Here is a 139,734-nt window from a genome sequence, read left to right as displayed (position 1 = left end):
TTTCAGAAGAGTGGGAGGTCAAGCCACATCGGCACGCTGCCTGATGCAACAGGAAGGACAAGGCTGGGGGCTGGGGCTGCACGCCCCACAGGAACAGGACATCCACTGTAAGGGGAGAGACCTCAGGGACCAGCGAGGAGAAATTTCTCTGTCCTGAGCTGCACCTTCTGGCAGGGTCCTATGTTGGGTCAGAGTGGGCTCTGAAAGCAGTGGGTCTGGGTTAGAATTTTAGCTTTCCCACCTCTTGTATGACCTTGGGTGTGTAGCTGACCCTCTCTGTGACTCAGTTTCTCATTTATTTATTTATTGGGCTGTGTTGGGTCTTAGTTGCGGCATGTGGGATCTTCGTTGTGGCACGCGAGATCTTTCTTTGTGGCGTGTGGGCTTCTCTCCAGTTGTGGCGTGTGGGCTCTACAGTGCACGGGCTCAGTAGTTGCAACACGTGGGTTTAGTTGCCCTGTGGCATGTGGGATCTTAGTTCCCTGACCAAGGATTGAATCCACGTCCCCTGCATTGGAAGGCAGATTCTTAACCATTGGACCACCAGGGAAGTGCCAGTTTCTCATCTATTGATCAGGGATAACAATGGAACTTGCTTCGGAAGACTGTTTTGAGATTAAGCAAGTTCAAATATTGCATCGGTCAGAGTAAGTACACCCCAGCAGCTGTAACAAGCAATCCCTGAGTCCCAGCGACTTAACACACTCCAGGCTTATTTCTCACTCACATGGCAGGTGACTCTGCTCCACTTGCAAACCCGCCTCCCTGTGAGCTGTGGTACCGCCTCCTTCTAGCACCTCAGAACCTTCCATGTGACTCTCTCTGTACAGCCAGGAGGTGACAAAGGCGAAGAGAGCATGAAGAAGGAGGAAAGCGTGGGAAGTTTTGGAGGCCTGAATGTAGAGTGTTTAGAGGCCACTTCCACCAACACTTGACAGAAGCAGATTGGGATGAAGATAAGGAATGAGTGTGAGGGCAAAGCAGCCCAGGTGGGCACCCTGGTGTCTCCCAAAGTTCACCCACTCACCTACATTTTCAGCACACCACCTCGTCAAGCACACAACAAGCACAGCCTGATGGATTCACCTGGTAAAAACACAACAAGCCATTTTAAAATTCTGAGTTTATTGCTTACATGAACAGTGAAAGGAGGAGAAGCCCCCCTTTAGCCTGTATCCCACATTCCAAAAAAAAAAAAAAGATAAGAATGAAACAAAAGGATGCTGATTCACTGAGGTTCAAGCCTTTGCTGGCATGGCCTATGGGAATACGTGCAAAGTCACCCAGGTGCCGTGGTGGAGACATGCTCCTTCTTAATGTGTCAAAGTGGCTGGGCCATGGGGCCCAGATATTTCATCAAACATTATTTGGGATGTTTCTGTGAGGGTGATTTTTGGATGGAAATTAACATTTAAATCAGATTACCCTTCATAATGTGGGTGGGCCTCAGCCAATCAGTTGAAGGCTTTAAGAGAACAAAGATGATGTTCCCCAACCAAGAAGAAATGCCTCTTCACACTTTTTTTTTTTTTTTTTTTTTTTTTTGGTACACGGGCCTCTCTCTGCTGTGGCCTCTCCCGTTGTGGAGCACAGGCTCCGGACGCGCAGGCCCAGCCGCTCCGCGGCATGTGGGATCTTCCCGGACCGGGGCGCGAACCCGAGTCCCCTGCATCGGCAGGCGGACTCTCAACCGCTGCGCCACCGGGGAAGCCCCTCTTCACACTTTTTAAATTTTATTTACAAAACTGACTTGACTTTGTTTTAAGTTTAAACTAATTCACGCATGAAAGGAACTTTCAGGGCCATGAATAGAAAACCACCATGAGTGGCCACAGATACAAAGTAAGTGTGAAATAAATATAACGAAAGCTAGAGTGTTGTCAAACTCTTCCTAGGGACAGAAAGTGTCCTGGGTCTCCAGAGGCCCTGAGCAGTCATTCTCTTCTATGGGCCTCAGTTTTCTCATCCATAAAGTAGGGGCAATGAGTAGATGCAGACTAGAGAGACAATTTAGAAAGTTCTGCTGTATTAGGGTTCCCCAGAGAAACAGAAGCAACAGGATGTATGAGTGTGTGTGTGTGTGTGTGTGTGTGTGTGTGTGTGTGTGTGTGTAGAGAGAGAGAGAGAGAGAGAGGGAGTTAGTTTATGAAATTGGCTCATGCAATTGTGGAGGCTGGTAAGTCCAAACTCTGTAGGGGAAGCCAGGTGGTTGGAGATTCAGGGAAGAGTTGCAGCTCAAGTCCAAGGCAGTCTGCTGGCAGAATTCCTTCTTGCTCGGGGAATGTCAGTCTTTGGTCTCTTAAGGGCTTCAACTGATTGGATGAGGCCCACCCACATTATGGAGGGTAATCTGATTTCCACAAAGTCCACTGATTTAATCTCATCCAAAAAACACCCTCACAGAAACATCCCAAATAATGTGTGATGAAATATCTGGGCACCATGGCCCGGCCAAGTTGACACATAAAATTAACCATCACATCTGCTCAGCTACAAACTCTGTTACCTATTATGGTGTAGCTATTGTGGTCGGTGCTATTTCTATGTCCCCTTGGCTCATATTCTCCTGTGTTTCTCTGCCTGAGGCTTTTACACAAGCAGATGGGGTCTGCAATCAGAAAGTGATTGGAGCTGCCACTCCCAGAAATGACTGTCACCAACAGGAGACAGAGTTTTGGAGGATAAATACTTCAGCTCCTTCCCCAAGGTGGGATGACTTTGAAGTATGTGCTCTCTGCTGCCTCCTAGAGGTCTCCAGTGGAACTGCACCCCAGTTACCCACATTGGGAACCCGCTCAACAACACACCCTGTACTGGCTGCCTTCCCTTCCCTGCCTCACTCCCCGTCTCTCCCACCCGTGTTTCTTGGAATCACCTTGCAAATTAAACTTCTTGCACCTAACTGCCTGTCTCAGGGTCTGCTTTGGGGGAACCCAGCCTAAGACCTACAGGATTCCCACTATAAGCTCTTTCCCACCACTATAGCAACGAAGTATAAGTGAGAGAATGAAGTGAATTTCTTTTCTCAGAAAAGCAATACACACTCATGATAAAAGGAAAAGGTATTTGAGCCCTGTCGAATGAGGAGCGTGTCAAATTTAGCCTCCCTCTGTGCTGCTCCCTTCACCTTTTTTATTTTAAATAAATTTATTTTATTTATTTATTTGACTGCATTGGGTCTTCGTTTCTGTGCGAGGGCTTTCTCTAGTTGCGGAGAGCGGGGGCCACTCTTCATCGCGGTGCACAGGCCTCTCACTGTCGCGGCCTCTCCTGTTGCGGAGCACAGGCTCCAGGTGTGAAGGCTCAGTAGTTGTGGCTCACGGGCCCAGTTGCTCCGCGGCATGTGGGATCTTCCCAGACCAGGGCTCGAACCCGACAGTGTCCCCTGCATTGGCAGGCAGATTCTCAACCACTGCGCCACCAGGGAAGCCCTCCCTTCACCTTGGTACAGCCCTGGTAAGGCCTGCTGGGTGTATCCACCCAACATTTTGTATTCACACGCCAACATCTGTATGGACATCCTCTCTTTTCCCAGCGACTTAACACACTCCAGCTTATTCTCCAGTTAATTATATACCTTGGACACCCTCCCCAAATTGGCACATTTTTTGTTTGCACATATGAGAACCCTTGCCATAATTAATTTAAAAGGGAGAAGACGCTGGCTCATACAGCTGAAAAGCACAATGGTTGTATAACTTCAGGCATGGCTGGATCCAGGCACTCAGATGATGTCACCAGGAGTCCAGTTCTGTCCATCTCTTAAATCATATTACCTGTGTTAGCCTCTCTCTCTCAGTCAAGTTCTCAACAAAGTGGTGACAAGATGGTCCCACTTGTCCTGACTTACATCCTAACAACTTGCTAACCCTAGCAGACAAAAAACATCTGTTTCCCAACAATTGCAGCAAACACCTAAGTGCGGACTCTCATTCATCCACCTTGGGTCACAGGTCCATCCCTGAACCAATCTGGAGGAATGGAATGTTCTGATTGACCCATCTTGGACCACATGCTTGTTAATAGAAGTGAGGGGACTTCAAGCCTGCCATGGTGTTCCACATTGAAAGTGGTGTAGAGGTGGTTCCTCAAAGGAAAACTGTAGAAAAGGAAAGGCATGCCGGGAAGGCAAAAGCATCAGATTTCAATGAGCCTAGACTCAGTGTAGGCTGGTAATTGAAACAGATGGGGCAGTCAGCCCAGAGCATTAGGACCTTGAACAAATGAAGTCTGGACATAACCTCTCTATCTGACTCTTGTCTCTTACATAATGATGTTTACACAGGATACTGTGTAGGAAGATTTGTGCGTATTGTTCAGGACATCAGAGTCAGAGAGAGGGAGGTAGATAGTGTGGGGATAGGAATGGAGGAGCTAGGTAAGGACCCAAGGGGCTAGCATGGAGGAGAGGGCTGATGCCACATTAGTCTGGCACTAGCCATGATGCTATAACAAAGAGGCCCCAAAATTCAGTGGCTACAACAAGATGAGAGTTTATTTCTTTTTTTTAAATTTTTATTGGAGTATAGTTGATTTACAATGTTGTGTTAGTTTCTGCTGTACAGCAAAGGGAATCAGTTATACATATACATATAACCACTCTTTTTTAGATTCTTTTCCCATATAGGTCATTACAGAGTACTGGGTAGAGTTCCCTGTGCTATGCGGTAGGTCCTTATTTGTTATCTATTTTATATGTAGTAGTGGGTATATGTCAATCCCAATCTCCTAATTTATCCCCCTACCGCTTTCCCCTCTGGTAACCATAAATTTGTTTTCTACATCTGTGACTCTGTTTCTGTTTTGTAAATATAGAAATGATCCCTGAAAGTACAGTCTTTGAGAGGTTATTTCTTACTCATGTACGCATCAGGGGTTGGTGGTCCAGGGCTAGTGAGACAGCTTTGCCATGCACATCACTTGTGGATTCCCTCTGGGGTTCCCGGGGGGAGCAGGAAAAAGGAAGTAGAGGGCAAAAACTTCCTTCAAAGGACATACCTGGGAGTTGCACAAATCACTTATGCTCACAACACATAGGGTAGAACTTAGTCACATGGCCACACTTACCGATAATTGAGACTTGGAAATATAGTCTCTAACAGGAAAGCCAAATGCCCAGCTAAAACTCAGGACATTCTAATACTAAAAGGAAAAAGAGGAGAATGGATGCCAGAGGCAACTAGAATTTCACCCTGCTGGGTGGATCTGTTCCATCTGGGAGTGGGATCTCCCACCTGGGACCATTGGCCCCATGTAGAGGGAAAGGGCCATCCCCAGTCTATACCCCATATGCTCCCTCCATGTATGCAAATTATGTAATTACCTTATTTATTATAATTTGTTTCAATATTTACTTGTTTTCGTTTTAAAATAACTTATTATTATTTATTTGTTTGTCACTTTATTTATGTATTGACCAGAGCTGAACAGGATAACATGGATAAAATACCTGGCACTTAGTAGGCTCTCATGAAATATGGCAACTACAAAGCCATGGTCTCACCAAACCTGTTTCCTCTTCCTATATACACAGGAAGACTACATTTCCCAACTTCCCCTGTGGCTGGGCTGGGTCATATGGCTGAGTTCTGGCCAATGGGATACAGAGAAAGTAATTGTTCTGCGTCAAGGATAAGACCCTCTCATTAAGTGTAAGCTTATCAGCCAGTCAGATGTGAAGGATGCGGGAGAGGACTCTGAACCTCTGCGGGTGGGGAGGAGACACTGTCTCTGTACCTCTATATCCTCATCTATAAAATAGAATAATAACAGCCTCTACCTCATAAGGCTATTTCAAGGATCCAGTGAAATGAATTAATATTTGAAAATTGAAATTAATTCATTTCACTATTCCTTCATCTCACTGGTAGTTGAAAAGTGAAATGAATTCGTCTCAATTAAAGGAATTCGTATTTGAAAAATGCTTAGATTCACAGGGAGTTAAGAGCTATATTGTGCTCACCATATTTTAAAAATATAATTTGATAAACAAGCACCTATATACCTGCAACCCTGGTTAAGAAATAGAACATGACTGATAACTAAGACACTGATGAAATAAATACCTAAATTACACAAATTTGTCATTACTAAATTGTGATAAATGCCTCAGAAGACAAGAATAGGGAACTAGGAGAATAACCTCAGTGGCTAATTTAGATTGAGAGGGAAGCTGGGAAAAGCGTCATCAAAAAATCTACAAACAATAAATGCTGGAGAGGGTGTGGAGAAAAGGGAACCCTCCTACACTGCTGGTGGAATTGTAAATTGGTACAGCCACTATGGAGAACAGTATGGACGTTCCTTTGAAAACTAAAAATAGAACTGCCATATGATCCAGCAATCCCACTCCTGGCCATATGTCTAGAGAAAACCATAATTCGAAAAGACACATACACCCCGATGTTCACTGCAGCACTATTTACAATAGCCAGGACATGGAAGCAACCTAAAAGTCCATCAACAAAGGAAGGCATAAAGGAGATGTGGTACATATATATAATGGACTATTACTCAGCCATAAAAAGAAGAATGAAGTAATGCCATTTTGCAGCAACATGGATGGACCTAGAGTTTGTCATACTGAGTGAAGTAAGTCAGATGGAGAAAGACAAATGTCATGATATCGCTTATATGTGGAATCTATAAAAAGGGCTACAAATGAACTTATCTACAAGACAGAAATAGAGTCACAGATGTAGAAAACAAACTTGTGGTTACCAGGGGGTGAGGTGGGGGGAGGGATAAACCGGAGATTGGGACTGACATATACACACTACGGTATATACAATAGATAACTAATAAAGACCTACTGCATAGCACAGGGAACTCTGCTCAATACTCTGTAATGGCCTATATGGGAAAAGAATCTAAAATAGAGTGGATATATGTATATGTATAGCTGATTCACTTTACCGTACACTCGAAACTAACACAACATTGTAAATCAACTATACTCCAATAAAAAAAGAATAAAAAAGACTTTGCATTTGAGCTGAGTTAAGAGGGTGTGGAAGTTAGCTGGTGAAGAATGGAGGGTGTAGCCTTCAGAGGAGTGACAATGAGTAGAAGGCCTGGAGATGGGCTAATATGTGGCATATTCAAGGAAAAGGGCCTGAGAGCCACAATGGAGGGGAGAGTGGCAGAGAGCTGGGATGGAAAAGGCCAGCTGAGGCCAAAAGGTTAGTTTGGACTTTATTCTAAAAGCCACAGGGAGTCATAAAGGCCTTTGGTCTGATTTACATTTTAAGAAGATGGCTCTTCCCCTAGCATCCCACACAATGGCAGAGGGAGGGTATATATGATAAAACCACTTCAGAAAACGTTTCATGACATCTACTAAAGCTGAATATTCCCCTCCTTCATTGACCAAGCAATTTTGCTCCTGGACAAATAGCTCCAAACTGGAAACTACCCAAATACCCATCAGAGTAGAATGGACAGATTAACTGTGGTGTAGAAAAGAGCAAACGATTGCTACCTGCACCAACACGGATGGATCTTGCACATTTAATACTGAAGAAAAGAAGCAAATACAAAAGAAGACATATTGTATGATTCCATTTATATGAAGTTCTCGAACAGGCAAAACTATTCTGTGATGATAGAAACTGGGGTAATGGTTAGCCTTGGACAAGGAGGTAGTGGCTGGAAGGGAACATGTGTTTGCGGGGGGTGGGGACTGGGAATGTTCTATTCTTGATCCGGTGCTGGTAACACAGGAGTATTCATTTCATGAAGATTTATCAAGCTGTATGCCTACGATACACATGCTTTGCAGTATGTTTTTTATGCTCCAATAAGAAAGGGTTTTTTTCAGTTAAGAAAACAAAAATGGCTATGGTCACTTTAAGGAGGAAGGATGGGGAGGGGCTTCTATTTTCTCACTGAAGCAGGAGGGGAAGGTGGAAGGTAGGATACAGGCAGTGCTGGACCTGGCTTGTATGGACCCATCTCTTTCCAACACTGTTCAGTGACATCACATTGGTAGCTTGAAATCAGCCATGGTGGGAGTACTCACACCACGCAAACTGACAGATGCTGCAAAATCAGGGCTTTTTTGATTTTTAATTAAGAGCCAGTTTACCATAGAAAACAAACTTACAGTTACCAAACGGGAAAGAGTGGGGAGAGGGATAAATTTGGAACTTGGAATTAACAGAGTTAAACTAATTTTTTAAAAAAGAGCCACTCACGGGCTTCCCTGGTGGCGCAGTGGTTGAGGGTCTGCCTGCCGATGCAGGGGACACGGGTTCGTGCCCCGGTCCGGGAAGATCCCACATGCCATGGAGCGGCTGGGCCCGTGAGCCATGGCCGCTGAGCCTGCGCGTCCGGAGCCTGTGCTCTGCAACGGGAGAGGCCACAACAGTGAGAGGCCGGCGTACCGCAAAAAAAAAAAAAAAAAAAAAAAAGAGCCACTCACTACATCACTGGCTGTAAGTAACAGGACAGGTGTGGCAAGGGCATGCTTTCAACCAACTCTATTTGTGCTCTGTCATGCTAGCCCCTGACAGAAATCTGAGGGCAAAAAGCTGAACAAGACTCACAGAGATGGTCCCCACAGAGCTCATAGATTGTTGGGGGAAAGAGACAAATAAATCTACTCAACAAAATAATACTCAGTAGGAGTTCCAGGAGAGTTCTGCTTTGGGTAATTTCTGAGTAGAGTTTTGCAGGATGAATAGGAGCTTTCCACTATAGTGGGAGGGCAGGCCAGGCAGAGGGAAAAGCATGTATAAAGACTTGGAGTTTTTAAAGGACATGTCAGGTTCTCAGAACTGTAACCAGTAATTGTAGTGCAGAGGGTGTGAACTGGTCGAAACCAGCCCACAGATGTGCTTTGTTTTAATAAATGTTTGGATTGATTGCCAAGATCTAAATAGTTAATGATTCTGTATAAAAATCCAGATTTCTGGCTTTTCTACAAAAATCAGAAAATCTGGGGACTTCCCAGGTGGTCCAGTGGTTAAGAATCCGCCTGCCAATGCAGGGGACACGGGTTTGATCCCTGGTCCGGGAAGATCCCACATGCTGCGGAGCAACTAAGCCCGCACACCACAACTACTGAGCCCGTGCTCTAGAGCCCACACGCTGCAACTACTGAGCCCATGCGTCACAACTACTGAAACCTGTGCACTCTAGAGCCTGTGTGCTGCAACTACTGAGCCCGCATGCTGCAACTACTGAAACCCGTGCACCTAGAGCTTGTGCTCTGCAGTAAGAGAAGCCACTACAATGAGAAGCCCGCGCACCTCAAAGAAGAGTAGACCCCGCTCGCCACAACTAGAGAAAGCTCTCATGCAGCAATAAAGACCCAGCACAGCCAAAAATAAATAAATACATAAACAAATAAAAGAAAATCTGGGAACTCTGGGCCTGCATTCCCACAAGGCATGAGGGAAATGTGTTCTCCAGTTTTCCCCAGTCCCCACCACTCCCTGTTGTCTCCCAACACTGTGGCCGAGGGCCTGTTACCATTTTACCATCTTGCTCACAACATTGGCTGCTTTCCCTACAGTAGAGCAAAATCTAGCCATATTCATGACTCCATTTAAAAAGGGAAAATTTTTAAAATCCAGGACAATGTGCTTCTCACCCTCAACCGGCTTTACCCCTTGTCTTTCCTTCCCAGTGGCTTCTGTAGATGTTTGAGTTTGCCATCCCTGATGTAGCATCAGGACATAAAGCTGGGTCACAGTGGTTTTATGTGTCAGCTCAGAAGTGTGGATTTTGTCCTTTAGGCTATGGGGAACGATTGAAAAATTTTTATTCAATTATTCAACTAATAGTTTGTAGCAGAAGCCATTGATGCCCAATTCATACCCCTCCGGCCTCACCATTTCAGCAGGTTCCTGCTGCCGTCCAGCTGCCGCCGTCTGCAGCAGCTCTTGACCAGAGGGCTTTCTCCAAAGCTTTTGAAGGCTTCTCTGCCCCGAGCATGGTGGGCTGAAAGCGCCAGGCAGTGATCTCCCTACCCCAGGAGCGCCTCTCAACCTAACGGGAGTTGGTGGACAAATGGGCCACGCTTCTCACCTCTGGGAAGTATCCTTCACTACCTCCCAGAGGTCCTTGGCACAGCTGAGCTTCAGTCGCCCACAGCGACTGAGTGACACACCCATCACCAGCTGTTTCCCTTCCCTTCTCCCCCACTGGTGTTTCCTGGGGTCACCTCCTAGATAAACTACTTGCCTTTGAATCATTAGCTCAGACTCTGCTTCTGAGAAACCCAAACTAAAAGCTAGTTATTAAGCAGGTGTTCTGTGCTAGAGAACAAAGAAGACAGTTTCTGTTCTTGGGGAACTTACATTGTAACTGTAGACAAGACAGCCCACAAATAAGGAAATGAGTGATATCTATCGATCTATATGTATATCTATACGTATATCTATATAGGGAATTTTTGGTGGCTACATGAGAAGACAATAAAAATACAGTAGGGTGCGGTGGTCTTCAAATATGTCCCCCCACACCCATTTCGCCCATGGGTGAAGGTAGTCAAAAGGTATAAACTTCTAGTTATAAGGTAAATAACTCCTGGGGATGGAGTGTCCAGCATGGTGACCATAGTCAACAATAACGTATTGTATATTTGAAAGTTGCTAAGAGCGTAGATCTTAAATGTGCCCCCCCCAAACACACACACACACAAATTGTAACTTGTGTGGTGATGGATGTTAACGGAATTATTTTGGTGGTCATTTTGTAGAATATACAATATCAAATCATTATGCTGTATACCTAAAACGAATACAATATATGTCAATTATATCTCAACTTGAAAATTTAAAAACAAGTAAGTAAATAAAATATGCCCACAATACTTTGACACTCTTCCTTTCAAAAAATGGAGCCCCACCCACCCCTGTACCCCGTCTTGAATGTTGGCTAGACTGAGTGACCATCTTCTAAGGAAGAGAGTGACACAAGTGACAGAACTTCAGCCTCTTTCTTGGATCACTCACTCTGGGGAAAGCCAATCACCATGTTGTGAAGACACTCAAGCAGCCCTTTGGAGACGCCCACGTGGTGAGGAACCCAGGCCTCCTGCCAACAGCCATGTGGAGGCGCCATCTTGGAAAAGGATCTTCCAACCTCAGTCCAGCCTTCAGATGACTGCAGTCCCCACCACATCCTGACGACAACCTCATGAGAAACCCTGAGCTCAGATTCCTGGTCTTCAGAGACTGTGAGATGATAAACGTTTGTTGTTTTTAAGCCACTGTGTTTGGAGGTAATTCATCCCAGTAGCAATAGATAATGATGGGTGAATTTGGTGGACAGACACATACACTCAGTCCAGTTCAGAGCATCTACCCAGAAGCAGAACCTGAATGGGGACATAGACGCCTGTTTTTGGTGGAGAGAACTCTCAGGAGAGAGAGAGAGTGAGAGAAGCAGGATGTGACAGAGGAAGGGGCTCAGGCAGGATGTGGGTCCAGCTGCAGCCTGATCCCATGGGGTGGGGGGAGCTCCGGAGTGTGAATTGCCCCATATAGTTGTTTCAGCTTGAGGCAAAGGGGCTGGCCCTTAGCAACCCTATACCAGACAGCCATTGGCTGTGGGCTGCACCTGGGAGGAGTAGAAGCCCCCCTGGCATCTCCAGAGAAGGGAGCTTTCACCAGCACAAGACATTCTCCAGAGGAGGGGCAGGTGAGAGCCATTAGCCAGCCAACACTGAAGGAAGAAGTAGATGGGTGTGCTGGCCCAGAAAATGGAATCTAGTTTGGGTGGGGGCACTAGCAGTGTCTCCAGAAGTGGCCATCGGCCATATATAGCGGGCTTAGCCCCATCATTCACCTTATTTTTGTTTAGCAAACACTTACCTATCATCTTCAGTGTTCCAGGCACCGTTCTGAGATCTGTACACATTTAAATCTTCACAACAACCTATAAATCAGGCACTGTTGTTACCACCACTCAGGAACACAGTCTCAGGGATCCTCCGCTCACCGCCCGGGGCCCACTGAGCGCTCCCTCCCTCGCCCCACCGCCAGTCACCCCCATCCATCTTGCGGCCCAGCGCCCCCAGCTCTCACCGCCTCCGCCTGGCAAATCTGCGGCCTTGGGGCAGCAGCTGCTTAGAAGGCAGGTGGAAATCATTTCCTACAGGGCCCACCGGTGCTAAGGGCATCTGAGGGGGAGCCCCACCCCCAGCTTCTAGCAGTCCTGGGCCCGCAGTCCCTGCCAAGTCCTGTCACATTTATTCTCTGTTCCCCCCCTTACTCTCCTCATCCCAGGGGCTTTGGGGGAGGATGTGGCAAAAAAGAATCCCCCCCAACCCATGCCAAGGAAGGACCAGAGCTTTCTGGGAGTACTGGGTTTGGGCACCCATCCGAGGCCCACCTGTCCCCCCAGCCCAGAGGTGCTCACGGGGGGGTGGGGGGGGGCGATTCTGTCCCCCAAGGGCAATATGGCCATGTCTGGAGCCATATTTAGTTGTCCCAACTCAAGGAGGGGGGTGTTTCTACCCACGGGTAGTGGGTGGAGGCCAGGGATACTGCTAAACACCCTACAGGGCACGGGAGGGTCCCCGCAGAGAACGATCGGGCCCCGAATGTCAGCAGTGCCAAGGATGAGACTCTACTCCCAGGCTCGGGGTGCAGCCGGCTGGTGGGCCAACAAGACACCAGGGACATTTTGAAGGTCCCCCTGGTGCCTCTAACCTGCAGCGTGGGAAACCACGTGGAGAGAGTCGGTTTTCAGGCCCCCCGCCCCTTTCCTCTATGGGGCTCCCATGTCTGTGAGCAAAGGGCCAGGAAGAATCTGTGGGTGGAAACAGCCTCACAGATCCCAGCCGGCGTCTCCTTCCACCTCCCTGGTCCCGGCACCTCCCCGGGCGCAGAGGACTCCGCAGTGGCCCGGCCTCCTGACCTTCCTGCGCGGGACGGAGATGAGGTAGACAGGCCCCAAGTGAGAAGTCCAAGTACCCAAATTAAAGGAAGGGAAGAGAAGCCTGGGAAGAGGGAAGAAGCAAGCCCTGAGGAGAAAGGGATGGATGTGGGGAAGGAGAGACAGCAATGGAGTGAGCCGTGTGGGTAGGTCCAGGGAGGCCGAGGCTCAGGGTGCGTGTACGTCCTGGGCAAGCAAGTCACCTGGTCTTCCAAACACACACTTCACACTCATCTAGTCATATGCTCACACCCTCGTGCCCCCCTCAAGTTCCCACACAATCCCACATTCTCACACATCCACACACTCACACATTCCACACTCAGTGACACAGCCTCCACACCTCAAATTCTCATACAGTCGCACATGGTCAGTTGTGCACTCACACACATCCACACTCACACAGATTCACGGCACACACTCACACAAATTCTCACACACCCACACACGTAGCTTCACACACACACACACTTGCATACACACCGTCACACAAATCCTCACACACACAATCACACACACACACGTTCTCATACGCTCCACACCCTCAAATTCTCAGCTACACAATCTCACATTTATGCACTCATAATTCACACCTACACGTCCACACACACATTCACACACACACTCTCACATCCTCAAATTCTCACAGTCACACATTCTTATAGATCTACAGCCATACACTGTCACACACACATCCGCGTCTCTATACACTCACACAGCCTCACACTTGCACACTCACCATCACACTTATCTCAACTTCACATACACACACAGGTGTATGGTTTGCGTCTGTCTCTCCGGGATGTCAGTCAGCCCAGTGCAGGCAGGGATTTATCTTGTTCACCCCGGTGCCCAGAACCGGGTCAGACGCCCAGGAGGTGTGTACAAAAACTCCTACACCCTCGAGTTCTCACACTTTCTCACATTCATGCAATCACACACGGTTGCATCAGTCCCACACTCACACATCCTCACATGTGCTCACGAACACACGCAGGCTCTGCAAACACTTGTGGTTTCCCCTGCCTGGGCCCCCACTCCCCTCCGCCAAAGCCACCCTAAGACTGTGTAAATGTCACGGGCTGCGCTGCTCTGGCCCAGGCAGGCCGGGGAGGGGCAGGGCGGGAGGGGAACAGGGCTCAGCTCAGCTCCCCACAAGCCTGACGACGCTCAGATCCCTCTGCTTTAGGACTGGGCAGATTTAGAGAGAGAGCCACCCTTCTGTAACCAGAACCGGCAAAACCCAGCACCCCACGGGCCTCAGGTGTGGGGCGATGAGGAGGACTGAGGTCCTTTGTCATTGTTCCTTCACGGATTCATTTTGCATATTTGATTGAGCACCTCCTCTGTCTGACCCCGTTCTGTTCTCTGGGGGCACCGGGGTGAACGAGATAAAAATCCCTGCCAGAATGGGGCTGACGTCCTGGAGAGATAGACACTAAACAAACACGTGGGTGTATCTGAGGTCGCGATAAGGGATATTAAAAAAAATACTAATAAAGCCAGAATGAAGCATGATGGAGGGAAGGTAGGGTCCGTAGGCTGAGATTTGAGTGAGGAGAGACACAGAGAAGAGCTGCCGGCAGGGGGAACAGCACAGGCAAAGGCCAAGAGGTGGGTGTCCACCTGGCTGCAGGGAAACCTCTGTGTCCAGAGCTGGGAAATGAGAGGGATAGATGAAGGCGAGGAGGCCAAGGGAAGGCAGAAGCCGCCTGCCCCCAGGGTCCTGGGGGGTGGGGGTCACCGTCAGGGGTCAGCATTTAGTTCTAAGTGAGCCGGGTCCATGGAGGGTTTTAGGGACAGGGGCTTCCTGTGGCTGCTATAACAAATGACCACAAACCAGGTGGCTTAAAACAACTGAAATGGGGCTTCCCTGCTGGCGCAGTGGTTGGGAGTCCGCCTGCCGATGCAGGGGACGCGGGTTCGTGCCCCGGTCTGGGAGGATCCCACGTGCCGCAGAGTGGCTGGGCCCGTGCGCCATGGCCGCTGGGCCTGCGCGTCCGGAACCTGTGCTTTGCGGCGGGAGAGACCACAGCAGTGAGAGACCCGCGTACCGCAAAAAAAAAAAACAAAAAACAACTGAAATGTATCCTCTGACAGTTCTGAAGGCCTGAAGTCCAAGACGAAGGTGTGGGCAGGGCCGTGCTCCCTCGGAAGTCCCTGGGGGAGGATGCTTCCTGGTCTCTTCTAGCTTCTGGTGGCTGCAGATGCCCCTTGGCTTGTGGCTGCATCCCTCCAATCTCTGTCCTCACATGGCTTCCTCCTTTCTGTGTCTCTCTGTGTCAGAATATCCTTCTCTTTTCTCTAGTCTAAAGACACCAGTCAGAGATTTCCCTGGTGGTCCAGTGGTTAAGACTCTGCGCTTCCAGAGCAGGGGGTGCAGGTTTGATCCCTGGTCGGGGAACTAAGATCCCACGTGCCTCACGACACGGCCAAAAACCAATTTTTTAAAAAGTCCTTCTTTAAAAAAGAAAAAGAAATAAATAAAAATAACGACACCAAGTCATTGGATTTAGGGCCCATTGCTTAAGAATCTCATCTCCAGATCCTTAACTGATTTTATCTGCAAAGACCCAGGTCACATTCTGAGGTTCCCACTGGACAGGAATTTGGGGAGGGAGAGAAACTCTATTCAATCTGATACACTGCGGTTGAAATAGTGGGGTCCCTCGGCCCCTCAGACTGAGTGCACTCCTGGGGGTCTCCCTCTCTGATGGCCTCCTTGCTTTCTGCACCCAATCTGGCCTCCCCACCTGGGGGCCCTGTCCCCTGAGGCTCCAACCCAGACCACATCCAGCCTGGCGGGATCCAGCCCCTCGGTCCTTCTTTCTTTCAGCCCTGGATGCCTTCTGAGGAAGCTACACTCCATCCCACAACCCCGTGGGCATTTCAACCCCACTCTCCACCCCAGAGACTTTGCTGGAAAACAACTAATTATGTCCCTCCCCTGAAGCCAGTCTGGTGGAGCTAGGGTGGTATTGGGTGAATGTGCCCTGCGTCCACAGCCAGCAGCCCACACTCCAACACACAGAGATTTCTCTATATTTTTAATTCCACAGCAATACTTTGATTAGAGAGCCAATGTGTTGTGTACAACCTCAGGGACCTCATTATTTTTCTAACTCAAATAAATACGGTGTTCGGAAAGCAGGGAGGGGCGGAAGGGGGTGGAGGAAAGGAAAGACGCAGGAAACCTCATCTATAAAAAGAACGCAGGCCTTAATGAGCTTTTAAAACTTGCCAACCCCCCTCCCTCCTCACTGATCTATAAACAGAAGATATGGCTTCTGGCTTCAGCTGCAGGATTTGGGGGTGCAGTGTGGGCACAGCTGGGGAGGGGGGCTCATCTAGGTGTCTAAGATTTTGGAGGGTTCCCAGCTGCTGGGAGGATGGGAGTGGTCCGGTCTAAGCTCAGAGGGAATCGCCACCATTTGGGCTCCAAGCTTGACTGGCGTGACGATCTGAGAAGTATCTAGAGTTCCCCGACCCCCTGGGCCCTCCTGCGCTGGGCCCACACTGGCATGAGAAGGAACGAGGGAGAGGTAGCATTGCATCATCCGTGTGTGTCTGGAAATTCATCCCCAAAGCCTCCTCTGGGAGAGGCTGGGGTGAGCAGATGGGGAAACTGAGGCAGGACAGAGCAAAGAAGGCTGGACCATAGTGTGTGTTGGGGAGAGACCATAGGCACTCTCCCCAATGCACTCTCATGGTGGGACAAAAAAGCCTTGGGCCTGCCCAGTGGCTGATGGGAAGGGGAGCTACCACCAGCCTAAGGAACCCCTTCAGTGGCTGTGATGTTGGGGTGGATGGAGTAAGGCGATGACCATGGAGCTCCCAATAGGGCAGGGTGACCTTCAAGCCACTGCTATGTTCGTCCATTCAAACAGGAGCCAAGACGCTTCCCAGAGCAGGCAGCAAAGCCAGTTTCAGGTGAAGGTGAGTCCTTTGAGCAGAAATGTGCTTGGACCTGACGAATTTCTGTGTGATGAAAATTCCAGGGAGCAGGACAGACCCAGGGCCTCTGGGCAAGGGCTTTAAGAAGGACCCAGGGTGGGGAGAGGGAGGAAGGGGTAAAAGAAAAGATTCAGGTCATGCAAAGACATGTGTGGCGTTCAAGTGGCTGATGGGGGAAGGGTGGGATGCAGGAAGATGCAGGGGAGTGGGGGAGGGCTACAAAAAGGATAGAGAGGGATGCTCAGTCTAAAATGCAGCCCCTATCCCTCATTTTCTCTCTACCCATTTTAGTTTTCCTCATGACATTTCTTTTGTCACTCTCTGACATGATGCTTGTTTGTCAGCTGCCTCCTCCACCAGGCCGGCCTCCTGCCTTGCTGCACCTGAGGGCAAGGGGTTTTGCCTATCTTGAAAGGTGGGTGGGCAGGTGTCAGTTGGGGCAGCTGTCCTGGGGTGTAAGCAATGGTGTGCTGGTAAACCAGCTGGGATCTGTAATGTTTGCCAATTTACATGGTGTAAATTCTCCCACCTTGGTCAGTTTCAAGCTGTGAAAGTGATGTCACTGAGAGGGAGAAGGGGGAGCTCTTGACTGAATGTTATTTCCCCCCCAGATTCACATGTTGACATCTTAACCCCCAAGGTGATAATATTAGGAGGTGGGGGCCTTTGGAAGGTGATTAGCTCATGAGGGCAGGGTCCCCATGAATGGAATTAGTGCCCTTATAAAAGAGACCCCAGAGAGCTACCTGGCCCTTTCCACTGTGTGAGGACACAGTGAGAAGACACCATTTATGAAGCAGAAGAGAGTCTCACTGGACACCGAATCTGCCTGCGTCTTGATCTTGGACTTCCAGCCTCCAGAACTGTGGGAAATCAATGTTTATTGTTTATAAGCCACCCAGTCTATGGCATTTTGTTATAGCAGCCCCAATGGACTGAGACAGCGGGCATGAGGGGGTCTCCAGATGGGTGTAAGCTACAGTGTGCTCATAAACCAGCTGGGGCAAGGGCATCTGTTTATAGTGTTTGCCAATTTCCATGGTGTAAATTCTCCCATCTTGGCAGATTTCAGGCTGTGAATGTGATATCTGATATCTGAGCCCTGAGCTAGGAAGAGATATGCATAATTGGCTCTTGGGAGCCAGTTTGATCCAACTCAATTACACCAATTGGTGTCATCTCCTGGCCTGGAATTGGTCCTTTTGCAATTTGGGCTCAGGAAGAAGGGAGGAGAAGGAGGAAGGTGAAGCAGGCCTTCCTGCCTTCCATTCCAGGGCCATTTCACTCACTGTTCCCCGGCCTGGCATGATCTTTCTCCAAATAATAACCAAGTCTTCCCTACCCACTCTGAGAAGACCCCATCCCACCCTCCTGCTGGCCCTGCCCCCTAAACAGCCCAGCATCCTCTGAGCTCCCTGCAGTGACTACCCATGCAGGTATTATTACTGCCAAATCTGTATTTTATGAGTAGGAACATGAGGCGCTGTAAGATAAAGCGCGGGGCTAGAGGCACAGAGCCAGAGAGTGACAGGCTGGCTGCTGAATCAATTTGTGTAACAATGGGCTTTATTACCGCCCACCTCCGTCTCCTCCTCAGTACATTGTAGGCACTTTTTGCTGCTTTGTCTGCTAGACAGCAGTGCGAGCACCAGCTCTGCTGTCTGAGCATGGCCAAGTTACTTCTTCTCTCTGAGCCTCAGTTTTCCCTTCTGCAAAATGGGTATAGAATAGTACCTACCCCCAACGTGGTGTCATGCCCCTTCACGGAGGGAATACGTGGCTCATGTACCTCTAGAGCAGGGTTTCTGGACTTTAGCAATACTGACACTTAAGGCTGGGTCATTGTTTGTTACAGGGTCCTGTCGGGTGCATTGTAGGTTGCTTAGCAACAACCCCAGCCTCCACCCACTATATGCTGGTAGCATCCATGCCCCAAGTGAGACAACCAAAAATGTCTCCAGATATTGCCAAATGTCTCCTGGGGATGGGGGTGGGCAGAATCCCCTCTGGTTGAGAAACACCATTCTAGATCAGCAATTCTTCACCCTGTCTGCACGTTAGAATCACCTGGGAGTTGAAAACTCCCCAAAGCCAGCCTCACCCAATTGCCTTAGGTTCTCTGGGGGTGGGGTCAGGGGTCAGCATTGTTAAAGCTCCTTAGGTGATCCCAGTGGGCTGCTAAGTGGAGGATGCCAGAAGCCTCAGTGAAGGCGTGGGCCACATCCAGGGAAATCAGCAGGGGGTGGTGATGCACCCCAGGGCTGCCAGGAGCTGGGAGCTGTTACTACCCTGTCTCAATCAGCTTGGGCTGCCAAAACAAAGAGCAGGTTGCTTAAACAACAGACATTTATTTTCTCAGTTCTGGAGAGTGAAAGCGGTCAGGAGACCGACCAAGGTGCCAGCAGAGTTGGTTTCCGCTGAGACCTCTCTTCCTGGTTTCCACGCCGCTGGGCTTGTGAGATCTCCGTTCCCTGACCAGGGATTGAACCCAGGCGGTGGCAGTGAAAGTGCCGAATCCTGAGCACTAGACAACCGGGGAACTCCCTTATTTAACCTTAATTACCTCCTTAAAGGCCCTGTCTCCACATACGGTCATATTAGGGGGTAGGGCTTCAACATATGAATTTGAGGGGGGACACAATTCAGTCCATAAGAAGGCAAATGGAAGAGCATCCAGTATGGAGACAAACTGTGAGCTTCCAGGGATGTATGGTGCTGGGCACGCAACTGCTTTGTGAATGTAAGCTGTTGATAAAGGGCAGGGAGGGCTGAGTGGACCTGCTGGGCCCTGCAGTGGCTGATACATCCATGGATGGGGCGTGGGGGGATGGCTGTGAGAGGCCACTCCAAAATGTGATTCACGCAGGACAGTGTCCCCAGAGCGGATGACCCCCTCTACACACACACACATGGGTTCCCAGACCCCTCTGCCCATCAAGGCTGGCCAGAGGCAGCTGCAGAAGGGACAAAGGGTGGAGACAAAGCCAAGGCCTCCAGCTCAGTAGACAGATGAATGCTTTCTGCTTCCATATTTGGGCAGGAAGGGGATTTCCCATCCCTGAAAAATTCCTGAGAAGCTGGGAAGATGTGAAAGTCAAGTAGACCTGATGGGAGGCAGGAATTATACACACACTGCTCAACTCAACAGAGGGAGGGGGGACACCCAGGAACCCAACCCACGACCTCTGACTATTAAACTTGAAGCTGGTAACCAAGCCCCACCCCCAGGGGGACAGGATGGTACAGTAAGTGCATCTTCGCGTGTATGTGTGTTAAAATACATATAACATAACATTTACCGTTTTTTAATTGTAACCGTTTTTAAGCTTAACAGTTCAGCGGTATTAAGTACCTTCACTTTGTTGTACAACCAACACCACCAACCATCCCCAGAACTCTTTTTATCTTGTAAATCCGAAACTGTTCCATTAAATAATAACTCCCCCTGCCCCCTCCCCCAGTCCTTGGCAACCACCCTTCTACTTTCTGTCTTTACGATTTCGACTAATCTAGAAACCTCACATAAGTGGAATCATACAGTATTTGTCTTCATGTGGCTGGATTACTTCACCGAGCACACTGTCCTCAAGTTTCATCCGTGTTGTAGCATATTGCAAAATTTCCTTCCTTTTTAAAGCTGAATAATATTCCATTGTATGAATATACCACATTTTGGTAATCCATGCATCGATGGATGGACACTTGGTTTACTTCCATGTTTTAGCTACTGGGAATAATGCTGCTGTGAACATGGGTGCACAGATATCTCTTTGAGACCCTGCCTTCAATTCTTTTGTGTGTACACCCAAGAAGTGGGGTTGCTAGGTCAATGGTAGGTGTGTCTTTAGATCCAGCGAGACCTACTATGTACCCAGCAGTGTCCTAAGACTGGGGATGCAGCAATGAACAAAACAGAGGCCCCTGTCCTCCCTGAGCCAATGTTCCAACAGAGAGGGAGACAATGAATTAGTTAAACAATATAGAAGTTGATACGTTCTAGGAGGAAGGTAAAGCAGAGAAGACGAATGCGAGTTCTGGGAATGGGTTACAATTTTAATTGGGTGGCCAGGGAAGATCTCATGGAGAAGTTGACTTTTGAGCAAAGAGGTGAGGGAGGTGAAAGAGTTATATTTTTTATGTAGTCCTGCATAAAAAATTACCCCAAAACCTAGTGGCTCTAAACAACAATATGGATGATCTTGTGATGATTTGGGGGTCTGGAATCTGGGTGCCACTTAGCTGGTCCTGTAACTCATGAGGCTGCTCTCAGGGCATCCACTGGGGCTACATGGTCATCTCAAGGCTCAACTTGGGAGAATCACACACAAGGCTGGAGACAGAATTCAGTTCCCCACCGGCTGTTGGCTGAAGGCTACTCTCCGTTCTTTGCCACTTTCCATAGGATGGCTTACCGCAAGGCCACTGGCTTCATCAGGACGAGAGACAAGAGTGCTGGCAAGAGGGAGAGTCCAGCAGGACAGAAGTCAAAGTCTTATAACCTAATCTTGGAAGTGACACCCCATCACCTTTGCCATGTCCTACTGGTTAGAAGTGAGCGGTTCAGCCCCCACGCAAGATGAGAAAATTACACAGGTGCCTGAAGACCAAGAAGCAGGGACCATTGGAGACCATCTTACGTGCTGCCTACCACAGGAACCGTGCAGATACCTGGGGGAAGAGCATTTGAGGCAGAAGGAACAACATGTGCAAAGGCCCTGAGACAGGAACGAGCTTGGACTGTGGTTGGGAAAAAAAGGACAATATGCCTGGAGCAGGGATTAAGTAAGGGGAAAGGGTAGAGCACGAGGGCAGAGAGACCAGCAGCCATCCTGAGGGCCATGGGAAGAAATCTGAAATTTTTTCTAAGAGCAATGAGCGCCCACCGGCCAATTCCTAGGCAAGGCATGCGTCATCTAATTTATGGTTTGAGAAGATTCCTATGATGCTAGCGGAAGTAATATGGTACTCGGGTTTTGCTTTAAACTACTCCTTAATTAGCAGATTCAAACTTGTATATAGAGAATTGGATAAACAACAAGGTCCTACCGTATAGCAAAGGGAACTATAGGCAATATCTGTGATAAACCATAATGGAAAAGAATATGAAAAAGAATGTGTATATATATGTATAACTGAATCACTTTGCTGTACAGCAGAAATTAACACAACTATTGTATAATCAAACTATACTTCAATAAAAAAGATTATAAAATACTCCTGAAAAAACACCGTTGGGAGGTAAGAGATGAAACAAGATGGGCAAAATGTGGGTTATCGTAAAAGTCGGGTGACAGGACCCTATGGGCTCTTCATACTCTTCTGTCTGCTTTAACACATGCACGAAATTTTTCTATAATAAAAGGGAAATATTAACGACAAACCATGTATCAGATTTCTTAAGTGTGAACAAACAGTGGGGTAGCCCCAGGGCGGAAGCAGGTGTTTCGAGGCAGAGGTGACTACAACGCGTCCAGGCTACAAGATATCAGCATGTTAGCCAAAATTAGAGGCTGCTGATACCGAGTGTTGACGAGACGTGGAGGAACTGGAACTCTCATCCCACTCAGGTGTGCAAAAAGAGTCTGCCAGGTTGGTTTGTTTGTTATGAAGTTACACACTCACCACCATACAGCCCAGCAATTCAATGCATAGGTATTACCCAAGAGAAATGAAAACTATGTCGGTGCAAAAGCTTTGCTGACAATGTTCCTAGCAGCTTTATTTGTTATTGCCGGAAAACTGGAAAAAACCCAATGTCTAGGATGAGAGAATGGATAACAAATTGAGGTCCGTTCATACCATGGGATACTCTGCACAAGAAAAAGAACAAACTGCTAATAAGGGAACTGGATAGAGATCTCAGAATGCTAGCTGCCGAGGAGAAGCAGCCAGACAAAAGAGGTCACCCTGTGTGAACCTCTATTTTGTATGAAATTCTCCAAAAAAGCTAAAGTAACCCATGTCGACAGAAATCAGAATAGTGATTAGGGTTGGGGATGAGGCAGATGGGAAACTTCTGGGACCTTCTAAATGGGAATGTTCCATAGTCTGATGGTGTGGCCGCCCAGGGCCCAGAGGCACCTGCAATGCACGCAGGCATATCTCACTTTAAAGGATGTAAATGATCTCTCAATAAGAGGGCCAGGGAAAATGATTCCAAAGCCAGCGTGATAACAATGGGGTGAGAAGCAAATGGGATTTCGTACTCAGTTCCGAGGCAAAGCCTGCAAACCTTGCAGGTGGGCAGGTTGTGGAGGTGAGAGGGAGCCCCGTGGCCTCCCCACTTTAGGGGAGGGGGAAGCCCAGACCTCCGCCCCTGGGCGGGACTCCCTGGCGCGGTCTAAAACCTTCCCTGCAGCGGCCCAGGCGGTCGATAGCAGACACCCCGGCTCCGTCCCCGTCCCGCCTGCCGGGCAGCCCAGCCCCTTCCCGCCAGCCCAGTCCCCGGGAGGGGACCCGGGCCGGGTGGAGCCTGCTCTGCAGACCCACATTTGACTCTGGTCCCCCTCCCCACGTGTCCCTCCTTCTCTGTCCCCAGAAGTCCCAGACTCTGAGACTTGATCTCATCCGGGGACTGGAGCGAGGCACCCAGGCAGCCGCCTCCTGGGGGCTGCACCGTGATGGGCCTGCCTGAGCCTACTTAGCCAGCCCCTCTAACCCCACACAAGAGGCACGGGGAGCCCAGGTGGCTCCGTGAGAGATGGGAGCTGAGGTCTTAATGTTGGAGCAGACCATAAATCTTAACTTAGAGCCATATCTTTGATGTCATTCAGGCTCGCGTTCGTTAGTTCATTCATTCATTCAACAAGTATTTACTGAGTGTCTAGGACGCCTAAAAAACAAAACAACCCCCCACCCCTCCTGGAGCCGACATCTTAGACCAGCAGCGACAAACATATGATGAAGCCACAAATGAGGGCACATAGGTAATTTTCAATTTCCAGTAGCCGCATTTTAAAAAGTCGGAAAGAAATAGATGCAATTAGTTGTAATCATATATTCTATTTAACCCAGTATCGCCAAAATATTATCCTTTCAACACATAATCAATATTTTAAAATGTATTTATGAGATATTTTACGTTCTTTTCTCAGTACTAAGTCTTTGAAATCCTGTACATTTTTATTAGAGCATACCTCAATTTCGACTGGTCTTTTTTCCAGCGGGCATGCGGGATCCTAGTTCCCCCACCAGGGATTGAACCCGGCCCCAGCAGTGAAAGTGTGGAGTCCTAACCACTGGACCGCCAGGGAATTCCCATGGACTGGCCATTTTTTTAAATTGAAGTATGGTTGAAGTACAATAAGTTACAGGTGTACAATATAGTGATTCTCAATTTTTAAAGGTTATGCTCCATGTATAGTTATTATAAAATATTGGCTATGCTCTCTGTGTTGTACAATATATTCTTTTTTTTTTTGCGGTACGCTGGCCTCTTACTGTTGCGGCCTCTCCCGTTGCGGGGCGCAGGCTCCGGACGCACAGGCTCAGTGGCCATGGATCACGGGCCCAGCGCTCCACGGCACGTGGGATCTTCCCAGACCGGGGCACGAACCCGTGTCCCCTGCATCGGCAGGCGGACTCTCAACCACTGCACCACCAGGGAAGCCCCCTATTTCCTTTTTAAAAAAAATTGTTTTGGGGGGTTGCACTGTGCGGCCTGTGGGATATTAGTTCCCCAGCCAGGGATTGAAGCTGGGCCTTCGGCATTGAGAGCGCAGAGTCCTAACCACTGGACTGCCAGGGAATTCCCAAGACCCAATTTCTAAATAAGGCTGCATTCACATGGCCCAGAGGACAGGACTTGGGCATGTCTTTTTGGGAGCACAATCCAACCCATGACGTAGGCCATGTCCCATGGATCAGCTGTGGGCCCCCAACACATGGCACAACCTCTCTGAGCCCCTCTCAGTGGCACAAAATAGGTGCTCAATAAACCAAAGCTACTGTTTCCATCATCCCCAGGGCCTCTCCTAGCAGCTGGTCCGCTTGCAAGCGGCCTCAGGGACCCAGGTTGGAGCATCAGGCGCAGTACCTGGCATCATCTGGGGGAGACGGCAGTGTCCTGGTTGATGGCACAGGCTCTGGCCTCAGAAGGACGAGGGTTCAAACTCTAGTCCCACCACCTAAAAAATTCAGTGGCCTTGAACAGGTGACTTCGAACCTCTGAGCTTCAATTTCCTCATTTGTAATGGGAAGGGGTGTGTCGATTCTCAGCAGATATTTACTGAGAACCTACGGTGTGCCAGGTACTGAGTGCGGAGGGCTGGGTTTACAGTGGTGAATAAAAGAGGTGAGGTCTGTGCCCGGAAGGGAGATGAGTGATAAAAACAAGAAACATGCTATACAGAAAATTTACACGGGTTGATGGATTGGCGTAGAGAGGGCTTCTCGGAGGACGTAACATTAATTGACGTCTGAAATAAGGGCATTCCGGGCAAAGGAAAAGGCAAAAGTGGTCCTGGGTCCCGGGGTTTGATGATAGAGTCATTAATTCATTCACTCATTCACTCAACAAATGTTATTCAGCACCATCCACCTGCCATGGAATACAGCCTGGATGAAGAACATTTGGTACAGGTCCTGGTCAGGCTAAAATGCTCAGTAACCATTGACAGTTATTGATGGTCAGTAAATTCAGGGATCTCTCCGCCCCATCCTTCCCCGGGGGGACTTTCCTGAGGGAGGAGCCTCTGCCCTATGGTCTTCTTTCCATAGTGAAAACGACTTTCTTGTTTCATTCTCTGGTTGTAAGATGATACATACCAGGGGGAGAAAATCCAGGCAAGTAGAAAGAGGACAATACCTGTATTCTCACCTCCTGGAAGGAAGTATGGTTAACACTCTGAGGGTATCTTCCTGGACGTTTCTCTGTACAAGCAGGTATGCACTCGCACACATGGGTGTGCGCACATGCATGCATGCATGCCTACAAATGCCTACATATGCACACATGCTTGCTCTCATTCATATACACCACACACAGAAGTGCACAAAAGCATGCAAACACGTGTGTGTTCACACCCAGGGAGACCCATTTCACACTTGGGATGTTTGTCTTTTTCTTATTGAATCATAAGTGCTCTTTATATGTTAAGGTTCTTAACATGTGTGCAAACACACATGTGCAAACACATATGTATATATATATATATATATACACACACAACTGAATCACTTTGCTCTACACCTGAAACGAACACAATATTGTAAATCAGCTATGCTTCAATAAGAAAATGAAATATAAAGAAGAAAAAATGTAGTGCTTTAAAAAAATAAAATGTGGTGCTTTTTTCATATGGAATTTTTTATTATTTTGATTTATTTAAATATCACATTAGATGGAATATAATCTATAAGAATATCAAATCTTTATGTTGTACATCTGAAACTAATATATCGTAAGTTAACTATACTTCAACTAAATGTATATATATATATATATATTGCATTAAAATATTTATCTTGATGACTGATTTTTTTGACATCCCCTCAAATTTTACACCCGAGGTTACTGCCTCACTTGTCTCACCTTCATCCCAGCCCCAGCACACACACACACAAGACACACGCACATCCACACGTATGCACATACATGCACACGTGCATACATGAACACACAGGTACACATGTGGTCATACGTATATACTGCAACCCAATAGTGGGGGTGAAATCCAACCAGTGCATTGGAGCCATCGCTTTCTTCTGTCGCTCCCATTCTTTCTCCAGTCACTATGTAGACCCCGCCTTTTACTGGGGGTCTGGTGACATCAACCAGAACCTTGAAGACAAAAACATTGTACTTATGAGAAAGACCTCCTTTCAAATGGAACAAAAGAGAATAGAAAATATCAGAACCCACTGCACAGAGAAAAGATAAATATCACTTCATAAAACTTTTGTTTCAGTTCTGAATCTGGGTAGACTACATTGCAATGTGAAAAATTAATTCCCTGATTCTTGATCAGATTGCTTGAGATCTGTGGCTATATATGACGTTTGAAACCTGTTTTCTTTTTCTTTTTCAATGAATATATCGCAGAGGTCACGTGGATATAGGTTTGATCATTTTCATTTTCTACTATGTATTTGGGCAACCTGCTAGGCACAGATGCTTCCATTGTTTCCCAGCTTTCCTTAAAGGTTTTCACAATGATGATAATAGTATCAAGCACCTGTTATGTGTTTGGCAAAGAGACTCTGAATTTCACACACATTACCTCATGGAGTCCTCATGATAAGCCCATTGCACAGGTGAGAAAATGGAGGCTCCGTGACATCAAATCATTTGCCTGAGGTCACACAGCTTACAGGTGGTGGAGCCAGGATTTGAACCACGGCTGTCTGACTCTGGAGCCCTTAACCACCCTGCATTACTCTTTATAGATCTTTGCGTATTCCTAGAAATGGACTTCCTGGGCCAGAGAGTTTACACACGTAAATGTTTAATACAAATATCTGTACTGCCCTCCAGTGTATTACTTTACACTTCCATGAGAGTGCATGGGTGTGTATACTCAAAATTTCACATGTGCTGGTAAGCTTGACAAGCAAAAGGGATTCTTTAGCTGATGAATGGTCAGATGGCACATCTTTACAGAGGTTTGTTGAATTTTTATCATTCCTTTGTAAGCCCTGTGCCAGTTTCACACTTGGGATGTTTGTCTTTTTCTTATTGAATCATAAGTGCTCTTTATATGTTAAGGTTCTTAATGCTTTGTCTGCCATATATGTGGTCAACAATTGAACCTCCCTTGACCTGAGACCACTTTGAAAGGCCAGACAATTCTGTTTTTATTGCACTTCTGGCCTTGATGAATGTTTCTGTTCTGACAAAACCACACAACAGGCTGCACTTTATTGGTGGTGTCTCCAGAAGCAAAAGTGGGGACTGTGAGGTCCTATAAACCTCAGTCTTATTCAGACCAACATTTGAAAAACCCCTTAGCTTTCCACGGCAAGAAAGTCAGGACCCCCGGCTTTTTGTCCCAGTTCTGCAGCCCAATGCAATGCCTCAGCTTCTGCTCCTTCCAGGTTCAGAGGGATTGGTAAATCCAGCCACACCCACCTCCCCCCAAACCATGCCCACGGCATACAAAATCTCCCCATTCGGCCATGCCCATCTCCTTTAATGGAGTGGAAGTAGCAGATACAGAGAAATGGTTGCCCCTCAAATATAGTCAAGGAAACTGTACAAGGGGGAGGCAAGCAGGAAGGGTCCCTTGACCTTGATGGCTGGCAACCACTTGGTGTCCCCAGCAACCACCTGGTTAAGGAAAGAAGGAGGCCCCTGGCTACTTAAACCTACCTTTCTAACCTACTCTTTAATATATTCCTATCAGGGCCCATGGTTTCTCTGTGTCTCAGTTTTATCACCTGTAGAATGGAGATAATTTTAAGGATTCCGTGAGTTGGCATCTGTAAAGGGCTTGGAACGGTGCCTGGCACATAGTAGGTCTTTAATAAACAATATCACTGTTGCGGTTCCACTGTATTATCATTGAAGATAAGTTGCAGGCTGGAAAAGCAGGGCCCCGGGGCACCTGGAACCAGCCCCGGGGCCAGGTGGGGCTCTGCACAGCATCTTTACCCACTGTCACCTGGAGGACTCTCTTGGGGAACAATGAGGTCCCAACTACACCCCTCCCCAGCCCCTAGTCCCCCTCATCCACGTCCCTGTCTTCAGAAGCCCAGAAGGGGCCCCCTGGGAAAGTGGCACCGTGGGGACTGCAGGCTGCCCAGCACAATTACCGTTCTCATCCTCATTAAACCACATTTTCATTCTAATTAGAGTTTCACCGCCTCCCAGAGAGAAGGGCCGATTACTTTTCACATCATTACCAGCCTTTCCTTCCCTCCTTTCCCACCCCGCTCAGGTGCCTCTTCCACACCAGCTTGTCTCTCTCTCTCTCTCTCTCTCTCATCTCTTCTTGGACTAGACAGAAGCACAGAACATTTATTAGTCGCCTACGGGATGCCGAGCTTGGTGTTAGGAACCTTCACCCACAGCATCATTGCCTTAGTTTTGCCCTGCTCTCATTGCCCTTTTTTCTCCAACACTTATCCCTCTGAACATGCCCTGTGATTTACTTATTCTGTTTATTGTTTATCTCTGCTCCCCCAGAATGTCAGCACCCACTTGTATCCCCAAGGGACTCCACTCCTGGGCACACTGACCCTACAGCTTCCAACAGCCAGCCTCTGGCTGCTGGATCATTCCCAGGGTGGGCAGAAAGTTCTGGAGAGCAAACACAGTGCTGGAGCAGCCCTTGCCCAATGACTGGGGAAAGGAGAGGGATTAATACCCCAGCTCCCTTGCCCCTGGTGGGAAAACTCTGAGGGGTGTGTTCTACTTGGTGTCTCAGCATTTCCCCAGCAAGACTGAGTCACAGTTGTCCGCAGTGTAGATTCATTCATGAACACGCCTTCCCTCCCTTACTCCCCCTCTCCCCCCATCCTTGCTTCCTGGGGTCACCTCCCAGATCAACCACATCCTGGATCTCCCAACCTCCTTGGGGTCCGGGGAAACCAGATCTCTGAGAGAGTCACTTCAGTACTCAGCACCCAGGGGATGGGTTAAGAAACTTTCTGCAGCTCTCTATGAAACAGAAACTCCATTTTAACTAGAACACAGCATCACTGGGCAGCTCTGACCCAGGTTTAAAATAAACTCTCTGGGGAGTTCCCTGGCGGTCCAGTGGATAGGACTCGGCATTTTCACTGAAATAAACTCTCTGGGCGCTCCCATTTGGAATGGAGGTAAACTGCCCAGCACTTTAGGGGAGCAGCTTGACAGTATGCATTAAAATGTGAAGTGCACAAATCATCATTTGCTTTCTGGGTGGCCAGGAGTCACTGGTCTCGAGTATGGAGGTGGAGCCAGCATGTTTTGGGCAGGCTGTTTGTGACCATGCAAGCAAGAAATAATCTATGTGCCCATCAGTAAAGGATGGAAAAATGAGCTACGGTACTGTGGAATACTACGAAACTGCAAAAAAAGGAGCTGGATGCCTGTATGAGTTTCCTGGGGCTGACAAAACAACGTACTGCAAAGTAGGTGGCTGAAAAAAATAAGAATTTCTTCTTCCATGGTTCTGGAGGCTAGACATCCAAAATCAAGGTGTGGGCAGGGTTGGCTCCTTCTGGAGGCTCTGAGGGGAGAAGCGGTCCATGTCTCCCAGCCTCTGGTGTCTCCCAGCAATCCTTGGCTTGTGGCTGCATCACTCCAGTCTCTGCCTCGGTCTGCCATGGCCTTTCTGTGTTTGTGTCTTTATGTGTTACCTCCTTTTCTAATTGGATACCAGTCCTATCAGACTTAAGGTCCACCCTGACCCAGTATGACCTCATTTTAACTTAACTCATGTCATCTACAAAGACCCCATTTCCAAATAAGGTCATATTCACAGGTACTGGGGGTTGGGACTTATGTATATCTTTTGAAGAGACACATAATAGTGCCTGAGGGATCAGCCCTAAGTGTGGTCTGATTCCCTTTATGTGATCACAGTCAACCTTTATTGGGAGATTAACATTCTCCTCCTGACACCCACGCCTCCAAGCTTTAGCCCAATCACAGCTATTTCTTTTCCCCCTTGATTTAGCCAGTATTCATCACGCACTTAGAACGCGTTCAGCACTGTCTTAAACATTTTAAGGGCATCATTTTATATAATTTTTGCAGCAACCCCATGAAGCCTCTATGGTGTTAGCCCCCATTTTACAGATAGGGAAACTGATCCCCAGGTACATTGAATCCCTATTTCACTCAGCTGGTAAGTGACAGAGCTGGCCCAAGCGGCCTTTTGTCACCACTGTGGCTACTTGTTACTGATTTCCCTGGTGACAGTGTGTACCTTCCATGAAATACATGCGGTCGTTTATTTTTTCCAACAACCCTGCGAGGCAGAAATTACTCTCACGTCATAGGTGAGAAAATGAGGCAAGGAGAGAGAAAGTGACTTGCTTAAGGTCACACGGCAGGAGTCAGAATGGGGATGTGAGCCGAACATGTGAACTTTAGGGGGACCACAGGCTCCATCACCTGGTAAATGGAGTGAGGGTCCCCTCCAGCCCAAATGTGGTTACAGAAAGTCACAGGGCCTGGGTCTTGGCCTCCCGACTTTGGGCTGGGGAGCAGCCCTGACTGACAGAGACCAACCAGTGGTGCCATCTGTGGGTCCTGCTCTTGGAGCATCTTGGGACTGGTAGCCCTTTCCCATCCCAGGCTCTGAGCACCACACACCAGGGACCCAAGTCAGCCTCTAGGTCTCTCAGAGCTTGGGGAGCCACAGGCACCACCCTCACCTCGCAGGGGGTAATTAATTAACGCTAATTAATATCTGTGTTCACAGAGCCAGCCAAGCCCCTGGGCCTGGAGCCTCCAAGGAAGGAAGGCGTGAGAAAGCTGGTACCCTGCCAAGCAACAGGGATTATTCAGACTGCCACGGCTGGCGAGCAGGGAAGGGCTCACGGTAACCAGCTGACCAGTGGGAAAACGGAGGCACAGGTGGGGACCAAGCAGCAATGGGCACCTTCAAAAGTGGTTTGCCACTTGAAAGAACAAGGAGACAAGCCTTGGAGATCCAGCAGCTCCTAGCTTCACATGAGCTCTGGGTCCCACCCCTGAGCTTCAGTTTCCTCATCTGTAAATGGGCCAATAATTTTTTTTCTTCTACGTGCGAGGAGACTCGTCAAGCTTTTATGCATGTAAAATGCTTTGCACTCAAACTCCCTTTCCCTGGCTGCCTACGGGAGAGGACTTCTGCAGCCACTTGGCTTAGTTTCCCTCTTCCGCATACAATGAGCAGGCAGGGTACCCGCTTTGCTGCTCCTCCCTTTGGAAGGTTCCCAGGGCAGGGCCCGACTTCACAGAAGACTCTGAAAGATCATTTCTGATCGGCCTTGAATTAATGTCGCCGTCGTTGATGTGGTGACGAGACAGTTCCCTGGCCCCTGATTAAAAACAGAAGTTTCCCCCACCACGAGACGGAGCAGAAGGGAAAACAAAGACGCGCACACTCACCGCCAGATAAATACAGACTCAAACACAAGCACGGCAGATAAACACACACTGGCACACCAGATATACACACAGCCGGCTGCAGAATTCCGGTGGGCTGGAACAGCCTGGCTCAGACAGCCCAGAGACCCCCAGGAATGACCACACGGAAGGTAAAGAAACCCACCTCCCACCGCACACCCCCAACCCGACCCCTACATGGATGCTGCCAAGCCGGGACCACATCCGGGCCCCTGGCCACTGCAGTGCCCCTGGCCAGGAGCCAGACATGAGAGAATGAATGCCCCCAGCAAGCATTCCTTAGTCCAAGGTGGAAGGGACTTGGTGGATAAATACCTCTGCTTCCTCTCCTGGCAGCTGCATGGGCCAACGGTCTACCAGAGGCCCCTGGAGCGTCTGCAAGCCCTGTCTCCCCTGCCTTCTCCCCGTATACCTACCCTCAAGTTTCCCCCATCATCTCCTGCCTTAGTCTGTTCTGGCTGCTATAACAAAAATACTGGGTGTCTTATAACACCAGAAATTTCTTTCTCACAGTTTTGGAGACTGGAAGTCTGAGATCATGGTGAGGTTCTGGTGAAGGCTCTCTTCTAGGTTTATAGAAGGGCACCTTTGCGCTGTGTCCTCACATTGCCAGAAAACGGTGAGGGATCTCTCTGGGGTCCACTTTATAAGGTGCTGACCTCATTCACGAGGGCTCCCCTCATGACCTAATCACCTCCCAAAGGCATCACCTCCTAACACCACCACGTTGAGGGTTAGGATTTCAACATAAGAATTGGGGGGAAGGGAATCCCCTGGTGGTGCAGCAGTTAGGACTCCTCACTTTCACTGCCGAGGGCCCGGGGTTCAATCCCTGGTCAGGGAACTAAGATTCCCACAAGCCGCGCTGCCGGAAGCAAACAAACAAAAAGAACTGGGGGAAAACACAAACATCTATCTTATCTCCCAAACAAACCATGTGCCCTCCACCCTTGTGTCATGGTCTGCTTCTGGAGAAAGCCAAACCAAGGCACCCACAGAGAAGCACAAATGTACAAGTGTACACCCACCGTGACCGTGTGTGTACCTATCAAAAGAGCTGCAGGTCTCAGTGGGGGTGATTTTGCCCCTCAGGTGATGTTTGGCAAGGTCTGCAGACATTTTTGGTTGTCACAATTAAGTATATGCTACTGGTGTCTAGTGGGTCAAGGCAAGTGAGGCCGCTCAACACCCTACGGTGCGTGGGACAGACCCCACAGCAAAGAATGATCTGGCCTCAAATGTCAAGAGTGCTGAGGTTGAGAAATTCTGGTCTACAGGAACCCAACCGCCTCGTACACCCTGGCACCCAAACTGACCCCCATGTAGAAAGAGCTGCACATACATCACAGACGTGCAGGGGGGTTCACAGGCCTTAGACCACAGAGATGCACTACGCACCAGGCCCTCATACTAGGGAAAGAGCAGGAACGTTCAAGAACGGTGTGTTTCCCACCAGGATATGTGGACTGCCAGAAGGGACCTTCACAATCTGGGAGTAGCCTGTGTGCCAAGCTCTGTTCTAAGAGCTTTTCATGGGAATAACCCATTGGATCCTCACAGCCATCTGGGGAGATAGTTCAATGACCGTTAAGCCCATTTTACAGATGAGGAAACTGAGGCCCAGAGAGAGGAGTTTATGCCCAGTGACCCAGCTAGAAATCCAGGAGCCCCCAGTGGTATATGCAGACACCTGTGAAGACAGAGAAAGCAGGGTGGACGGGAACCCTCCCCACCACCGTCTGGGGTCTGAGGTGAGGAGGGTCAGGGAAGGCTTTGACTTTCCAAATGGATTCCTACATCACTTGGGGTAACTAAGAAATCCATTTTTTAATGGTTCTGTTTTTAAACCTTTTGACCCTGGAGTTGGACACACCTATGGCTCCAACCTCAGCCTCACTATTTTTGGGCTCTGTGAATCTGGGCCTCCTGGAGCCTCAGTTTCCCCATCTGTAAAATGGGGATTCCCCCATTCACGATTCCACAAGTATGCTCTGAGGGCCCACCGAGGCCAAGCACTGTGCCCAGCTCTAGCCCATAAAGTGTTAAGACAGGACATGCGCATAGTAAGCACTTTTCCCCTCACGTCCCCCTCCGCCAGGCATGGGGCTGCTTTACTAGTTTTGTGTGGAATGGGAGCAAACGGTAGGGCAGCGGGGCGGAGTGGCGGAGCCCTCAGCTCCTTCCAACCCCAGCCCACCATCCCCGTGCCTCTCAGAGCCCCAGAAGTTGGGACCCGAGGAGGCATCCAGATTGGGGCCAGGGGCTGACCCCAGGTGGAGGACAGGGGATGGGTAGCTGCAGGTGCCTCCCCAGCCACCAAACAAACGCTCGGGTTGTCCCACCTCTGCTTCCCGCAGCTAAAAGCACGCGGAGCGAGCGCCACCTGTGGGCCACAGGAGGGAGGTGCATGTGACTCCCCGGAAAGTGAGTCGCCCCTCCCATCTCTCCTCACCCAGGACACCCGCGGAGGGGGTGGGGAGGGTTGCTCAGCAATTTTGGATGCGACTTCCCCTCCTACAAAATTCTCCTCCACTTTCCGCTTTTCCCAGCCGCTGTTTCCACGTTGTAATCTTGTCCCCCGTGCATTCCCCTCCACCATCACTAGTTACTGAACACCTGCTTTGTACCGGGCTCTCTTCTGGGTTCAGAGAACACAGAAGGAACATAGTAGGTAAAACTCCCTGGTATTCTGGAGCCTATAGTCTGGGGGGAAGACAGACGAGGAAAGGGACAAGGGACAACCAAGGAGGCCATTGCTGGTTGAGATAAGTGTTCTGAAGGGGAAAGTAAACAGAGGGATGTAACAGGGCAGGGAGCCTGCTCTGGATGAGGGGAGTAGAGAGGGCTCTCCGAGGAGGCAATATTTGCACTGAGGTCTGAGAGGGATAAGTCCCCGGCCATACCAAGACTAGGGCAAGGCGTCCTGTGGAGGGCACAGCAAGTGCAAAAGCCCTGGGGCAGAAAGCAGCTTGGGGTGTGTTACAAGAAAGGGTCAGGGTGGCCAGGGCTGAGAGGTGGAGGGAGAGGTCGGGTGGGATGTCAAGACACCTTTTGGAGACAAACCTGACCCTATACTCCCCCTTGAGGAGTTGTCTCCTAAAAGCCTGAGAGGAAAAGAATAAACCTCAGACTGAACCAAAAGCCCTCTATCACCACTCAGTTCCACACAGATACCATCCTCCCCACCCACCATGAAGACTTGGGAGCAAGTGTTCCCCACAGAGAAAAGCCCCAGACCATGTGTCCTGCCTCCCCTCCCAGGCCTTTGCGTCTGACTATATTGGCTTCACTGTGCCACCAAAGGGCACGTGAAGTGGAGAGAAATGGGACTCGGTGACTGACCTAGGGGCGGGGAGACCTAGAGTTGGCCTCAGAAGGCTCCTTGGAGGATGCCAGGGGCTAGATTGTTGCGGCAGGAACAAAACAAGGGGGTCTCTGTGGACCTGCATGTCCCAGGGCTCCTTGTGTGCCAGCCGCCCCATGCCACGTGGGCACTGGGGCACGGGTTTGTCTCTGCTGGCAAAGCCTCCTCCTTGCTCCCTGACTGCCTCCCTGGGGGACCCTGGAAGCATACAGCCAGTCTGACTCCTGAGTCAAATGCCTCTCGGCTGTGGTGAGCGCCCCCACCAGAGGGCATCCCCTGTCTTCACTGAGCGCCCCCAGGACTGCCCCTATCCTCCCTGTGCCCAGCCCTTGTCCCTGGTGTCCTCACCCCCTTTGAGGCTGGGTTCTCTGCTTCAGCTCCCCTCAGCCAGAGAGAAAAACCCTTAAGGGTTGTCACCAGCCCCACACCCCAGACCCCTGCCCAGCCCCATCTCCCTGTCTTCATGCCCCCCAAAAGCAAAGTCCCCTTGTGTGGCCGGAAAACCCCAAAAGGGACTGTGCAGGGAAATGCCCGGGTCCCATAAGCACTGTTCCCAGGGTCCCTGCTTTGAGGGGTGGGCGCCCTGAGGGAGGCCGTGGGTCTCCCTCAGCCTCGGGAGGAGAACAGAGCCCTGTCCCGAGTCCCAGCTGTCCTCAGCTTTGGGGACTGCCTGCAGCTTGGGGAGGGGGCGGAGCCTCCCAGAGCTTCTAATTACGGTTTCAGAGGCACAGACTTAATTACTGCCTTGTGAAGGGTTAATTACCCCAGTAGGCTGGGAATCAGACAATTCTCCTGCCTTCTGAGAACCAAAATATTTCCCCTCCCAGACCCCCCCCCCCCAACTACTTGGAATCTTCTCAGCTTCCCGGCAGGGAGGTGTGTGGTGGGCTAGGGAGAGTGGGGGCAGGGGGAGAGCATGTGGATCTGAAACCACCAGTCTGCTGGCAGAGAATCCACTTTCTGGGCAGAGAGGAGACCCAGGTGGGCCCAGAGGTGGCTCACTCAGCGGGAGCTCACTCAGCTCTGTTCCTCCCAAAAGCCCTCTGCCTGGGCTCCTGGTGACATGCGTATCAGAACCTGCCCACCTCCCTGCTCTTCTCCTGACCCCCTCCTTGGGCCCTAGATACACCCACTGCTTCCCACCTCAGGCCCTTTGCCCTTGCAGGTCCCCCTACCTGGCTTACTTTTCCCCCCATGGTGCTGTGTCTGGGAAGCTCTGGCCCTAAAATGTCCTCTCCTCCAGGGAGCCCTCCCTGACCACTGTCTCCCCAGGCACCCTTCCTGGGAGTTCTCCATCCTATCACGCTTTAATCCGTCTGAGAAATTGCCTTGTTTATATGTGGGCCGAGGACTCTGTTTCCTCATCTGTAAAGTAGGGGTGATGTCAGCAGTCCCATCAGAGTCCTGGGCCGTGACTGTGGTGACCCCAGGGGTCAGGGTGAGTTGGGACCTTCTTCTGCAGGGTCCCATGGGATAGACTTGGAGGTTCTGCGCACAGCTCAAGGGCAGTGAGCCGAGGGCAGGTAAGAGTGAGATTCAGGTGAGCAGTTCATCAGAAGAGGTTAGAAAGGAGGCCGACCTGGGAACAGTGGTCAGGCTGTTTGCCCCTGTTTTACAGATGGGGAACTTGAGGCTCAGAGAGGTGAAGTCACTTACCCAGGGCACAAAGCTGTCTAGTGGGAGAGCTGGTATTTGCACCCACATTTGGCAGGTCCCACAGACACTGAATTAAGGAGGGGTGAGCCTGGGGAGGCAGTGATTGGAGGAGGTTTGTTTCAGGGAAGGTAAAAAGTGCAGTTTGACTCGGCTGTGTTGGCTGTATTGGGGGGTGGGGGTGGGAGGCAAGAGTGGTGGTTTAGGCCAGGATTGGGTAATGATTCAATTAGAGATAGAAGGGAAGAAGGGAGGGAGGGAAGGAGGGAGGAGGGAGAAAGGAAAGAAAGGAAGAAAGAAAGAAAGAAAGAAAGAAAGAAAGAAAGAAAGAAAGAAAGAAAGAAAGAAAGAAAGAGAAAGGAAGGAAGGAAGGAAGAAAGAAAGAGGGAAAGAAGGAGGGAGGAAGGAAGAATTGGTCAGGACTATTTCAGTTTCAAGTAAAAATCCAAACCCAAACTGACTTGAGAATTAAAATAATAATAATTGATTGGTTCACGTAACTGAAAAATCTAGGGTATGTTGGCTTCAGGCACAGCTGTATCCAGGAGCTTAAACAAAGTAATCTCTCCCTCTCAACTGAGCTCTCCTCTAGGGAACTTCATTCTCAGGTAGCCATTTCCCATGGGGATTAAATGGCCTCAGCAATCCCTGGCTTATATCTTATCAGCCCAGAAACTCCAGGGAAGATGGCCACTTTGCCAATAGCTCTGGCAAAAATCCTGGAGCTACCTCTCCTTGGACAGACCGAGATCCATGTCATTTAGGAGTCAGTCACTGTAGCCAGAAAAAGTGGAATGTGTCCATTGGCCAGGCCTGGTCATGTGATCACTCCTGGTGATGAGGGTGGGCCTGGCCCCATCAGACCTAAGTGGACAAAATGTGAAAGAGAAGAAGACAACTCATTCAACAAACATTTATTGAGCACCTACTGTGTGCCTGGTTCTGGTTTAAGAGCTGGAAATACAGCAGAAACACCCCTGCTCTCTTGGGGCTGGTAAAGACATGAATTCCAGTGATATTAGGTGTGGTATAGAGAAAATTAAGGCAGGGGAAGAGGATAGAGACTGCGGGGGAAAGGTAACTGAGATTTTTAAATAGGAGGTGGTGTGTGAGTAAAGACTTGAGGCAGAAGGAGGGAAAATATATCTGGGAAAGGGTATTCCAGGCAGAGGGAAAAGCCCGTGCAAAGGTCCTGAGGCTGGACTGTGTCTGGTGTGTTTGGGGAACAGCGAGGAGGCCTGTGTGGCTGGAGGGAATGAGTGAGGGGGAGAGTGGGAGTTGACGGGGCAAATTGTGCAAGGCCTTGTGGGCCATGGGGAGGACTTTGGACTTTACCGTGAGTGAGGTGGGAGCTGCTGAGTGTTCTGAGCAGAAGAGAGACAGGACCTGACCAGACTCAGGTGTTCACAGGAAGAGTAGATGGTCAGACCCACAAAGTAGCCATCATACATACACAGAGAGAGAGGCTGGGTCTCTACCCATCATGATCTCCGCTGATCTGCCCACAGCCATCCTCTCCCCTGTGTCTCCCTGAGGTCTGGTGTGCTACCTTTTCCTACGACCCACCGGGAGAAGAACAGGTAGGGTGAAGGGCTGGGAGGACAAGGTACCTCGGGCTTCCCCTTCCCAGGAGGACCCAGAGCCACCCTGATCTAGGATACACTTGGGCAGGACTGCTGGGGAATGTTTGCTTTTTGCCCTCTCCGGGCTTGTGGGAACAGGCATGGCTGGAGGCACAGAGAGGCGTAACCAAGCTCGGCTGGGGCAAGGCTGAGGGGAAGGAAGCTGGGTCACAGAGAGGTCAACCCAGCCCAGGAAGCCCTATGGAGACAGGGGCTGCTCCCTCAGACAAGGCACAGGGGTCTGGAGGTCAGTTTGGGCCTCTCTGGCACCTTGCTCTGTTTGAGTCTCAAGCCCGGGGCTGTAGGAAGGAGCAGGGATGGGGTGGCAGGCTCTGTGGTTGGGCCGCTAATGCAAGTGCCGTTAAGGACCCTTAAGGTTGGATTTCAGCCCTGAGACGCTGGGCAACATCCTGTTTGGGCAGGCTCCTATGGCTTTCTCTCCTGCAGCCCTGCCCTGACCCTGGTGGGAGAGTTACAGACAGGGAAACAAAAGCCAAGTACCCAGTCAAAACCAGAAACAGAAATAACCTCCCCTTGGAATTTTCCTAAGAATAGGATATACACATGTAAAAGAAAGAGGAAGGAGAAGAAGAAGGGTAGGAGAGGAAGTACTTATACACTATTTCACATTCTACACAAAACGTCACTCTAAACAGATTGTAGACCTAAACATAAAAGCTAAAACTATAAGAAATTCCGGGGAGTTCCAGTGGGTCAGGACTTGGCGCTTTCACTACTGGGGCCTGGGTTCAGTCCCTGGTTGCGGAACTAAGATCCCACAAGCTGTACAGCGAGGCCAAAAGAAAACAAAAAACAAAACAAAATAAAAACCCCTAAAACTGTCAAACTTCTGAAGGCTTTAAACAGATACTTCAGCAAAGAGGATATTTGAATGGCAAATAAGGATAGGAAAAGATACTCAAGATCATTAGTGGTTAGAGAAATGCAAGTTAAAACCACCATGAGATACCACTACACACACCTTTTGGAAGAGGTAAAACAGAAAAGACTGATAATACCTAGTGTTAGGATGTGGAGGTACTGGAACCTTCAACCGCTCCTGGTGGGTATGTAAAATGGCACCGTCACTTTGGAAAACAACCTGGCAGTTTCTAAAAAGGTTAAATGTACACGTCCCCTGTGATCCAGAAATGAAAGTAAACTCTAGACAAAAGCTTGCACATGAATGTACCTATTCACAGCAGCTGTATTCATAATAGCCAAAATGTGGCAACAAGGCAAATGTCTACCGACAGAGGAATGGATAACAGAACGTGGTAGATCCATAGAATGGAATACTACTCAGCAGTGAAAAAGAACAAAGAATTGATAAACACACCAAGGTGGATGGACCCCAACAACATTACACCAAGTGAAAGGAGCCAGATACAAAATACTACATCTGGAGCTTCCCTGGTGGCGCTGTGGTTAAGAATCTGCCTGCCAGCGCAGGGGATACAGGTTCGAGCCCCGGTCCAGGAAGATCCCACGTGCCCTGGAGCAACTAAGCCCGTGCGCCACAACTGCTGAGCCTGCGCTCTAGAACCCACGAGCCGTAACTACTGAGCCCGTGTGCCACAATTACTGAGCCTGCATGCCTAGAGCTTGTGTTCTGCAACAAGAGAAGCCACCGCAATGGGAAGCCCGCACACCACAAAGAAGAGTAGCCCCCGCTCGCCGCAACTAGAGAAAGCCGGCACGTAGCAGTGAAGACCCAACGCAGCCAAACATAAATCAATAAATCAATAAAAATACTGCATCTTATATGATTCCAGTTATGTGAAATTTCTAGAGAAGGCAAAGCTAGAGAGACTGAAAGCAGACCAGTGGTTGCCTGAGCCAGGAGACAGTGGAGACAGACTACAAAGGAAAACGAGGGAAATTTTGAGCTATTGAAACTGTTCCCAAACACCAGACTGTTGTGATGGTTGCACATCTCGGTGAATTCACTAAAAATCATCGGACTGTACACGCACACCCGGTGAATTAAACGATATGTAAATTACGTCTCAATAAAGCTATAAAACCCCACATTGCCCCAACAATCTTCAGATGGGATTGTCACCATTCAGTTGATTAGATCAATAAGTACCTATTCTTCGCGCTGGGAACACCACAGGGAGTAAAATGGACGTGACCTCATGGAACTGATGTTCTCATGAGGAGACCTACAGGAAGCAAGACGAGAAACGAAAATCTATACAGGTGTCGGGTGGTGATTGTTACAAAATATTAAGCAGGGATGGGGAGAGTGCAATTTTAAGTCAGGGGATCAGGGAAGACTCTCTGAGGAGGTGATGTTTGAGGAAAGACCTGAAGGAGGTGAAGAGAGAGGCATGTAGAGATCTAGAGAAGGAGGGTACCAGGCAGAGGAAACGGCAGGTGCAAAGGCCCTGCGGTAGGAGCATGCCAGGATCAGTGAGGAAGCCAGCGGGGCAGAGGAAATAGTAAGGGGGGAAGTGGGAGAAGGCGAGGGCAGGGAGGGGACAGGGCAGAGTGTGCAGAGACTTGTGGAGAACTTTGACTTTTGCTATGAGTGAGGTGGGAACCAAGGAGGGTTCTTGAGTAGAGGAGGGCATTCAAGGGTGTCCTCTGGCCACTGTTGGGGGAACAGCCTGTAGAGGGGGCAAGAGTAGGGAGCTGGAAGATCAGGGCAGAGGTGACTGGTCCAAGTGGGAGATGATGGGGATGGTCCAGGGTGGGGGCCAGGAAGGAGATGAAAAGTGGTTGGATTCCGGATAGATTTTGAAAGTAGAGTCCTCAGGGTTTGCTGATGCAGGAGAGAAAGAAAGAGAGAGGACAGAGCCAGGAGAGACACAGATGACTCCAAGTATTTTGACCTGAGCGTCTGGGCCACTAGGAAGGAAACTAAGGCTCAGAGAGGTAGGGGAGGTGTCAGGTTGCACATGGGTCCACAGTGACCCTCGTCCCCAGCTGAGGCATGGCCCTGATTTGAGAGTTCCGGGGGGGTGGGTATCACTAGGGGCAGAGACTGCTCAGAGCCAGGAGCCTCCCAAATCCTCATCCCAGCACCCCCTCTGGCTCTGTTCTCATTCATTTTAGTCTTCTTTCCAGAATTTCTCCTCCCCGGGGAATCCAGCCCATGTGCTTCTGATTCCTTTGTCCTGAACTCATACAGCAGGAGCACCCCCTGAAAGCCTTATGTGGAAGAGAGTAAAGGCAGAGAAGGAGGTGGGGGGCACATTCCTCCCAGGGGGGCCAGGGCTGTGTCCAGCAGCACAGCGGCATCTCCAGGGCATCCAGCAGCAGGGGAGGCATATTCCCAGGCCGGACCAGTCCGGCTGCCTCCCAGAATAGGCTTTCTTTGGACCTGGAAGTCACCCACCCACAGTCCGGGCTCCAGCTGTCCTGACCCCCACCGCCCCCCAGGTCTCCCACGCATTTTCTCTTAGGAGCCACGACTGTGGGATTTGGTTTCCCCCACCCTCTCCTTCTCTTCCCAGCTCTGTCACTCCCTCAGGCTGCCTCCCTGGTGGCCGCAGTGGGCCTGGCTCCCCAGCGAGTCCCAAATAGCCGTGGTAGGGACTGTGTGTGGCCACAGCCATAAGTTAGGCATCCCACCTTCCCTGGCACCTCCCCATCCTCTGGCCTCTGTGTTCCCTCCCCTCCCCCACCACCTCCTGGGCATCTCTGGTCCCCTCCTGCCTCTCCATGTCAAAGGCTTCGGAGGGGTCTCCTTAATTCATCTGCTCTCTGCTGACCACTGACCCACCAGACCATGCTCTCACTATTGGGGAGACAGACTGACCGATGCTTAAAAGCTAATATTGGGCTGGCCGAAAAGTTCATTCAGGTTTTTCCATAAAACGTTCCCGAATGAACTTTCTGGCCAACCCAATACTTGTAGAGTCCTTTCCGGTCATTAATAAATCAGCCCATCCATCTCCTGACGACTCTGTGAAGGAGAAATATGGGTTCCTGTTTCCATTTACAGACAGAGAGGAGATGTTGCTTGCCCAGGGTCACAGTACCAGAAAGCGGCCGAGCTGGGACAAACCCTTGACCGCTCTACTCATCTGTCATCTGCTTCTCCTGAGAGAGACAGATGAGGTCTTGACCTTCCAGAGTTCTCGATCCAGGGGAGAGAGACAGGAAATAGCAAATGAAGAAGAATACCATGCAGCGACAAGGGTTTGAGGTCCCCAAGGTCACCCTCGGGGTAAGTGATTCACTAGGACTCACAGAACTCAGAAAAGTTGTTATACTCACGGTTGCAGTTTATTACAGGCAAAGGATACAGATTAAAATCAGCAAAGGATAATGCCACATGGGTCAGAGTCCCAAGAGACCAGGCATAAATTTGCACTTGTCCCTTCCCAGTCATGCAGACAGCTCTCAGTTCTCCCAGTAATGATATATGATAATAAACATAGAGTATTTGGAGTATTGCCAACCAGGGAAACTCACTCCAACCTTGGTGTCCAGGGTTTTACTGGGAGCCAGTCACTTAGGTACAGCTGACTACCGGGTAGCCAATCTTGGGCCCCAGCTCCTCCAGAGGCCAAGCTGATACTGCATGGTGGCTCAAGGACCCCACCATAAATCACATTGTGATTTACCTGGCATGGGTAGGATCCTAGGTATACAGACATTCTTATCCAGCAGGGCACTCAAAGATGACCTCCAAGAGCACGGCAAGGGTCAGTGTTGCAGTCTGTCCTTTCTTTGAAATGTGCAGGGTTGGAGCACCTCAAGCCCACCGAGTCCGTCGGTGCGGAGGAGGTGAGAACAGAAGGCCTCATGGACAGAATGACAGAAAGAGGGGAGTCCAGAAGGACACCCCCACTTGGAGCTTGAACAACTGAGTCATACACTAAGAAGGGGAAAGTCAGTGGACAGACTCCAAGGCAGCCCCTGTGATCCTCATCTCTTGGTATCCACACCCTGTGTAATCCCTCCTCCTTGAGTGCGGGCAGGACCTTGTGACTTACTTCTAACGGTAGAATAAAACAAAGGTGATGGGATGTCATTTCCAAACTTTGGTTACAGAAGATTGAGACTTCCAAGTCTCTCTCTCTCCCCCTGGCTCTGATGAAATTGTATTGTGAGCTGCCCCGTAAAGAGGTCCACATGGCAAGGAGCTGGGAGCCACCTCCTCAAAAGCCCGTGAGAAACTGAGTCCTTCCAACAACAGTGAGTGAGTTTGGGAGCAGATCCTTCCCTTATCAAGCCTTCAGATGACACCATGGCCCCCAGCCGACATGTAGATGGCAGCCCATGAAAGACCCTAAATCAGAGAACTCAGTGAAGCCACACCTAATTCCCGGCCCATAAAAACTGTAAGATGTAACTCTTGGCTGTTCTTTTAAGCCCCTACGTTTGGGATAACAGCAAGAAATCACTAATGCAGCAGGTTTGGCCGGAAGTTAGGAGGGGAACCAGATATCATAGTGTTTGTCATGTTGAAAAAAATTGTAATAGGCCTCAGCCTTGACTTTACTTCCCCCAGTTGCAGAGCCTGAAACAGGGATTTGAGTGTCGGTGCTTCCTTCAAAGGGGATTCTAGAAAGTATGAGTGGAGAAGAAGGGAAGTGAGATAGGGAGGGGCGGGCAGCAAATACTGAGCCTGAATGAGCACATTTTTGCTGTGAACATCTGGGACTCAGTCCCTGTGGGGCACCTCTGACAGAGTGTATAGGACACACACCTCAGTTATCCCATAGGAGGGGTGAGGGAGCTGGGGTACTGATCCACCAAAAACGATGAAGGGTTATTCCCAGGCATGTTAGCTTCCTATCAATTCAGACCTGTGGCCACGTGGTCCATAGAAAGCTCCCAGGCAGAGCATCTTGGGTGTTTACCAGGGCTGGGACTAGACTGAGGTGCGTGAGGTGCACAGACTGATTCTTCCCTCTGCCTCAGGCTCCAGTACATCATGTTCACAGATCCCGTCTTCGTTAAAAATTTTGCCTTTTTATTCACCCTGGAGGTTTTGCATTCATTTTGATTATTTAATTTTTATTTATTTTTTGGCCATGCCACGCAGCATGTGGGATCCTGACCAGGGATCAAACCTACACCCCTTGCAGTGGAAGCACAGAGTCTTAACCGGTGGACTGCCAGGGAAGTCCCCATTTTGATTATTTAAAACATTGCATTAAAATAATATTCATCTTGACTATTGAGTTCTTTGTTGCCCCCTTACATTTTGCTCTCTGTGATGAATGTCTCACTTCTCACCCTAGTTCCAGCCCTGGGGTTCATGGTCTGAGGCCAGCAGCACCCACAGGAGAGGACTCAGATGCCGGTTGCCGTATCAGAGTCAAGGCAGCCTCAGTTCTGCTGCAGTAACATGTGAGCCCCACGTCTCAGGGGCTTAGAACATCAGAGAGTTTTACTTCTCACTCAGCCACTGTCTGACATGTTGCAGGTTGCCCACTGCAGAAGGAAAAGGAACACAGCAGGGCCAGCACCAGTTCTTAAAGCTTCCGCCTGGAAGTGTCATAACTGCTCACTTTTTTTTTTTGCGGTACGCGGGCCTCTCACTGTTGTGGTCTCTCCCGTTGCAGAGCGCAGGCTCAGCGGCCATGGCTCACCGGCCTAGCCGCTCCGCGGCATGTGGGATCTCCCCGGACCGGGGCACAAACCCGCAACCCCTGCATCGGCAGGCGGACTCTCAACCACTGCGCCACCAGGGAAGCCCCACTGCTCATTTTTAATTGGCCAAAGCAAATCACATGGCCACACAAGTAGGCGGGGCAGTGCCGTCCTTCTGCTTGGAAGTAGAGAGGGCTGGGATGGTAGTGACAGAGCCCAGTGACCACTGTAGCAGCCCTGGGTGAGACTGAGGAGGAGCTGGGTGTCTGAAACTAGGTGGGAAGGTCCAGGTGGGGATGGAAACGTATGAGGCTTCAGGATCTAATTGGTATTGACTCCCTGGAGGGCCTGTCCCAGGCTTTGCCATCTGACAGACTCATGGGGCTGGTGGGTTCAGCCTCAGTCCCGCCTCCCACCCTGGATTTTTATTCAATGTAATGAAATATACATAACAAAATTTACCATCTTAACCGTTTTTGGTGTCCAGTTCAGTGGCATTAAGTGCATTCATAATGTACAACTGTCGCCACCATCCATCTCCAGAATTCTTTGCATCATCCCAAACTGATTCTGTCCCTGTTAAACAGTAAGTCCCCATTCCTCCCTCCCCCAGCCCCTGGCAACCACCATTCTGCTTTCTGTCTCTATGACTCTGACTGCTCTATGTGCCTCATGTAAGTGGAGTCATATAGTATTTGTCTTTTTGTGACAGGCTCCTTTCACTCAACATAATGTCCTTAAGTTTCATCCAAGTTGTACCATGTGTCAGAATGTCCTTCCTTTTTTTTTTTTATTTTTAAGTAGTAAAAATCACATAACATAAAATTGACCATCGTAACCATTTTAAGCGCACAGTTCAGCCGTGTTAAGTATATTCACACTGTAGTGCAATCAGCCTCTAGAACTTATACGTCTTGCAAAAGGTGTACTCTATACCCACTAAACGACTCCCCTCCCCAGCCCTCCTCTCAGCCCTTGGCAACCACTACTTTCTTCTACGAATCTGACGACTTTAGTTACCTCACGTGAGTGGAATCATGCAATATTTGTCCTTTTGTGATTGGCTTATTTCACTTAGTGTAATGTCTTCACCCATGTTGTACCATGTGTTATAATTTCCTTCCTTTTAAAGGCTGGATAATATTCCATCGTGTAGGTGTACCATGTTTTGTTTATTCATTGATCCACTGATGGAAACGGGGTTGCTTCCGCTTTGTGAATAATGCTGTTATGAACATGGGTGTACAAATATCTCTTTGAGACTTTGCTTTCAAATTTGGGGGAGTGGGGAGTATATACAGCATCCCAGAAGTGGGATGCTCATTCTATGTTTAATTTTTTTTTCCAGGAACTGCCACACTCTTTTCCACAGCATTTGCACTATTTTACACTCCCACTAACGGTGCACGAGGGTTCCAATTTCCCCACATCCTTGCCAACACTTGTTATTTTCTGTTTTCTTGGTCGTAGCCAACCTAATGGGTGGGAGGGAGGTGGCATCTCACTGTGGTTTTGATTCACATTTCCCTGGCAGTTAGCGATGTTGAGCATCTTCTCATGTGCTTAGTGGTCATTTGTTCCACCAGGGATTTTAACACCTTGGTTTCAAAGAAAGCCCAGGGCATGGGCGCCAGTCTCTTTGTCAATGTCAGGGCCTCCTGGCCTCATGGGCTTCAGGCAGCCTGTGGGGTGCCCAGGGATGGATCCTTGAGCCAGGCAGAAACTGGGGGCGAGAGGCAGGCATGGTGGTGGCATCTTCACAAAGAGATTACTGCTGAGCTTCGTCACTTGGCACCAAGACCCACGCCAAAGGCCACGGAAAATCCCAGTGACACCCTCATCCCCAGATATGGGGATGCCGCCAGGAAATGATCTCAGAAAAGTCATCTCTCCAGCCACTCAGAAAAGACAGTGCTGTCTGCCCAGAGGGGCCCTTTCCCCTTCCCTCACCCCGGATCCCAGTGGCTTCACCTACAAGACAATTTTGGCTGACGCGGCACCACTCCTGCACACAGGACACAGGTCTGCTTCCCCATCCTCACCTCCTGCAGCATGGAGTTGATTGACAGCTCACAAGCGTCATTCATTCCTCTCTCCATCGACGACAGGTTGTTCCTTCAAGCAACTTTTCCTTTTTTTAATTCGTTTTTTGAAGATTTTTTTTAATATCTATTTTTATTTATTTGTTATTTTTATTTATTTTGGCTGTGCTGCGTCTTAGTTGTGGCATGCGGGATCTTTGTTGGGGGCATGTGGGGTCTTTTTTAGTTGCGGCCTACGGGCTTCTTAGTTGCGGCATTTGGACTCCTAGTTGCCCACACGAACTCTCAGTTGCGGCATGCATGTGGGGTCTAGTTCCCTGACCAGGGATCGAACCCAGGCCCCCTGCACTGAGAGCACGTAGTCTTACCCACTGGACCACCAGGGAAGTCCCCCGTTTTTAAATTCTTAATGAATTTATTTTGAAAGGAACCTTTTGCTGTACAGCTGAAACTAACACAAGATTGTAAATCAAATATACTTCAATAAAATTTAATTTCAAAAAAAGAGGAACTTTTATGCCACTGCCACAAAAGGAAAACAAGACCATTTCCATAAGTGGAGGGCAGCAGAAAAAAGAACTACATTGGCGGGGGCAGTGGGGAGGTGATATTAAAGTCAGCTAATGCTGCTGCCTTCGTAAGACTCAGAGCTGGGACTAGGGTGAAGACAGTGAGGCACTCAGGAGCAAAATTTAGGGGGTTGCTGGCTCTCAGGGCTGGGCCTCATTCCCAGGGGCCTGAGAGCCATGGCCTTGCCCTCTAGTCCAGCCATGGATCAAAGACTGCTCCATTCCTTGAAAAAAGAAAGAAAAAAAAAAAAAAAGAAAGACAAAAAGGAAAATAACTGAAAATGGAAAGAGATTACTGAGGTGTTGAAAGGTGTCAAAAACAGCTCATGCAGCTCAATATCAAAAAAAAAAAAAAAAAACAGGGCTTCCCTGGTGGCGCAAAGGGCTTCCCTGGTGGCGCAGTGGTTGAGAGTCCACCTGCCGATGCAGGGGACACGGGTTCGTGCCCCGGTCCGGGAAGATCCCACATGCCGCGGAGCAGCTGGGCCCGTGAGCCATGGCTGCTGAGCCTGCGCGTCCGGAGCCTGTGCTCCGCAACGGGAGAGGCCACAACAGGGAGAGGCCCGCATACCGCAAACAAAAACAAAAACAAAAACAAAACAAAAAAAAACAACCCAATCCAAACATGGGTGGAAGATCTAAATAGACATTTCCCCAAAGAAGGCATAAAGATGGCCAACACGCACATGAAAAGATGCTCAGCATCGCTAATTATTGGAGAAACGCAAATCAAAACTACAGTGAAGGGCTTCCCTGGTGGCACAGTGGCTGAGAGTCCGCCTGCCGATACAGGGGACACGGGTTCATGCCCCGGTCCGGGAAGATCCCACATGCTGCAGAGCGGCTGGGCCCGTGAGCCATGGCCGCTGAGCCTGCGCTTCCAGAGCCTGTGCTCCGCAATGGGAGAGGCCACAACAGTGAGGCCCGCGTACCGCAAAAAAAAAAAAAAACTACAGTGAAGTATCACCTCACACCAGTCAGAATGGCCATCACCAAAAAGTCTACAAATAATAAATGCAAGAGACGGTGTGTAGAAAAGGGGGCCTTCCCACACTGTTGGTGGGAATGTAAATTGATGCAGCCATTACAGAGAACAGTATGGAGGTTCCTCAAAAAAATAAAAATAGAGTTACCATATGATCCAGCAATCCCACTCCTGGGCATATATCCGGAGAAAACCATAATCCAAAAGGATGCATGCACCCCAATGTTCATTGCAGCACTATTTACAATAGCCAGGTCATGGAAGCAACCCAAATGTCCATCGACAGAGGAATGGATAAAGAAGATGTGGTGAAAAAAAAAAAAAAAAAAAAAAAAAAAGAAGATGTGGTGTGTATATATATATATATATATATATATATATATATATATACAATGGACTATTAGTCAGCCATAAAAAAGAATGAAATAATGCCATGTGCAGCAACATGGATGGACCTAGAGATGATCATACTAAGAGAAATAAGGCAGACAGAGAAAGGCAAATATCATATGACATCGCTTATATGTAGAATCTAAAAAAAAAACGATAAAAATGAACTTTTTTACAAAACTGAAATAGACCCACAGACATAGAAAACAAGGTTATGGTTACCAAAGGGGAAAGGCGGGGAGAGAGATAAATTAGGAGTTTGGGATTAACATATACACACTACTATATGTAAAATAGGTAAACAACAGGACCTACTGTATAGCATAGAGAACTATACTCAATATTTTATAATAATCTATATGGGAAAAGCATCTGAAAAAGAATATATATATATATCTGAATCACTTCGCTGTACACCTAAAACTAACACAACATTGTAAATCAACTATACTTCACTTTTAAATAAAGAAAGAAAAAAAGAAAAGTGTCAAAGATATAACTACAATAAACTCAGACTTTGACTATCATCCATGCAACCATTTTTTTTTTTTAATTTATTTTTTGCTGCCTTGGGTCTTCGTTGTACTGCATGGGCTTCTCATTGCTGTGGCTTCTCTTGTTGCAGAGCACGGGCCCTAGAAGGTGCGGGCTTCAGTAGTTGTGGCTCGCGGGCTCTAGAGTGTAGGCTCAGTAGTTGTGGCGCACGGGCTTAGTTGCTCTGCGGCATGGGGATCTTCCCCGACCAGGGATCGAACCCTTGTGCCCTGCATTGGCAGACGGATTCTTAACCACTGTGCCACCAAGGAAGTCCCACGCAATCATTATTGAGCACAGCTGTGGATCAGGTGCTGTTAAAGGTACAGGGGACACAGCCTTGACCGCAGCAGGTGCACTGGAGTGATGCGGACAATGAACAATGGATAAAACAGGTGGAGGATTCTGGTCCCCGCAGGCACTCAGAGGAGGCCCTCAGAGATTAGGGGAATAGGAAAAAACCCACATAGGGCTAACACTTTTCTCGCTGGTCAGCTTCCACACCTTGCTAGGTGTTAAAAATATTTTAAATGTCACCTCTGGCTTTATAGCTGCTGCACACAATATCACCCCGTGATCTCCCTGGACTTCTCTCCTACTTCTCTCCCCGCCTAGTCACTTGGCTTCAGCCACACAGGCCTCCTTGCTCTTCCACACCAGCCTCAGGGCCTTTGCACAGGCTGTTCCCTCTGTCTGGACGTCTCTTCCCCAGATCTCCATGGCTCCTCCCTCCTCACCTCCTTCAGGTGTTTCCTCAACTATCATCTCCGAGAGGCCTTCCCTGACCACCCTATTTAGTTCAGCAACCCCCCAGCACACACCCCCTTTCATTAACCTGCGTAATGTTCCCATTCCTAACATTCTCCGTAATTTCTTATTTATCATGTTCACAGTCCTCTCCTGTGATGAAACGTCAGCCCCACAAGGCAGAGATTTGGGTTTGGCTTGTTCACACCTGCACGCCCCCAGTACCTAGAACAGTATGCAATAACATAGCCTGGCATGCTAAGTTTGTTGAGTGAATGCATGACTGTCAGATCTTTAAAAGGGGGAACGTAATGCCTAATTCATCTCAGGGCAGTGGAAAGATGAAATGAGGGGAGACCTATGAGCCACAAAGGAGAAGTTGTGACAGGAGAGATACCCATGGTGGGGTTGGGGGAACACTGCCGTGACCAGCTCAGGATTTTTTGAAATTGGGGTGAGATTCACGTGACATAAAATAAACCATTTCAAAGTGAACAGCCCAGTGGCATTTAGTATATTCAACGATGTTGTGCAACTTCCACCCCTATCCATCTTGTAGCATGTATCAGAACTTCATTCTTCTTTATGGCTGAATAATGTTCCATCGTGTGGATGGACCACATTATTTATTTATTTGGTGGCGCCAGGTCTTAGTTGCGGCACGCAGGCTCCTTAGATGTGGCACGTGAACTCTTAGTTATGGCACGCATGTGGGATCTAGTTCCCTGACCAGGGATCGAACCCCAGCCCCCTGCATTGGGAATGCGGAGTCTTAACCACTGCGCCATCAGGGAAGTCCCTGGACCACAGTTTGTTTATCCGTTCATCCATCCATGGACGCTTGGGTTGTTTCCGCCCTTTGGCAGTCTCTAAACACACTACTACGAATGTGGGTGTCCAAGTGTGTGTTGGAGTTCCTGTTTTCAATTTTACCAGGTATCGACCTAAAAGTGTAAGTGCTAGCTCATAAGGTAACTCTATGTTTGACTTTTTGAGGAATTGCCAGACTGTTTGCCAGAGCTGTTGAAAGCAGACCCCCATCTGAGAGAAGACTGGAGATGGGTTTATTCCTCCCAAAGTCCCTGCCCAGAACACAGCACTTCTTTCCAGGACTGGTCATGACCATCAGCAGCATCTGTGGTCTCATAGTCCATAACCCTGGAAACCCGTGAGGTGGAGGCCCAGATGGAGAAAATGAGTCATGGGGAGAAATTGACGAGGGCACTTAGCCTAAACCACCTTCCTACCCCGCCTCACCCCACATTCCAGGACCCCCTTGCAGTGGCCCTGGGAGGTCGGAGTCCACCCTCACTGGGCATTGTCGGCTCCCAGCCTGCAGCGCCCAGAAGCCCTTGCAGAATGGGGAATAAGCCAAGAGCTGTGAGAAAGAGGTGGAAACGGCAGCGAGACTTGTACACTGTTCCCAGCTCAGGACTGCAGACCTTCCTGTTGGCGGCTGCCAGTTCCCCCCTCTCCCACCCCTACCGCCCACCAGCACCCACCACCCCCCAGCTGCTCCCCTTCCCCAGCTGTGCCTCCCCACCTCTGGCCACCTCCGGCTGTCTTTCTTTTGCTTCCTCTAAATGCTTCTCGTTAAAGCCTTTAAATATTTTAAAATTTCAAAATATTGTTTGCAGGGCCTGGTTCACAGAATTGATGATATGTCATTCTCATGACCATGGGTCTATCCATGACCCACTTTACTTTACTCATTAATTTTTTTTAATTCCATAAGGTATACCCACAAGCCCTCAACAAGAAGTGGGAGATGGCCCTGCCCCCTCCAGCCACCACCCTGAATTCTGTTTCTTATTTTCTCACTCCTTTATTTATTTTTATAATAATCACTTGTATTTTTATTTATTTATTTTTAATATTTATTTATTTGGTTGCACCGGGTCTTAGTTGCGGCAGGCAGTCTCCTTAGTTGTGGCTCCAGGGCTCCTTAGTTGCGGCTCGCCAGCTTCTTAGTGGTTGCTTGTGAACTCTCAGTGGTGGCATGCATGTGGGATCTAGTTCCCTGACCAGGGATCGAACCCAGGTCCCCTGCATTGGGAACGTGAAGTCTTACCCACTGTGCCTCCAGGGAAGTCCCACTCCTTTATTTTTTTAAGTTTTCTTCGACATGTTGGTATGCTGAAAACTTGTATCAATTTCTCTGTCTGAGCTTTATGACTCGGGTGGCTTTCAGATGGGCTTTGGGGACTTCTTTTTTGCTCAAGATTTGACTATGATCAAATCCATATCACAGGCTTTAAATATATTACCATTTTATTTGTCAATTACACCTCAATAAAGCTGGCGGGGGGTGGATAAAGATTCTACTACGAAACCTGTCCAGCTGCAAATTAAGATTTTTGCACTGCATCCAATTTTTAAAATGAAGAAAGGAGTGTGTTGCCAGGACCCAGCCATCTGGCAGCTGACCCCTGGGGTTCTTTTTCACAGCCGTGTAATATTCCACTGTTTCTCCAGTTGTTACTGAGGAAACATGAACGTTCTGTTAAAGTCTTAACAGCCATCTTGTTAATGTGCTACCTTTAAAGAATCATTGGTGTTGTTCCTTTTAAGCAACTCGCCTCTCTGTTCCCTCTTACTTCCCCAAATCTTGGGGATCGCTGGGAGTAGGGGTAAAGTTGGGACACTTTGGGGTCTGGCTACCCCTGAGGAGCCCTCTCTGACCTGAGGCCATCGGCTGCCCTGTTGGCCCGGCAGCTGTTTATAAACCAGCTATTTATAGCCCCACCCCGCCCCCCAGCCCATGTCACTGCCCACTTCCTTGGGGCCACCAGTGAGCTCAGTGCTGATGGGGAAGGGGAAGTGGGTTGTTAGGTGCTGGGGTTTGTTTAGGGTTTGAGGGTGCCCTTAACAATTTCCTGAAGGCCTTCATTTCCTAGAAGCTGAGAACACAGAGGTGATAGCTCAACCTACTTTTCTTACCTCAGTCAGTTTGGGTGAGGGAGGAGGTGGAACAGGGCGCTGGGACCCCGTGCCCCGTCCTTGGCCCTAAACGCAGCCCTCTAAGGCATCACAGCTTTGTGCTTCACTTCTCATTGGCTTTGGGCTGCTCCTCCACATCTTCCTCTATCCCCCATTCAAATGGGGTACAAAGCGCCCCTGAGACCCCCATAGCCCCAGCCCCTGGAGACTGAGAGGCCTGGGCAGTCTTGGGGGCCCGGGCTAAATAGGTGCTTGTGCAGTGCCCCCCAGCACTCTGCCCCAGGGCCGTGGCTCCAAATAGCTCAGCTTCTATATTTAGAAGTTTGCTCGGCAGTGCCAGGGAACTATAAATACGGCCCGGCTCTGCTGCTGCCTCCCAACTCCCCAGGCTGGGCCAGGCCAGGTGGGGGCCAGGGCTTAGGAGGATGCCAGCTGGGCCAGGGCTGAGTCTGCACCAGGAGTCCCTGGTCAGGTGGATTCTGGAGGCCTGGGCTCGAGGGAACCCAGGTGTCCAGCCTGCAGGAGGAGACAATGGGCCCATTGTTGGGCCTTTCCCCAGGTTGAAGGCCATCAGTCTCTGGCCTCCCACCCCCTTCCCTCACTCCATGGGGTTTCCTGGCGCAGGGACAGCTGTCTGGCCTCACAATAGCTGTGCCGTCCTCCTGGAGCCAGCAGCTGGGCTCATCCGTGTGGGGGCTGGCCCGGCCCCTTCCTCTGCCATTGTCTCCCTTCCAGGGGGCTTCCTGTTATGCCCCCTCTACCCGAAGACCCCATCTGACCTCCTCTCTCAGCCTGGGCTTGCGAGGGTGCTGGGCATGGGCTGATGGCACAAGAAGCCAGGGGGCAGAACACTGGGGTCCCCTCGTCTCCCTCCCCACCGCAGAGGACAGCAAAGAAGAGGGTTTCATCCTAAGAGCCACTGCTGTAGTTCACTGAGTTTCTATTCTCAGCTACATCCCTGCCATCCACTCACTCCCTTATGATCTTCACCAGCCCTGCTGCGAGGTTCTGACCATTTCACAGATGGGGAAACTGAGGCCCAGAGAGGCCACATCACCCGCCCAAGACCACACAGTCCAAAACATAGGGAATTCTCTGGCAGTCCAGTGGTTAGGACTCCATCCTTCCACTGCAGGGGGCATGGGTTCGCTCCTTGGTCGGGGAACTAAGGTCCCATAAGCCATGAGGCACAGCCAAAAAAAAAACAGGTACATGATCTCCCACAGCACCACTCTCATTTATTACTAAATAGATTTTAAAAAAATAAAAAGAGGAAGAGACTGGGTTTGCCCAGGACCTCTGATATGAGATGGCGGTGCCCTGTGACTGTGCATGTCATTTTACTACTCTGTGCCTCAGTTTCCCCATCTGCCAAATGGAAATCACAGCACCTGCCTTCTAGGCTACTGGGAAGATAAGTGAGTTCAATCCCTGCAAAATGATTAGAGGGCAGCCAGGCATACAGTGGGCGCTGGATGAATACTGTCATCCACTGTGATGATGTGTTACCGTGGCAGCTATAAAAATAAAAATAAAAATAGAATATAATAAATAATACTATCATTATGATTGGCTGACTAGTCCTGGATCTGCTACTTCCTAGCTGAGGAATCTCAGGCCAGTGGCCCAACCCCCCAGGTGCTGGTTTCCCATCTGAAAAACAGGGATGCGTGTCCCTACCTCACACTGTTGTGGAACAGAGGTGTCGAGATTGTCCAGGGCTTTGGGGCTGGAACTTCAGGGCAGAGGAAAGGGGGAGAAACACTGTGACACCTCAGCAGGGGCAAGATAATGAAGCCTGTAGTGGGCTTCCTTCAGTGGAGGGTAGTATTACTAATTATGCAGCCCTACTGGGTGCAGGCTTTGCTCTGGTTCTACAGGGACACAAATGGACCAAAGTCCTGTCCTCCAGGATGACAGTCTAGGGGGGGTGGGGGGCAGACAGTAAACAAATTAAGTAGGTAAATTTCGTGATGGGGGATGGCAAAGGGCTACAGAGAACTGAGAAAGTAGGAAATATTCAGAGGATTACATTTATGACATGGGGACGGGGGGTGGGGGGTTGGTCAGGGAACGTCTGGGCAAAAACATGAAGAGAGGAGGGAGCGAGCCATGAGGTTATCTAGTTGTCTGGGTAAGAGTGCTCCAGGCAGAGGGAACAGCCTGTGCAAAGGCCCTGAGGTCACCCCATGCCTGGTGTTTTCCATAAGGAAAACTGTAGCCAAGCTACCGAGGAGAGAGTGGGAGGAGGTGAGGGCAGGGAGGTGACAGCAGAGCAGGCCGGGCCTTGTGGGCCGAGGAAGGACTTGGGGTTTGACTCCGAGTGAGGTGGGAGCCGTGGAGGGTGTCTGAGCAGAGGAGGGATGAGATCTGACTCAGGTGTTCCCAGGCACCCTTGGGCCACTTGGAGGGGAAAGGAGTGGGGGGTGGGGTGGGGGGGATGTCCCTCTTCTTGCCTTCCCCAATCCTTCTCTCCTATATCACTGGTTCCTTCCTTACCCTGCTCTGTGAGGCCAGTAGGCAGGAATTAAAATCCAATTCACCAGAAAGGAAAACTGAGTCCCAGGATGGTTAGACCTGCTCCAAGGGCCCAAGACACATCCCTGGGGGAGGAGAAGGCATGATTGCAATCCTTGGGCAGTGGTTCCCCCAGGCTGGAACCCCTACCCCGCAGCTTTTTCAAGCACCAGCTGTCAGACCTGTGAGCCTGTGGTGGGGGGAGGTAGGGGCATGTCCAGCCCTGGAATTTCCAGCTCTAAGGGAAAAAAGCCAAAAATCCACCTTGGGCCTTGTCTGGCCCCCTCCCCTCCCAGTCTCCTCCCATGTCCACTCCCCTCCCCCTGAGGAAACTGAGGCACAGAGAGACCTCAGTTACCCTGATGGGACCCCTTTCCATGCCCTGTCCAGGTCAAAGGGACAGGAAGAGCAGGAAGGGGTTAATTTTAGGACTGGGGGTGCTCCACCATCCCTGGGATAAGGCTTCTCTGCCTCTGGCCATGAGTGACCTTTTTTTTCCATGACTGCAATCCTAACCTTTTAAACTATTATGTACTTAATATTTTATTTAATTTTCTAAGCTGTTGCATCCTTGAATCCATTCATTTAAAAAAGAATCTTTATATTGATGTCCTGATTGGGAAACCCTTCTCATTGCCTCAAATAGTCTGTAAATTTACAAATAAATAAGAACGCAAGGAACATGAACCATGGATTCTAGCCGGATAAACCTCAGGGCCACCAAGGTGTTAGCACCCAGTAGAGACTTTCTCCTGGACCTTGGGCTCATTGCAGGGACCTGGGGACTGAACTGCCTACCTGTGGATCTCTGCTTAGCCACTTGTTACCTGCACCTCAGTTTCCCCCTTCTGCAAAATGGGAATCATAGCAACACCTGCCTCGAAGGTATTTCGAGGAGTAAATGAGTTAAAATAGATAAAGAGATAACTCTAGGCAAATCAGGCCTGTCTCAGATTAAGTGCTTTCTAAATAATAGTGTTTTTTAAAACAAATGATCAGAAGGCTCGAGATAAACCAGTCATATGACTTATTTGGAAAGGAAACAACTCTCCTATCTTGTGATTCTCTGTTGATTAGTGCAGTGTCCAGGAATGCCCAAAATATAAGTTTCCTACCAGGTGAAACGCTGACCCAGAAAGGCCAGCTCCAGGAGCATGGTGGCCCCAAGATCCCGCAGTTTCTCTTCTTGGCATCAGCCTGGCATCCGTGAGGGCCCCTTTGTGCCCCTCCCCCAGCTCTTCTTTGGACTCTGGCCTCTCTGTGTCTCAGTTTCTCCATCTGGAAAACAGAGGAGGAAGGTCCTGTTAGCTCAGAGGCTGGCCCTGGAGACTCAGCTCGACGAGGCAGCGAGCACAGGGTGGTCCCCCAACGTGGGTGCCCTGAGCTATTATTTCTGACGTGGCTCCTCCCCAACCTCAATGCCAGACAAGGCAAGACTTCCTCCTTGGCCCTGGGATCAGCCAAGCAGAGTACACAGGGGCCAGAGAGTTCAGACACTCAACAGGCAGCTTGTGCCTCTATGCCACGTTTGAGTGTGTGTGTGTGTGTGTGTGTGTGTGTGTATGCCCTCGCGCGCAACACACAGCGCCCCTGGGTCTGTGTTTTCACTGCACTTTCCTGTTGGTTTTCAGCTCCAGGGAGGGCCCTGGGCCAGTGGCTGCCCCGCCTTTATAAAGGGCTGGCGGGCCTTGGGGAAGCCTGCACAGCTGCCCAGCCTGGAGACACAGAGAAGCCCTGCCCTAACTTCTGCTTTCCCTGCGGGCAGCTTAGACCATGGGAGGCCCCCACAGCGTTGCCTTGTTCGTCTTTCACGGTGAGAATTTTGCGGCCCCGTGGGGTGGAGGGCAGGCAGCAAGGGAGCCCCTGACAGCACCATGTGGTGCTCCGGCCCCCTCTTCCCCGGGGAGAAACGCAAAGTGCGGTTGGCAGCTCTGGGGCCAGGCCCGGAGGAAGCCACATGGTCAGGCAGGGGCTGAGGGCACATGGGGAGAGGGGCTGCTAGTGCCCAGCACCCCCAAGGCGTGGCAGGATCCCTCAGGTTGCTCTAAGAGCCTGCCCCCTCTCCCAGAGAAATCTCTGCGCTCTCTACTGGAGCCACTCCGGGGGCTGCTCCCAAAGCGGGGAAACAGGTTTGGGGAAGGAGAGGGGAAAAAAGCGAGTGCTGGGACTCCTGAAGACAGCTGGGCATAGGGGAGTGCTGCGGGGCTGGAGGGCTGGGGGGTTGGGGTGGGACCTCCCCACTGAGGGGGTACCCCCAACCTGTCCCCCACTGTCTCGGTGGCGTGGGGCAGCCCCAGAGACCCTCATTCTGGCTCGCCTGGGCCCAGCTTGGACTCAGCTGTGGGTGGAAAGGACTTTGCCAGTGGACGGTTTGAACTTGATGTTTGCTGCGACTTCCCCAGGGCCTCCCTTCCCGCCCCACCCAGGGTGGCTCTACCGGTTATCGTGGGCAGCTGGTTGCCAGGGCAACCAAGCAACAAAGAGAATGAAGAAATGGCATTTGGGGTACCAACCAGAGCTTCCCCAGGCCACAGGGACGGGCTTCCCTGTGCTGGCCCGGGATGGCAGGTGTGAGCCCAGTGGTTCCCAGACTGGGAAGCAAGAAACTGGAATCTGTGTGGGGCACACCTGATGGGGGGGCGGTGTGTCACCGGAGCCAGATCTCGCAGCCCCTGAATCTCACTTTCCACATCTGTAAAATGTGGCAAGACTGGTCTTCACTTTATAGGGCTGTGTTAAAGGTTAACTGAGTTCGTATGCCAACTATTCCTGGTTCACAGAATTAAGTAAACAGAATTAAATAATTTATTATTATTATTATTTCACTGGCTGGTCTGGGGGATAGACTGGGGGGTCCTTTGCAGGAGGATCAAGGAGAGGATGACCGCCCCATCCCCACCCCAGGAATCTTACGCCTCAGGGCTCGGCGGGGGGAATGCAAACCAGATGGGACTGGGAGCAGATGACCAGCCGCTCCACTCCCAGCTCCTGTTTGGGCGACTTCCAAGGACCCAGATGGAGAAGTCCTGGCCCAAGAGCCTCCGTGGTGGGGGAGCAGTGCCCAGCCTAGGCAGAGGTCACAGGGCACAAAACAACCGTCCCATCCCCCTGCAGCATCTGGGGACCTTGACCCTATCAATTCCACCTTTTCCAAGCTCCTCTGTTCACCAGATTCTTCCTGAATCTTTTTCTGGGCTTCAAGCCTCAGTCTGTCCATCAGCAGAATGGACACAAACAGGGCAGTTGTGAACGTGAAAGTTGCTACTGGGGACTTTGGGAGCTGGGGACAAATCAGCCCAGGTCCCATCCTACCAGGGAAGGCCATTTTGTGGTGTGTCATGCAAAGAGGAACTGAGCCCCAGCCAAGGGGGAGACTAGCCAAGCCCGGTGACCAGAGAGGAGGACGAGAGAAGTCATCACACGAGGGAGGGGAAGGACATTCCAGCCTCAGTTTACCCTGGCTGGGAGTGCTTCTGGGAGGGACTCTTGCCCACCGCCAGCCTGAGGGGTATCAAGTTTGGACCTAGGGGCTGAGTGGTCAGGGGACCCTCCAGCCTGCACCCTTGACAGCCCCGCACCCCAGAATTCCCCTGGGAGCTCCCTCCAAAGGCAACGAGCTATGAGTCATCCGTTCCCTTGGCCCAGGAAGTGACTCATGCCTGCCCTTCCTCCCAGCCCCCATCCCTCCGCCCACCGCCCCTTTTGGGTCTCCCTGGATTGTTGGGGTCTGCATTGCCTCCCCGGCATTCCCACGTGGGCAGGGACTGGACGCCTCCCCCAAGCCCTCCCCATGCCTCCACCTGTTGCTGAGGTGCCCTCACCCCCTCACTCCCTTTCCCTCTGTTTCCATCCCACCCCCTTTCTAATTGTTTTTCTCTATCTTGCTCTCAATCTCCATATCTGTGTCTCCCTGTCCAATCTCTGCCATTTCTGTCTCTCTCTTAGTGTCCTGTTTCTCTGTCCCTCTCTATCACTGTCTTAACTTCTGTTTCTCTCCATCTGTCTCTCCTCATCTCTCTGTCTCTGTTTCTTTCTCCCTCTCTCTCATCTCTGTTTTCTCTCCATCTCTGTCTTCTTGTCTGTCTGTCTCTGGTGAACCGTGAGGAGATCCCCATCTCTAAAGCCCCTGATGACCTGAGGAGGCCCCGAGAGTGGGGTGCCCCTGAGCAGCAGGTACAGCCGGGGAGGAGGCTGTACCTGTTACGATGTCACCCCCAACGTGAGCCCACAGCATCTTCCTGTGTGCAGGGGAGGCTAGGGTGAAATGTCACCACTGGGTCTCAAGACAGCCATCAGGGCTGACAGATATCGTGGGCGTGGTGTGCATGCACCTGCGTCCTCAAGGATGGGTGTGTGGGCTGGAGGATCTTAGATTCGGGGGGTGGGGAGGATCTGAGAAAACACCCAGTCCTTTTCCTCCAACCCCCTCATTCTTACACAGAGAAACGTTGCACGGGGAACTCTACTCAATATTCTGCGATAACCTCTATGAGAAAAGAATCTGAAAAAGAATGAATACATGTAGGACTTCCCGGGCGGTCCAGTGGTTAAGATTCTGAGCTTCCACTTCAGGGGGCATAGGTTCGATCCCTGGTCAGGGAACTAAGATTCCACATTCTTCGTGGTGCAGCCAAAAAAAAAAAAAGAAAAAAAGAATGAATATATGTATGTGTGTAACTGAATCACTTTGCTGTATGCCTGAAATTAACACAACATTGTAAATCAACTATAATCCCATATAATTTTTTTTCAAAAAGAAAAGAAACGTTGATGACAGTAAACACTTTGACACACCAGGTGATATTCGGAGGCTTACTTCTCACATTACTCTAGGAAATGGGTCCCGTCACCATCCCCATTCTACAAAAGGGGAAGCTGAGGCTCTGAGAGATGAGGTAACCTGACCACAGTCCAGAATTTGAACTGTGGCTGCCAGGTTCCAGTCTGTTTACTGAACTGTTGCCGACAGAGCCCACAGGTCCGCGGGAGCCAGGACCCCCTCGGTGCTTGGGCCCCTTCTCCATCCCTCAGTTTCTGAAACCCACCTCCAGGTGACAGGTGGCAGAGCCTCTGGCCATGGGTGTCCAATCTCTGGGAGGTGCCACGTACTCACTCTCTCCTTGAGCAACGGACAGAGCCCAAGCCTGGGAGGGGCCAACAGCCCCCTTTCCACAGTTGCTTCGCTCTTAGCATTGCATCTGCCCTTCCCTGCTCTGGTGACCCCCTTGACCCTCCCCTTCTCTGTTCCAGTGCTGTGTGTCTTGCTGACTCTGTCGGAAGCTGGGTCCCAGAACACCACGGGTGAGTCTGCTGGGAGCAACTCAGTCCACAGCCGGAGCCTGGGGAAGGGGCCCTAGACCCTCACCCACCCTCCCTCAGCCCAAACAGGAGAGAGGCCTGTTGCAGGGGGAAGGCCAGGGTCATGCCTCCCCAACACCCCTTCTTATGGAGATGATCCTGCCCCCCTCCCCAGCCCCTGACTCAGCCCTCACGTTCTGACCAAGGTCTCCATCCCCACAGCCTGTGCTAGGCCGTGCCCTGCAAACTCCTCATGTGTCCGTGATACCTTCTGCCGCTGCGCTCCGGGATTCAGTCCTTCATCTGGGGAGACCTTCACCAATTTCTTCGGCAGCTGTGATGGTACAGAGGCTTGGGGGTGATGGAGGGACATGCAGAGATTGTGGGGTACAGTCCAATGCCCGTGGGGGGACATGGGTGTTGGTTGGGGGCTTCAGCCTTTCTCCTCAGGACCATCATCAAGGACCGAAAAAAGAGAAAGGAAAAGCTATGAGAGAGGTGGAGAGATGAGACATGAATAAACATGGCCTCCTGGAGAGAGAGGAGCTGGGTCTCCAGGAGTCTGGAGTCTGTGCCTCAGTTTGCCCTTTCAGGACTGAGGAGGGGGGTGCAGAGCTTCCACCCACCCCCTGCTTCAGCACTTCCCACTGTGTCCCAATCTGGGGTGCCGGCCAGAGGGCCAAGAAGAGCAGAGCTGATTGCACAAGCTTCAGGAATGGCTTGCTCCAGCCGCAGCCCAGCCTCAGCAGTATTGCCTGAGAGTCTAATTCTTTCTAAAAAGACACTGATTAGCCATCAGGACCAGTGCTGGGGAGCCAGGTAGGGGATGGGGATCTCTGCCCTGACCAAACTCACGCCTTTGGGAGGTGACCCTTTGCCCTGCTGTGTTCCAGACATCAACGAGTGCGGACCACCCTTGACAGTGTCCTGTGGAAAATTAGCAGACTGCCAGAACACGGAAGGGGGCTATTACTGCATGTGCAGCCCAGGATATGAGCTTATTTCTGGGGCAACAATGTTCAAGAATGAGAGTGAGAACACGTGTCGAGGTAAGAATGACCCTGCATCTTCCACTTCTCCATCCATGAGGTTTGGGGTCACCCAAATACTGAGTCATTCCTGTAGCATCCAGGGGTCAGGGCTTTGGTTACAGGTGTAGCACCCAGGTCTGAGTTGGGACAGATGTACCTGTGCCTTTCCCATCTGCACAGAGAGGCAGGGCGGCATGAGCCAGGGACCCAAATCCTGGCTTTGCCACCTGATAGCTGTGTGTGTGACACTGGCAAGGATACTTATTCAGAAATCACCGTTAACATGTGGGATGTGATAATACTATTGTGAGTGTATGGGGTTTTTTGTTTTTGTTTTTGTTTTTTTGCGGTACGCGGGCCTCTCACTGCCGTGGCCTCTCCCGTTGCGGAGCACAGGCTCCGGACGCGCAGGCTCAGCGGCCATGGCTCACGGGCCCAGCCGCTCCGCGGCATGTGGGATCTTCCCGGACCGGGGCACGAACCCGTGTCCCCTGCATCGGCAGGTGGACTCCCAACCACTGCGCCACCAGGGAAGCCCTGTTTTGTTTTTTTAGAGTCTCTATCTTTTACAGATAAAAACAAAAGAGGTTTGCCTTTTATTAACTGTGTGATTTTGGACAAGTTACTTCACCTCTCTGTGCCTCGGTTTACCCATCTGTAAAAAGGGGGTGACCAATGGCGCTTATTACCTCATAGAATTGCCAGGAAGGTATAGGAGATCACAAAACACAAAACAGTGACGGCTGTTGGGTTTTTAAATTATAATGATTATGATTTAATGTACCCTTTCCAGGATGGGCATCCCTGTGGTTCATGCCCCACGGTGGGTGCTTGCGAGCAGCTGTCCCAGTCTATCCCTTTACCAGGGACCCCGGAGGAGCCTGGTCTCCACACATCACCAGGTTTTGCCCCCTTTCCAGAGGGGGCAGGCAGGCAGGGAAAGGGGCAGATGGGGCCAGCAGTGGACAGACAGGAGCCACAACTCCAGAGAGGGGTCCAGAGAGGGGTCCAGAGAGGGGATTAGACACGAATACTGAGGACGGGGAGGGGAAGGTGGGAGGTGAGGAGGAGGTTGAACCCAGGGTTCAGAGGACTCTGAGTAGGGTCCACAGGTCCACCCTGCTGCTACCTTGGTCCCAGCGCCTTCCCTCCTGCCCTGCAGAGGGAGGGCGGCAGAGCCTCCCTGGTGGGAGGGAAGAGAGGACCTGCATCTATGTGGAGGTGCTGCTGGTCCACAGGGGCCTCTGTGGGGGTATGCTGTGCTTGAAACATGTGGCCTGGCCAGAGCCTTCACGTGAACTGGAAAAATGTCCCTCATCTCCAAGGTGAATACTGTGTGTTTAGGGAATGGAGAGTGAGCTGGTTTTCCTCTCCCACTTGCCTCCTTGGCTGGACACCCTTGTGCAGTCAGCAACCTGCACAACTGTACATGGTGGTCTTGGAACCCACTCAGTGTGCCTTGGCTGGGGGTGCCACCCACCCACTGTTGTGAGCCCCTGCAGAGACACGGATGAACAAGAGTGAGGTGTGAGAGGGAGCTCTACGGACCTCAAGGAGGGTGACTGCGAGAGAGCAGCCTGCTGGTTTGGACCAGAGTTTGCTGCCTGAAGACCTAGCTCTGTGACTGGCTCAGCTGGACTGTCTGTGCACCCCTTCCTCAGCATTCCAACCTTTGCCACACCTGAGGATGTGTCCGCCCGTGTCCTGGCCGTGGGGTCTGCTACGGGCAGGAGACACGGGCTGCTCCCTGGGTTCCTCATCCCACTTTCTCCAGGCATCAGAGGGCCATCTTGTGCACCTACCTCATCTCCCAACCCTCTCTGAACCCCAAGGCTCAGAACCCTTTGCAGAGGGTCACTTCCAGATGTTTGGAACATCCCCCCGGCCACCTGGCATCTTATTTGCATGAAACAAAAGAGTGGCTGGCATTCAAGATACTCAATGAGGTCACAGCACCGTGTGTTCCAGCACAATATCTGCCCTCTTCGCCGCTCTTAGTGACTGCTGGGAGGAGACCTGCCCTCTGGGGCCCTCTCAGACCCCCTGGGCCATGGTGGACCCTGGGACCCTGTCCAGAAATGCGGGAGGAGGGAGATTCAAGGACAGGTCCACCGTCCCTGGCCAGCCCTGCCCTGGCTCAGCAACCTGCCTGGAAAAGATGCCTCCTGGCACCCTGACCCCAATTCTCAGCCACTCAGCTTCCATCTATTTCCCCACACAAGGCTCCACCCTGACCCTCCCCAGTAATTCCAGTTCACGGACCTGAGGCAGCTCTGATGACTGGGGCCTGGGAGGACGTTGTGTCAGGGGTGGGCAGGGTGACATCGAGCCCCCAGCACACTGGAAGAATCAGATGAACAAAGAGGCTCCCATCTGGAGCAGATGACAGGAGAGGTTGTCATCAGGGACCATTGCCCCTGGCCTGACCCTCTACTGAAGAGATCAACCCAGGCCCCATGATGACCCAGACCACTTGGGGACAGAAGACGGAGGCTGAGCCCCACTCAGCAGGGTCCACAGGTCTACGTCCCAGGTGAGAGGCCAAGGGCCAAGATGACAGAAACACCTGCCACCCTTCATGCATGACACCTGCTCCCTGCTCCAGCCACCCAGCCATTGCCCACTGCAGACCTTGCTCAGACGTGGATTCTCACCACTTCCTGCCAATCTAGGCAATGCCTTCATGGGAATCAGAAAAAGGCACCTTCAGAGGCCCAAGGCTGCCTGGCCAGACATCAGCCCCACTGTCCAGCACAGCCTGGTGCCCACTGTCCAGATGGCCCTGGCCTTTCCGGCATCACCCCCATTTTCTGTGCCACTGCCCAGAAGCCTCGTCCTTGAGGGGCGTGGCTCAGGGGTGGGTCTTGGTGCATCTCCATGGAGCTGGAGTCTCAGAGTTAGCGTGGACAGGAGAGTGCTGTCCCGCCAGGGTCACCAGGATCCAAGGAGAACTCAGCTGACAGCACTCACTCTGGGGGAGTCAGGACAAAGTCCGTCACCGAGAGCCAAGATGGGGCCTCCCTGCTCAGGGAACACAGCATTTCTCCTGTACTCGGTTCCCAGGAAGGCACGCCCAGGCCTTTGTCCAAATCCTTAGGCTGGGACACAAGCAGCTGTGATGTCCCCACCACAGCTGGGAGCTTCCCAGGGAGGCTGAGAGAGCCAGAGCCGGCAGACAGGGGAGGACTTGGGTCACTCCTGGCCACATCTGGACAACAGAATATCTGGGCTACCATGCTCACCCACAGGATGTCTCCATGTGAATTAGAAAAGACCCACTCACCGAGGGAGAGAGAGCGGGCCCGGGAGGCTGTCCACAGCTGCAGGCATCCATCATCCTCTCACCTCCCTTGCAGATGTGGATGAATGTCAGCAGAGACCCAAAGTCTGTAAAGGCCGCAGTCTCTGCATCAACACGCAGGGCAGCTACCTCTGCCAGTGCCCACCTGGCTTGAAGCTCAACCTGGAGGACCCAAGACATTGCACAGGTAGAGGCCCTGGGAAGACAGTGTGAGGCTGGCCTGGAGCTGAAGAAGGAGTCGAGGCGGTCCCTGGAGCCTGAGGAGGAGGGAGAAGAGCCTCAGGTTCCTGCAATGCCAAGGGCCTGCCGGGGCCCTGCCCAAGGATTCGCCTCCCCGAAAGGTCCCACCACAGGCCAGGGAGGCGGCAGAGCCTTCTGGGCCTGGGGTTCCCTTGTGGAGTTCCCTGTCTCTGTGAACATCCCCAGACCTCGCCCCTTCCTCATCTGTCACATTCGAGCAGAGGAAGCTGTCACTTCCTGTTCCCAGAAGGGGAACCTCAGTCCAGGGCTGGACTGTCAGACCCCATGACTCAGTCTCCCTCCTGGTTTTACTATAAAGTGGGGACCATGGTCCCTGCCACGCCCATCTTGCAGGGAGGCTACCTTAAGGTGCTTTGAGGGTGAAGTTGAAGGTCACCAGGTGATGGCACGTGCAATCACAGTGGGGTCCTTGGTGCTGGGCAGTGATAAGCGGATACAGTGAGAAGTGGAAGTTGGGGGGCGCCTGACCCTCTGGCTTTGTCCTCAGATGTGAAAGAATGTACCTCGGGGAGAAACCCATGCCACAACTCCAGCCACTGCTTCAACCTCGTGGGCACCTATAAGTGCCACTGCCGTCCAGGCTGGAAGCCAATTCCTGGGGTCCCCAGCAGCCCAAACAACACTGTCTGCGAAGGTTCAGAGCTCAGATGCTATGTTCTTGGAGACCCACACTTAAAACATCTGATCACATATTCAGTGGCACCCACCCAAACCAAACAGAAAGAATGCTGGGGGAGCCCTGCTGTGCCAGGCATTAATTCTTTTGGGGCTAAATGTCAAAACATCTGGGGGTCCTGGAGAAGGAGCTGGGGTGCCAGGAGAAAAGCTCCCAGGGACTCCAGGCAGCAGCTAATAACTGAGACGAAGACACTTCAGTATTTTCACAACCTGCCTATCTGTATGGGGCCCACCTGCTATGTGTCAGAACTCTGCACACTTCCCATAAATAACCTCAGCGTCCACCGTTCGATGATGTGCAGTCACCGGGTGGCATCACCTCCGGGCGTGGGAGGGGGCACTAATATGGGAAAAAGAGGGGCACAGAGAGGAGAGGGGCCTCATCAGGGCTGGGACAGAGCCAGACCCCCTTCTTCGTGTCCCCAGATATGGATGAGTGCAGCTCCGGGCAGCATCAGTGTCACAACTCCACCATCTGCGTCAACACCGTGGGTTCATACACGTGTCACTGCCGCCAAGGCTGGGTGCCCAAACCCGGATTCCAGGATAAGCAAATGGGCACCATCTGCGAAGGTACCTGTCCTGACCTGACCCCAGACCCCCTCCTACAACAAGCACAGACACTCTCACACCTAATGAACTGCTGTCCTGTCCCCTGCAGAGATCTCCTTCCCCACCTGGACCGCACCCCCTGAAATCAAGAGCCAGGTGAGTGGCCTCAGCAGGGAACAGGAGACAGGAAATCTTCCACCCAGCTCACCCTGTCCACCCATTTTCCCCAAGCTCCCCCATCCAGGATGAGGTTCTCTGACCCCCCTTCTCTCCCCTCTCTCCAGAGTCTCTCTGGCTTCTTTGAAAGAGTCCAGAAAATGAGCATAGACTTCAAGTCAGCCTTTCCTCAGGAAACCATCCAGGTAAGGGCAGGCCCTGGGGGGGAACCCCAGGACAGTGTGGGGTGGCTGGAGGTTGCTTCAGTGTGAGTGGAGATGCCCAAGCAGGGGCCTCTGTGTCTGTATGCACAATATATACACACACCATATATATACATTGTACAAATACAGACATACATACACACCCCAAAATGTACACACACACACACACACACACACACACACACACACACACACACACACATATTTGAGAGGGATATAATGGCAATAGAATGAAGCAGTTGAGAATTTCACCTCTGGAGCCAGGCCTCAAGGTTCAAATACACCCCATCCTACCCGCTGCCACTTCCTGCTGTGTGACCTCAGGCAAGTGACTCCCCCTCTCTGGGCCTGTCTCCTCACTTCATAAATGGTGCCTGCTTCATACAGGTGGTGAAAAGGTTTAAATGAACTAATAGAAGTAAGGCTCAAAGAATAGTGCCTGGCACACAGTATAAGCAGTATACGTAAGTTTTGGCATATGTCCTTAGCCTGGTAGAAATATTGAGCCCCTAAAAAATAATAATAATAACTTTTAAAAAGAGAAATATGTGAGGAACTTCCCTGGTGGTCCAGTGGGTAACACTCCACACTCCCAATGCAGGGGGCCTGGGTTCCCTGGTTGAGGAACGAGATCCCGCATGCATGCCGCAACTAGTAAGAGTCCTCATGCCCCAACTAAAGATGCCGCATGCCGTACAAAGATCCCACGTGCTGCAACCAAGACCCGGCGCAGCCAAAATAAATAAATAAGTATTAAAAAAAGAGAGAGAGAGAGAAACATGTGAGCCCCTTGTATCATTTAAAATTTTTCCTGTAGCTACATTTTTAAAATATAAAAGTAGGGCTTCCCTGGTGGCACAGTGTTTGAGAGTCCGCCTGCCGATGCAGGGGACACAGGTTCGCGCCCCGGTCCGGGAAGATCCCACATGCCACGGAGCGGCTAGGCCCGTGAGCCACGGCCACTGAGCCTGCACGTCCGGAGCCTGTGCTCCATAACGGGAGAGGCCACAACAGTGAGAGGCCCACATACCGCAAAATAAAAAAAAAAAATAATAAAATAAGATATAAAAGTAAAGAATAAATTTAAGAGTAAACAAGTGAAATTAATGTGAAAATTGCATATAACCCAATAGATTCAAACTATTACCATTTCAACGTGGAGCCATATTTCAAGCGACACCTGTGGCTCGTGGCAACTGTTCTGGGGCAGTGCAGACTTAGAAAAGGGCCTGTGCCTCATAAATGTTAAGCGCTGTCGTTGTTATAATACGTGCACACAGGCATATACTCAGTCCCCTTACTTGTCTTCTGGCTACTGCAGTGTCTTGAAGATTCCCCTGTGTCTGTCCCCCAGGCAACCCAGGTGGTTCTCCAGTGTGTACCCCAGTTGTGGGGGCGGGGTGAGGGGAGGTGAGATCAGGGTCCTTCAGGCAGCCCCTGTGGTGCAATGACCCAGCAGCTGTCACCCAACACCCACAGTACCTCATCATGTCACTGGATGACCTGTTGAAAACCCCAGGGGACCTGGAGGCCTTGGACCTGTCTTCCAGGCACCACACAGCCACCTACCTGTTCTCAGGCCTTGAACAAATCCTGAGGACCCTGGCCAAAGCCATGTCTGAAGGCTCCTTCATCTACCATTCTCCTGGGGACACAGGTGAGATCCCGTCCTGCTCTGCCCCAGCCCCGGGCCCCCCCTCATACACCCAGAGCTCCTGATCACTGCCCCCTGTCCCCTCAGAGTTGTCCCTGATGGTCCAGAAGCAGGGGAACGGAAACATCACCGTGGGCCAGAGCCAGGCACGGATGCTGCTGGACTGGGCCGTGGCAGCTGGAGCCGAGAAGTCCGGTAATGGCAGGATCCGGAGTGGGCACCTGAGGGAGAGGGATGGAGAAGCTGGGATATGGCTAGGGGTGAGATTCCGAATATGCAGCAACTGAAAACTGACCCATGGGGAGGGACTCCAGGCATCACAGTGGACTGGTGAGCCTGAATTAGACATCTTAGGAGGGAGGATGGGGCACAGAAGGAAGCAGAGCAGAAGGTAGCCAGCGTGTCTGTCCCCCAGGCCCCACCGTGGTAGGAATCCTTTCCAGCCCGAACATGCAGAAATTGCTGGCCAACGCCTCTTTGGACCTGGACTCGGAGAAGCAAACCGAGCTGGAAGAGATCTACGAAAGTCCTGTCCGCGGCGCCCAGCTCAGGCTTCTTTCAGCCGTCAACTTGGTCTTTCTAAGCAACACGAACACAGATAAACTCAACTCCAAGGTCACCTTCACCTTCTCCCACCCTGTGAGTCCTTGGGTGGGGAGGGGGGTTCAGCCCTACTGCTCACCCCATGGCCAAGGTCACCGTGGTCCCTCTGCAGCCTTTGTTTCCCCACTTCCACCCACTCTGCTCCTTCCTTACAGGTATCTCAGGGCCTTTGCACTTGCTGTGCCCTCTGCCTGGGACAACTTTCCTCCACATGACTCAGTCCTTTACCTGTCTCCAGTCTTTGTTCAAATGTCACCTCCTTTTCTAGGCCTTCCCTGACCTGCTTATTTTAAATTACAATCTGTAATCACACCCCACCTTTCCCCTTTGCTGTTTTCTTTCTTTCTTTTGCACTCAGCACCTTCTAACACACCATCTAGTTTACTTATTGAAAATTTATTAGGTTTATTATTTTCTATCTGTCTCCCCCACTAGTATGTCAGCCCCAGAAGGACAGGGACTTGTGTCTGCCCTGTTTACTCCCGTGTCCCCTGGCCTGACACACACAGTAGGTGCTCAGTAGACAAATGCCAAATGAAAAACAGCCCTCTTTGGGTTCAACCCAAGCCCAGTACCCAAGAGTGGGCTCCAGGCTAACCTCTACCACCGCCCCTACCTGCTCACAGTGGGAGATGCCCGGGACAAGGAAGGAGCTGATCTGCGCCTTCTGGAGGAATGACAGCAACAGGAGAGGGTACTGGGCCACCTCGGGCTGCCAGACGCTGGGCAGCGGGAATGGCAGCACCACCTGCCAATGCAATCATCTGAGCAGCTTTGCCATCCTCATGGCCCACTACGATGTGGAGGTGAGCAGACCAGGAGCCATCCGCAAAAGCCCACAGGTGGCACGGCTGGCTTCGGTGAGACAGGCAGCTGGTTCTTGGGGGTACGGTCCACCTGATTCTGTATGGTTGCACAGCCCAGGCGGCCCTACACCACACCTCCCAGCCCCTTCCCTGGGACCCCCCCAGACCTCCACATGACCCAGCAACTAAACAGAGTGGCCTGGCACTGCAGGCCCTGCTCCAGCCGGTGCCCCTCTGACTGCTCACCCCCTAACAAGTTGTTAAATATCCCTAAAAGCTCCTGAGGGAGCACAACTTTCTGTATGTGGCCTCAGAGGGATCCATAGATACGCTGGGCCATGTGAATACCTGGAATGGGCCAGGCAGAGTAGGGGAGGCTGGTGGTCCAGGCCCAAGGCCCAGGAAGGACAAAAATGTGGGTTTTGAGGAGCTCATAGGTGTGGCCAGGTGTAGGAGGGGCAAGAGATGAGATAGAGATGAGGGTCAGAGAGATGGGCTCATCAGTGTTGGGAAAGAAGGTTGCAGCCATCGAGGCCTCACTGGGGACCTTCTCAGGAGAGCTGTCTGGGTGTGTAGTGGAGAAGCCCATCCGGAAGAACTAGGGATCCCTGCTGCACCCATGGGGGTGGGGGTGGCGGTATTTAGGATGAGACACAGCAGGTTTACTCAGATGTTGATGGTAGAAGAGGTGGGGGGGAGATGAGCCACCTGATCAGAGTCCTACAGGCCAGGTCCCAGGTGCCTGTTGGTGGTGGGGCCCACAAGGAGGGCAGGAAGGCCTCAGAGCACTAATCGAGTCCCGCCCACCCCGTCCTGCATCCAGGACTGGAAGCTGTCCCTGATCACCAAGGTGGGACTGGCTTTGTCGCTGGTCTGCCTGCTGCTGTGCATTCTCACCTTCCTGCTGGTGCGGCCCATCCAGGGCTCGCGCACCACGGTGCACCTGCACCTCTGCATCTGCCTCTTCGTGGGCTCTACCATCTTCCTGGCGGGCATCGAGAACGAAGGCGGCCAGGTGAGGCCCCGCCCCGTGGAAAGCCCCACTCTCGCCTGAGCGCTAGACTTACCTGCGAGGGCCCTGAGTGGGACAGCCCCGCCCACTCCCAGCTGGGTCCGGTGGTCGGGCCCGGGAAGCCCAGGGCCCCGCCCATTCGCCCGCTTTAAACCCCGCACGGCCACGCCCTGACTCCGCCTGCCATCCGGCGTCGGGCCCGCCCATCGCTGACGTCACCCACCCCTCCGTCCCTCCGTCCCTCCGCCCCGCCCCCGCCCCGCAGGTTGGGCTGCGCTGCCGCCTGGTGGCCGCGATGCTGCACTACTGCTTCCTGGCCGCCTTCTGCTGGATGAGCCTCGAGGGCGTGGAGCTCTACTTCCTCGTGGTGCGCGTGTTCCAAGGCCAAGGCCTGAGAAAGCGCTGGCTGTGCCTGATCGGCTACGGCGTGCCGCTGTTCATCGTGGCCGTCTCAGCAGCCATCAAGAGCCAGGGCTACGGCCGCCCCCAGTAGTGAGTGCGAGGTGGTGGGAGAGGGCCAGGGCGTGGAGGCTGCACCCAAACACAGTGCCCCTGCTCGCCTGTGACCCCACCCTCTGGGCTTACTGGGTGCTGACCGGACCCCTCCCTTCTCGCCCAGCTGCTGGTTGGACCACGCCAACGGCTTCCTCTGGAGCTTCCTGGGACCTGTGACCTTCATCGTTTTGGTAACTGCCTCACTCCCCACCCCGCACCTGTGGAAACCTGAGGTGCTTGGCTCCACACTGAGCCGGCTCCACTGGCTTTCTCCCTGTGAGTTCCAAGGACACCCCCTAATCCGAATTCTGTGCTTCCCACCCAGTGCAATGCTGTCATCTTCGTGATTACTGTCTGGAAGCTCACTCAGAAGTTTTCTGAAATCAACCCGGACATAAAGAAACTAAAGAAGGCCAGGTGAGAGCAGGGGCAGGGAGGGGGCCTGGCAGGAGTGGGTGTGTGAGGCGAGGACCTTACGCGGCAACTGCACACCTCCCCACAGGGTGCTGACCATCACCGCCATCGCCCAGCTCTTTGTGTTGGGCTGCACCTGGGTCTTTGGCCTGTTCCTCTTCGACCAACGTAGCTGGGTGCTGTGCTACACCTTCAGCATCCTCAACAGCCTGCAGGGCCTCTTCCTCTTTGTGCTGTACTGCCTCCTCAACAAGAAGGTGGGCTGCAGGCCGGGCTGCGGGCGGGGCTGGGACCCTAGTCCCAGGGCCCCCTCCTCCCCTCACCTGGCACCCTGTGCCCCACAGGTGAGGGAGGAGTACCGGAGGTGGGCCTGCATGGTCACCAGGAACAAGTACTCCGAGTTCGCCACATCCACCTCTGGGTCTGGCTCCAGCCAGAGTCAGACTCAGGTAAGGGCTGAGCCTTGGAGCGGGGGTGCAGGCCATAAGGCACCTGGGCCTGGGGTCAGTTCTCACGGGGCTCCTTTCTCTCCAGGCCCTCAGGCCCTCAGAGTCTGGCATGTGAAGGCGCCGTCCAGGCCAGGCCAGCGGCTCCCGTGGCCTCCGCAGCTCCTCCACATGCTGAAGACCTCCTCTCCTCTCCCACTGCTCTGCTCCCTCCTGCCCTGGTCCCCATACGCACCATGGAGAGGAGGGTGACAACGGCCACCTGGCACCGTACTCCAGAATACCCAGCCAGGGTGGAGAGCCGGACCTACTGGGCCTGCTTCTGGCTGCCTCTCAGCTCCACCCTAGCCAGGACCCAGGGCAAGGGCAGAAGCTGGCCCAGGACTGCAGCCCCTTGCCCTGGCACACAAGGCCCAGACAGACTGAGGGCTCCTGTGCCCAGCCTGGCCCTCCCCCCTCATCTGTCTTTGCTACAGAACAAGAGGCCAGGGTGCTGGGGCTCAGCACCGGTTAAGCTAAGACTGAGGTCAGGGGTGGGAAAAGGGTAGGGCCGAAGGCTCATGGTACAGAGGCCCATCTGCCCCCAGGGCAGAGGGTTCTCACTGATGTGAAGGCTGTGGATACTGTGTAATGTTTTTTATCTGTATAAACCTTTCAGTGTTGACACTTAAAAAAATTAAATATCACTTTGACATAGAAAGTGGCATTTCTTCCGGGCTAAGGGCTCGGAGACCAGGCCCATGGTTTTCCACGAAGCGCCGAGAGCTGACAGAAACAGATAGGGTGGGAGCCAGGCTTCCATAATAAAAATTTATTCTTACACAAATCTACAGCTTTTAAACAGTAAAAAGAAAGGCCCACTGTCACCTAGGAAGAGGACTTGAAGCAACACGTGGGAAGCAGGGAGGCTCCAGGACATCCGGGCACACGGTTACCGGCTCTGCTCAACTGTAGGACACATACAGGGAAGGTCAGTGAGGAGGGGCGGGGGGAAGAGAGGGCCCCGCCGCCGTGAGCCACTTACTGTATGTGGAGATGTCTATTTCTTCTGGAAGCTCTGCCACATTCACTTCAAACCGGTCCTGGACATCATTGAGGATTTTGGCATCATTCTCATCAGACACGAAAGTAATGGCCAGGCCTTTGGTACCAAAGCGACCCGCACGGGCCACCTGCAGGGAGACAGGAGCAGGGGTCAGGCCACAAGACACAAGCTGGGGAACTGAGAACAAGCAGGGAGAGGTCCTCATCCAACACCAATCCTGGGAAGGGGGCACCAGGGAGGGGACACCTCTGGGGGGCCACTCACGCGGTGGAGGTAGGTGTCTGAGTCCTCGGGCATGTCATAATTGAAGACAATGTTGACACGCTCAATGTCCATTCCTCGGCCAAACAGATTGGTGGCCACCAGGATCCGCCGCTGGAAGTCCTTAAACTGCTGATAACGTGATAGGCTGGGCGCAGGAGGAACAAGGGGCGGCCATCAGATACAGGGATCCTGGGCGGCGTTCCCCTCCAAGGGGCCTGCCTGGGGCTCTGAGGGCGGCATGCACTCACCGCTCCTCCTGGGCCATGCCCCTGTGGATGGCAATGGCTGGGAAGTTCTGCTCCACGAGGAGCTGGGCCAAGGCCATGCAGCGCTGCACCGACTTCACAAATATCACCACCTGTGAGGGAGGGGGCGGCAGTCAGGGCCAGAATCCCTCCCAAAGGCTTAGAGCCCCAGGACAGGCCACAGGAGTGCGGAAGCGTCACCTGGTTAAACTCCAACACATCCAGGAGGTCAAAGAGCTTGCGGTTCTTCTCACTGTCCTTAAGCTTGACGTAGTACTGCTGCAGCCCATGCAGCGTGAGCTTGGTTTCGTCGTCCACAAACACCTCCATGGGCTGTGCCGGAAGGAGAGGAGGAAGGGGCAGGCAGGGCTTACTTCTGGGCATCCTGCCTGCCGAGAACTTTCCAGGAGCGACTCCTTTGCTGCAATGCTTCCAGAGAGCCTGCTGTACCCCAGTAAATACTCCTCTCTCAGCAGCTGCATCTAAGGTCTGGTCTGGCTCTAGTGTAAACCAAGCTCTCAGCTCCCAGTGTGACAAGCGAGGAAGAGAACTCCGCTGGCCTCCCAGCATTCGTGTGCCGTGAGGGCAGTGTGGGAGTTGGGGAGCAGCAAGGGCCTGGACTCTAGGAGGCCAAAGCTACTGCACCGAGGTCTCGGCCTCTACTCACGTCTTGCATGAACTTCCTGCAGACGGGCCGGATCTCCTTGCTCAGGGTGGCGCTGAACATCATGCACTGCTTCTCGTGGGGCGTCAGGCGGAAGATCTCCTGCACGTCCCGCCGCATGTCTGGGTGGGGAGGGCAAGAAACAGGTGGGCGTGAGCGCCTGCCAGACCACGACCCCCACCCGAGACCAGATCCAGCCCCTCCCAACCTGTGCCAGGGAGCCGTTGGCACCATGACGAGGGCGGTGTGAGCGAGGACTGGCTGGAGGGGAGAGTCCCAGGTGCCTGAAGGCCCGGACTCGGGGTGAGCACAGGCGCGGGAGGAGCGGCAATCCACTTACACGCTGCCAGAGCGGAGCAGCCGTGCCAGCGCGCCTCGAGCCACGCTTCAGGGAGGGGAGCCTGAGGCAGAGACAGCCGCTGGGGTGAGAGCTGCAGCCGCCTCCCAGGACACAAGCCCCATCTCCCACCGGCCCTGTCAGGGCTCACTGAGGGCAGGCAGGGGCCTAGAACTAACCCAACAGGCAGCGAGGCCACGGTACTCTGAGGGCTAACGTGGACATATGCCTGGACACGGCTCATGTGGGGTGCCATGGTCCCACTCAAGCTTAAGCTCAGAAGCAGCAGGTCACTCTGCCAACACCAGAAGTCGCCCTAAAATCGCTTACAGGAGACCTGAGTGCTGGCCACCCACGGGATCCCACTTCAGGGAAACCTCCGGCCTGCCCTGTCAGGACCCGCCTAGCTCTGATGTCTGGGGGGCTGCGAGGGCGAGGACAGCCCCCAGACCCAGCGAGGACACTCACCCAACTGCTCCAGCATCTTGTCACACTCGTCCAACACGAAGTGCTTCACATTCTTCAGGTTGAGGCTCCTGTTCCGCACAAGTGCCAGGATCCGGCCCGGCGTCCCCACCACGACATGGGGACAGTTCTTCTTCAACACCTCCTCATCCTTCTTGATGGAGAGGCCCCCGAAGAACACAGACACCTATGCAGGCAGAAAGCTCCTTTCAACCATCTGGCGGCCGAAAGCTCACCCCCCACTCTGTGCCTACGGTCACTCAGCTAACAGCCCGCCAGCAGCCCCCCAGCAGGCCTGGTGCCTGGAGACAGTGGAGGCCTGAGAGTCTGGCCCCAGCTTCACCGAAAAGCAGCCCCAGGGCTGGGACCGGCACAGGCCTCTGGGGGCCATGCATAATTCATCAAGCTTTTAAGGAGCATAAACCACCACAAACCTCAAAGGCAGCTGCTGCAGCCAAGCTCGGTTAATGCTGGCTGGGCTAGAGCTGAGGCCAGCAAGGCTGCAGAGGACCACATGGCACCCAACCTGGCCTGAGGGGGCTCACCTTGACGCTGGGCATGTATTTGGAGAAGCGCTCATACTCCTTGCTGATCTGGAAGGCCAGCTCTCGAGTGTGGCACATAACCAGGACCGTCACCTGTGGGGCCGGTCAGGGAGAGACACTCAAGACAGTCCCCTAAGTCCTCCCCCGGCCAGAGCCCACGCCGGTGCTCATCCCTTGGCGGCCCCCAGCCCTTGGGCCATTGGAAGGCCCAGTCCAGATGCCTCCATCTTCCCACAGCCCGTCACCTGGTGCTCATTCTCTGTGTCTTCTCACAGCTACGCAGCTGTGTCTCCCTAGGTCAGGTCCTGCACTGAGGCCTCAGTAAGAGTTAGACCCAGCCTAGCTGGTGACAGGCCCCATGCTAACAGCTTCCTGAGCCTGCCCTCGGGCTGGCCTGTGACCACCAAGGGGAAGGCTGCCCTTGCCTCTTGGCCCACAACACCAAGCACTGAGACCATACCATGGCCTTGAACAAAATCCTCCTCTCCTTGACCATCCACCCTAAGGTGGGTAACGAGGGCTCATGCACCTATACACAGCCCAAGGACGTGTGCCCCAGCATGTCAAGAATGAACACCAGCATGCACCTCAATTATGCCCCAAAACGGGGGACTACAATGTTCATGACATGAGAAGTACAGCTATGGCCTGTCAGCAATAACAACAGGAACAAAACCGTATTCAGTGTAATCCCACCTTCGTAAGTGTGTACAATCTAGAAGAGCACATATGGAAATAGCAGCCATCTTGCTGGATGGTCAAATTGTGGGCACTTTTTAGTTTTTTCTCTTGGCTTGTCGTTTTTGGGGCGATTTTGTTACAAATGAGTACTGTGTTTAATTTTAAAAGTCCAGAAAAAGGATGCAGGAACAGGCAGTTTTAAAAAGAGGAGCCATGACTCCTGCTGCCTCAGGTAGCTTGGGCCTAGGAAGGAGGGTTCCCACCCACCTGTCCGTTGACGGGCTCAATCTGCTGCAGGGTGGCCAACACAAAAACCGCTGTCTTGCCCATCCCTGACTTGGCCTGGCACAGGATGTCCATGCCCAGGATGGCTTGTGGAATACACTCGTGCTGGACTGAGGGGGAGAGAGCATATGAGCTATGAGAAACCAGATGTTCCCTCTGTGCAGGCCCCTCACCGGGTGGCTGAGGGGACCACACTGAGGCAGTCAGAGGCAGGCCTCGGCGGGAAGGACCAGGGAGGCATACCCTCGGATGGATGCTCGAAGCCACAGTCCACTATGGCCCTCAGGAGCTCAGGCTTCAGCAGAAAGTCCCGGAAGCCAGAGCTGTGGATGGAAACGTAAGAACCCTTGACATCTTTCTTGGGAGCAGTTGGAGCGCTCTCTGGAGGAGCCTGGGGCTCTTCATCTTCCTCATAATCCAGAAGCTCGTTTTCCACATCCTGTTCCGCCATGGTGCTGAGAACAGAGGAGGGAGGGAAGGGCTGAGGGAAGCAACTAAGGTGACTGATGCATGCAGGTAAACCCACCCAGCATGGGAGAAGAGGGAGGTGGCTGCACAGAAGCTGCAGGCTGTTGACACAGGTCCGAGAGGGGCGACGTGCTGGCGTCAGCTCTTGTGAGCTGGCACAGAAAGCCACCCAGCCACTGAAGTCAAGACCACACATCGTTCTCCGATCCCTCTTTAGCTCACGCCCGACGCTGACAACAACAGCAGGTCCCACCACTCCATGTGTGCAGCACCTCCCAGCTTCTGCCTGTGTGGCCACATCTCCACCACGCCCCGCCAAGCCACCTCACCTCTCCCTGCGCCCTGCCAGCGACGCCCACACGTGCACCCACACCCTCCGCCTCCAAGGGCTTCCCACTGCTCTAAGCGAACCCCCAGTTCCTCTCCGCCTGCAACCCTCCCCACTGGCCCCTGCCCACCTCACTCCACGCCACCCCTTTCAAACCACCCCCAGCCTTATCTGGCTGCTGATACTCATCGAGCCCCTACTCCAGCTCGGGCCGCCCACCCCCACCCCTGGGAACGCACTGCTGCACTGCTTCCAGGTCTCTGCACAAATGCCTCCTTCTCAGCATCAAGGTCAAGGCCTCAGACCAGCTAGCTTCAAGGAGTCCCCTCCCCTTCACTCCCCAAGGACCCCACCCCCACCCGCTTTCCCACTCCCGACCTGGATATGTGGCTGCCAGGATGCTGGGGAGACAGGAGCTTGTGAGGAAGCAGTGTCTGCCCAGGCCCAGCTACTCCTGCTATTTGTGGTCTGCACAGGGGAACAATTAAGTGCTCTCATGAAAAGACCTCCCGTTGGGCCCAGAGCCAATAAGAATACAGCTGAGACGGTAAACGGAATTAATACAAAGCACGCTCACCGCCTGGCTTCATTTAATCCAATACATACAGAGCGCCTACTGGGTGCAGGCTGCAAGGGACCCAAACATGAGAATACTGCCTTACTCCTCCCTGCTGCAACCCAGCCTCCAGACTAGGGGGTGGAAGTACTAAAGCAGTCCCTCTTCTTCCTGAGCTGGATGCTGAGGGTCCCGGGCCCAATTTCTGGCCCTTCTGCCACTCATTCTCTGTGACCATCAGCCCCAGCGCTTTAACCACCTCTGTGCAGCCTCCCAAACTGTGTCTCTATGGAGACACAGACTCCATACTCAGTTACCTAGCTGCCTCTTTCACCTCTCCCCCTGGAAATTGAGGCCTGTTTCCCCCATCTCAAAAAAGGCAATTCCATTCTCTAAACTGTTGTCTTTTCTCTCTCTCTCCCTGTTCTATCAGCCAACAAATCCCACCAGGTCAATCAGACCACTTCTCACCCCTGCTACCTTGCCAGTCTCAGGCTGCCATCTTTCTTTTTAGATTAGAATAGCTTTATGGAGATATTCACATGCCATACAAGGCACCAATTAAAAGGTACAGTTCAATGGTTTCTTGTACAGTCATACAGATGTGCAATCCCTGCCACTATCAGCTTCAGCACACGTTTCCTCAAAAAGACGACATCCTTTAGCTACCATCCTACGCCACCAACTCCCTTTGGCAACCACTAATCTAGTTTCTTCTTATGAATTTGCCTATTTTGGACATTTCATGTAATGGAATTATACAACACGTGATGGTTTGACTTCTTTCACTCACATGTTTTCAAGATTCGTCTACATTGTAGCCGTGTATCAGTACATAATTCCTTTTCACGGTTGGATAATATTCCTTCGTACTGCGATACCAGTTATTTTATCCATTGTCAGCTGATGGACACTTGGGCACCATCATCTCTTGCCTGGATTATGCCAATAGCCTCCTTGTTGGTCGGTCTCCCTGCTTTCCATCCCCGACTCTCCCTTCCATGCCCCTTAGCAGCTATAGGGAGCTTATAAAAGCTTAGTCAGAAAATGTCACTCCTCTGCTCAAAACCCTCTACAGGTTCACGCTGTGTTCAGAATAAAACAGTCCTCACCACAGCCTACCAAGCCCCACACAACCTGACTCCCTTTACACTCAGACCTTATCTCCCCCATCACCCTCACTCACTGGCCTTGCTGCTGCGCCTCAAACATGCCTCAGCGCCTTTGCACTTGCTGTTCCCACTTCTTTCAGACTTCTGTTGCTCCAAGAAGGCCCGTTGGCCCAACTAAAAAAGAACCCCCTCCAGTCATGTCAGTCCAGCACCTAGTACAGGGCCTGACATACATTGTGTGAGCACTCAACAGCAATGGCTGAACGAATGGATTTAGAATCAGGGCCTCAAAGCAGAGTTTAGGGGCTAAAGTTAAGCATGTATCCTTATCTGATTCTTGAAAGAAGCAATCTGATACCAACACTGGCAAAGACAGGAAGGAGTCAGTCCCCAGGCATCAGAGAGAAGAACAGGAGCCAGCAAAGGCCAGTCCGGAAACCACCAGACCCTTTCAGGGAATGGAAAGCACTGGCTGCTTGAAGTAGAGGCAGAAGACAGAGCTGGAAGAGCTGGTTAAGCCCAGGGCATTCATACTTAATTTGCTAAGCAATAAGGAATCGCTGACTAAGCTTTTGAGTTGTGACTCAATCAGGATTTGCCCAAGAACAAGCTACTCCAGAGAAGATGGAGTCGGGTAGGAGACCCGCAGCAAGGAAAACCAGACACCCAATTAACCACAGTGGTGGCATTGTTAAGTAGGGGAAAAGATGGTGGAACACCCTACAGGGTGGGACCACCCCCTGGGAGAACCTCGGACAGAAAAGAGCCAGAGTCATCTACTCTGGGCTTCAAATCTGGGAGTAGATGGTGTATTAAAAAAAATTAGGAATTCAAACAAAGTCTTTTTGTTTTGATGGGGAGACAAATTTGCGGACAAAGTTTGATATACAAAATTTTCTAGACTAAGTGACTAGACAGGATCTAAAGCTCAAAACATATTAGATCAGGAAAGGATTTGGCGGTGTTTGTTCCACCCAGAGAGGGTGGCCGAGACAGTTGAGGCCCCAAGAGCTGATGAACTTGAAAGCTGACACCAGAATAAGTAACAACTCTGACTCGCACGCGTACCCTTTCACCCTGGAGTGCCCCCAGCGAGAATTTCTGCCTAAGAGTTTGTTCCTTACTGAACATCTTTTTTGCCCGAAATCTCTGGTACCACGAATCCACCCCCTAAACGCGAGAGTGGGGGAGGGGAGAGTCTCTCGAACTCGGAGAAGACCGTCAGGTCTACAAGCTCCGGCTTCTCCCACCGCGGCCCCACACCCCGGCGTCGCCCCCTGACGCCCTCCCCGAATCGCATCGGGGCTCCTCGAACAGGCAGACCTCCCCCAGAATCGGGCTCAGCCTGCGGGCGGCCATGACAGCCTCCGCCAGAAGCGGACTCCACACCCAGCGCGCCAAAGGCCGGCCCGCCCCTTGCGCGTGCGTCCCAACACCCAACGGCCGCCAACGCGCGCGCCGGACACCAAACCCGCCCCGCCTCCCCTCGTCTCGCGCCCAGTCTTCGTCCTTCCCTCAACCCCCGGCGTCTCCCATCGCCCGCTCACCCGCAGGTCCGACGTCTCCACACCGCGGCCCCGCACCTGGGCCCGCCGCTCACCTGATTCCTCGTTCACGTCCGCGTGCTGCGAGGACCGCCACCCGACTCCTGTTACCGGTCGCGCGCCCTGACACAAGCTATCGCGTTTCCTGTCTCGTGCGTCCGACTGCGGCTCGGCTCACTGGACCGCTCGCTTTTCATTCAAAAGAGACGGAAGCGATGATTGGATCCTGCGGGAGGCGTCTGGAAGCTATTGGTGGAGAGTGGAAAGAGGGCGTGCCTCATGCCTCGGATTCATTGGTCAACCTAAAAGTTGGCGCCCGAGTGGGCTGATTGAGGCGGGCGTCTGCCAGCGCGCTGTCTTGTAATCGAGGTTGTGACCTCGGTAGGTGCCGCCATATTTTGTACGAGCAACTGAAGCCTGGATGTGGGCCCGGGGTGAGCGTCTCGCCCTTATGAAATATGGCTTCTACGCTTTGCTCAGAACTTAGTGTTCGAAGTGGATGACCATCCGCGAACTCCTGGTCCTGCAGAGTGGAGGCTCTGAAAGGGTTCTGAGAAAGCTTGGGAGCTTGGAATGACTCCAGCGTGGAGAGGACATTTAGCACCAGCAGTGAGAAAGGGGCCCCTCAGGGCGTGGGAGTGAGAGAAATGGTCCTAGGACACAATTCCCGTTTGCTGAGAGTCATTTCCTGGGTCAGACACTGTGCCAGTGACCATGCAGGTTCAGGCCAAAAAACCAAAACCAGATGTTTTCGTCATAAAACTTTTTTGTTGTTGTTAATTTTACTTTTCCTTGTATTAAATTTCCCCAACCTTTTTCTCCCCACCCACCCAGTACTTTACTGAGTTGAGCTAAAGTGTATTGTAAAAGGAACGGGTCCATGAGTTTTGATGATTGATACCCGAGTGACAATTGCCTTGTGAAGATATGGAACATTTCCATCACCCCAGAAAGTTCTGTTGTGTCCCTCTGAAGTCAACCACACCCCTTTCCTCCTGCCCCCACCAGGCAACCAGTATTTCTAGCACTATAGTTTTGTCTGTTCTTGAATTTCATATAAATGGAATCATGCAGTAGATTGTCTTTTGTGTCTGGCTTCTTTTGCTCAACAAAATGTTTTGAGATTTTCCACATCGCTGCACATAGCAATAGTCCTTCTTTTTCATTCCTGAGTAGTATTCCACTGTGTGGCTATACCAATACAGCTGGTGTAGTTTCTCCACTCACCTATAGACGGACATTTGTTTTTTCCCAGTGTTTGGCCATTATTAATAAAGCTTGTACAAGTATTTTTGTGAACACAAATTTACTTCTCTAGGGGAAATACCTAGGAATGGAATGGTGGGTGGAAGGTCATGTTGGTGTCCAGCTTTAGTAGATCTTGACAGTTTTCCTGAGTGGTTGTTCCACTTTACACTCTCACTAGCACCCTGTGAAACTTGCAGTTACTCCCAGTTCTTGCCCATACCTCAGTCTTTTCTCAGCTATGTTAGGATTGGGGGATTTGGCGGGGGGGGGGGGACAAGGAGGGAAAGTAAGTAGGACAAACTCAATAAGCCTGCTCCAGCATTCCAGTCTCCCTAAGCCCCTGACACAATTAAATCTTCCTCCACAGTTTTCCAAAGAGGTTCAAGCATTTCATTTTCATTTAGTATAAGCTATCTCAGGGTCCATGTTCTAGACAAATTCAGAGCTAAAGTCATCAGAGGTATGTAACTTCAGCCAAAAAGCCCAATGAAGAGAAACCAGTCAATCCAGAGGGAGGCTTTACATAATATAAGGTAAATATTGTATGTACAGTAATAATTACATCCTAACGCTTATAGAGCACTTCCTGTGTACCCAACAGGGCCAGGATGAGGGTGACGCATGCAAAATTTAAGGGGGCACCAGGGACTTCCCGGGTGGCACAGTGGTTAAGAATCCATCTGCCAGTGCAGGGGACACGGGTTCAAGCCCTGGTCTGGGAAGATCCCACATGCCGTGGATCAATTAAGCCCGTGCGCCACAACTACTGAGCCCACGTGCCACAACTACTGAAGCCCCCGCACCTAGAGCCTGTGCTCTGCAGCAAGAGAAGCCACCGCAATGCGAAGCCCATGCACCGCAACCAAGAGTAGCCCCTGCTCGCCGCAACTAGAGAAAGCCTGTGTACAGCAACAAAGACCCAACGCAGCCAAAAATAAAGTAAATAAGTAAATTTTTTAAAGGGGGGGCACCAAATGCCAAACCAAACAAAAAGAACCCAAAAAACTGAGTCATCAAGATAAATTATATTTGAATGAACTATTTTAAAATCAAATTAAAAAAAATAAAAATAAAATCAAAATTAATTTTTAAAATCTATGATGAACAAAATATCAACATTTTAAATAAACACAGGGTCAGTAACAGTGCTGCGTGAAGCCGAGCCATATTGGCACCTGAGGCAAAAGGAAACGATCAGATCTACTGATCCTGTCTTTCTCTGGATTTTCTGCATTATTTTGATTTTTTAAAAATTGTGCTAGGACTTCCCTGGTAGCGCAGTGGTTAAGAATCTGCCTGCCAATGCAAGGGACATGGGTTCAAGCCCTGGTCCGCGAAGATCCCACATGCCGCGGAGCAAATAAGCCCCTGTGCCACAACTACTGAGCCTGTGCTCTAGAGCCCGTGAACCACAACTACTGAGCCTGCGTGCCACAACTACTGAAGCCCGCACGCCTGGAGCCTGTGCTCCGCAGCAAGAGAAGCCACCGCAATGAGAAGCCCATGCACGGCAACCAAGAGTAGCCCCTGCTCGCTGCAACTAGAGAATGCCCGTGTGCAGCAACGAAGACCCAAAACAACCTAAAATAAATAAATAAATACATTTAAAAAAAAATTGTGCTAAAACATGTGTATCTTGAATTTGGGGGTGCCCCCTTAAATTCTGTGTCTGAGGCAAGTGCTTCCCCTCCTCACCCCAGTCCCTGTCCTGGTTGTTCAGCCTTGTTCTAAGAAATCTAAATATATGAACAGACTAATCAGCACCTGGAGCAGATGAGGTGCGTGTATTAGCACATCCATTGTCCATATCCATTGTCGGGGGGTTAACAGGAGCTCCAGAGAGGATTAATCTCAGTCCCAAAGTCACACAGCTGGCAGGGATTCAAGCCCAGGCCATCTCTCATCATTAGACATGGCCAAAACCTCTACAGGTGGAGATAGAGGCCAAAGCCGGGTAAGTTGGAAGCCTGGAGAAAACCAGTCCCCAGGGACAGAGGAGGTGCTCCAGGAAAGCAGGTGGGAGGTGAGCTTGGAGTAATTAGATCATCTGAGATGATGCAGGAGGAGGAGGAGACCGAAGCTAGTTGAGTCCAGTAAAGAAGTCTGAAAAAAAAAAAAAAAAAAGAAGTCTGGAAAAACAGGAAAAAAAAAAAAAAAGCCCAGCACACCCACCATCCATGCAGCCATGGGCGGGGCAGGGGGGTGGGTTTCTATGCTTCAAAACAAACAAACAAACAATAACAAAAAACACAAGAAACAAACCCACAAACTTTAAGTCCAGAAAAGATCAGAGCCTGCTAAAGTACTTCCACCACCCAAGATGAACAAATAGTAACATTTGTCACATTGGCTTGATTCACTTCAGAATTATTTTAAGATATAGAAAATTTGAAAACACCCACCCAAATGGCTAAAAAGGAAAAGACTCACAGTACTGAGGCTGGAGGAGAGGCTGTGGAGAAACCAGAATTCTCACTGCTAGCAGGCTTGTAAAATGAGAAAACCACTTTGGAAAACGATTTGGCAGTTTGTAATAAGGTTAAGCAGGGTATCTCAACCCCAGCACTCTTGACGTTTGGGCTGGATCCTTCTTTGTGGTGGGAGCCATCCTGTGCATTATGGGATGTTTAGCATCTTTGGCCTCTCAATGTCAGTAGCACCCACGCCTCAGTGTCTCCAAACCAAAAATGCCTCCTGACGTTGGTAATGTCCCCGCCCCTGGCGGGGGAGGGGATCATCCCAGATCAGACCCATTGGATTGAACAGGCACCTATGTCATGACTAAGCAGTCCTCCTAGGTATAGACTTAACAATCAATGAAACCCTTTTTGTCCACAAAAAGATACGAACAGTGAACATTCTCTATGCATAAGAGCTCCAAACTGGAAACAACCGAAATGTCCATCAACAAACGAATGGATAAAGAAACTGTGCTCCATCCACACCATGGAATAACACTAGAAATAGAAAGGAATAAACTATTGATATACACAACATTATGGATGACTACCAAAAACATCGTATTCTTTGCAAACATACTAAAAATCACTGGACTGTACATTTAAAAAGGGTGAATTTTATGGTGTGTGAATTTTATTCTAATAGAAAACAAAACAAATGTATTGAGTGAAAGAATCTAGACATTTAAAAAATTTTTTAAATGATTCCATTAGGTATGAAATTCGAGAACAGGCAAAATTAGTCTATGGTGATAGAATCTACATGAGGAGGTTGCCTGGGAAAGAATACAAGTGAAACTTATGCAGCAGGCGAGTGGCCTGGGTGGTGCCACAGGGGTGTGTATGTATATACAAATTCACGGAGCTGCACATCAAAAGATTTGTGTACTTTACCATATGTAAGTTATACCTCGATCAAAATAAAATAAAAGACATAACACCTTATCGTTAAAGTGGAAGTCGCTTCTGTTCACTTCCACTCCACTCCCCTCCCCCACTACAGAAACATCCTCAATAAAATTAATGATACTGAACAATTACTGAACGCCTATTCTGTGCTTTACAAGAATTAATCCATTTAGGCTTCCCAGCAATCTATGAGGTAGGCGCCACTATTATCATCCCCTTTTACAGATGAAGAAACTGAGGCACAGAGCAGTGAAGTAACTTGCTCAGGGTCTCACTGTTCATAGGCAGTGGTGTCAGGAATTGAACCCAGATAGCCTGGCGGGCCTCAGCCAGGATGCCAGGCATACTACAAGCCCGCTACTCTGAACATTCCACAAACTTAATACACAGTTTCACTTTCTGGTTTTTAGTAATTGATATAAACAATATCAAACTGTACCATTTTTTAAACTTGCTTTTTTATCCCCCCCTCCCAGCCCCCCCCAACCCCCACACATGGTGTTTTTGAGTTTAGCCTTATTGATACATTTAGTTCTTCTGGTGTCAGATGAATCTACTCCCATTTCTTTTCTCTGGCCTTGACTGGTGGAGACTTGGTTTGCAAAGAACCTTATCTTTTAAGAGATAACCCTCACTCAGTTCCTCCCCTTCTAAGAATCCACCAGTGGTTCCCACAGTCCTCAGGGTCAAGTCTGAATTCCACTCCCACCATCTGCAACATCTGGAGCCTTCCCTCTACTCCAGGTTCATCAGCAGTAAAAAAAAAAAAAAATCCAGCCATGCTTTATGATACCTGGTTTGTTCACCCATCTATTCATCCAGCAGCTATTTTTTGAGTACCTTCTGTGTGCTAGACCTTGTTCTAGGAGCCAGGTACCCAACAGTGAACAAGACAATGATCCCTGCCCTCTGGGAGCTGTCAACTTCCTGGTGAAGTCAGACAAGAAAGAAAACAGTAAAGTCAAATTTATTAAAATTTGCAAGGAGGAAAAATCAAACTATGTGAGGAATAGAGTTTGGTAGGGATGGGGTGGGCCTTGTTTTAGGTGGAGATGCAGTCAGGGAAAACTTCTCTAAGAAGGTGACATTTAAGTAAAGATGGAAATAAAGTGAGGAAGATAGAATGCCAAGATGAGAAGGAAAAGTACTGCAGGCAGTGAGAACAGCCAGAGCAAAGGCCCTGAGGTAGGAATCAGCATGTGTGAGGAGCAGTGAGGAGGTCATGCAGCCAGAGTGTGAGTGAGGGGATTGGGGTGGGAGATGTAGGCAGAGGAAGTAGGACATGCCGAGTTCTACCTCATCCACCTCTAGGCCTTTGCCCTGACTGTTTCTTCCACCAGACACCCTTTTCCTCTTTTTTTTTTTTTTTGCGGTACGCGGGCCTCTCACTGTTGTGGTCTCTCCCGTTGCGGAGCACAGGCTCCGGACACACAGGCTCAGCGGCCATGGCTCACGGGCCCAGCCGCTCCACAGCATGTGGGATCTTCCCGGACCAGGGCACGAACCCGTGTCCCCTGCATCGGCAGGCGGACTCTCAACCACTGCGCCACTAGGGGAGCCCTTCCTCTTTATCTATTTTGTAATTTCCTAATTTGTCCCTTAGTGCCAGCCGTTCTGCCTCCTCTATAGTGGGGCACCTATGTCCTCAAGGCATTCACTGGACTGGGATACCTTTCTCCTGACAGCTCACAGTGTATGCATTCACTCATTCCACAAACACTGAGCGAGCTTAGGCCAGTTACTGGGAAATTTCAGAGAGGAGTGATATTTAAAATAAATAAAACAGAGCCATGGACCAGAGATGACAGGGCATGGAGGTGCTCTGGGAAGCAGAGGAGGTGACATTTAAACAGAGATCTAAATGATTAGAAGAGGCCAGCCTTGGGGAGATGTGAGGGAAGGGCATTAAAGACCAGGGAACAGCCAGTGCAAAGGCCCTGTGGTTGGAAATAAGGTGGGAATATTTGAGGAACAGAGAGAAGGCCAGTTTTGCTAGATGGGGATGAGGAGAGTGGAGGGGGATGCAGCTGGACAGGTGGGCAGAGGCCTGACAGGACCATCCTGTAGGCCAGGTGAGGAGTGGTGTTTTTCCTAAGAGCTCCAGAGAGCCAGAAACAGGTTTTCCAGCAGGCAGAGCTGTGGGGGTGGGTGTGATTTAGGGTTTCCAAGGCCCCAGAGAGGATTGGAGAGAGGCCAGAGGAGCTACAGGGCGGTGCTGGTGCAGTTATCATATTTGGCTGAGATTATACAATAAGTCCTTGGTCTTCCTGTTTCAAGCCCAGAGCGCGACTCTGTTTCCAGTGCTACCAAAGTCCCCAGTGGGTGCTGATAAACATTCACTGAGTAAATGAATGCCGGAAGCTTGGAGAGAGAATTTGGCAGGGTTCCCCCAGCTCCATCCGGGGAGGCAGCAGAGGGCCCATCCTTGGATAAGGTGACCCAGTTCCTGGGCTGTCTCTCAGCCTTGCTTTGCCCCCTCATCCCCATCTGTAAAATGGGTGGGCTGGAGAATTAGAGGAAGACAGGGCAAGGACTATAAACATCCTGGCTTTATAATTGGGGTGAGGGGATTCCCTCTGAGCCTCAGTTTCCTCATATTTAAATCAAGAGAAAAAGAACTAGCTCAAAGGTTTCTTTAATTCAATGGATGAATATCTGAGGAACTGCCAGGAAGCAGGTGTAGCTGGAGGGAGGGAGCAAGGGAAAGAGGTGGGAGAAGAGGAGAGAGGGAAGGTGAAGGGGGCAGATCGTGCAGGGCCTTGTGGGCTGCGGGTAAGACTTTGGCTTTTACTCTGAGGAAAGTGGGAGCCAAAGAGGGATCTAGGCAGAGGAGGGACATGACCTGACTCAGGTGTTCCTAGGAGTCCTTGGGGTGTTGTGGGGGAAAGAGACTACGAGGTCGAGGGAAGAGCTGAAAGACCTGGGAGGAGGTGACTGCACTGGTCCAGGCGAACGATGATGAAGACTGGACCCGGTGGAGATAGTGGAAGGGTGAGAAGTGGGTGGATTCGGGATTGGTATAATTTCTCCTCCTCCTCCTTCTCGTTCTCTGTTAACCACCACCACCACCAACCAGCCCCAAAGAGTCGCCCAAAGGAAAAAGGGAGAAAGAAAACATCCCGCCCCGGCCTCTGGGACGGTGCAAACCACTCACAGCTGCGGGTAACCAAGGTACCGGCAGCCCTCCACGCTCTGGCGGGTCCCAGGAGGGCGCCAATGAGGCGGCGCTGCCAGGGAACGCTCCCCGCCCCGCCCCCCAGGGACCGCGGCTTGGCCCAGTCACCGGATTTGAAAGGGAGTGCGGGGTCGGCCACGAGCCCGCCTGCATGCTACAGAGACTCCGGAGACCCTGAGAAGCTCCTCAAAGGTCTCCACCTTCTGCCTCCGATAGGGCAGGAGTCTGCATTGCGGAGCGCCACCTGCATGCAGCAGCCCCGAAGAAGAGGCGGGCCCCCATTTTACAGCAGGGAAAACTGAGGACTCAGCGGCCACAGGGCCCGCAGCGAGTCCGTGACGGAGTTAGGGTTCAAATCCCTTTTCATAACAACGGCAAAAACACTAAAAATCACAGCAGCTAAACTTTACTGAGCTGTGTGTTCACAGCACTTGGCATGTATTGTCTCATTTAATTTTGCCAACACCTAAGGGGTGGGTAGGTAAATCCTTCCCGTTTTACAGATGAGGGGCTTTTAGGGCTTGGGGACTCCCCCAAGGCAGGCGGGGATTTGAACACAAGTCTGCTCAGAGCTTGTCTCCAGCCTATGGGGAAGCTCCGGTGCCTTAGAATGACGGACCGTTCCAAGAGGCCTAAAATTGCAAACACAGGCGGGGATGAATTGGTTTTGTTTTTTGAGAGATCCCGGGAGGCCCAAAGGCCTCCACAGCTCCCCGCTTTAACGTGGCTCACTCTTTTCTTCGGGTTCCTGCGCGCTCAAATGGAGCACCCGTGGGCAGAGGGAGGATTCAGAAAGAGGAAAAGGCTGGGGAAGAGGACGACGCGCTCTCGGCCGGGGAGGGGGGCGTCCGGCAGGCAGGACCCCGCAGCCCCGGGGGCCGCCGGGAGCCGCACCCCCTCGGCCCCGCCCCCTCCTCGGGCGCCGACCTAGGCGGTCACGTGACCGAGCCAGGCGGCAGCTGGGGCCGGAGGGCGAGGCGCGCGGACACGGCGGCCAGGCCAGGCGGGGCTAGAGCCGAGCAGGCCGGAGAGGGCCGTGCGCCCGGGGCGGGGGGGTCGCGCCGCGCCCGCCCCCTCCCCGCCCCGCGTGGGGCGTACGCACGCTCCTCTCACCGCCCCTCTCTCCGCGCGGGGACCCCTGGCGGACGGCGCGTGGACATGGCCAGCGATGCTTTGCAGGTAGGCGCACCTGCGTCCTCAGCCCCCTGGCGGCCAGCCGGCGCCGGGGACCCCCGCCCGCGCGCTGCCGGAGCCCCCGGGATCGGGGCGGCCAGGGCGGGTCCCCCCCTCCCCCGAGCACTGGGCGCTCCCTCCCTGGGCCGGCACCGTGGAGCCAGCACAGTCCCCTTCTCGGCTGGTGGAGGTACGCACAAGGGGGGAGCGGGGAGGTCCTGAAGCACCCCCAAGCTCCGCCCTTCCCCGAGAATTAGAGGGGGCGCGGCGGAGGCTAGAATTCAGGTGTCTGTGGCTGGCTGTGCATCCCGGTGCCTGTCGACCCTGCCACTCGTTCTCCCTCCCAGCGTTCGGTTCCGGGCAGGTGCAGCTCCACCTGAGCAGGTGCCTGGCGCGGTGCCCCGGGAAGGGAGGAGGCCGCCCGGCCCGTTCCTCTCCCCCGCACAACAAAGCTCCAGCCGCCCCCACCTCCAGACTGAGCTTTACGATGGTCCCGACGCCACCCAGATTGTCACCTGTTGCCGGAAGTGCCAGAGTCGCCTCATTAGGTCGGGGGACGGGGGACCCACACGGCCACCCGGCTGCCAGGTGGAACCTTATCCCAGGTGGGGAGTGTCCATGTCAACAGACCGGGGATTCTCTTATACCTGGAATCCCACCTGGGCATGGGCTGGGTCACCCCACAACATACACACACACACACACACACACACACACACACACACACACGCAGAGGCACAGCTGACTGACACCAACCTGCCGCCCAGCCAGGTTCTTCCTGTGCCGCCTTGTGGACATCACAGCCCTGGACTCACCTTCCCTATTTGTGGCTAGCAGGGCCAGGGTGACTTCTGAAACTTCTTTCGTTCAGTGACCCAAATCTGAGACATGTCCTGTACCTCTGGTGCCCCCATTAGCGCCTCATCATCCCTCCATCGTCCTGTGGTTGCTGTGTAACTGGGTTCTCGTCTCCTTCTGCACCTGCCCCCACATCCCCTTTGTGTCTGTCCCATGACCCCCATCCCCCATCCCAGTCCTGCTGATGGCCTGCCAGCCTTGCCGAGGAGCTGGGCGTATCTGGTGTTGCCGATCACACAAGGTCAGACCTTGGGGGCTGGGGAGGGCTGGGGTCTCTGCCTCTACACCTCAACCCTGGAAGGGCTGTGTAGGAATCCCCTGGCGCATGCATGCACTTGGCGTGTAGCAAACATGACCTGGACGGAGGCTGTGATTCCTGGAACGAGGCTGGACCTGTGACCTGGTCCCCTTTCCCATCTCCTTCCTGCTCTCTTCCCCTGTCCTGGTCATTCCTTTCTCGTGGCTGCTTGGGTCTGCTAAACTGTCCCTCTGTCTGTCCCAGTGTGTGCCTGTCCGTTCTGTGTCCAGCAAACGGATGTCCTGTTCAGATTCCGGAAACGCCCAAAGCATTGAAATCTCCGGACATGGGGTCTAGGTCCCTGGCCACTCTGGGAAGAGGGGAATTCTGGAAGATGGACCCTCTGGACCTGGGGTCTCCTGCTTCATGGTGGGAGTTGGGGGAGCAGGGATTCTCCAGGGCCAGGCCAGGCTTCCTGATTCATGGGTTCATCATGCTGGCCCTCAGGTGACCCCTGCCCTAGGTAGGAGTGAGTCACCGAGAGAGGAGAACCCAGGAGGGCGGGCCTTCCTCCCTCCCTCCCTCCCTCCCTGCTCTGCATACTCTCAGGCCTCAGCTGCTGGAGGAGGTGGGGCTGAGGGAGCCTGCCTGGACTTCCCTCATTTGACCTGGCCCTGCTCCTGGCTGTACCCCTGCTCTGCCTGCTGGGGATAGGGTGGGGCTGGGTGGCAGGTGGGGCCTGGTTGGTAGCAGGTGGTATTAGGTGAGCCTGGGTTTAAATTGCAGAGCTGCCACTTCCTAACAGTGTGTCCTAGGCCCCGTGCCTTTCCCTCTCTGAGCCTTGGTTCTGCCGTCAAAAAAATGTAGCTGGAGGGTTTTCATGGTGGGGAAAGACGTAGACCAGGCCGGCACCTTGCAGGTGGGGCTGCTGTGAAATCCTTCCTGGGTCATGGTCAGCAGCTCAGCGTGTGCATCTGTGTCCTTTAATCCAGGGTTTCTAAGCCTCAGCCCTGTTGACATTTGGGGCTGGATCATTCTTTGAGATGGAGGCTGTCCTGTGTACTGTAGAATGTTGAGCAGCATCCATGGACTCAAGCCAGTAGATGCCGGTAGCACCCCCAGTTGTGACAACCAACCAAAAATGTCTCTGGATATTGCCAAATGCCCCCCAGAAGTGGGGTGGTAGTGGAGGCGGTCCCCTCCCCCATGGAGAACTGCTGCTGCCACCTCTCTGAGCCTCGGTTTCCTCACCTGTAAAGTGGGGGAGAATTATGGCAGTTGCTCAGGATAAATGTGAGGGGTCAGTAGGATCATGGGAGTGACGCTTTTGGCCTGAAGTAAATCCTCCCTGGGGGCAGCTGCCCTTGAGGTTGGTCGGGAGCCAACCATAACTTTCTTCATCTCTGAAGTGGGTTCTCATGGCGGCGGCAGATAACGTATGTGGGGCTCTTCATGCCACGCTGACACCTAGCTCAGATTCTGGGCATTCCCGTTTGAAATCCTGGTTCTGCCTTCTGCTGGCTGTAGGACTTTGGGCAAGTTACATCACCGCTCCAGGCCTCAGTTTCCTCATCTTGAAAATAGGGTGATAGTAGGGACTTCCCTGGCAGTCCAGTGGTTAAGACTCTGTGCTTCCACTGCAGGGGGCATGGGTTTGATCCCTAGTCAGGGAATTAAGATCCGGCATGCCATGCGGCATGGCCAAAAAAAAAAAAGAAAGAAGATGGGGTGATGATAGCACCTCCTGGGGTTGCATTAGTTGAACTGGGTGCAGCTTGTAGTAACTGCTACCATACTTGAGCTTTAATAGAGACACTCTCACCCCAACCCTCCAGCGCTGCCTCCTCACAATGTGGGCCTCAAGGAGGTGCCGCTGGGCTGGCCAGGCCCCTTAGGCCTCCAAGCTGTGGTCAGCAGCAGCGAGAGACCAAGCTGAGAAGAATCCGGAAGCTGGGACAGGCTGCATCTGCAGGAAGGGGGCTGGGCCGCCCATATAAGCACTCATGGGTGTTTGCATATAAGTGTGCACGGGGTAGACGCAGGGGGTGTGCACACACTTGCTAGCCTGCGATGCGTGCACACGCCTATAGGTGTACGAGAGTGTGTGCACACCCAAGCAGCCCCTGGAGCCTGTATACATGGGGGAGGCTGCTCTTCACGTCCACGCTAGTGGGCCTGTGAATGTGTGCACGCTGTGTACGCCTTGGGCATCCTCTTGGGACAGGGAGCAGGGGTCATCCCTGGGGTGCCTCCAGAGAAGCCGGCTCAGGCCTGGAGTGGGGCCTGAGAGGAAGGCCCTCTAGATGCCCCAGAGGCCCAGAGCTGGCCTTTTGCAGGGGTTGCTGGGAGCTAGCAGGAAAGAGGAAGTAGCAGGCGAGGGGCCCTGGCAAGGCTGAGGTTCAGGAAGAGGGCGGGGCCCTCAGCCGGGACCCAGGATGGCGGAGGCCAATCCCCCTTTGGACCGGGAGCTGGAGGTGCGGGCTGGGGTCCTTGTGGGGGGCCAGCAGAAGGGGACCCCAAGTGGCACAGGCCAGAGGCTCTGCCCTCTGTACCTCTCGGTTTTGGACTGAAGGGAGATGAGGTGTTAGACTTGGAGTTTTCTGTTTGAGAGATGAAACTGTTTGGGGCCCTTTGGGCTTCCAGGCTGGGGAGATAGAGGAGGAAAGGGAGAGGCCTCTGCTCTTTAGGGTGCCGGTTGTAGAGGATGAAAGGAGGGGAGATGGGGCCTGTCCCTGGGATCTAGTTTGGGGGTACAGCAGGGGATGGATGAGGCCTCGCCCCGTGTCCTCCTCGTTTGGGATTATAGCAGAGGGAAGGTGAGGCCTGCCCTCAGTACCTCCTATCCTAGTTTGAGGGCACAGCAGTGAGGAGAAGGGGCCTGGGACCCCAACCTTATGGTTTGGTGGGGCATCAGAGGCCTGCCCTTGATACTTCCTTGTTTGGGGAGCAGCAGAGGGAAGATGAAACCCGCCCTCAGGACCTCATAATTTGGGGGATAGGGGAGTGGAGATGGGGCCTACCCTTGGGACCTCCTAGTTTAGGGGGGCAGCAGAGGAGAGAAAGGGGTCTGCCCTCAGGATCTTGTCATTTGGGGGGCAACAGAAGGGAGACAAGGCCTGTTCTTGGGACCCCCTAATTTGGGAGGACAATGGAAGGGAGATGGGGCCCGTCCTTGGGGACCCCCTAGCTTGGGGGGCACAGTGGTGGGGTGATGGGATCTGACCTGAAGAATCCCACTGCATAAGGACAGATGAAGGGAGATTGAACTGTATTTGTGGTCCCCTAGTCTGAGGGGACAGGGAAGGAAGAAGCCCCTGCCCTCGGGACTTTGCGGTTTGGGGATGTCTGAAAGCAGGGACAGGGCCTTGCCTCACCTCCCACTTTTGGTGGCGGGGCGGGGGGGTGCCGATCAGAGGACACAGAGCAGGCCCTGTGTCAGGAGTTACAGTTTGGGAGAGGACCAGGCCAGGTCGGCTGAGCACGGTCTGCACCCCAGAGTCCTCCTGGCCCCACTAACCCTGCTCCGTCCTCCGCAGAGCGAGCCACGCAGCTGGTCCCTGCTGGAGCAGCTGGGCCTGGCGGGTGCTGACCTGGCAGCCCCCGGGGTGCAGCAGCAGCTGGAGCTGGAACGGGAGCGGCTGCGGCGGGAGATCCGCAAGGAGCTGAAGCTGAAGGAGGGCGCCGAGAACCTGCGGCGGGCCACCACCGACCTGGGCCGCAACCTCGGCCCCGTGGAGCTGGTGCTGCGCGGCTCCTCGCGCAGACTCGACCTGCTGCACCAGCAGCTGCAGGAGCTGCACGCCCATGTGGTGCTGCCCGACCCCGCGGCTGGCGTGCACGGTAAGCCAGGCTTCCCCGGGGATGCAGGACAGCAGGGGCTTCCACTGCCCAGGGCTCACCCGCTGTGTCCTAGAGCGAGGCCAGCCTCTGACCTCCAGGGAGACACACTCGGTCACAACAGCGCCGAACCTCAAAATACAGGCAGACCAAAGGCCAAAAGCAACACCCAGAGAAAGGTACACACAGTCACACCCACACCTGGACAACACCAAAGGGCTTACACGGGGTCACACGAATATCCAGGCTCACAGAGTCATACCAGCACCCGGACAAGCCCCAAGACTCTTTCTAAAATATCTTTAATTTTTATTGATTAAAAAAATTTTCAATTGTGATCAAAAAACACATAACAAAATTCGTCATTTTTAAGTGTACAGTTCAGTGGTGTTGAGTAGATTCACATTATCGTGCACGGGAACTGCAGAACTTTTTCACCTTGCAACCAAAGACAAAGGTGTAACACACATCACATCAGTAGCCAGAGGCATTCACACACGGTCACACCAGCACCCAGACAACTCCTAAGGGCATACACACTATCATATGAATACCCAGAGACTTGCATACTGGCACCCAGCACCCGGAGAAATGCACGCACAGTCACACCGACACACAGACAATACCCAGAGACTCGCACATGCTCACGCCAAACCCCAGAGATTCACGCACACACAGAGCTGCCCAACCCCTACAGACGTCCACCGACCTGTCAACAGCCCGAGACTTACGCACACAATCGGACAAGGCCTGAAGACTCAACACCACTTAGCCCAACACCCATATACCACTTAGGTGTGTCAACAGCTAGAGACCAACATTGTCGTGTCAACACTCAGAGATACAGTTCAGCCGACCCCCAAAACCTCATCCGGTCACAGCTGCACCCAGAGTGACCTGGACAGTCACACCACTCGCTAGAGACTCACAGAGCCATGCCAGCATCCAGAGACACGCATGTCCGGCTGTACCAGCACCCAGACACGTGGACACAGTTGTACCAGTGCCGGGAGATCAGAAAGCACAGTTGTGCCAATAGTCGGAAGCATATGCCTAGAGTCACCCCCAGCACCCAGAATCTCACACAGTCATTCTAACACCTCGAATCTCACAGTTACACTAGCAGCTGGGGAGACACACACTTGCTCAGTTATGCCAACACCCTGCGGGTCACAGACCTAACCACCGCCACACCCACGGATGCCCACACAGCTGTGTAAGTAGTTGGGGACTTCCGTACGAAGGTAGATACAGTCACACCAGCACCAAGGACCCAGCGCACACCTGGACACTTGCCTGTCCTCATTCATGCTGGTCCTGCCCCAATCCTGCAGGGGTTTCCCTACGAGGACTGGGGTGGTTGGGCCCTCTGGACCCTGGTCCCCAGCTCTTCCTCTCCCTGGCCCCGGGGGTGGATCCTCTCAGCCGGGGCAGAACCACCTGGGCAGATGGAGGTGAGGGCCGTGGTGACTCTGCCCCATCTACCCCCTCCAGATGCCCCCCAGTCCCCCTGTGCAGGCGGCCCAGCCTGCTCAGCCACCAACCTGAGTCGCGTGGCCGGCCTGGAGAAGCAGCTGGCCATCGAGCTGAAGGTGAAGCAGGGGGCGGAAAACATGATCCAGACGTACAGCAACGGCAGCACTAAGGTGGGGGCAGCGCGAGTGCACGCCGCCCCGTGTGCATGTACACCCGCAAGCGCATACAGTCTGGGGAGGGCAGGGTGGCACCTACATCTGCTCCCTTGGGAGTCTGGGGTCCTCTGGGTTGGGGACAGAGGGGCTGATGGGTGGCTTTGCAGCAGGACTGGGGTGCAGTCAGCTCATGGGGGCATATGGGAAACAGGGTAACTGTGGGTGATGTCAGACAGACACATGGCAGAGACTGTCCCCTCCAAACTCAGTTACCCCCAGGGATGGTCAGGGCAACACGCCGCCTCTCACTGCTGGTGGTCTCCCTCTGACACTTGTACACGCAGATCAACACGTAGGTGCACACATATCATCACCCTAACATCTAGAGACACAGCCATGGCCATGACAACACCTAGAGACTCACAGACACGCATGCACCGCCATAAGATCTAGAGTCACATCAGAAACAACGCTCATAAACACGGGGAGGATGGCCGCCAGAGCGACCTCTAGATACAGGGAGACACACACCATCGTATAACGCCCGGACACACAGCACAGGCCAACGGACCGCCTAGACACACACATTATTAAATTCACACTCAGAGACCAGAATTGTCACACAGGTGCTCCCCCAGTTGTACCAACACTGAGTGCACACTCACAGGTTTGCACCAACACCCAGAGATACACCCACAGCACAGTCAGACCTACAGCTAGAGACCCAGAGAGCACCCATGCCTGTGTGCACACACAAATGCGAATATTATGTGGGAGGGCACAAGCCATGCAGAATTTTTTTTTTTTTTTTTTTACACCTTTTATTGATGTGTAACAAATGGACGTAAAGTGCAGAAAACTTAAGTGTACAGACCAGTGAATTTTTATCTGGGTACACATCACCGACATCGAAATACAGAACACTTCCTGTCACCCAGAAAGGGTTCCCTCCTGCCCCCTTCAGTCAGTACACAGACTTCTTTGACCACAGGTCGGCAGTGCCTGGTTTTGAAACACAGCACCATGTAGATGGAAAAATCCACAACCAGTGTCCGGTGCTTGTACACAACACGGGGTCCTTGGCTATGCCCAGTCATCGCTGTGCCTTGATCTGCACACACAAACATCGGGACTCCACTTACTGCGACTGTCTCACATCCAGTCACCCTTGGACTCACCCACGTGGCTACAGTCAAGGCTACACCCACCACGGGGAACACTTACACACGTACGCCATTCTGACAGCTGACACAAAAACGGTGCCTGCTGGTGCAAGGCACGGCTCTGAGCCCTACACACAGGTTAGCTCCTTTAATCCTCAGCCCAGTGTTGGTTGGCGCTATTAGTACTCCCCTTCCTGCAGATGAGCAAACAGGCCCAGAGTAGTTGAGCGGCTTGCCCAAAGTCACACAGCTGTTAGGCGGCGGAGCCAGGATTCAAATGCCATGGGCGACATCTCCCATCAGCACCCAGGAACACACGGAGGCACATGTTATCACACCCACACGTGAATGCTCTGTCACAGGGTCACCCAGGGCCTGCACGATGTGGGCAGCAGGACTGGTGGTCAGACCCTCATCTGCCCAGCCTTTCCCTCATGGCCCATCTCTGCCTCCAGGACCGGAAGCTGCTGCTGACAGCCCAGCAGATGCTGCAGGACAGTAAGACCAAGATTGACATCATCCGCATGCAGCTCCGCCGGGCGCTGCAGGCCTGCCAGCTGGAGAGCCAGGCGGCCGCAGACGAGGCCCAAGGTGAGTCCCTTGCCCTGAAAAAGCCTCACCTGCATTCCACCTTGGAGAGTTCAGCTCCCAGCCCCACGAGGGGTCCCTTTCTGAGGCAGGGAGGTGGGTGCTGTGACTCACCACATGACTGGAGCCCATTCCTGACCCTTGGCAGGCCTCAGTTTCCCATTTTGTCCTATTTCAGATTTGCACGTGATCATGTATTGGCAAACTACGGTTCTTGGACCAAATCTGCTACTGCCGCCTTTTTTTTTTTTTTTTTTCAAATAAAATTTTATTGGCACCCAGCCATGCCCATTCATTTACTATCACTTAAGGCTGCTTTTGCACTGCAACAGCAGGGCCAAGTAGTGGCAACAGAGCCTGTGTGGTCTACAAAGCCAAAAATATTTACCCTTTGGCTCTTTACGGAAATAATGTGCGGACCCCTGGACTAGGTGGTTGCCTTGTCACGTTGGCCCCTGTGGTGTAGAACTGTGGGTGTCCACGGTGTGTGTGTGTTCCTTTGTGTGTCTCAGTGTATGAATGCCTGGGGGTGTCTCAACCCCATTGTTAGCCTGAATTTGTCACAGCGTCTTGATGTAGTGTGTGCAGAGAAGATTATCTGTGCTACTGATGTGTGTCAGTGATGCTGACCAGGGGGACCAGAGGTTGTATGCACACGATACATAATAATATTATGGAGCCGCAGCTCCTCCGTAATAATATCCTGCCCTGTAACTGTGGTAGTTTCTGTGTCACCATGAGAGGTAAGTGTCAGCTCTTGGTGGGTGTTAGTGCATTTGGGCTGCTGTACCACACAATACCACAGACTCGGGGTGGGGGCATGTAAACGACAGACATTTATTTCTCACTGTTCTGGGGGCTGGGAAGTCCAAGATCAAGGCGCCAGCAGATCCAGCGTCTGGTGAGAGCCCTCTTCCAGATTCATAGACAGCTGCTTTCTTACTGCATCCTCACTGGTAGAAGGGGCAAGGGAGCTCTCTGGGGTCCCTTTTATAAGGACAGTGATCCCATGCATGAGGGCTCCGCCCTTATGACCTAATCACCTCCCAGCGGCCCCACCAACTAATACCATCGTATTGGCGGTTGGGTTTCAACGTACGAATTTTGCAGGGACACAAACGTGCAGTCCATAGCAATAGGGCTTGGAACTCGGATGACAATGTGTGCGTCTTTGTAGCGGGGAGGTGTCGGCGTGACGGTGTGGCTGTTCGTCTGTACTCTGAATGCCTACGTGGGCTTCTCAGTGACAATGTGTGATGGTATGATCACGTCCCTGTGCTTTTGCGTGACGTTGTAACTTTTGGTGACAGCCTGATTTTGTCCCCATAAGTGTAAAAGCCTTGATGACTGGGCACACATGACAGCAGTCCCGGTGGGTGCCACACAGCTGTGGGTGACTGTGACTGTCTGAGTGCCCAAGTCTGAGTCCAGGTCGTTGTGCAGGACAGCGAGACCGTCCTTGGAATCTCCAGCCTTGGATGAGGGTGACCGTGGCCTTGTTTCTCTGAGTGACCAGTTTCCCGCACCTGGGTGACAGCGTATCCTTGTGCCTGTCCCTGTGCCATTGGGTCTCTGTGTCTATGGGTATCAGTGATGCTGCCCTGCCTATGTGAGAGTATGATGGCATTTCTTTACCTGTCCCTATGCCTTATCCATGTGGCAGCGTGATTGTGTTCCTCTGATTCTCCCTGGGCTGGAGATAGAGCCCTGGGAGTTTTGCCACTCTGTGACTGTGTCCTATAAGGGTATTTATGTTTTGTGACCATTTCCCTCCACCCCTGTGACTGTGTCCCTTTGCTGGGGGTTGACAAGGCATATATCTATGTAATAGCCTCACCACTGTGACAATGTCCCTATGTGGCAGTGGGATGGCATCTTTGTGAGAGTGTGTTCCTCAGTGTGTGTGTGTGTGTGTGTTCCAGTGCCTACACTGGTGACAAAGTGATAATGCCACTGTCACCCTGTGAGTGACAGTGTGACGATGTCTGTGTGACACTGTGCCTGTTCTCCCAACTACATTGTATTTCATGGGGTGGGTGGTCACTATGCATTTATCCAGACCCCTGCTGGAGGAAATGAGGTTGTTTCCAATCTTTTGCTCTTAGAAGGAAGGCTGTGAATAACCGTGTAGAGGTGTTTTTTTAAAAAAAAATTTATTTATTTTTGGCTGCATTGGGTCTTCGTTGCTGCGCACGGGCTTTCTCTAGTTGCAGTGAGCGGGGGCTACTCTCCATTGGGGTGCGCGGGCTTCTCATTGCGGTGGCTCCTCTTTTTGCGGAGCACCTAGGCGCGCGGGCTTTAGTAGTTGTGGCACATGGGCTCAGTAGTTGTGGCTCGTGAGCTCTAGAGTGCAGGCTTAGTAGTTGTGGCGCACGGACTTAGTTGCTTTAGTTGCTCCGGCGGCATGTGGGATCTTCCTGGACCAGGGCTCAAACCCGTGTCTCCTGCATCGGCAGGCGGATTCTTTTTTATGTATTTATTTATTTATTTTTGCGGTACGCCGGCCTCTCACTGTTGTGGCCTCTCCCGTTGCGGAGCACAGGCTCCGGACGCGCAGACTCAGCGGCCATGGCTCACGGGCCCAGCCGCTCCGCGGCATGTGGGATCTTCCCGGACCGGGGCACGAGCCCGTGTACCCTGTATCGGCAGGCGGACCCTCAACCACTGCGCCACCAGGGAAGTCCCTGCAGAGGTGTTTTTTATGGGATAAAGTCCCTGAACTGGGATTGCTGAATCAAAGGGTAAATACATTTGTGATTCTGATAGAAATGGCCAAACTGCCTCCATTGTAAAGCCACTTGTATTCCCATTAGCAATGAATGAAAGTTACTCTTTTTTTTTAAGTGTCCCTGTGTCTGTGTGACTATATCCTATCCAGTTGCCATGGTATCCCTGCGACAGTCCCTGGGGACGGAGTGGGACCCTGACAATGTATCTGTCCCTAAGGCTTTGTTAATGGTGTGCCTGTATATATGACTGTCCCCGGGTGACAGCTTAACTACATCCCTGGGACCGTCCATGTGGGTGTGAGAGCGTCTGGATAAAAGAGGGACAGCATCTGGGTGGAAGTGTGGCCGTCTGCCTGTGGGTGACAGTGTGAGTGTGTCACCTTGACCCCTCACCTTGGGAGAAAGTGATGCTTATTGATGGCCGTCTGTGGCCAGTGCTTCTTCCTGCCGATGGCTGCGGCCCAGGCTAGCCTCACTGCCTCGTGTCCTACACCCACAGGGAGTCCGGACCTGGGGGCCATGGAGCTGCGCATCGAGGAGCTGCGGCACCACTTCCGAGTCGAGCACGCGGTGGCGGAGGGCGCCAAGAACGTGCTGCGCCTGCTCAGCGCTGCCAAAGCCCCAGACCGCAAGGCTGTCAGCGAGGTGAGGGACGCGGTGTCGACCCAGAGGGGTGGGGCTTCAGCGATGGGTGGGACCTCATTTTCAGGGAGCCCAGGGGTAGGACCCAAATGGCTGAGGGCTTGGGCTTCCAGGGAGGAGCTCCAGGTAGGACTTAGCCAGCCTGGGGGCGGGGCCTGGGTCTGCACTTGGGGAGGGGCGTGCTGGATCCCGCCCCCAGCCCGGCCAGGCTCCTCCCACCGCAGGCGCAGGAGAAGCTGACCGAGTCCAACCAGAAGCTGGGGTTGCTTCGGGAGGCGCTGGAGCGGCGGCTCGGGGAGCTGCCCGCTGACCACCCGAAGGGGCGGCTGCTGCGCGAGGAGCTTGCTGCGGCCTCGTCCTCAGCCTTCAGTGCCCGCCTGGCCGGGCCCTTCCCCGCCATGCATTATAGCACCCTGTGCAAGCCCGCGCCGCTCACAGGTGGGTCCCGACGTCCCCCACCCAATCCGGACCCTACCTCCCGCAGCTCTGGACTCCTGACCCCTCTGAGTCCCCCAGCCCCGAGACCCCCAACCGGGATCTCCATTCTCCCCAACCCTGGACTCCCATCCCACTGTTCCCTCCCTTCTCCATTCACCCCAGCCCTCTGGACCTGGGCCCCATTGCCCATGCCAGACAGCCGTATGCACCTGGACTTCCCACCCCGCCTTGCCCTCTGAGGGACTCTTGTCCCCATCCCCATCCTCACTTTCGCCACCCCTCCCCAAATGGCCCTGCCTTTTTTCTCCAGCCAGAGTCCCCCAGCCCAGTCTCACAGTCCCTTGCTCTCAGAACCCTCAGCCCTGAACCTCTGTCCCCCAACGCCCAGGCTAGCCAGCCCCTCCCTCCTTAGATCCCTCAGCCACTACCTCCCCAGACTAGCCCTACCACAGACCCCAGCCCCAGTGTCAGACCTCAGATCAGCCTGCCGAATCTAAGCCCGGACTCCTAGTCCTACCTGGCTCACCGCCGCCTGGACCTTCAGCCTACACCCTGAACCTCTCTTCTGTCACAAAACCCCAGCATCCAGACCCCCTCCCCAGATTGACCCACCCCTCCCCTTGTCCCATGTTTCTCACTTCCGGACACAGCCATCCCTGCATCAGACCCCCTGCCTCACCCTGACAGTCCCTCACCACCTCCCACTTGCATGTTGGCCACTTCTGCACATGCCCACTTTACCTGCAGGCCCTTCCCCTCGTCCTGCCCCAGATGTGACCCCCCCTCCCCCGTCATGAGCCTGCCCCTCTCTCAGGGACCCTGGAGGTGCGTGTAGTGGGCTGCAGAGACCTTCCAGAGACCATCCCTTGGAACCCCTCACCTTCAGTGGGGGTGCCTGGGACCCCTGAGAGCCGCACCCCCTTCCTGAGCCGCCCAGCCCGGGGCCTTTACAGCCGAAGTGGAAGCCTCAGTGGCCGGAGCAGTCTCAAAGCGGAATCCGAGAACACCAGTGAGTGAGCATTGAGGGTCTGGAGGGATGAGATGGGGTGGGGGGTCCTGGATTTCCCACATTTGTAACATTCTTAAAAGTTAGTACATCACACCCATTAGGATGGATACTGCAAAACAAAACAAAACAAACAACAGCTGTTAAGGAGGATGTGGAGAAACTGGAACCCTTCTGCTCTGTTGGTGGAAATGTAAAATGGTGCAGCCACTGAGGAAAGCAGTATGGCAGGTCCTCAGATGATTCAACATGGAATTACAATATGATCCAGCAATCCCGCTTCTGAGTAAATATACAAAAGAGTTGAAAGCAGGGTCTCGAGGATATATTGGTATACCCATGTTCATAGCAGCATTATTCACAGTGGTCAAAGGTAGAAGCAACCCAGTGTCTGTTGACGGATGGATGGGTAAACAAAATGTGGTCCATCCATGCAATGGAATATTTCTCTGCCTTGAAAAGGAAGGACATTCTGAAACATACTGCAACATGGATGAACTTGAGGACATTACGCTAAGTGAAATAAGCCAGTTATAAAAAGACAAGTAGTACACGATTCCACTTATATGATCCAGAGTGGTCAGATTCATAGAGATAATGGTTGAGGGTGAGGGGGAACGGAGAGTTATTGTTTAGTGGGGACAGAGTTTCAGTCTGGGAAGATGAAAAGAGTTCTGGAGATGGATGGTGGTGATGGTTACACAACAGTGTGGACGTACTTGATACCACTGAGCTGTACGCTTAAAAATGATTATGATGGTAGGGCTTCCCTGGTGGCGCAGTGGTTGAGAGTCCGCCTGACGATGCAGGGGACACGGGTTCGTGCCCTGATCTGGGAAGATCCCACATGCCGCAAAGCGGCTGGTCCCGTGAGCCATGGCTGCTGAGCCTGCGCGTCCGGAGCCTGTGCTCCGCAAGGGGAGAGGCCACAACAGTGAGAGGCCCACGTACAGCAAAAGAAAAAAAAAAAAAAAAAAAAAAAAAAGATTATGATGGTAAATTGTATGTTATGTGAATTTTACCACAACGTGAAAAAAGCTAATACGTACATGTTTAAAAGTATGAATAAAAGAAGAATAACAATAGAGTAACCATCTGTGTTGCCACCACCCAGGTCAAGCAGTAGAATTCTCTGAGCCCCCTCATGCCCCATCCTCAATTCCAGCCCCTTCCTCTGTCCTAGAGGTAGCTACTCTCCTGACCCTCACGGTTATGGTTTCCTTGTTTTGCTTTGTAGTTTTAGCACCCATGTACCATCTCAGAACAACGTAGTTTAATTTGCCTATGTTTGAACTTCATATATGTGGAATCATACAGAATGTATTTCATGGTAATGGCTTCTTTTAGTCAACATTGTTTGGGAGACTCATCCCTATCGTTGCATGAAACTGTAGTTCATTCATTTTACCACGTCATGAGGCGTGTCAAATTGCTGTCTTTTTTTAGGTAAAAAATAGTTGAATATCAGCCATTTCATGGTTTAGCTAAAAAGACTATATTACAATTTATATATTAATTCCTGGACGGTGAGCTGTTTCTAATTTAGGGCTATTATATAAGCATTATATTTATGCATCTCCCGATGTATACTTGCCTGCATTTTTCTAGGGTAAATACTTAGAAATATATTGCCGGAACTTGCATACAGCATAAAAGTGAATTTGGATCCCCGCCTCACGCCACGTGCAAAAATCAACTGGAGATGGATTAAAGGCCTTAATATGAAAGGCAGAACCCTAAAGCTTTGTCAGATAGCACAGCAGAATATTGTGGGGGGGGGGAGGAGAAGATTTCTTTTAATAAGATACAAGAGATTACCCTCGGCCAGCAAGAATCTCCTGACCGCCTACCCCCAACCCCTCTTCCAGGTGAGGTGAGCACTGTGCTCAAGCTGGATAACACAGTGGTGGGGCAGACGTCCTGGAAGCCGTGTGGTCCCCACGCCTGGGACCAGAGCTTCACCCTGGAGCTGGAGAGGGTGAGTTCGGTTAGGGGATGACAGGGCTTGGAGGAGGAGGGGTTTGAGGCCTCGGGCACCCCAAATGACGGCCCTCTTTCTCTCCCTCGAGGCACGGGAGCTGGAGTTGGCTGTGTTCTGGCGGGACCAGCGGGGCCTATGTGCCCTCAAATTCCTGAAGTTGGAGGATTTCTTGGACAATGAGAGGCATGAAGTACAGCTGGACATGGAACCTCAGGGCTGCCTGGTGGCTGAGGTACAGCCTGACCCCGACCCTGAGAAAATGCTTTGGCATCTCCTGCTCTGGAAGGGGAAGATGTGTTTTCCACTGGTCTCTGAATCTCGATAGAAAAGTACATATAATTATATGTCACATCAGTGCATGACCTAAGCTGGGATTGGTTTTGTTCTGAAACAAGATATTAAAAAAAGAAAAAAAAAAACAACAAAATTCTGTCAAGCTAGAAAAGAAAAGCAAAACCTAGCAACATATTACGGAGATTGCCACCAGAGCCACAGCTGAGCAGAGAGATTCCTTCCGCAGTGATGTCAGGGTTAGGGTCCAAATCAGGGTAGCCCACCCTTGGCACTATGGACATCTGGGCTGGATCATTCTTGGTTGCAGGGGCCGTCCTGTGCACTGCAGGGTGCTGAGCAACACCCCCTGCCTCCACCCACAGGATGCCAGTAGCGACACCCACCCCCACCCCCCACCCCCGCTCCAAGTTGTGACAACCAAAAATGTCTCCAGACATGGCCAGGGTCCCCTGATTAAGAGCCCATAGTCTAAATAACATTCCTAGCTGACCCCTTGTAGTATGGCTGGGCCCTGTTCGAAGTGCTGTACTGGCATTGACTTGTCAGTCCTCACAATCACCGAGTGCAAACAGGACCATTATTAGTCACATCTGATAGAGGAGGAAATGAGCCACAGAGAAAGAAAGTCACTGGCGCCCTCATTTAACCAGAATCATCCTCAAAAATTCTTTCAATTTGCCCCTAACATACACATGTGTCCTGTTTTTTTGTATATATGTAGACGTGTGTGTGTGTGTGTATGTGTGTGTCTCCCCATGTCCTTAAACCCAGGAGGAAATTTGTTTGTTTTTTTTGCTACTTGCTTAGATTTTTAAATACCGCTTCTCTTTGCCAGAAGATCAGACCATGTGAAAGAGATCAGAAATGTGAAAGAGAAACAGTTCACAATGCACAGTATAAAATACAGCTGTATAATGAACCCTATTTTCGGGAGTGGGATAAATATCAAGTGAGTCATTGGGTTCAAGTGAGTTTAAAGATTAACCTGAAAGAAGCTTTTCCTTGGTTACCAGAGACCAAATATATATTACTCTAAGTTTTCACTAAAAAGTGCTTTCAAAATTAAAAAAACATTAGTAAATTTTCACTAATTCCCAACATGTAGTTTTTTCTTGAAAAAGTATCTAGAAAAATTCTTAAAATATTCAAGGGCTGTTTTACTATCCAGGTGGAAATTCTTATGTGATCTCATAATCGAGGACTCCTGAAGGAAAGGAGCAGAGAAGGGCAGACTTCAGATGGTAGGGCCACGAAACTATTCTTCTATTAGGAAGACTGTCCAAAACCCAAGTGGACGATAGAGGTGGGTGGCCCGGGGGACAAGTTCTGAGGCAGTCCTTCTTGCCTTCAAGGTTTACTTATAACATTCTATTTTGTTCTCCCCAAAGCACCAGCCTGTAGGACTTTCTGCAGTTCTGTTGTCAGTGAGCCTACAATCGTTGAGTTCTGTTGTAGGTAGGAATGTTCCATATCTGTGTCATCCAATACAGTAGCTGCTAGTCAGTTGAAGTGTGGCTAGTGTGACTGGGGGAACTGACGTTTTCATTTTACTTAATTGAAATAGCTACATGTGGCTAGAGGGGACCAGATTGGACACCCATAAAGCCACAACAGTTCTGTGACTCCAGCACCTTCTAGAAGATGCGTTGGAGTCGGGAGAATTCAACTCGGCCAGTGGTTTCCCCACGTGGGTGGGCGCCAGCATCACCTGGGGGGCTTGTTGAAACACAGACTTCGGGGCTCCACCGCCGGGGTTTCTGACTCGGTGGGTCCAGGTTGGGGTGGCGGTGCTGAGAATCTGCGCTTCCAGCAGGTTCCCAGGTGATGCTGATGCTGCTGGTCGGGGACCACACTCGGGCGATCGGGACACTAGGTGAAGTGTAGGACCTGTTTGCTGGAGTTGTATGTACATCTCGTTGGATCAGACCCACTCCCCACCCCTGGAGGAGGGCCTGCTTGCCTCCTTCTTGCCTTTTCAAGGTGGCACTTCAGGAGGTGGTCCTGTCGAAGGATGGATTGGCTTTATGACCCCTTAATACGATGCATACTACTCTGTGGTTGGACGCAATGCCACAGCGATCAGAACCCCCGAAACATATGGGCGTGCACACCTATGATCCTAAGGGCTTCCCCACCAAGCTGCCCGGAGGTGGGCGAGGGTCCTCACGCTAGCCCCTCCCTCAGGTCACCTTCCGCAACCCTGTCATTGAGAGGATACCGCGGCTCCGACGGCAGAAGAAGATCTTCTCCAAGCAGCAAGGTGAGGGGATGGGCTGGGGCAGGGGAGAGACCAGGGGTCCCGGGAGTGTCACAGAGGGTGACACCTGCCCCCGTCTCCCCAGGGAAGGCATTTCAGCGCGCTAGGCAGATGAACATCGACGTGGCCACCTGGGTGCGGCTGCTTCGCAGGCTCATCCCCAATGCCACTGCCACAGGCACTTTCAGCCCGGGGGCTTCTCCAGGACCCGAGGCTCGGTCCACAGGGTAAGGAGGGAGGGCCCCGGAGTTCCGGCTGCCTCTGGTTGCTTCCCGGAATGCTAGGTCTTAGATGCACCCTCTTCCCTTTGCTGCAGCGACGTATCTGTGGAGAAGCTGAACCTCGGGGTTGACTTGGACAGCTCACCCCAGAAGAGCCCTCTGGGTCCTCCTTCCAGCCCATCAAGTCTGGTGAGCTTCCCCCTTGGCCTGGGCAGTGTTAGGGGACCTCCACTGCCACTCAAGGCCCAGAGATCACCAGGAACTTCCCAGGACACACAGCACACCTCTGCCAGAACCGGGGTCCTGTCCTCTATCCCGGATAAAAACATGAGCTTGGGACCCAGGCCACCTGGGTCCCGTCCCTGCTCTGCTGCCTCCTAGCTGTGTGACTCACGCCAAGCAGCGTCACCTCTCTGTGTTTAGTACACTGCCCTGTAAAATGATCACATTTACAACTCATGTCGATGACAGAAGTCCAGTTAGTGGTTTTCTCTGGGCGGGGGTTTATTGATAGGAGGGGGGACACAAGAGAGCCTGGCAAAGATGATAAAAATGTTCTGCATCTTGATCTAGGTCGGAGGTCAGCACACTTTTTCTGGAAAGGGCCATATAGGCAGCATTTTCAGCTTTGTGGGCCAGAAGGTCACGGTGATGACTGGTCAATGCTGCTCTCGTAGAAAGCAGCCACACCTGATACAGGCAGACATGAAGGGGTGTTGCTGTGTGTCAGGAAGCCTTACTGAATGTCTGTCACTTTCATGGATCATGAACTATTAGTCTTCTTTTGATTTTTTTCCCCCAACCCTTTAGAAACGTAAAAATCATTCTTAGTTTACGGACTGTACAAAGCATGGAGTTTACCAACCCTTGGTCTAGGCGACGGGCATCTGGGTAGATACGTATGTGAGAGCTCTTTCCATTGCCCACCTCACCGAGTGCATTTTATACCTCATTTTCTAAAAAAATGGAAACAATAATATATGCTTCATGGCATTAAATTAAAACGAGATGCCTCATTAAATTAGATGAGTTGGTCAAAAAAAAAAAAATACAGAAGTTGAATAACATTGAACGCTGGGGAGGATGCAGGAAGAGCATGTGAATCACTGCATCTCCTTCGGAGGGCACAGCTGGCTGAGTTAAAAAGATGGGCATTACCTTGACCTAGAAGTTCCAGCCCAGGACATCTATGATGGACATTCACACACGTCCACCAAAATGCTTGAATGGTATAAAATACATCTAGAAAGGTGCCCACGAAATCATGAACAGCAGCTGGCTCTGGGGAGGGCAGCTGGGGCAGGAGAGGACTGTGTTTCCTACTGTATACCTGTTTGCGCTGATTGAATCTTTAGAACTGTCTCTATAGTGGAGAATGATGGACCAGTAGGTAAATTTTTCCCACTTAAATTATTAATTTTGATTCTTCTCAAAGTTATATATGCTTATGATGTAAAGAATTAGGTCACTCCGTGGTATTCCCTAATACCAGTAAAGGGAATAAGTAGATAAATGATAAAATACAGCATAGAATGTGCTGGGAAGAAAAATAAAGCAGAGAAAGGGGACAGGGAGTGTTGGAGCTTCTGTTAGTTATTTAATATGGCGGTCAGCTGGCCACCTTCAAAGGTGACATTTGAATAAAGGCCTAAAGCAGGTGAGGGAGGAACAGTGCAGGTGCTGGGAAAAGAGAGTTCCTGGTGGAGAGAACAGCCCCATGCAAAGGTCCTGGGGTGGAAACATGCCTGGTGTGTTCAGGGCACAGCGAATGGAACAGTGTGGCTGAAGGGGGATTGAGTGAGGAGGGGTGGGGGAGGAGAGGTGAGGTCACATCGGTGACAAGAGCCTTGGTGGCTATTGTGGTTATGGGTTATTGTACTCTGACCTCCTCTGTCTGCCACAGACTTCTCTGATCCAGGAAACTACCACCACTCCTGAGCTGCCTTCAGAGACCCAGGAGATCCCAGGCCCCACCCTGTGCAGGTGACACCCCTCCCCTGGCCACCACCCACCACCCCTGCCCACTGTCCCTTCCCCACCAGCCTCCTCTTTCCACAGCCCTCTGAGGAAGTCACCCCTGACCCTCGAGGATTTCCAGTTCCTGGCGGTGCTGGGCCGGGGTCACTTTGGGAAGGTGAGGCGGGGGGCAAGGAGTTGGGGGTCTGGGGGGGTCCAGACCTCCAGGTCCTTGGACTGGCCACTAAGGCCACCCCTGCCCACTGTGGTTCCAGGTGCTGCTTTCCGAATTCCGGCCCAGCGGGGAGCTGTTTGCCATCAAGGCTTTGAAGAAAGGGGACATTGTGGCCCGAGACGAGGTGGAGAGGTGGGGACCCTGCTCAGGCCCTCTGAGAACTTTGGTCTTCTGGGAAATGGGAGACAGAGCAGTCCCCTCCTTGGAGCTGCTGTGAGAGTGATTCGTAACAGTCACTTGGACTTATTAAGCTAGTATTGGGGTGGCCAAAAAGTTCGTGCGGGGTTTTCTGTATTACAGGAAAACCCGAACGAACTTTTTGGCCACCCCCAATACTTACAATAATAACGACTCCTAGAAAGCACCCACCGTGTGCTTTACATTTAGTAACGAATTCCTCACAACGGCTCTAAGAGGTAAGGACTGTTATTGTCCCCATTCTGCTGATGGCACAGAGAGTTTGAGCAAATTGCCCAAAGGTCACATAGGCAGTAGGCAGCAGGTCTGGGATTTGAACTTAGGGACTCAAGTTCTGAAGCCTGTGCTATTAACGGTGCCATTGTACTGGGGTCAGGACCCTGAGTTCAGATCCTCCCTCTGCTACAGATGTGCTTAGAAACCTTAGGGAGTTCATTTCACCCTTCTGAACCTCAGGCTCCCCTTCTAGAAAAGGGGAGTAATAATGCCTTTCTTGCAGGGTTGCCGGGTGGAATGAATGAGAGGATGACTCTAGAGCATTCTGCACAGTGCCCTGCCCCCTGTAGATACCTGAGATTGTCCCCAGTCTTCTTGACATCCTTTTATTAACCAGGAACCCAATTTAGGCTTAAGCAAATACAGGAATTCATTGCTCTGCATCAGGAAAGTCCAGGGGTGGACTACCTTCAGGCATGGCTGTACACAGGTGCTCAGTTGATATCTCTCACTTCTGCTTTTGTCTGTGTGGGCTTTGCTTGCAGTCCCCTCACAGGGACAGAGATGCCCCCCACCCTAGCAGTTTAAGGCTCATCTGTAAACTTTAGCTCTTCCTCCTTAATAATTCCAGCAGAAATCCTGAGATTGAGCCCCATTGGCTTGGCTTGCCCTTTTGTGGGCCAGTTCCTGGCCAGGGAGATGGGGTGCTCCAAAGGGAAATAACAGTCCCTCTGGTGGTTTCCCAAAGGGAAGTTACTAGGACTGTTACTAGGACAATGGATGGATTCTGGGTGCCTGGTTAGCATGTTCAGAAGCGTTAAGCAGCTTGCCCCAGTGTGCACAGCCATGCAAGGCCCTTGACAAACATCTGATGATTGAGGACTCTAGGGGGTGGGCGAGTTGGTGGTAGGGAGCTGCTGTAGTCTTTGACCCCTGCCCCACCCCCATCCTGCCCAGCCTGATGTGTGAGAAGCGGATCTTGGCGGCTGTGACCAGCGCGGGACACCCCTTTCTGGTGAACCTGTTTGGCTGTTTCCAGACACCAGAGCACGTGTGCTTCGTGATGGAGTACTCGGCCGGCGGGGACCTGATGCTGCACATCCACAGTGATGTGTTCTCGGAGCCCCGCGCCGTGTGAGCCTAGTCCCCCACCCCACACCTCCACCCACAGGCCCTGCCTGCCCCCAGCTCCTGGAGTTATGGGGTAATGGGGGGCTTTTGAGGATGTGGGAGCCTTATGTGACCCTCTGCCTTTCCTGGAAGCCCAGCTCCCTCACACCGGCCTCTCTCTGCAGCTTTTATTCGGCCTGTGTGGTGCTGGGGCTGCAGTTTCTCCATGAACACAAGATTGTCTACAGGTGTGTCTGTGTGTGCGCGCACGCATATGCCCGTGCATGCATGCTCTGCCCACTGGGGGACCCTGAGGCTTCAGGCAGGACCCAGATTCCCACTCATCCCTCTTTACATCCTCCCATCCCCTCCCCCACAGGGACCTGAAGTTGGACAATTTGCTCCTGGACACCGAGGGCTATGTCAAGATTGCAGACTTTGGCCTCTGCAAGGAGGGTGATGAGCGGGGGCGGGGGACTGGGATCTGAGGGACTGGCCTCTGGGGTTTAGACAGAGAGGGGAGGGAGTGGAGTCCCCAGCCTTACCTGGGTTATCCCCTACCCTGGTCCTGGGACGGGGCTGGCTGTCTGGACCACCCCATGCTGGGCTGGGCTAGAGCTGTGACCTCCCCCATAACCTCACATGGCCTGCTGCCCCCAGGGATGGGCTATGGGGACCGGACCAGCACTTTCTGCGGGACCCCGGAGTTCCTGGCACCTGAGGTGCTGACGGACACATCGTACACTCGGGCGGTGGACTGGTGGGGGCTGGGCGTGCTGCTGTATGAGATGCTGGTCGGTGAGGTGAGGCCCCAGGCCACTCCGCCCTGCCTGTCCCCAGTAACCTGTATATACCCGGTGGGGGGAGAGGGGGGTCAGAATTGGCCTCCACTGTGTGCTGTCTGATTGAGGACAGGTGGCTTTGCCTCTCTAGCCTCAGTTTCTGCATCTGTAAATTGGGGTACTTACCCTCCCAAGTGAGCCTTGTAGAAGTGCAATGGGAGCCCAGGGTGGAGCTGGGTGTGGTGTGGCCAGAGGGGCCTAATTCACCCTGGCTCTTCCTGTCCCCAGTCCCCGTTCCCAGGGGATGACGAGGAGGAGGTATTTGACAGCATTGTCAACGATGAGGTTCGCTACCCCCGCTTCCTGTCAGCTGAAGCCATCGGCATAATGCGAAGGGTGAGGATCCCCCGCACCTTAGGGTGGGCCAGGGGCATGGCTCTGAGACTGGGAAGAGGAACGCTGACACACAACTCCCTCCCCCCAGCTGCTGCGGAGGAATCCAGAGCGGAGGCTGGGATCCAGCGAGAGGGATGCAGAGGATGTGAAAAAACAGCCTTTCTTCAGGGTGAGGTCCCCCACTCCCAGGACCCAGTCATCCCCCCAACCCAAGACCTAGTGGCTTCACCTCCAACACTGTCGCCTCCCCTTGACACCTGCCTGCCTTTCCTTCCCCCTCCCTTACCCTCACTGGCCCTCCTACCCCCACATCCACTCCAGGCTGGCCTGGGGCTGGGGGGCGGGGAGCACTGCTCTGTGTATGAGCCCAGGCCCCTCCCCCCACTCATACGGTGATCCTTCCTGAGCCCCCAGGACCGCCACTTTCCCTCCCTCTATCTTGTGACTTCCTGTGTTGATCCCCACAGATCCAAGGCCAGACGGGGTGCAAGGAGCAAAGCCTTCCTGCGCTCTGCTCTGAGCCTCCCCTGCTGACCTCTCCCCTCTCTGCCCTGCAGACACTGGGTTGGGATGCCCTGCTGGCCCGGCGCCTGCCGCCGCCTTTCGTACCCACGCTGGCGGGCCGCACTGATGTCAGCAACTTCGACGAGGAATTCACAGGGGAGGCCCCCACGCTGAGCCCACCCCGCGACGCTCGGCCCCTCACGGCCACAGAGCAGGCAGCCTTCCGGGACTTCGACTTTGTGGCCGGGGGCTGCTAGCCCCCTCCCCGACTTCTGCCCCCACCGAGCTGTCAGTTTTTAAAAGCCCTTTGGGATTTGCTCTATCCATGCATCTCCGTCCGTTCTTGTGCAGTAATGGGGGTGGGGGGGCGTGCTTGGAGGTGGGGAGAGTTGGGAGGGGATGTGATGGGTGGCCGGCGGTGTAGGGAGTGATGGGCAGAGGCCCTGGATTGTGGTGGGGGATCGTTTGAAGGGGGCCAAGGGCTGGTGGAGACTCGGGGCTGTTATTGTGGTGGGGATCATGGGCAGGCCGCCGTGGGAGGGGGCTTGGAGCTGTGTTGAGGAACTTTCGGGGTTAGAGGCCAGTGATGGGGCGTAGTTTGGGGGGTAGGGACTTGGGGTTGTGTGTGGGAGCTCAGGGCCACAATGAGCGAATGGTTGCGGGAGTCACTCATGACGGCAGCAGGGGCGAAAAGCGGCCCCCAACCCTCCCACTCTGCTCCCAGCCGAGCCTCCGCCCCAAGACTGCGGCCACGGCGTTGTGCGCGTGCTCCTGCGACTCCGGCTCTGCGTCTCCACGCCCTCGCGTGGCTAGTCCCGGAACTGCACACCCCGGAGGCGTACACAGCACCTCTGCCGCTCCCGCGCGGCCGCTGCAGCCCCGACGGGACGCACCGCCCTGGGCTTGTCCGCAAAAAGCTTTTATTCCCCGAAGTCTCCGAGCTGCGGACCAGAGGCCGGCCCCGGGTGGTCTGGCTTAGCCGCCGGGCGCGCCTAGAAGTGACTGAGGCCACTGTGCCGGGAGCTGCGCAGCGAGTTGGCCTCCCAAGCGCTCCTCATTAGGCCCAGCCCCCCGGGGCTGCCCTTGGCACCTGCCCTTGAAGGCAGGAGGCGAAGCAGGTGGCGAAGCACAGCCCGGCGCAGCAAGATGTACACCCAGGGGTCCAGAATCTGGTTCCACGAGGCGAGGCGCACGGCCAAAAACAGCGGCTGCTGCAGGGAGCTGGAGCCCCAGCCCGCGATGGCCAGCACCACCAACACCTGTGGGAGAAGACAGTGTGAGCGGTGGGTGGTGTAAGAAAAGGGCACCGGCGAAGGGTAGGGCTGAGATGGATGGGAGAGTGTCTGAAGGTAAGGAGGCTGTGAGGATGGACGGAACGTCACGGGGAGGGTAAATGGGAATCTAATTGGGAAGGAGCTGTGGAGAGAGGGGAGAAGAAGTGGGAGCCTTAGAGACCGTGGCAGAAGCAAAGGCCTTCAGTGGGTGTGTGCTTGGGCAGGAAAGAAGTCCCAGGTATCCCAAAGGACAGGGGATTGAAGGGGAGAAGAGAAAAGGGGTGGTGATGGTGGAAGGAAGCTAGGGAATGGAAGTACTTAGGTGGGTGGGGTTGGAGGAGAACCTTGCCTGGGTCGGGTGAACTACAAAGACCCCAGGAAGGAGTAAGATACGGGGACTGGGAGGAGAAGTGGGACGTCAGAGGAAGAGGGCAAAGGGTGGACTCTGGCAGGTGGGGCCTCGAGGGGGCAGTGCCCTGGCTGGGTCAGAGAGAGAGGACCCAGGTATCCCAGGATGGAAAAGGGTGGGAGAGGTCACGGAGGGCGTGGGAGGGAGCAGGGTTGGAGGGGCATGTGCACCCCTCACCAGCAGGGGGCTCCAGCAGATGCACGACACCACCATGATGCCTACGAGCTGGCCCACCATCTCCACATCGTGGGCACGGGCTCGCCGCGCTGAGCCGCGGCCCAGGGAGCCGCCGGGGGCGGCGGAGGCCGGAGCGACGGACGAGGCGGACGAGGCGGACGAGGCGGACGAGGCAGAGGCCGGGCGGGGTCCGCGCCCTCCCCAGTGACGGCGGCTGTCGGGGCCTCCAGCCGGGAAGTGCCGTCGAGAGCGGCGGCACCAGCGGGCGCGCAGCAGGGCAAGGCCGCTGAGCGTGTTGCACACGAGCGCGGCGAGCAGCGAGGCCAAGCCGAGGCCGGCGAAAAGGCCGGCGAGCAACGACTGGCGCCAGCCTCCCGCCGGGCCCAGACCGATGAAGCACCATGTACCCGGGTACTGCAGCTCGTAGTGGCCCACGCGCGCCAATGGCAGCAGCGCCACGGCCAAGGCCACGGCGGCCAGCGCGGCCAAAGCCAACCGCGCTCGGGCCACCGAGACGCCGGCTGCGTGCAGCAGCGGCCGCGTGACGCCCACGCAGCGCTCCACGGCCATGCCGCAGCCCAGCAACAGCGGGCACAGGCCGAAAAAGACCATGCATCCGCCCAGGAAGTGGCAGGCGCCGCCGGCCGGCGAGCGCCCCGCCGCGTACAGGCGCAGCACCAGCGCACCCGGGATCACGTGGCCCACCAGGTCGGTGGCCAGCAGGCTGGCGACGAACAGCAGGAAGGTGGCTGCCGAGCGGCGGCGCCGCAGACGGCCCGCGACCTGCGCCAGCAGTGCCAGCGCCAGCACGTTAGACACGGCGCCCAGCGTCATGGAGAAGATGGGCAGCGCGGGCGACGCGCCCGCCAGGTCCGACAGCGGTCCGCCGGAGGCGTTGGAGGCCCCAGGTGCTGTACACGTGGTCGCCTCACCCGCCAGGCTCAGGTTGAGGGGCCCGCAAGGGATCATGTCAGGTGCCGGGGGTGGGGCTGGGGAGAGGAGAGGAGGGGAAGGTGAGGTTCCACCATTGGCCTGGGACCAGCTGGTGGTCCCATCTCAGATCATCAGGACCCATCTCACCCTCCATGGAGTTCTTCTATGGACCCTCTGTCCGTGGCAACTCCAAATGACTCTGGCTGCCCCATTCCTGATCCATTTGTCCTCTTCCTCTTACCAGCCCATCTCTTGCTCCAGGCCTGTCTTCCCTCATTGCCCTGTCCACCAGGGTCACCTGGCTTCAGCCTCACCTGTCTCTGACCCCACCTCTGGGCTTTACCCACCCACTTCTGACACCCACCTCCCATTCTGACAGCCAATTCCTGGCCCCCGGCCCCATCTGATACCCACTGACCCATTTCTTTCTTGCTGTTTTTTTTTTTGTTTGTTTTTTTTTTTTTGCGGTACGCGGGCCTCTCACTGTTGTGGCCTCTCCCGTTGCGGAGCACAGGCTCCGGACACGCAGGCCCAGAGGCCATGGCTCACGCGCCCAGCCGCTCCGCGGCACACGGGATCCTCCTGGACCGGGGCACGAACCCGTGTCCCCTGCATCGGCAGGTGGACTCCCAACCACTGTGCCGCCAGGGAAGCCCCCCACTGACCCATTTCTAATCCCAGGGCACCATCTGACCCCACTGCCCCATCTTTGACCATCACTATGTCACCTTTACTCCAGTCCCATCCTAGATGCTCACAACCCCACCTCTGCCACCTTGGGCACATCTCTCCCCACCACACTGTCTCTTTCCCCAGGGCCACATCTCTGTTCCCATAAACCCATCTCTGTCCCCTTGGCCACATCTCTGTCCACACAGCCCTGTCCCTGTCCCCAGAGCCCCATCCTTGTCCCCCCACACTCCCATCTCTGAGCCCCATCGCTGTCTCTCACCCAGGCCCTACCTCTGCCCACTGCTGCCTCACCCTGGATGCCCACAGTTCCGCTCCTGCCAGCTTCATGTCCCTGCCCCAGAGGCCTCAAGGGGTTCTAACCCGTCACCACCCATTCCTTGATAGCCCCTGGTGGAGGGCTGAGGAGATCCAGAACTGCCTGCTAGGTCATATGGGAAGGGAGGCTTAGACCGACAGGTAAGATCAACAGGGACAGAGAGATGGGCTGAGAAGTCCCAAGGAACACGGGAAGGAACGGCTGGGGAGGGGACGCCATGGACCCATTCCTTTCACGACCTTACCTCCCCCACTGGAGATCCTCGTGCCCCAGCCTGCTTACCCCGGAGCTGCCTGGGACGCAGGGTCCCCCATCGCCTGCCGCTTGTCCCTGCTGCTCCACTGCACCGGCTGCCCTGCCTGCGCCCTAGCCTGCTGCGCCCGAGCTCTCCGACAGGCCGCTCCCTCCCTCCCTCCCTCCCTCCCCGGCGGCTCCTCGCTCCCAGCCTCCTCCCGCTGCCCGCTCCAGCCTCCAGGGGCCGTTCCACCCAGCGCACGCCTTCAGGGGACCTGGGGTGACAGACACCCCCTTTTTGTACTCCTGGCAATGGTCATGGGCCGCTCCCCAGGCCCCAGCTCCCCTGAGTAAGGGGGGGCTCTGGGAAGTTGGCCTGGCCCCCGTGACCCGCTCCCACTGGTGGGGCGGGAGCAGCCCCATTCCCTCCCAGGCGTGGGCCTCTCGCCTACCTCATTAATAAAGCGGATAAAATCTAAACAGTGGAAACGTGAGTGTCGCCCAGGGCAAGTCTGGGCGGCTTAGTGGTGCTACTACCCCCACCGGGGCCGCAAGGTTGGAGGGCTAGCCCTGCGTGGGGACAGCAGCACCCCCTTGCCCTGCCAGAACCTTCATGCATGTTGGGTGGGTGGCGGTGGGCAGTGCCCTGGGTGGACCAGCTTGGGTCATGCCCAGCCTGACCAGGAGATCCGCCCATTATTTACACAGGGGCTTAAAGCCTAGGCAAGTTCTGCAGCGAGTCAAACTCTGGGAGGGAAGAGGGAGGAGGCTGAAGCGGGGCAGGGGAACCGGGAAGATCGGTGACCAGTGGACTGTCTCCTAGATCCTGCTTTAGGATGTGATGAGCACACACACGTCCCAAGCCAGAGACAGCCACACCTGTGGGCACTCAGCTGCATCCTCACCTCCTGCCCTGAGAAGTAGGATCGCATCCCTGAGCGGCACACACGGTCACACGCTCGAAGATACACAATCATATCCCTTAACACCCTGAGACCCCCCCCCCCCACCGTCATGGCCTGTTCCCAGCTCAGCAGCAGCCACGAGCCTTGGGGTCAGCCATCGTCACACTGAGACGGTCTCACCTCTAGCACCAGAGGTGGGCCCACAGTTACTGACGCTAACACCCTGAAATAGAGCCCCCTGTGAGAGAGACCATCACACCCCTTAGTGCTGGCAAATGTAGTCTCACGCAGCACCTTGAGCGGTGCACACAACTGTTACCACTGACACAGCCCCCAGCCACACCCCAATATCACCCAGAGATGCCCCCTAACAGTCCAAGACAGGCCCCACAGGTACACACCACATACACCCAAGACACAAGGAGTGGCACCCCCTGGACACCCCGAGATCTAGCCGGTCACCCCCCGACCCTAGCAACAGCAACACCCAGAGGCACACATGCTGTCACACGGCCACACTCCACACAGAAGCCCTGCCAGTGACATCCACAAACACCCTGGAACGCGAAGACAGTCATCACACCCCATTCCCTCAACACAGTCACAAACCACCAACACTCTGAGAGACACAGTCCTACCTCCTCAACACCCAGACTCACACAGCCTCACCCCTTCACAACCAGAACTGTATATTAGCACAGACACACAAAGTGCCCACAGGTGCCCAGCGATGCCCAGAGTAACCCGTCCCAGCCCCCGTCCAGGTGGTCCTCCCCACTGCCCCCTCCCACGGCCCACTGCCTGCATGTTGGAAATGGGGAGCGGGCGGGCTTAGACCTCCCCTCTCAACTTGCCCCCAAACATTCCTGCGGGGACCTCTGGCCTGCTTCCCCCCGCTTCAATCCTTGCCCTTCCCTCCAGGTCTGGCCAGGACGCCACCCCCCCCCCACCCCCGCCCTTCCCTGATCCCTGCCTTAATCCTTAAGGATGAAGCGGGTTGTCAAAACAAGCACATCCGGCACAAAGTATGGCGCTCCACGGGCGCTGGCGGACCCCACATGTCCAGAGTCAGCTGAGGTCGGGGTGCATCGTGACTCCCCCCCAGCCTCGGGGTGGGGTTCCTCTCCACCAACACACAGCGGGGCAGGCCTGAGACTCCATCTTAAGCCCACCCCATCTTTCTTTGTCCATGCCTCCTGGCCCTGGGGCTCTCCAAGGCCCTGGGGCTCTCCAAGGCCCTGGGGCTCTCCAGGGCACTGGGTTGGAGCAGGCAAGGACCCACAGCCTCCTGCCCACCGTTCGCATCAGGCCAGGAGTGGCAAGAGCCTTGTTCGAGAGAAAGCAAGATTTGCACCCTCAGCAGGCCGAGAAGCTCCAGCCTTGCCTGGAAGCCTGGTGGCTTGCAGCCAAGAGCTTCCTCAGGCGGAACGGGTGGGAGGGGGCGGGCGGCTGGGGCCAGCTCCTAATTCAATTTGGAGCCCAAAGAGGATGGATTTCAGCTGCTGCATTCTTTCCCAATCCCGGCCCACCCTCCTCTCCCATCCCGAAGCCGCCACACAGGTCCAACAGCAGATTCTTTATCTTCCAGACGGCAAATTCAGATATGAAAGCCCACCACCATCATCCCTCCTGCCCCTTCTGTCCGGGGCTGAGCTGAGGGGAAACACAGGGGGGCAGGAGAGGGAGGGCGTCTGGGGGCTTCACAGCAGACTCATGTTTCAAATGCAGATGGTAACAGACTCCACAGTGGGGGCTCCTCTGGGGGGACGGAGGTGGCGCAGGGGGAGGGTATTATTGCGTTTGCTGAGGGGGACACCCCCGTTCTGCATGCCCTGCGTCAGGAAACTAGGGAGGTCACGACCCCCAAACAGAACCCAAGGCCCCAGGGAGATAGAGGGACCAGTTGGCAGCTGAGGCGGAAAGTACTGGGGGCGGGGGTGGCCGCCCAATCTGGCTGGTCCCTCCCCGCGCCTGACCCGGCTGAGGTAGGTGGGGAACAGGCGGGGGTGGGGGTGGGGGGCTGGGGACCCCAGCCAGGCTGGGAACTGTTGAGGGGGTGGTACCGATTTGGAGGTGGGCAGAGGTCGGGCCCCACTTCCGCTCCGCATCATCTTCGGGCTACTGAGCTGGGCCCGAGCTGGACGCTGGGGGTCCAGCCCTGGTGTCTCCACCACAGAGGCTCCCACCAGGCCTGGCCCAAGTCATCTCAAGGTCCAGCGGGAGGCCTAGTAGCGGCCAACCTTGGCATCCCCAATGGCTCCCCAGACGTCAAAGACAAAACTCATCCGGGAAGGCGAAGTCACCAAGCCGTCATCCAGGGCCTCAGCCAGCTCGTCCGGGTTCCTTTTGTCCTTTCCAAGCTCTACCATGGTGGCCGCTGCGGGGGCGGGGGTGGGGGGTGCGGCAGAATGGAGGCACAGATGACAGAGGTGCTCAGGGTGGACCCAGCCCCACAGGACCTAGAAGCTCCTTCCCCTAAAACTCCACCCATCCCCAGACCCAGGCGCCACCCACTCACCCAGCTCTGTGTCCCTGATGCCCATGTAACTCTCCAGCAGGTCATCCACCTTCTCAATGGCCTTCTCCTCAAAGGCTGAAGGCTGGGGGGCGGGAAGAGGGTACAACAACATCATAATAATTGTGAATATAATTGTAATTGTACTTACTAAGTGCCTTGTACAATTTTTTACCACTTTCGGTATAGAAACACACAGTTCATCCTCGTGACAACCGTGAAAGTGTCAGTATCACTACCCCCCATTTTACAGATTAGGAAACTGAGGTCCACTTGCCCAAGAAAGGTCCCAGAGCTGGGAGGTGGCAGAGGTGGGTTTGCATCCAGTGCCCAGAGCCCCTCAACTAAGAGGTGATGCGGCCGCCTATGAATTTCACAGGGAAGGGGGGCTGGGGCCCAGCTGGAACAACTCACCAGATCCTCTACTGTGGCAGGACCCCGGGATCGGAGCCGGAGGGTCCCTCGGCCAGTGCCCAGCTGGAGACCGGAGCCTGGGCGGCCACCCCCTGAACGCACACTGATCATGTCTGTGGGAGACAGGGAAGGGGTGAGGGCTGGAGAAGCCCAATTCCAGCATGTTCTGGGCAGGAACCCAGGCATCCCGGCCTCAGACAATCCTCCACCTTCTCCAAGCTTCTGTAGGCTTTGGGGGAATTGGAGGCTGAGGTGACCCCAGGAGGGCATGACTCCTGACTCAGGCTTGGCACAAGTATAGGAGGTGCAGCCAGGGGCTAGGAATGGAAAAGGCTGGAGGGGAGACTGGAGGGGGCCACTTCTGTTCCCAGGGCCTGAGGGACAGGAACGGGGTGGGTCCTGGGTCCCCAGCTGCTTTCCCCAAGGCCAAGGGGGTATAGCTGCTGGGCCACAGACCAGCCGTATCTGCCTGGGGAAGTGTGTCAGAGTCCCCCACCACCACCCCAGGGGCCTTGGGCCCATTCCTGAGAGTTAATGAAGCCAGACAAAAAAGCGGGGGTGCTGGCACTGGGCAGCCAAGCCTGGCTTCTTGCGGGGTGGGGAACTGGCCAGGGTTGGGGGCGCTTGGCTGGGCTAATGGCTCCTGGAAGCTGGGTGTGTGGGCAGCTTCCTCCTTGCCTCCATCCTCCTCCCAGGCTGGGCGGAGAGCCAGCAGCCCCTCCCCAGGGCAGGGTGGAGCTGCCCCCACCCCCTTTCCACTGTGACCCACTGGGCTTGAGCACCACCTGCTGGTGGCCCTTGGCACTGCAACCAGGGCCCAAGTGAAGGGACCCATCCAGGCTGCAGGAGGCAGCTCCTCACCAAAGGCCTTTCGGGGCTCTGTGAGCTTCAGCGTGAAGGTGCGGCCCCGGGGCAGCTCCTTGAGCAGCCGGGCCACCTCGTAGTGCCGGCAGCCCAGCAGGCTCTGTCCGTTGATGGCCTCGATCATGTCACCCACGCTGATGAGCTGGATGTGGTCAATCACGCTGCCCTCCTTAATGCGCTGTGGGGAAAGGAGCTGTCAGCCCTTGTGGCTCTGCTGTTGGGTCCTATGGGTAGGCCTTACCCTCAGGACTCTGGGTGCCCCACTCCCAGGCACCTTGATGAAGGCATAGCCAGCCCCGTTGTCTGTGATGGTGAGCCCCAACGCTTCCTCCGACTTGAACACCTCCACTTCCTTGCGCTGCCCCTTGACGTGGGCGAAGATGAAGTCCTCCAGCCCGATCTGGCCCCCCAGGAGCTTGTCCATGTCCACTTTGTGGGTGTTGAGGGTGCAGAACATCACCTACAGGGGTGGGAGATATTCAACCCTCGCCTCCTTCCTGTGCCCTTTGCTAATCGCCACCTGAGGGGGAAGCGAGGAGAGTTGGGAAAGGCCTGGGGGTCCCCATCACAGTGTCTGACCACCCCAGAGCCAGGGCAGGGCCCCACTAGGGCTGGGTTTCTGTTCTAGCAAAAACTCCCTGCTGTTTCCAGGGTACAGAGCCTGGCACACAGTGGGTGCTCAGAAAATGCTTGTGGAATGAATGAAGGGGCACAGATACCCATCCTGCCTACTGAGACCCCTGCATCTACTTCCTGCTCAGTCCCACTGTCACCTTCCTTGCTTCCCATCCTTTGGCACCCAAAGTCCTTGGGGTGGGACCTCCCAGTGAATCATGGAGAAGTGAATGTTGCACCTGACCTCCAGTCCCCACAATCCGCTGGGCTGCAAACCTCTCAATGTATGATGGGAATGTAGCATCCAGCCCTGGCCCTCCATTCTCACAATCCACTGGGGCAGAGGCCTCCCAGTGCCTGATGGGGATTCAGCATCCAGTCCTGATCTCCAGTTCCCCACGATACATTGGGCTGCAGGTCTCCTAATGCCTGATAGGAACTCAGCATCCAGCTGTGGCCACCCGCCCCCACAATCCCCTGCGGCACAGGCCTCTCAATGCCTGATGGGAATGCCGCCTCCGCCTGTGGCCTCCAGTTCGCCACAAACCAGTGGGGTACAGGCCTCCCAATGCCTGATGAAATTCAGCATCCAGCCCTGGCCTCCAGTCCCCCATAATTCACTGGGGTAAGGCCTCAGTATCTGCAGCTTCACCACCTGAGCCACAGCTCACAAACAGGATGCACGCTCAGGCTTCTCTCTAGCTCACCATCAGGGACCCTGGTGCCCGGCTCCCTAGTGGGTACCTCAGCAGCTGGCAGCCGGAAGGCCTCAGCAATCTTGCCATACAGCTCCTTGACGTTGGTGAAGCCCTCGATGCGGCCAGTGGGGCTGCCATGGGCCAGCTGGGTGTGGAACACAAGGCGGGGCCGCAGGGCAGGGGGAGGGGGGGGCAAGCCCATTTGGGGGGCCCCTGCCCCACCTCCGCCCAGGGGCCCCGGCTCCCCCACACCCAGCCCACCACGGCCTGGCTCTGCCTCCTCATTTTCCACCAGAGGCGGTGCCTTTTTCCGCCGCCCCAGTCCCAGCGGCATGAGCAGCGAGAAGAGAGGGCACGCCCAGGAGATCTGCAGGACAGGAAAAGGGGCTCAGGGCCTGGGCAGTGGCCTCGGGCCGCCTCGCCCCTACAGGTCCAATGAAATATTTAGAGAACAGACTGGCCTCAGTTCGAAATCCGGTCCCAGCTCAGAGCCAGGCAAAGCAAGATGATTGGCCAAAGGAAACCCAGAAGACATGCCCCATATAAGCGATTCAAACTACCACGAAGGCACAACTCTCTCTGAGTCCGCCCGTGTGTACCTATTTACACGTACTCTTTTTCCTCCTAATAAACACTTTACTTGTTTCACTTAAAAAAAAAAAAAATCCGGGGGCTTCCCTGGTGGTGCAGTGGTTGAGGGTCCGCCTGCCGATGCAGGGGACACGGGTTCGTGCCCCGGTCCGGGAAGATCCCACATGACGCGGAGCGGCTGGGCCCGTGAGCCATGGCCGCTGAGCCTGCGCGTCCGGAGCCTGTGCTCCGCAACGGGAGAGGCCACAACAGTGAGAGGCCCGCGTACCGCAAAAAAAAAAAAAAAAAAAAAAAAATCCGGTCTCAGCATTTGCACAGAAGTAATAATATCAGCTAATATCTATCATAACCCGATGCTAACTGCTCTGTATCTTAACCCTCACACCACATCATGGGGACCATATTATCACCCCCACGATGTGATTATGTGATATACCGTAATATGTGATTATGCCCATTTAACAGATGCGAAAATGGAAACTCACAGCCTACATTTTCTCTTTTTGGTTCTACTGGTCACAGTCATTAATGCTGTGTGCTAAAAATTTCTGACTCCCCCCTTCAAAGCATGTAGGCAGATGGCACTTACTGGCCTCCTTGTGACTGGACAGGCATGTGACCAGTACTGGCCAGTGAGTTGTGAGAGGAAGTGACACATGACATTTCTAGGCTGAAGCATTTAATTACTGGAGCAAGAGCCTCCAGAAGTCCCTTTCTCCTGGTAGGGTGACCAGCCTCATTTGATGTGGTGGTGGCCCCATCAGGCCAGGCTCTGAGTGATGACAATGAATGGAACCCCCCGCTGAGCTGCAATGGACATGTAGCAGGAACAAAAAATAAACCTTTGTTGAGTTTGGCCACTAAGATTTTGGAGATGTTTGTTATTGCAGCAAAACCTGTCCTGACTGACACACTTTTCTCTTTCCACTCCCTCTACTCTCTTTCTTTCTTTCTTTCTCCCTCCCTCCCTTCTAACGAATGTTTTGGGCACTTACTATATTCCATGCACCAATATGGATATTGCCTTCAATAAGACAAGCAAGGTTCCACATTTCCTTACCCGGAGTAAATAAGGAGCCTCTGATGAATGGTTAATGGACGAAGAAAACAACCCTATATGGATAAATCCTGAGAGTTTACAAATACACATACATACGTATGTGTATATATATAATATGCGTATGTGTTTAAGGAGATACATACACGTGTGTGTATGTTTTAAAAAGCTTTAATTAGGGAATTCCCTAGCAGTCCAGTGGTTAGGACTCAGCCCTTTCACTGCCGGGCCTGGGTTTAATCCCTGGTTGGGGAACTAAGATCCTGCAAGCTGCATGGCACAGCCAAAAAAAAAAAAAAAAAAAAATCTTTAATTAATTATAATTCAGACTTCCCTGGTGGCACATTGGTTAAGAATCTGCCTGCCAATGCAGGGGACATGGATTCGAGCCCTGGGCTGGGAAGATCCCACATCCCGCGGAGCAGCTAAGCCCGTGTGCCACAGCTACTGAGCCTGTGCTCTAGAGCCCATGAGCTATAACTACTGGAGCCCACAATGAGAAGCCTGCACACTGTAACGAAGAGTAGGCCCTGCTCGCCACAACTAGAGAAAGCCCACACGCAGCAACGAAGACCCAACACAGCCAAAAATAAATTAATTACTCAATTAATGCTATGAAGACAATAAAACAAGACAAGTTCTACAGACAAGGTCAGGGAGGGCCTCCCTGAGAAGGTGAGGATGAATCTGAGACTTGAAAGACAGGAAGAAGGAAGAAATATCCATAGGAGGATATGAGGCAAGAACATTCGGGCAGAGAGAACAGCCAGTGCAAAGGCCCTGAGGTGGGGATGGATGTGCTTGGCATGTTTGAGGAACAGCAAGGAGGCAGATGTGGTTGGATCAGAGTAAGGGGGACAACAGGAAAAGGTGAGGGCAGAGAAGTAACAGGCAGACTGTGCAGGGCCCTGTAGGCCAGAGGGAGAACTTGGGCTTTTGGTCTGAGTGAGGTGGCAGTCAGGGGGGGTTCTGAGCAGACTCACAGATCAGCTGGAGACCAGTGTGGTTGATTGGAGTGAAGTGAGCAATGGGAGAACACGAAGACGGCAGGTAAAAGAGGTGACTCGGGGTGGGGGGTGGGCCTTGCAGGCTGGGAAAGAGTCCAGATTTAATTTTTAAGACACATGTCCAAAGTCACAGAAGCTGGCTGCACCCTCAGGTCTGATTCCCAAGCCCAAGTTCGTCACTGTGACGCTGTCCCATAAGTGACTCAATCTCTCTGGGCCTCAGATGCCTGGTCTGCAAATGGGGACGTTCCATCCGCCTGGTTGTGATGAGGATCAAATTATGCCAAATTATCTTTTTCTGTGTAAAGGGGACTTTCTGCTCCTCTTCCAGGCGGCCGTCCTGGATTCAGATGAGCCCCAGGGCTGCACCATCCTCATTCATTCATTCATTCATCTGTTCTCCAACACCTCCTCTAATATCACTGATCCAGCCCCATCAGCACTCACCTAGATCAGTGCAGTTGCCTTCTCTGTGTCTCCCAGCTTCCACCCTTGCCCCCAACAGTCTCTTGTCAATCCAGCAGCCAGAGTGATACTGTAAAACATAACTCATATCACATCTGTCCTCTCCTCCAACCCCTCCCAGGGCTCCTACCTCACCTGGAGTAAAAGTCAATGTCCTCCCCTTGGCCCACAGGCCCCAAATGATCTGCCCACATTACCTGCATGCCCTCATCTCCTCCCACTTTCCCCCAGCTCATTCCCTCCAGCCACATGGGTCTCCTCCCTGTTCCTTCAACACACTAGGCGAAGTTCAGCCTCAGGGCCTTTGCACTGGCTGTGCCCTCTGGTATCCACACAACTCACTCTCTCACCTCTTTCAGGTGGAAAACATCATATTTCATTCATTTAGCTTGTTCATTGTCTGTTTTCTGAAAGGGCAGGGAACTCTGCCTGTCTTATTCATTCCTCTCTTCTTAGTGCAGAAAACAGTGCTTGGCATATAGCAGCTGCTTAATAAATATTTGTGGAATGGATGAACGAATGATCCTAATATTCACCAGCCCACCAGTCTCTGTGCCCAGCTTCTCTGCAGCTCTGGGGAGCCACAGAAGCACAGGCTGTAACGTCTGCCCTCAGTAGGGTCTTGTCTCCCTGGCAAAAGTACGAGTCCTACCTCTGTAGTCCCTCATCCCTTGCTTCCCAGCATAATTCTGGACAGAATAAGTGCTTCATTTAGCAACGAAGATATTGTCATTTTGTTTTTCACTCCCCTCCTAATCAACGATGCTAAATGACTTTTAATACATTTATTAGCCATTTGGATTTGCCCTTCTGTGAACTGCCTGTTTAAGTCTTTACCCATTTTTTAAAACTGCGTTTTTTTGGGGTTGTTTTTTTTTTGCCACGCTGCATGGCTTGTGGAATCTTAGTTCTCTGATCAGGGACTGAATCTGTTTTTAACTGCAATGCAATCTATATGTTCTAGATACTAGAAATAAAATAATTCTGAATGAATAAACCAGTACTGCTCTGTCAAGTTATTTTACTACACTCAATGATGCTACCAAAACAAAATCAAAAACACCCAAAAAAACTCCCCCACACCAGCACCTCCTCTGGTTCCCCTCCAACCACCCCCCATACATCTTAGCAGAATGCTAAGAACATAAATCTGAAACCTGGATTTGCCACTTACTACCTGTGTGACTTTGGGCAAGTGTCTTAACCTCTCTGAGTTCCAAGGAAATCATACATGTGCTTGGAGCAGTTCCTGGCACACAATAGGAGTTCCATAAATGCTGGTGACAATTACTACTATTTCCATCTGTATCATCTTTCAGTCAGTTGCCAAGATTCAAACTCCCTCCTTTCCCCAGGGTCCCTACATCCTGATCACCAATTCCCGACATCCTTACTCTGCCTACACTTGATGCCCTGGTTCATGCTGGCTTCGTGTCCTCACCTGGGAGAGGGTAATAATGGTGGTGAGGAAAGTGGGTGATTAATGAATTTGCTTTCCAGGCCAGAAGAAGCACAGTAGTGTGGGTTCAACTCTCACCCCTGTTACTTACCAGCTGTGTGGCTGTGGGGAAGTCACTTCACTTGATGGGGCCTCAGTTTCCTCATCTGAAAAACGGGCAGAATTCCTGTCTCTCAGAGTGCTTATGGGAATCCAAAGAGATTATGCAAGTAACTCAATTATCACTTTGCCTGACGTCAATCTAAGGAAGTTGTTATTATTATTGTCATTATTGCTTCTTCCCTTGCCCTGCCCAGGAACATCCCGGTCCTCTCTGCCTGCCAAGGCCTACTCAAGGCCACCTCATCCAGGAAGCCTCCCCAGCTTGCCCCAGCCTGCTGGAACCGGCCCTGTGGTCCAAACTACTCAGTCCCATGAACTTAATTACATGTTGCCCTGGCAGAACTCTTGTCTTCCAGTCTTAGGTTGTTATTTAACTTCATGTCTCTATTTTAAAACATAAACCAGATAGCGTCACTCCCCAGCCTCAAATCTTACAACGGTTTCCCACCTGATGGAGGAAACCCCCAGACCCCTGCAGAATCACCACTTTGGGTCCTCTCCTGCCCCAGGCACACCATGCCAAGATTGGTCCATCCTCAGAGCCTTTGCCTTGGCTGTGCCCCCTGCCTGATCTTTACAAGGCTGGCTTCTTTCTGTCATTCAGATCTCGGCTCCAAAGTTCCCTCCTCTGAGATTCCCCCTTTGCCCACAGATTCTACCATGCCACTCCTTCATATTCTATTCATAACATTTATCACCCTCTGCAAGTATTTTCTTTATTTACTTGTTAACTTGTTTGTTGCCTGTTTCCCCCCCCCCATTAGAATGGCAGCTTCCCAAGAGCAGGGATTTTTGTTGTATTCACTATTGTATCCTCTGTGCCAAGAACAGTACCTGACACATAGTTGGTGCTTAATAAATATGTGTAGAATGAATGAATGTGTCTTATGCCCTCATTCTGACTACTCTCTGAGTTCCCCTATCCTCAGAACATGCCCACTGTAGACCTGCTAACTGCCACCTCCCCACCACATTCCCAGTCTCCCCTCATACCTGAACACAGGTACGGAGAAAAGGAGTTTCAGCCCCGGGCATCGAGCAGGTTGGCTACAATCCCAGCATCCCCACCCTCTCTTCCCTGGGAAGGGCCTGAAACTCAACAAGCTCACAGCCATACAGAGTTGCAGTGAGGGGAGCAAAAAGTGGGGAAGGGGGTTCCTGGGAGCTCACAAAAGCTGGCGGGGGGACACCACGCCCAGGCTCCTCTTTCAGCGGGGTATTGCTTGAGAGAGGAGGGCAGGAGGGCCTCTGAATCAGTCTTGAAAAACCGGCTCCTGGGTGTTTCCAGGGAGAACGCCTACCGTCCTGGGCCCAGGCTTACCAGGGGGGCCCAAGAGGCACAGAACCTGGACCCCTGCCTATCTCTCTCGCAGATGTCACTCTCTTCTCAGGACCCAGGTATTCTGGCCTTGCCTTTCCAGCTCAGAGCACAAGGGTCATGGGGACAGCTTCCTGTCTGAGCAGCTGGTGAGAGCAAAGACCAGCAGGTGTGCCCCAGATGGCGTGTCTGGCTGGAGGGAGTGGAATGGAAGGAGCTGGTCAGAAACACCTGAGCTTTGGAGCCACCGGGCATCTCGTATAGTGGTGGAGACTCCAGTTCTGGACTCTGAGGCGTGGGTTTGAGTCCCAGATCTGCCACTTACTCGCTGTGGGACCTTGGGCAAGTCACTCCACCTCTCTGGGTCTGCTGCTTCAGCTCTGAAAGAAGTAACAGCACCTTCCATGAGGTATTGAGAATCAATGATAAATATGTGGTAAATACCTGACACGGAAGTGTTCAATAAATGCTAGTCGGGGTGATTTTTTCATTATTATCTTCGGAACCTCGGTCCTCCCAAGGTCCCCCTAGGCCCTGGAGGATTGGGACTGGGCCAGCTTCGGGGAGTTGCCCGGGCAGGGCTCAGAAATACCGATCCTGAGCCTGTCCCCGCCGGGATGGGAACTGTCCAGAGGTGCAGGGGGCTGAGGTGCGGCTGGAGACCCCATCCCGGTGGCGGGAGGCGTTTACCCCTGCCCCCAGCGGGAAGGCAGGCGGCCCTCTGGGAAGGGGCCTCGGGCATCCCCCCGCTCAGCCTAGACGTCCAGCCGCGTCCATGGGGCCGGCCCCATACCGCAGAATCGGCCGGATCCCCGCCGGTCCGCGATCCCGCGGGTCCGCGCCGGGATCCCCCAAGCGGCCGCGATGCGCCCCGCCCGCGCGTGACACTCACCTGCGGCGCCGCCTCTACCGCCCTGTGAGCGCCGGGTTCGGCCCTCCGCAAACTCAGGCCGGGGCCTCTCCCTCAGCCACGACCGGGGGGCGGGGCCAGGGCTCGCGTCCGGTCAATCAGGAGCGGCCGCCCGGCGCTCGCGGCCAATCCGCTCCAAGCCGCGCCGCCCCGCCCCGGGGGACCCGAAGGAAACATTCCAGAGGGATCCCTGCTCTTCGTGACACCTCCCCCGCGCCGCGGGGCGTTGGACCTTCCCGCCCCTCCTAAGCCGCGGCGGGCTGTACCACCGCAAGTCTGCGGAGGGGGGAGCTGCGGCTGGGGCCGGGCCAATCTCGGGGAAGGAAGGAGGCCAGCGGCCAATGGGAAGCTGGAGCCCCTTGACCACGTGCTGTTGGCTGGGTGTCCGTGTGGGGTGCCCTGGGTGGTAAGAGGGCGGGAGGCTGGTCGTGGGAGTCAGCTGACCGAGGCTGAGTTTCGGGGAGGGGATGCAAACTCCCAAAGTCCAGAAAAACGGACCCTTTAGGAGACCCTGGAGGGGGCCAAGGGCAGCCCCCAATCCAGTCCTCTGCCTGGCCTGCACATGCCCCAGCCTGGCCGTCCTCGGGGCGGTAAAAAGATGCATTCATTCTGGGCGGGCGGGGGACTGAGATGAATAGGGAGGGTCCCGAGTGTCCCTGCGTCCTGGATGGACAATGGACAAGGGCATTCATTCATTCATTCGCTCATCAAATATTTAATGTGCCCCTGCTCCGTGCCAGGCTCTGTCCTGTCTCTACAGACACATCGACGAATAAGCTGACTGAATGTGTTCCTGGTACAGGGAACAGGGCGTTTAAAGGCTTGGAGGTCGGACAGAGCGATACAGCACACTTTAGGAGAGTACAATATCGTAGGAACTAGCAAAGCAGCTAGCAAAGCACCTTTCGGGTGCAATGGAACGGAAAACAAGGGCAAGATAGCCCGTTCGCTTGCTGGCTGACCAGCGAATATTTATTGAGCACATACTAAGTGCTAGATTACAAAGGGTGCCCAGCCAACCCAAGCCTCTGCCCTCAGGGAGCTGACTTTCATGAGCCTATTACATCTCTGTTCCCGCTCCCCGCAACCTCCCTGCTCCCATCCCACTTCCGAGACTGGCACAGAGCAGGGTCTCAGTACACATGTGTGAATGAAAGAACTAGGTAATCTCACCATCTCCAGGTTTGGCTTGAAACTGGGATTTCTCCGGCAGGAGCAGGTCCAAGAAACAAAGACCCAAACGCACCTTGCCCAGGCGGGGAGGCTCAGTTCCTAGGACAGGTGAGATTGCCTTGTTCTAGGAACAAGCCAGCCACTCAGACAGCTGGGGCCGGACCAGGAGTTCGCTGTGTGTTCTGGAAATTGTAGTTCTTGGAGACCTCTAACTGTTCAAACCTCAATGAACGATTGGGTCTTTGCAGTTCCCTGGGTGAGCTGCTGCGTTTTCCAGGCCTCGCTAGGGCTTGCAGAGGGACAAAGTGAGAGGGGAGAGTGGGCCCTGGGCTTAGTTGCTGAGGGCTGCCCAGCCAGCCCCACCCAGCTGGCAAATGCTGAAACTGCTGTGGCAACAGGCACAGCTATTGTCTTTCTCTTCCTGTTCTGCTGACCTCTGCCACCCACACTGAGTGATCGGTTGCCTCTGGCTAGGCCAGTGCCCTCTGTGGGACTGTGTCCACTGCCCTGCTTGTGCCTGGCGTCTGAGCTGCCTCCTACACACCTGGAGAGGACAGTATATGGGACATGGGGACAGCAGAGTTCTGAGCAGAATCCACCTGAATCCACCTGTTGACTGATGAGGAGGGGGGGAGGGGTTGCCCAAGGGCACAGAGCAACACCAGACGTCTCCTTCCTACTTGATTTTATAGCTCAAGAGGCTGGAAGCCTCAGCTGGTAAGGAGCTCAGATTTTAGTGCTACCTCTGTCCCTTTTGGGGGATGGAGGGAGAGAGTTCTGGAATGCCAACTAATACATACAGAAGGAAAGTTTGAGTTAGAAAAGCACCATTGTGCAGCCACCAGATGAATGATTCAGGCAGTGCTTTGTCAATGGGGAAGTGGATATTCAGTCTCAAAGAACCAGCCCACAGATTACTGGTTAATTTCAATGGCGAAAAGGTACCTTGGAAAAGGCACAGCGGAGAAAGCTGGCAGTCACCACCTCAACCAAGTGATCAAAAAACTTCACCACTGCTGGAACAGGCTGTCCTCACTGTGTTCCCTGCTGTGATGTGTTACTGAGAAGGGCACGACATCACTTTCAAAGAACTTGGTCCTGCCCAAAGTGTTTAACCTGAATCTAATAACTAGGAAAAACCCAGACGCATCCTGATGGAGGGACATTCTTTTTTTTTTTTTTTTTTTTTGCGGTATGTGGGCCTCTCACTGCTGTGGCCTCTCCCGCTGCGGAGCACAGGCTCCGGACGCACAGGCTCAGCGACCACGGCTCACGGGCCCAGCCGCTCCGCGGCATGTGGGATCTTCCCGGACCGGGGCACGAACCCGTGTCTCCTGCATCGGCAGGCAGACTCTCAACCACTGCGCCACCAGGGAAGCCCCAGGGACATTCTTTATAAAACAAAAACACAAACAAAAACAAAATGGTCTGGACTCTTCAAACAGATCTATGTCATGAAAGGCAAAAATCAATCCATTAATTAAACAAATGAATGACTGGGAAACAGTTCTAGATCAAAGGAGACAAAAGAGAGAAGACAGGGACTTCCCTGGTGGTCCAGTGGTTAAGAATCTGCCTTCCAATGCAGGGGACGTGGGTTCGATCCCTGGTCAGGGAATTAAGATCCCGCATGCTGTGGGACACCTAAGCCTGAGCGCCACAACTACTGAGCCCATGTGCTCTAGAGCCCGCGTGCCACAACTAGCGAGAGAAGCCTGTGTGCTGCAGTGAAAGATCCTTCATGCTGCACCGAAGATCCCACGTGCCGCAACTAAGACCCAATGCAGCCAAATAAATAAATATTTTTTTTAAAAAGTGAGAGAGAGAGAAGACAACCAAAATCAATGTTTGATCCTTGATTGGGTCCTTGATAAAAATTTCAAAAAAAAGGTAAAACAGCAATGAAGCATATTCTAGGGATAACCTAGGATATTTGAATGTTAACTGGACATTATGGGGTTGGCTAAAAAGTTCCTTCGGCTTTTAAGTTAAAAATAAAGACACATTTTTCATTTTCACCAAGAACTTTGTTGAACTATGTATTCACAGTTTTGTTCCACTACCTTCTGCCATTTTTCAGGCAACTTCATAATTCCATCTTCCCAAAACTTTTTATCTTTTTGAGCAAAGAACTGTTCCAGGTGCCTTTTACAGTCTTCAAGGGAATGGAAATTTTCTCATTAAGAGAATTTTGTAAAGACCAAAATAAATGGAAATCTGAAGGTGCGACGTCTGGTGAATACAGCAGATGAATCAGAACTTCCCAGCCAAGGTGTAACAGTTTTTGCCTGGTCGTCAAAGAGACATGCAGTCTTGCATTATTCTGATGGAAGATTATGTGTTTTCTGTTGACTAATTCCAGACGCTTTTTGGCCAGTGCTGCTTTCAGTTGGTCTACTTGGGAGCGGTACTTGATGGAATTAATCATTTGGTTTTCTGGAATGAGCTCATAATAGGGGACTCCTTTCCAATCCCACCATATACACAACATCACCTTCTTTGGATGAAGACCGGCCTTTGGTGTGGTTGGTGGTGGTGCACTTTGCTTGCCCCAGGATCTCTTCTGTTCCACGTTAATGTACAGTATCCACTTTTCATCGCCCATCACAATTTGTTTAAAAAATGGAATGTTTTTGTTACTTTTCAGTAGAGAATCACATGCAGAAATAAGGTCGAGAAGGTTTTTTTTCGGGCTTCCCTGGTGGCGCAGTGGTTGAGAGTCCGCCTGCCGATGCAGGGGACACGGGTTCGTGCCCCGGGCCGGGAAGATCCCACATGCTGCGGAGCGGCTGGGCCCGTGAGCCATGGCCGCTGAGCCTGCGCGTCCGGAGCCTGTGCTCCACAACGGGAGAGGCCACAACAGTGAGAGGCCCGCGTACCAAAAAAAAAAAAAAAAGGTTTTTTTCGCTTAACTTACATGAAACCCAAACATCAAGCTGGTGCAAATGATTTTCAATGCTTGATTTGAATATTTTGAGTATGCCTGCTATCTGGTATAACGTTGATTGCTCTCAATTAATGCCTCGATTTGACCTCTGTCAACTTCAACTGGTCTACCCAACCGTGGAGCAACATCCAGCGAGAAATCTCTTGCACAAAACTTCGCAAACCACTTTTGACACATTCGATCAGCCACGGCATCTTCTCCATACACAGCACAAATCATTTTTTTTGCGTTTCAGTTGCGTTTTTACCTTTCTTGAAATAACGAAGCGTAATATGCCGAAAATGTTGCTATTTTTCCTTCCATCTTCGAGATTAAAACGGCTACTACACAAAAATTCACCAATTTTGATGTTTTTTTTTTTAATGCACGCTGATATGACAGCTGTCACAATACAATCTGAAAAAATTGTTTCGAATGAAGTTAAAGACAACTAAGTGCTTCTAGAGCCATCTTATGGAAAAAACCGAACGAAATTTTTGGCAAACCCAATAGATAATACCATATCCATGTTAAACTTCCTGAGTGTGAGTGTTGTACTGTGGTTAGACAAGAGAATGTTCTTATTCTTAGGACATACTCACTGAATTATTTAGTGTTAAATTCATGACACCTGCAACTGTCAACATGTTTCAGAAAAAAATTATATATATATATATACAACATTTTATATACAATATTATAAGATGGTATACATTCCTATCAACATATAGGAAGATAGAGAAAGCAAATATGGCAAAATAGTAACAACTGTCACTGAATCCAGGAGAGTGGTATATGGGTATTCATTTTACCATTCTTTTTTTTAAAATTAATTTATTTATTTTGGTTGCACCTGGTCTTAGTTGCAGCCTGTGGGAATCTTTAGTTGCCATGTGAGGACTTCTTAGTTGCGGCGTGCATGTGGGGATCTAGTTCCCTGACCAGGGATCGAACCCTGGCCCCCTGCATTGGGAGCTCAAAGTCTTACCCACTGGACCACCAGGGAAGTCTCTCATTTTACTATTCTTGTAAGTTTTCTATAGCTTTGAAATTTTTAAAATAAATACCTGAAAAAAATACCCCTATTCCCCTCCCATCCCCAGCGGCAACCCTTCAGTAGGTTTAATAGGCACCCTTGCTTGTGTCTTGCCTTGAAAATGTGCATTGTTTTATATGGGTGTTCTATTATATTTGGTTTTTTACTTTTTTCACCGACTCAGTACTGTACTGCTTGTTTGTTTGTTTTGCATTCGCTTTGAAGATCCATCTGTATTGCTAATCTCTTGAATCTCTTTTCTTCTAACTTCTGCTAGGTGTCTCAGGGTGTGCCTCCCTCACATCTTACTCCTCTGTCCCCCAAGGATGGAAACCAGGCAGCCTCCACCTCCCCACAGCACAATGAACAGCCTTGGACATGCCCCCTTAGGGACCTGGTGAGAATCTCCCTAGGGAAGAGTACTGGATGCAGAGATACTGGGTCTCTGGGCATACTCAGTTTTGCTATGTGGCCTTCCGGACTAGGTAGCCCCATCACATCCACTGGCTTTGCAGGAGGGTCCCATGTCCCCACATCTCCACCAGCCATTGGCATTACCCAACTTCTAATTCTTGCCACTCTGACTCACTGTCAAGTGACATCACCATTGCTTTATTTTACATTTCTCGGATTTCTAATCGCTTTGAGCATCTTATTTGCATGATGGCCTTCAGGTTCTCCTCTTCTGTAAATTGCCTGTTCATACTCTTTGCCCATCTTGCACTTTGGGTTGCTGTCTTTTTCTTGTTGATTTGCACGTGTTCCTCACAGAGTCTAGATCTGCACTGTCCAATATGATCTGTCTAATGTGACACTCCGCTCTCCACATGTGGTTACTGAGCACTTGAAATATGGTTAATACCAATTGAGATGTGCTGTAAGCGTAAAATACATTCTGGATTTCTAAGACTTAGTAGAATGAAAAGAGGATGTAAAATAACGCATCTCGTTAATTAGTTTCTATACCGATCACATGTCAAGATGACAATAATTTGGGTATACTGGGCTAAATAAAAAGTATTATTAAAATTATATTTACCTGTTTCTTTTTACTATGTTAATGAGGCTACTAGAAAATTTAAAGTCACGTATGGGCTTGCATAGTTCTATTACGTAGCACTGGGTTATTGAACCCTTGTCAGTTTCAATAATGATAGATAATGTTTAGGCAGAGCTTCCTATGTGCCAGGCACTGATCTAAGAACTTTATATTTACTAAACAGTTTAACTCTCCTAACAACCATGTGAGGTGGATACAGTGTTAGACATTGCAGATGTGGTCTACCACTGTGTCATGTGACGATTAGCTTTGTCCATGTTACCCTTCGTTGGAAAGAAATTTTTAAAAAAATATTCATTCATTTATTTGGCTGTGCTGAGTCTTAGTTGCGGCACGTGGGATTTTCGTTGCCGCACCTGGGATCATTCGTTGCGGCATGCGGGATCTTCAGTAGTGGCATGAGGGAATCTTTTAGCTGCAGCATGTGGGATCTAGTTCCCTGACCAGGGATCGAACCCAGGCCCCCTGCTTTGGGAGTGGGGAGTCTTAGCCGCTGGACCACCAGGGAAGTCCCGTTGGAAAGAAATTTTAAATTTCACTGTAATAGAACATATACATTTTGTGGTTTGTGCCTGCGACATTTCATTAAGGAGGCCCTTTGTACGCTTAAATCACAAAGTTTTTTTTTTTAACCCATTCTATGGTTTTTCTTTTCCTTTGTCTTTTTTCCACCTCTAGTTCGTCTCACGTTGTGGGGTAGGATACAGTCATATTTCTCCATAACCTGCACTGCTCACCAGCTGTGGGACCCAGGGTGAGCCCCTTCCCCCTGTATACCCGGTCGCCTCTTCTGTAAAATGGTGATCATAACAGGACCCCCTTCCTAAAGTCATTATGATTACACTAGGATAAATGAACTATTCTGTGTCAAATGCCTACAATGGTGCTGGGCAGATAGTAATTGCTCAGTGAACATCAGCTGCTATTATTAAACTGTTGTGGTGAATAACACAGTATTCATAACAGAAACATGATAGAAATAGATACATTTATTATCCCTTACTGTGTGCCAGGCCACGTGCCGGCTGCTTTTCAGGAGTAATTCCACTGGATATCTCCCCCATTTTACAGAGCAGGTGACTGAGGCTCAAAGAAGGGGAGCCACTGGGTTCAAAGTTGCACAGCAACTCATGGGTGTGATGCTTTAGCTCCTCCCCCAGCACTTATGACATCCCTCTGGAGGTGTAGGTTGCATGTGAGGCCTTCTCCCGAGATATGCGGGACAGGTTAGACCCAGGAGGGACATTGCTGAGAGACATTGCCTCGGCCAGAGTGATCTCAGAGTTTGAGCCTGGCTCTTTGTGGCCTGTGGTTTGACTCCCCCTATTAGCTTGGCAGGACTGGACTGACTCAGCGGGATGGGCCTTGAGGGGAAGCAGAGGAGGTAGGCTTGACTGGGCTAGGTCCTGTGGCCCCAAGTCTCAGCCCCAGTGCCAGCAGCTGCCTTTGGATGCTGGATTTCAGGAAGTCACCATAAAACCCAACAATAGTTGCTGCTTTCTGGAGGGCCAATGGGTAGATCTCCTTTCAAAATACATCTCCAGTCATTTCCTACCGCCTCCTTGGTCACCACCTGGTCCAGCCCCATCATCTCCCACAGCCAATTTCTCCCTGATCTCCCAGCTCCACCCTGGATCATCCCCAGGTCTATTCTCCCTCCCCACCCAGCCCTACAGCACCCAGATGGCACCTGTGAGTACCTAGGTCTGTTCTCACCCTTCCTCTGCTGATGACCCCCACAAAAAAGCCATGTGCCTTTAAAATACTTTGATGAACTATTTCATCTGGAGTCAGGCCGGGCCACATTGATGCCCAGCATAATCTTCCCAAGGAAAGTTGAGCCCCCATTGAGACAAACCAGCCAGACGTCAGCTCCAACTTCCAGGCAAAAGCAAATCATGCCGTGTCCCTCCTGACTCAAGCTCTTTCAACTGGCTTCTCCTCTGCCTCAAGCATGGGGGCCAGTCTCAGAAGGGCCCTGACTCTGGGCCTGTCTCATTCCTGGGCACGCTCCACTTTACTCTCTCCTGCTCTCTCTGTTTCGCCCACACCAGGCCTCAAGGGCCTCATGCTTCTGAGCTCAGCCTTGCTTGATCCATGCCCCTGGTCTGTCTAGGAGCCTCATCCACAGGGCCGCAGCTCCAATGGCCCATCTCTGCACCCTGACAAGCTCCTATCCCTTGGCCTGTGCACCCGGGGCCCACCATGCCTCCTCTCTTCAAGCTCTCCGGTCATGGGAAGTATTTACTTTGCCTGCTATCACAGGCTGAATGGTGGACCCCCAGAAGATATACGCCCGTGTGCCTGAACCTGTGAATGTGACCTTATCTGGCATGAGGGTCTTGCAGAAGTAATTAAATTAAGGATCTCAAGGTGAGATCATCCTGGATTTAAATGGGCCCTGAATCCAACGTGTCCTTATAAGAGACAGAAAAGAAGACACAGACACAGGAAGGGGAGATGGCCTCGTGAAGACAGAGGCAGGGATTGGAGTGATTAGCCACAATCCAAGGAACGCCAAGGATTGTTGGCAACCACCAGAAGCCAGGAGAGGTGCATGGAACAGCTTCTCCTTCGGGGCCTCCAGAAGGAACCAACCCTGTTGAAATCTTAGTTTTGGCCTCCTGGCTGTCTGAACTGCAAGAGAATAAATTCCTGTTGTTTCAGGCCACCCAGTTTGTTGTACTTTGTTACAGCAGCTGCAGGAAACTAAAACAGAGGTCTGTGTTTCCTGGAAGACTGTGAGCTCCACGAGTTCCCCCCGTGCCACCCCCCTCTCCCCGCCTCCCTGATGGCTTTGTTTGCCTCTCACTGGGCCCCCTGGGGCCTAGTGTTGAGCTGGCCTTCAGGAACTGTGCCCAATGACTAATACATGATTCCTGAGGTGGAAACAGGATCGTAGGAAATAGGGGCTTTCCTGGAGCCAGACAGAATATCCACTTCTTCCAGGTGGGAACTGGAAGCAGTAGGGTATGGGGGACCCCTTGCTGGGGGTACCCACCAGCGGACCTCAGGGCTGGGTGTGTTCCTCTGCACACTCCGTGACACGAGCAGTGATATGGCAAG

General features: G+C 52.5%; 5 protein-coding genes and 1 long non-coding RNA gene across 18 annotated transcripts; 2 read left to right on the top strand and 4 right to left on the bottom strand.

Annotated features, from left to right (window-relative positions):
- Nucleotides 1-52,404: 52,404 nt before the first annotated feature.
- On the bottom strand, nt 52,405-60,361 carry LOC116750620. The gene is made up of 3 exons (XR_004349048.1): nt 60,323-60,361; nt 56,919-57,081; nt 52,405-52,827 (listed from the first exon to the last, which is right to left on the bottom strand). It is a non-coding gene; the product is annotated as an uncharacterized LOC116750620 (long non-coding RNA).
- Nucleotides 57,249-73,434, top strand: ADGRE5 (adhesion G protein-coupled receptor E5). 5 transcript variants are annotated; one of them, XM_032625491.1, is made up of 20 exons: nt 57,317-57,616; nt 61,054-61,104; nt 61,324-61,443; nt 61,995-62,150; nt 65,489-65,620; nt 66,182-66,328; nt 66,799-66,945; nt 67,034-67,080; nt 67,209-67,286; nt 68,784-68,961; nt 69,046-69,153; nt 69,374-69,597; nt 70,188-70,367; nt 71,191-71,382; nt 71,645-71,871; nt 71,999-72,065; nt 72,200-72,291; nt 72,377-72,545; nt 72,633-72,737; nt 72,823-73,434. In XM_032625491.1, the coding sequence occupies exons 1-20, from the start codon at nt 57,577-57,579 to the stop codon at nt 72,850-72,852; spliced, it is 2,490 nt and encodes an 829-aa protein (XP_032481382.1). In that variant the 5' UTR covers nt 57,317-57,576; the 3' UTR covers nt 72,853-73,434. The 5 variants fall into 5 exon arrangements, with proteins under 5 accessions (XP_032481379.1, XP_032481378.1, XP_032481382.1 ...); XM_032625488.1 differs by lacking the exons at nt 65,489-65,620; nt 66,182-66,328 and having other exon boundaries at nt 57,249-57,616; XM_032625490.1 differs by lacking the exons at nt 65,489-65,620; nt 66,182-66,328 and having other exon boundaries at nt 57,320-57,616; nt 71,290-71,382.
- Nucleotides 73,435-73,530: 96 nt separating this feature from the next.
- DDX39A (DExD-box helicase 39A) lies at nt 73,531-81,461 on the bottom strand. 6 transcript variants are annotated; one of them, XM_032625494.1, is made up of 11 exons: nt 81,330-81,461; nt 77,509-77,720; nt 77,248-77,375; nt 76,300-76,392; nt 75,758-75,941; nt 74,956-75,074; nt 74,490-74,621; nt 74,292-74,401; nt 74,044-74,188; nt 73,759-73,906; nt 73,531-73,682 (listed from the first exon to the last, which is right to left on the bottom strand). In XM_032625494.1, the coding sequence occupies exons 2-11, from the start codon at nt 77,714-77,716 to the stop codon at nt 73,666-73,668; spliced, it is 1,284 nt and encodes a 427-aa protein (XP_032481385.1). In that variant the 5' UTR covers nt 77,717-77,720; nt 81,330-81,461; the 3' UTR covers nt 73,531-73,665. The 6 variants fall into 6 exon arrangements, with proteins under 6 accessions (XP_032481385.1, XP_032481386.1, XP_032481389.1 ...); XM_032625495.1 differs by having other exon boundaries at nt 81,277-81,411; XM_032625498.1 differs by lacking the exon at nt 81,330-81,461 and adding an exon at nt 81,053-81,130.
- Nucleotides 81,462-90,010: 8,549 nt separating this feature from the next.
- PKN1 (protein kinase N1) lies at nt 90,011-113,839 on the top strand. 3 transcript variants are annotated; one of them, XM_032626811.1, is made up of 22 exons: nt 90,011-90,243; nt 94,870-95,173; nt 96,665-96,816; nt 98,420-98,555; nt 101,781-101,926; nt 102,148-102,361; nt 103,176-103,370; nt 105,236-105,345; nt 105,437-105,580; nt 107,827-107,902; nt 107,985-108,126; nt 108,216-108,309; nt 110,024-110,103; nt 110,179-110,254; nt 110,352-110,443; nt 111,683-111,859; nt 112,021-112,083; nt 112,215-112,291; nt 112,496-112,638; nt 112,906-113,013; nt 113,102-113,182; nt 113,571-113,839. In XM_032626811.1, exons 1-22 carry the CDS (start codon nt 90,223-90,225, stop codon nt 113,772-113,774), a joined length of 2,835 nt encoding a protein of 944 aa, XP_032482702.1. In that variant the 5' UTR covers nt 90,011-90,222; the 3' UTR covers nt 113,775-113,839. The 3 variants fall into 3 exon arrangements, with proteins under 3 accessions (XP_032482702.1, XP_032482701.1, XP_032482703.1); XM_032626810.1 differs by lacking the exon at nt 90,011-90,243 and adding an exon at nt 93,679-93,807; XM_032626812.1 differs by lacking the exons at nt 90,011-90,243; nt 96,665-96,816 and having other exon boundaries at nt 94,996-95,173.
- A 581-nt stretch (nt 113,840-114,420) lies between these two features.
- Nucleotides 114,421-117,707, bottom strand: PTGER1 (prostaglandin E receptor 1). Of its 2 annotated transcripts, none has more exons than XM_032626814.1 (3): nt 117,274-117,707; nt 115,378-116,366; nt 114,421-114,776 (listed from the first exon to the last, which is right to left on the bottom strand). In XM_032626814.1, the coding sequence occupies exons 2-3, from the start codon at nt 116,344-116,346 to the stop codon at nt 114,510-114,512; spliced, it is 1,236 nt and encodes a 411-aa protein (XP_032482705.1). In that variant the 5' UTR covers nt 116,347-116,366; nt 117,274-117,707; the 3' UTR covers nt 114,421-114,509. The 2 variants fall into 2 exon arrangements, with proteins under 2 accessions (XP_032482705.1, XP_032482704.1); XM_032626813.1 differs by having other exon boundaries at nt 117,603-117,707.
- A 2,312-nt stretch (nt 117,708-120,019) lies between these two features.
- On the bottom strand, nt 120,020-130,673 carry GIPC1 (GIPC PDZ domain containing family member 1). The gene is given in 12 exon segments (XM_032628612.1): nt 120,020-120,737; nt 120,739-120,767; nt 120,770-120,835; nt 120,977-121,058; nt 121,388-121,500; nt 122,249-122,429; nt 122,526-122,711; nt 123,611-123,931; nt 126,667-126,754; nt 128,235-128,289; nt 129,889-129,943; nt 130,456-130,673. Coding segments are annotated over 8 exon segments (999 nt in total). The 5' UTR covers nt 123,899-123,931; nt 126,667-126,754; nt 128,235-128,289; nt 129,889-129,943; nt 130,456-130,673; the 3' UTR covers nt 120,020-120,683.
- Between the last annotated feature and the right edge of the window lie 9,061 nt (nt 130,674-139,734).

This window comes from Phocoena sinus, chromosome 3, assembly GCF_008692025.1.
Source record: "Phocoena sinus isolate mPhoSin1 chromosome 3, mPhoSin1.pri, whole genome shotgun sequence".
In the NCBI taxonomy this organism is placed as follows: domain Eukaryota; kingdom Metazoa; phylum Chordata; class Mammalia; order Artiodactyla; family Phocoenidae; genus Phocoena; species Phocoena sinus.
This window is presented reverse-complemented; position numbering and strand designations above follow the sequence as displayed.

What these genes read in the sequence shown, in the direction of transcription:
- PKN1 (XM_032626810.1), top strand. Translation starts at nt 93,769, where the DNA reads ATGGCGGAGGCCAATCCCCCTTTGGACCGGGAGCTGGAG. An exon ending in CCAGGCCCCACCCTGTGCAG is followed by an intron (nt 110,104 to 110,178) that starts GTGACACCCCTC and finishes CTCTTTCCACAG; the next exon opens with CCCTCTGAGGAAGTCACCCC. An exon ending in ATGAGATGCTGGTCGGTGAG is followed by an intron (nt 112,639 to 112,905) that starts GTGAGGCCCCAG and finishes TCCTGTCCCCAG; the next exon opens with TCCCCGTTCCCAGGGGATGA.
- ADGRE5 (XM_032625491.1), top strand. Translation starts at nt 57,577, where the DNA reads ATGGGAGGCCCCCACAGCGTTGCCTTGTTCGTCTTTCACG. An exon ending in CCTTCACCTTCTCCCACCCT is followed by an intron (nt 69,598 to 70,187) that starts GTGAGTCCTTGG and finishes ACCTGCTCACAG; the next exon opens with TGGGAGATGCCCGGGACAAG. An exon ending in TCGAGAACGAAGGCGGCCAG is followed by an intron (nt 71,383 to 71,644) that starts GTGAGGCCCCGC and finishes CCCGCCCCGCAG; the next exon opens with GTTGGGCTGCGCTGCCGCCT.
- DDX39A (XM_032625492.1), bottom strand. Translation starts at nt 77,716, where the DNA reads ATGGCGGAACAGGATGTGGAAAACGAGCTTCTGGATTATGAGGAAGAT. An exon ending in GCAGGAAGTTCATGCAAGAC is followed by an intron (nt 74,622 to 74,955) that starts GTGAGTAGAGGC and finishes CTTCCGGCACAG; the next exon opens with CCCATGGAGGTGTTTGTGGA. An exon ending in CAGACACCTACCTCCACCGC is followed by an intron (nt 73,907 to 74,043) that starts GTGAGTGGCCCC and finishes GTCTCCCTGCAG; the next exon opens with GTGGCCCGTGCGGGTCGCTT.
- PTGER1 (XM_032626813.1), bottom strand. Translation starts at nt 117,633, where the DNA reads ATGGGGGACCCTGCGTCCCAGGCAGCTCCGG. An exon ending in TGCGTCCCAGGCAGCTCCGG is followed by an intron (nt 116,367 to 117,602) that starts GGTAAGCAGGCT and finishes TCCTCTCCCCAG; the next exon opens with CCCCACCCCCGGCACCTGAC. An exon ending in TCTGCTGGAGCCCCCTGCTG is followed by an intron (nt 114,777 to 115,377) that starts GTGAGGGGTGCA and finishes CTTCTCCCACAG; the next exon opens with GTGTTGGTGGTGCTGGCCAT.